The sequence below is a fragment of the Numenius arquata genome, chromosome 4 (genome assembly GCF_964106895.1).
Source record: "Numenius arquata chromosome 4, bNumArq3.hap1.1, whole genome shotgun sequence".
Classification (NCBI taxonomy): Eukaryota; Metazoa; Chordata; class Aves; order Charadriiformes; family Scolopacidae; genus Numenius; species Numenius arquata.
This window is the reverse complement of record NC_133579.1, coordinates 40,266,056-40,410,234: the sequence shown is the minus strand read 5'-3', so window position 1 is coordinate 40,410,234 and position 144,179 is coordinate 40,266,056. Positions and strand designations below refer to the sequence as shown.

The 144,179-nt window shown below is 39.3% G+C and overlaps 2 protein-coding genes across 3 annotated transcripts; one reads left to right on the top strand and one right to left on the bottom strand.

The window, feature by feature from the left end:
• Window positions 1–48,565: 48,565 nt before the first annotated feature.
• RPRD1A (regulation of nuclear pre-mRNA domain containing 1A) lies at window positions 48,566–101,707 on the top strand. Of its 2 annotated transcripts, XM_074146237.1 has the most exons (9): window positions 48,566–48,809; window positions 60,597–60,726; window positions 61,428–61,534; window positions 61,617–61,711; window positions 62,655–62,781; window positions 62,880–63,055; window positions 89,260–89,456; window positions 97,306–97,430; window positions 101,424–101,707. In XM_074146237.1, exons 1-7 carry the CDS (start codon window positions 48,659–48,661, stop codon window positions 89,407–89,409), a joined length of 936 nt encoding a protein of 311 aa, XP_074002338.1. In that variant the 5' UTR covers window positions 48,566–48,658; the 3' UTR covers window positions 89,410–89,456; window positions 97,306–97,430; window positions 101,424–101,707. The 2 variants fall into 2 exon arrangements, with proteins under 2 accessions (XP_074002338.1, XP_074002339.1); XM_074146238.1 differs by lacking the exons at window positions 89,260–89,456; window positions 97,306–97,430; window positions 101,424–101,707 and adding an exon at window positions 66,130–66,208.
• Window positions 95,532–102,445, bottom strand: RMP24 (ribonuclease MRP subunit p24). The gene is made up of 5 exons (XM_074146240.1): window positions 102,296–102,445; window positions 102,063–102,085; window positions 101,097–101,296; window positions 97,770–97,978; window positions 95,532–97,399 (listed from the first exon to the last, which is right to left on the bottom strand). Exons 1-5 carry the CDS (start codon window positions 102,373–102,375, stop codon window positions 97,246–97,248), a joined length of 666 nt encoding a protein of 221 aa, XP_074002341.1. The 5' UTR covers window positions 102,376–102,445; the 3' UTR covers window positions 95,532–97,245.
• Between the last annotated feature and the right edge of the window lie 41,734 nt (window positions 102,446–144,179).

Below are 144,179 nucleotides of genomic sequence, written 5' to 3'. Positions count from 1 at the left end.
AAAGTCTGGCATCTTGCTTGTGGTTAGAACATAAAACTTTTCCCATTACATTTTTGATAACATATCAAAAAAACACTTCTTCTTGTTACAAGGAATTCAGAGTTGTGACTTAAGCAAAATAAATGGGAATTAAATGAAACCCCCAGAAGTACAAACCTAAAAATTATAAAACCACAGAGAACAAAACAGAAATTCTGAGAAACATAAATCTCCCCTAGGGACAGACACCAAGTGGGACAGGAGGTAGTGATATACTGTGTGCATATGTATATTGAAAAATGTTTATCCCTTAACACAAGGAACCAAGTTAGATTTATATTTGTTGGGTTGGGTTTTGGTTTTTGGTGGTTTTTTTTTACTTTTAGCATTAATCTGTGTCACTCATTTTCACTACAGTAAGACTTTTGGATAAATCATCTTTATTTTGCTCTGTTGATTTCCGCATTGTTGAGCCCACCATATTTCTCCCCTCTGTGCAGAGTTCCAGGGGAAAATGTGGAACTGGAAAGCTATGGTCTTTTCTTTATTTCAAGCATGGTTTTGTCCCTCTCTGGAAGAAACTGATTCAAGTTAAAGGAGGTGCCTGCATTTATGAATTCACTGAGTAGACACATTTCTAGCAATTCTTCTCCCTATTTGAAAAAGGTGAATTGGTGGGGTAACGGTAGGTCCAGGTCCAATGTGCCATTCTGACCTGTCACCCCCCCTACAACTTCTGTCCTACATTGGCATAGGAAAGGACCCTCAGATCTTCCCCAGCGGCAAAAGGCAGGTGTAAGAGGCACAAGCTGTTGCTGCCTCTTGTTTGCACAGCCAGTAGCTGTATGGGTGAGCAGTGGGGCGAGGTAAGCAAATGTGTTTCCCTAGGTAGCGATGTGTGCTGTGGGATCTGCTTCAGAAAGGCTGCAGGTTATCTGTGTTAGCAGCCATCTAAAGATGAGCATAAGCTCTGGGTTCAGTTAAAGTTCAGTTACCTTTTGTCAGTCTGTTTCTCTGCTCTTTATTTTCCCAATGGGTGATTTATTATTTTATTTTTTTTTATATCTCACCACAATAACACAGAGAAATATCTATCATATTTTTCAACTCATGGTTAGAAAGTATGGAGTATATTGGCTCCCTGTAACACAACACGTTGGTGACAGAGCCAAGCATTGAATGCAGAAATCTGGAATCCCAGGGCAGCCTTTAACCCACAAGTTCTTTGTTGTGCTTGGAAGGAGACCACAGAGCACAAACCATCTCTGCCGCGGTATCGCTGGGAATTATAGATAGCCATAACCTTTATCATTCACTAGCATAGCTGGATGTTACTCTGAGTATATGTGAAATGTGACATAGAATAAGAAATGCTGCATGGAGAGAAGTTGTTTTTCTGCCATAATTCTGATGTATATTGCTTCATTGAAATACAAATAGCCAAAAATTCATGTTAACAATGCATTTTCATGTTTCCAATATACAAGCTTGTCATCATTGTGATGATAGGATATTCATATTTGTTACTAGAAGATATGATTTTAACAGCGGAAAGTCAAGAAATCCATGAGTTTGTCCTTTGAAATAACTTTTTTACTACAGAAACCCTATAAACTATTCAATATGACATCATGCTCATTTCATTCCTAAAGCTGAGAACAATCCTGCAATATGACTTTCTATTTTTTCCCTCCCTCTTTGTGGCATTTCAGGATGATTTGAGATATACAGATATATATATTTCCCTTCCCCTGGCATTTTATGTAGTCTTTGCAATAAAAGCCATAAGACTTTCAAAGTATTAAACCAAAAGACATTTGGAAAAAGAAGTTGACTTATGTCCTGTATTATATACTTTCACAATATTCCGCAGCAAGGAACTGATCTTTGATCATACTTCCAGATGAAATATTTTTGTTGCTGTTTTTTTTTTACCATATGAAGTATTAATTGAACAATGATGCTTTAAAAATGTGCATATGGAGACAGTTAGATCCACCCATGTTATTGTAAAGCGACTTGTTTGATGTTTCATATTGTTCAGCACAAGAACATCATTAGAATATCCTGTCTGGCAAAAGAGGCTGTCATTTTGAAAATGAACCTTTGCCTCAGATTTAAACTGGTTTTGGTTTCTTTTTTTATTTTCTCTTTTTTGGTCTAAAACTGAAACTCCCCACATATGCTACTGAACTGTGTGCGTCAGGCTGGATTCAGAGATCTCTGCAGCTCCATATGAACCAGACTGTCTGTGCCCAGAGGGCACTGCAGGCCCTACTGTCCCTGTCCCCAGGGCCCCCCACCCTGCCCATGGAACAGGACCCAATTTCAGCCTCCTGTGGTGTCAGTCTCTGTCCCAGTGATGCCACAGCAGGGCAAGTCTCCATCTCCTCACAGCCCTGCCCTGCCGTGCCCTGCCCAGGCCAACTGACAAATTGGTGATGAAGAAACACACAGCAAATGATTAGCATATTGTGAATGCCACAAAAATGGGAAATAGAGCAGGTTCTGAGCTGGTATAAACAGCAGAGCCTCGATGTGTGCTAGCTGTGGGTTTGCTTGGCACCGGCAGGTACCATTCAGACTTAGCTGAGATGTGGCAAGCCCTTACACATCCAGTAGGGAACATTTAGGCATTTCCAAAGTACTATAAGTTGTTAGTATAATGCAGCATTGGCAAATATGTCTTTCTAAGGAAGGTCGCTAAAAATCAGAAGGGAATTCTACCAATTTAATAGAGCAGGAAGCCCCTTTCTGCCACAGCTATCTGAATTGTAGCTACAAACATAGGGTGAGAAAAGTCGACATTACTCCAGACATGCTGTGGATTGGCCATGTGGCCTTGCTCTGCACCCGCCAGTCCATGATGATGGTCATGAGCTCTGGGAAAGCTCATGTTGACTCCAAAAGTGATATTGTTGTGAGCGATGCAGAGATACAGGCCTGGCTTGCCTCCATCCTTGGAGGTTTCCCACCTTATGATGGGGTAATGACTTCATTGCAATGCCTATACATCTGCTAGTCCTTCTCAAAGCAGGTCATATTATATAGACGCTTTGAATGCGTCTCAGCCAACATAAAGCTACTGCTCTGTTGATTTGCCCCACACTGACAAAAGTAATGGAATTTTATGCTGTAAAGTTTTAACTGTTGTTTTTTTTTCTGATTATTCAACATAATTTAGAATAGATGGTCTGTATTGTCAGCACTGTATGTTTATTAGCCCTTTTTATCTGCAATGAATAAGTTAGCTGGGTGAGTTAATGCCAATATTTTGGCAGAAGGTAAGTCTTATGGAAACACTAAGAAACAGCATTAATGAACATAGCACTATGCTCCATTTGCAAATCAGCTCCAGTGTTTTGGCATTAGCTGCCTGGGAGCTGCACCCTGAATGTGGGAAACACCCCATGAGTTGCTATTGAAATGTGGAATCCCCAATAGGAATTCTTTTTAAAGACAATTACTATTTTAAAGTTACATTACAATCTTTTTTACAAAGCAGGTCTCAAAAAAGAAAGGGGGAGGAATGGGAGTTTCAAGCCCACATTGGAGATTTTCAAAGGATTTTTATAGGCTTTGGTGGTTATCTATCTCGTATTATAATTAGTGCACTTGGGAAGGATATCTTGGCTATTACTTGGATAAATCCAATCTTTCACAGTTTAATAAACTGAGGGTAGTCACTGAGATGGCTCAACAACATACTCACCAATGGTGTTTGACAGACATCTTAATATTTATTCAGTTTCCTTAGTACATTGGTCTGTGCGCAGACCACATCCCAGCTGATCATGTTTTGGCTAGTTCATAATATGTCAGATGTGGACAATGCATATACTTAAATGGTTTTCTTGAGAAACAGACTACTTTTTAGAAAAAAACAAGCTTCCAGATATGCATCTTTGCCACTGGCTGGCAATGAAGCCAATACATGTGATACTAAAATTTCACCCAATGATGTCTCATATTAATGAAGTGGGCAGAGTCCAAATTGTCCCAATAAAAGCTTCTTAGCAGACATGGAAATGAAAGTCTGTGTTACCCTCCCTTGCAATCAGTGCTGACTCAAAAAAATGGGTAGGGTATACTACTGCCTAGCACAGAAGCCCATGGATCACCACAGCTTACCTATCCTTCTAGCCGTAATGTCCTGCTACTTTGTCCCCATAAAAGAAGGTGGCTCCATTTGCAGTAGCAGCAATTGCCCTTTCCTCTAACCCCACAAACAACAGAAGAATCTGCTTTATCTGGGGATTCTTGTCATTTCCTCAGGCTTTATGCTTTCCTTCACAGCTGCTGTCACAGAAAAGGAACACTGGGTACGAAGAAAGACAGGAGAGTTGCCTCTGGACGTTTATAGAGTTGTAGGTGTGGGGGCCTGAATCCTGAAAATCAGTCAGGGTCCTTTTTTACAGGGAGTAACAGAGAAGTGTTGAGCTGAGAGAAGAACAAAGCAAGCATGAGATTCCTGATTGTCCCCCCCTTGTTGTCACTGTCCTCTCCTGTCTCAGAGATATTCTCTCCGTTCGGATTTCACCACTCCTTTCCAAATACCTCACCTACTCATCCCACTGATACTACTCACCCACCTCTCTGTCTCCTGAATGAGTTCCCAGGCTTCTACCACCACAAAACTGAATTTCTCCCTTTCTGGCCTAGAAGCCCTCAGCCAGGTCCATCTTACACACTTTATCCATAAATCAATCAATGATGCATACAGGACACATATCATCTTCTGATTTTATTTTAGCTGTAAACTTGCAGTCTGCTTTATCAGGTTCTACTGATTTTGACATTGACTGATACAATCTCTGATGATGTAAGAAGTTAATTTGAACTCTTGGGAGCTTATTGCTTCTGTTTCCTATTTTCTGTACTGAATTCTTGCATTCAGCCCTTATGCTTTTTGTTTCTTTAGTACTTACTGCAATGGATTAGGAATTAAAAACTTCCTTCTCATGTCAGGCCATCCTTGTACTCAAATTTCATTTTGCCCTTGTCAGTCATCAGTAAGAACAGTATGTAAACACATCTCATCTCATAGCTATTCTGATTAGGTGCAATATATAGTGCATGTAACTCATTTTTATTTTCTCCGGTTAACTCAGTGAATCTGCGGTATCTTCTACCGGATCCGAACCAATTTTCCAGAGATGCCAGAACTGCAGGGCTCTAATTCTCAGGTAAGACTACAAACCATGTAAGGCAAAGTACCTTATTTCACTTCTCCTCCACCATAGATATGGAAATAGATAAAAGTTCACATACACTTAAATGTATTTCAAAATTTTGATCATTTTTTGATCAGACTGGAAACAAACTCCTTCATCCTCACTAAAAAAATTGTTCTCAATCTTCTTTTGGCAGAAGTAGACATTAGAAGCATCGAAATATTGTGATTTGCATGTTTAAGAACTAACTAGCCAAGATACCTTGCTAATTTTGGGGCACCTTTACTAAGAAAATCTCTGAATTTTTGAGAGAGAAGTTATTTCTGAAAACTATACAATGCACATTGCATCACCCTCCTGCATCTCCCTCCTTAGTCCTTTAAACTCTTTAAGGTCTTCTGGAACATAAACATGTACTTATTTTTTAATAATAGAATTATTTTCAATAATAGAAGGCTTGAGAGATTGCTATGATACGCCAATGTTACATACTGCACATCCCTTCTAACTAGTTGGACCATAGAGCCATAAAGCTTGAATAAAATTTTTGAGCTGTGCCCTAACTTTTTGTATATTGAGCTTTTAACAGAGATAATGTTCAGCTGCCAATTGTCCTTTAAAGCTACGTTCAAATCTGAAGAGCAACCAGTAAAATTATGTTACTCTCTCTCATAATTTATTATTTTAGGTATTCACAGAAGAATCCACATTTTTTCAAATGGTTACGTAATGGCAGATGGGACTTCATTCTTGTTAATCTGGCAAAAATAACACAGATTTGGGATTCTGAGCTAGAATAAACCCAATTTTGCCTATCAGCGGCAGAAATATTGGCAATTAATGGTTAGCTACTGGCCACAGAGTGTTTATTGTTGATGACAAATAGCAATGCTTGAATGTCACATTTATCACTGGGCTTGTGCAGCTCTGTATGTACTGTCTTACGGCGACTGTGAAGCTGCTTTAGCTCTCAGCTTGACACAAAGCTCTGTGACAAAACCAAGAGAAATGTCTGTTTATCAAGGCAAAAAGGACTCTAACTGGCACAGACCACAGAAATAGTTCTCCTATTACTGGGTTTTTGACAGACCTATTTCCTCTTTAAATGGGGGGCGTTGACCAGGAAGCTATATTTCATGGTCAATGATTAGAAGGTTGGTTAGAGCTTTGAGTAAGAAAATGGAAAATATTTCAATCAGAAGGAAATGAAGGGCAATAAAAAAGGAATCCCACCACATCTTTCACGGGTAGCTGCTCACAGTAGAACCGTAAGTGAAGGAGACTCTCTTCCAACTGAAAAATCCAGTGTATTTCTTTCATAAAAGCCCTGATCGTTAATGAGGCATTACCCTGGCCTCCTTTAGTGTAGGAACAGATATGGGGATATAAACTGAAGGTGAAGGAAACCATCTGGCAGGAAAGCAGGCATACTGACTTGAAAGGCAGCATTAGCATTGTCTTTTGAAGGCAAACAAGGCTGCCAGGTTGCCAACAAGATCATGTTCACGTTACTTAGCCAGTAGCTGTTGTCCCACGCAGCCACACATGAAAGGCTGAAAGCCTTTATGTTTTTTCTAGCCATGCCTTAGAGCCTACAAATATATTATCTTGCCCTATGAATCACCTAGATTCTTAAGTCATCGTTGTTACAATGGCACTGCTACTACAGCAAGGAATCCCATATACAGCTCCTGATGTTTTTAAATGGGAATTTGGCATCCAGCTTCTCATCCATCAGTTCAATAATTTACCTTTTTTAGTCTTAAGATGCTCAATATAATTTTAGAATTAAAGAGATAACTTTCCAATAAGTTGGTAGGTAACTGCACTACTTGACAGACTTCAGTGTTAATGTGAACTACATGGCTAACTCTTCTACCTAATGTTCTGTAGAGTTATCCCAGATCTTGGAACACTGCTGCCTAGATAATGCAATGATAGTGAATTGCTTCCTTTGTACAGAGAGATTTCCAAACAAAAGTGGTGTTTTTTTCCTCTTTTGTAGTGGTCTTTAAAAACATCCTTTGATACAAAATACAGTAGATACTACACATGATCTCAATAGATTCTTGTTTAGAGACTTCCTTGAAGAGTCTCAGTGGCCTCTTATATTAAAGTATGCCACTAGGAATATTAAATTACTGTCCCACCTATTTCCTATAGCGTGTTATGTACTCTAAAACTCTGCCAGAAACATGAACAGAGTTACTGTGTTATCAATAAAAGCCCTTGAAATTGCATTACATAGCATGCACAGGTTTTGGTTTGATATGTTTATAGATGCCTTTTTCTACTCCATTATTAGAGATTTTTTGATTTGGTAAACTATAAGGGTAGTATAGCTACATACACCTGTTTGTCACAAAGAGTGGAAATATACACAGGTAAAAGTTACGATATTTCTCTATAGCCTGTTCTTTGTTATAGGTGAATACAAAGCCTTCTCAGTATGGAAAGGCAGCTTATTATAGTCATCATAGCCAAATTGTTTTCATCAACATCATTTCAGGAGCAAATAGTTATTCTCTGGGTTAATCTTCAAGTGCTGCCAAGTATTATCTGGCTGTTTCCCAAATTGTTAAATTAGACCTCTGAACATCCATAAGTTCTAATCCACAAAGAAGTGAACTTGATAATATCTAATCATGATACCAAACAGTATTTTCAATCCAGTCTTCAGAAACTATTTTCCATTCTGCAAGGAACAGGTGTAGGACTGAGCTTTACTTTTACTGAAATAAACCTATTTTCTGGAAAACCCAAATAAATAAAGTTTATTTTTAGCTCTCAGATGCCGCTCATTTCAGTAAGCTTGCAAAGTAAGGGCTCACCTTCATCAGAGAATTTTCCCAATACAGTTTAGACAGGCCAAATTTTGCTACCTATCATATTATGCAATCTTTCAGCTGAGAACAAGTTTGCACCTTGCTAAACCTGAACAGAATCTGACTCAATACTTTATTTTCTTTGCTATTAGCAAGGAAAACAGATGTATAGAAAAAAAACAAAACAACCCACCCAAAAACCCAACAACCCACCCAATATGCTTTTGGCTATCAAAGCAAGAATGTCAAAAGGAACCAGAATAAGTACTGCCATTGCCATGGTACCACATGAATTGTAAAGAAATGGCTAGCCCTCTAAAAGCTTAAATGCATCCATATGCAACAGCTTACATGTACATATGTGATTTAAAGGATTCTTGGTCTTTCCCCTGGTAAAATTATATGTCTCCAATTGGAGGTCTTTTAGTATCTCAGTGTCTCTAATGGAAACCAAACATACTAGAAAATGGCACAAAAATTACCTTCACCGCATTGTACCACTAAGACAAGTGTAACTAGGTACTAATTTAGGTCATGTAAGGTAAAAGGGAGCCAGAAGTGACGTCTAGTTAGCTTTCCTGCAAATATTTTGCCTAGAGCAAAGAGAGCCTGGGAAAATCTGTGTGGTGAGCAAGCATGATATTTTAGCAGATAAAGCTTGCCAGGCTCAAGAGCTTAGGGAATGAACAGCATCTCCAAAGAAAGCAGGAGAGAGGGTAACACTTCATCGGAAACCAAGAAAAGGAGATAGAGCAACAAAAAACCCAACACATAACTTCTCTGACTGAATACACTGGCTGGTCCCTCCACGGGTCATCTTTTAGACAGCCCAGCAAAGGAGCTCCTGGGACCTCCCGGGACCTCCTTCAAAGGCAGAATGGCAGTGGCTTATATACAAACATGCACATTTGTTATGAAGGTATGTAATTTTTAAACAACTGGAAAAAAAGGTTACTGAGAGAATCAATATCTTTTTTTCCTGCAAAGCAAAACCAGACTGTAAAAGTCCAATTCCACAGGAAGCTCTATTCTTGGTCCAAAACGGCTATTTCCTATATTTACCCTTTTCTGGGTCAGGAGTAGATGCTCTGAACTTTTCCACAGTTAGATTTTATCTAGCTGAATATAAACGGGAGTTTATAACTTTTCAAAATGCCTGATGCTCTGTAGTTCTCATTACACAGCTCAAGTCTTTTCCACTCAATTCAGCATGGCCTGTCTGCGAGCCTGGATTTGCTTAATGGTAATTACATGAGTAGTCAGGGCTGCTCAGTTAGGACAAATAGGCAGCAGGCTCATGGTAGTCTGGAGGTGTGCGGCATATGGAAAGGCAGGTTTGGCACACAGTGCCACAGCCAGCACTCCAAGGTTATGGAGATAGATAAAAAGTGTGTAAGCACCCCTGTTTCGTGTTTCATGCCAGCCATAGGATATGATTATCTGCTATCTGCTCACATTAGGATCAGTAAACTCCATGCGGATGGGAGCATATTGATCTCCCATCCTTAACCAAACTGCTATTCTCTCCCTCGCTACATAGGTTCTGCTCAGTAAGTTGCTTCCTTCTGTCCCACTCTTTCCACATGTGCTGCTCCATCCTTCTTTCATTCTCTCCCTTTCACACCCTTTCCCCACTTCTCAGCCCTCCCCCTGTACACAGCCCCTCTGGAGGGGATGAGCCCAAAGACAGGTGAACACAACTCTGAGCCCCAAATGCTATCACTGTCCCCCAGGCCCCGTGCTTCCATGTACACTTCCCTTTCATCCAGCACTTCCTAATAGTACGGTTTTCCAAAGTTTCCCCATAGGCAAGTGTCCCTGCTGGAAACCTGTCCGTGGCATGTTTCCTTTGCTGTATTTAGCTGAGAGAGTGGGTTATGGTGGTCACAGATACTGTGATTAACGCTCCCTCCCATAAGGGTAGATTTCAAAATCTACATTTTACATAGCTATGAATTGGATGTATTGAAGTAGAAAGTAAACTTTATTGACTAGTTCTTTGTTTGCTGGAGAGTTTTGGAAGGTACACACCAAGTAACCTACAAAATATCACAAATACCGTCCAAAGAGGATTTTGGCATGGGTTGCATCCTCCTTGTACTCACCAAAGACTCCCTTGCATTTTGTGGGTTTGTTGGCATTTTTTTTCTTTTTTTTCTGCTGCGCTGTTTTGAGAATCTGCCTTTGGTTCAAGACACCATGTTCCTTCCAGACCTCACCAACCAGGCTCAGTGGAGCATAAGTTTCACCATTCTCCCTGTGTTTTTTATCTTGTAGTTTCAGGGTAGACTTTCCAGGGAAATACATATGATATCATTCATATTATATTAATTATAATTAGCTAATTCTACAGCCATTTGCCAGGCAATTGCATGGCTTGCCCTAGGAAAATAGTGCAACTCGGACTATCCTGCCCCACACAGTTTCTGGAGTCTTTCACTTGCTGGTAGCAGTAGGTTCTGATTACTTTTTTTTTTTTTTTAATTGCATGGCTTCTGGTTGTAGCTGTGTACTTGTCCTGGTCTATAAGCATCAAGCCATGCATATGTCTTGACATGTCCTGTATCAGACTGCCACTAATGCCATGGGTGAGAGCACTTCTTCACACTGGGGAGGCTGCTGATACTTTTTCTTCAGCACTCATTAACAGAATCCGAGCAATTGTAACTGTTCACCTTGGCCTTTTGCCCAGCTGTGTATGTTGATGATGTGATGTGATTGAATTCCCATTCACAAGTAAACTGTATAAATTCACTGGAATTAAATTCCTCTGGGTCCTACTTTTTGGGCAATTTTAGCAGCTGAAAAGCTTTAATATTTTCTTCAGTGGTAGCTGCAGGAGTGTCTGACAGCTTGTCCGATTCCCCAAAGCTTGAATACATGCTTTACAGTGAGAATTCCCATTATTCCTTCAAAGCTAGTTATGAACACTGTGTATGCTGGGGAGAGGGAGGATGGGTGTTCTGGTGAGTTGGTCTAGATCTTCTCTGCCTCCTGTTGGTCTGTGTTGCCCCACACACCAACACTGGTCAGCTTTGATCACATTTGGAGAGGAGGTAGTGCATCTGGCTTTTGTGAGACACTCCTTTTTCTGAGATGGCTTACAAGTATTTTTGTGATTGATTTCTCTTCCCAGTGACCTGGGGATGATTGCTGTCATGGTTTAACCCCAGCCGGAAACTAGGACCATGCAGCCACTTGCACAGCTCTCCCCCTTTTTCCCCAGAAGAGTAGGGAGAAGGAAAAGGAGGGGAAAAGAAAGGAAAAAAAGAGCCCACCTCATGGGCTGAGACAAAGACAGTTTAGTAGAAGAATAACAGAAAAAGGAAAATAACAATAATAGTGGTAAAAGAATATACAAGATGAAATAATACAACACAACTCACTCTCACCACCCTGTGAATTGGTTGCCCAGCCCGGCCTGAGCAGTGATTGTGGATTCCCACCCCCTGGCCACCCCCATTTATATACTGATCATGATGACCATGGTATGGAATATTCCATTGGCCGTTCCATTGTTCTGCCTATGCTCCCTCTCAGCTTCTATGGGAGGCTGAAAGAAAGTGCTAGAATAGTATAAAGACCACCTAGCAACAACTAAACCAATATGCATTATCACCATTCCTTTCATACCAAATCTGAAACACAGCAACAACTAGAAGGAAAATTAACTCTATACCAGATGAAACCAGGACAATTACTCAAGTGCTTGTATATATGACGCTATGTTGGACACTTTCTGTCTCTTAAGAGTCCAGTATCCTCAGGCAGTAAGTAGGGCTTCTCTCCTACTGTCTGGCTGTTCTGGCAATATAATGGACACAAGCACTTGTAAACCTACTTTTTTGTTTGCTCTAACATTCCTGCTAGCCACCCTGGAGAAAGTGGCCTATATTGATGTTTGCTATGCACATTGTATCATATGCTGATTTTATCACTTTGCAAGTCTCATTTTCCTTTCTTGTCACCATATTTTCATGCCACAAAGCTAATTAGATAACAGTTTATTTACAAACTTTGCAGCCCTTCCCTGCTCCTAAGCTATGGCATTGCCATATCAGTGGACTGTAGTGAAAGGGTTTGGGGCAATTAGCAGCAACTTCTGAACTATGCTCTCTTAACAGTTTACCATCTCTTCTTCTTAATATTGCACCTCCTGCTTGAAGGGTTCCAGCCACATTTTTCTTGTATAAACACTGTCTTGAAAAATAGTATTTTTCTAGCCTGGACATGCCTGTTACACTCTGGGAAAAATTTTATACTTTAGCACCAATTTCTCCCAGGCATAGTCTTATCATTTTTGTGTTGTCTTCTTCCTCTGCCTCTGGTCCTGGTTTGTTTTAAAAACCACTTATTTTTGCTGCTTTGCACTGCACTCCTGTCAGTTGCAAGTAAAACGCCACCTTCACCCTTCAGCATCCTGCATCTTTCTCTTTTGGTGAGCTTTGACACAGTTTCTGTTGACACAGTTACATGACCTAAAACCAAGGCGTTTATCAATATCACTCTTTCTCTAGAAAACATACATGTCTAAGTTTTCTCTCTTTTGCTCCCAATTGTTGATTTTGTTTGTGTGCTTTTTCTTGTAAATTCATGCTTTTTCAGTGCTACTTGATGAATTCCAGCTGTGTCTACTTCATTCACAATTAGCCTTTAGATGTGTTTTGTTCATTGACTTATCTCCACATTCAGGGATAGGTTTTCAATGACTGTTTCAGTTTTGGCATCTTTCGTCTTTATCTTCTTAAATAATTCCTCTTTCAGTATTTGCCAAATTCACAAGATAGACCTCACCCATTACCTTAGGGTGGCTGTTCTCTTGCTTTTCCAGATTTTTGCACTTTAGTGCCTGAAGACATTTATTCATTTCTTACACAAGATGTTTCTTAGGAACATCATATATTACCTCAAGGATTTCACATGCCTTATCTATGTCTCCTCCAACATCTCGTGTCCATTACACATAATCCTGTCACTGTTCATATTTTCATTTTGCTTCTTTTCTAAGCCTGTGCCAGAAATTCAGAATTCTTCCACCAGGATCTAAAAAATATCCAATTTACAAACCACAGTGCTTCATGAGATTTGGTTGTGGAGCTGGGTTTTAACCATGACAACCTTTTCTCTCATTTATTTCACAAACGTTCTTTTGCAACATTTGTCTATTCCTTCATTTCCTCAGCATTCCTACGTTGACTCCATCAACCTGCTCAGATCATTCACTTCCCCTGCCTTACTCATTTTTATAATATACAATGATAACAAAAGCCAAGGCAGGAGAATACTCGGGTTTTACTTCCTCCATTATGCACGGAACTACTTATTCCCAAATCCCTGTTTTAAGTAGTAATTTTAAATATTTAATTAATCTTCAGAAAAAATGCAAAGAAGTCATCCCAAGAATAAAGTCTGGAAACTAAGCTAGCTTTGGATCCCACATTGATCCCAGTGAGGTATATACCCTACCCAGCAGCCTAGAAAATCATTCCTTCTCTAAACCTTTGTCTGTGATAGTTCCATTTAAAATTATTCCATTCATGTTGTAACACCTTTAGTAAGAGAAGGAGCCATCACACTACTACATAGTCTATGACTGAACAAGTAAGTACACAGCCCTTAGTGGAGTGCCCTGAGTCCCATCAAGGATAAAAGTTAGTCCTGGGTGTTCCTGTATAAAAGGAGAGTATCAGCCCAACAGTTATTTGAAATGAAGGAATGACTCACTCCTGGTTACTGAAGGACCTAGGTGCTTGCCATCAGAAGACTATTCAATGCTGTTAATTCTGAGTTTTACAACTGTTTATCTCGCCTCTTCCAGGGCTCTAATCTTCACTTTTCTTGGATCTGACCTATCTCACTCTCTTTTCCGAGGTGGTGTGTTTCCCTGTTGTGTTGTGAAGGGACCGAGTGCCTAGGTCAAGACTGTGAATTCTCTTGTGGGAGCAGGGGGCACAAAGTTGTGGTTTCTCAACTTGTGGATTGTTTAACAGGGCTTTTGGAATTAGAAAAAGATGTATTTAGCAGTGCAGAAGCAAGCAAATACTGGTTGCAAATTTTTACACTACACGGGGAGCTGCAAATTGTCCTTAATTATTCATTGCTCAGTTTTGCCACCTGGAAGACTGTCCACACCTACAGGTAATTATCACAGCTTCTCCCCTCTCCCTACCATGCAGCAATGACACTGCTGGGAGGCACTGTACTAAAAGAGATTAGTCAAAAGGGAATAACACATGTAAATATCTGAGAAACCCAGATTAGGCATTGCAATTTGTAGTGTCGCAGTGCCTAGGATCCTCTGTAGAGAAAGGCTCATTTTCCTATTTAGTATCATAGTAAGGTGCCTCTTAATGGAAGGCTGATGGATTATAATTCTCTACATAATGCCCAATGGGGCTCTGAAGTTAGTGTTGCATGACCAAAGGCCAAGTGTCTGTTGCCTGTTGCATCCCACCCAAAACCCTCCTCTTTTCGCAGGACCACTAAGCATTGAGGCTTGCACAGTCACCACACCTGTAAAGACAAAAATCTATAATGCTTGAGCCTGCTTTATCTAGGTTGTTCTTGTGCAACTTGCCCACTTCGCATGCAGAGGGACCCAACCCAGGACACCGTTCCCAACCTTCCCCTACCAGCGCCTTCAACCTGATGCTGCAGTATCTGCCACTTGCCCAAGCAAGCACTGGTACAGCAGTCTTCCAGGTGCTTTAAAACAAATAATCTTGAAATGACAATACTTGAGGTGAGAAAAGATAGTCCAAGATGAGAACGGTTTTGCTCTCATGTAAGTTCTAACCAGGCCTGTGTGTAAGAGGAAAAGAATTTACAGTCATGAAATACCCTTGAGCTTTCATATTGGAAGCAACCGATTCAGTCCTGAGTCATCTGCACTTGTCTGATTTGATGCATTTCTTCAAGCTCCTTGGCCCCAAAAGGGAGAGAGACCATAATGGAAGACAGTATTGTAGAGGGTTGGTGCATTTTAAATAGCTGCTTTAGAGGCAAAAAAATCCTTATTCTTTGTGTGGAGCTGATGTGATTTTATTTAATATTTTCAGCATAGTTTTAAGATTTGGGGTTTCATTTTGTTATAGGGTTTTTTTTCTTTTTTTTTTTCTTTTTTTTTTTTTTTTTTTTTTGCTAATTGTACAAGTGTCTTGTGATTTTTGGCAGGTGTTCTGGGCTTGTTCTTCAGCACAAACTCTGGACAACGAGCTCGTGAGTTCAGAAGCATTCGCTTGTCTGAGTTGAGATCTCTGGCTTGCACCTCATTCCAGCACTAGTTTTGGTGCCATATAGAACTTGCTGGCTGGTTCAAAATTATGACACAGACAACACTATGTGCTTAGAGGAGAGTCTTTCCAACTGTCCAGGCAGGAAAATTAGGCTGCAAAACTGACAAAACCAGATCTAACTTGTGGCTGAATGCTTAGGGCCAGATCCTCAGATAGATTAAATCATCATTAGGTCATTCATGTTAATGGAAGGATGTGCTGATTTACCTCTGCTGAAGGTTTTAGCTGGCCTGTGTATGTGCCTGTTGAAATGAAGAGGGCTTTCCAATAAGTGATGTGATTTTGAGTCATTTGTTTAGTACGATTTTTCTTTTATTCCATTTTTACTGTCTGTCCTTTGCTTACCAGGGCACAGCCACCCCCTCTCTGGTCCACTCAAAGATTCTAACTTTCTCCTTTCCAGGTCTTGGATAATCAGACATTAACCAACTGCTCATACCAGGACACTATATAGATTATTTAGTATCAAAAAGTAACCCTTTATGGTGCAGCTCTTAGTGCTTTCCTGTAAACAATGTGAAGTCTAAGTCCCTTTGCCCCAGCCACTGTGTGGGCAATTTACACAGAGCTTAGATCTTAACCAGACAACCAGGTTTCAGTTATAGAACAGAACCGAACATATTACTGCTATTCAGGATATTTTTTTTTGGCTTCTCTTGGCAAACAAGTATGAAGATAAAAGAGCTTCAGTAGGTAATTGTTACAAACTGTTCAGAAAATAAGGAATGCTCTTTGTACATGGGATGCCTCCAGCTTTCCGCTCTGTCATCATGAGAATGTAAAGAAAGGCAAGGAATGGGAAGGCAACACATTTACCGTTAATAAAAACCCACATCTTCTTCACAATGCCTGATTAAACTGTGGAAGTCACTGTCATAAGATACTACTGAGGCTTCAAGAAATAGGATGGTTTCAGTATTGCAGCCAGGCGTGTACTAGAAGGAAAATACTTTATACTTGAGTACAATTGCCCACTGCATTTGAAATTCATTTCTCTCTGAAGTATTTGGTAGGGGCCTTCTCAAGAAATTAGTTTCACGCTATGACTCAGCCTGCCATAGAAAGTATTATATTTCTATTTTTTGATATGCTTATACAATATGCCTTTGCCAACTAAGTAGCAGAACAGTATTCACTCTTTATATAAGACTTTTTATTCATATATAAAAATACTTTCCGAATAAAATTTATGGATATAGAAACGAAGACTTAAAGAAGCAACTCAATTCTTTTGGTGTTACAGATCACAAATAAAATATAGGTTTCTTAAATTAATCTAATGACTTTTTCAATTCTTCCTGCTTGAATATTGACTTGGAAAATTCATGTGTATTCCTAATTAGCTTTGCTCTGAAAAGTCACGTTATTTTTAACAAACTCAATTTAAGATAGAATAATTTTTTCAAGAATAATTAATAATCTTACATGATGCTAATGGCAATTAATGCATTATTACATAACTGGAATGTCTTTTGGAAATGTGAATAGTTCCAACATAAAGGTCCAGTGATGTAATGATAAGAAAATTGTATGGTAGACTAATAGGCTTTTTTCTAAGAGAGGTCCTATGGATATTAGAAAGTAAAGCCAGGGGTTAGTAGACTTCTGGAATCCACAGACTATTGGTAATTACGACACAAGCTGAAACTAAGAACAATAAGCCATTATCAGTAGGATTGTATTTGCTATACAGCAAAATGCAGCTCCACTGGAAAATGAGTAAGGACCTGCAAATCAAGTAGGACTGAAGGGAAGTGCTTTAAACAGATAGCATGCTCCTGCTCCACAACAGGCACAGACCTTGATAGAGCCATGACTTGCTCTTTTGTTGGTTTTGACTTTCAAAATCCAAATCCTGGCTGCCATAGGCTGTATGAGTTCAAAAATGTAACTGAAGAAATTTATGTTAGAAGATTCATTGAAGGCTATGAAGTACAAAGAAAGAGGCAGTCAGCTGTAAATCAGCAGAAGTGGAGAAGGTGTGCTGGGGAGATGGCATCACATGGCTGTCCTGCTGTTTTCCATTCTCTAGGCATCCACTGAAGGCTGCTGCCAAGGATGGGGTACTGGAAAAGAAAGATTTCTGCCCTGATAGAGCAGTTCTTATGTCACCTGCCTTCACAGACAGGCACTGCCAGGGTAGAGTCTTCTTGCACAGGGAAGCCGTATCACCACTTACATGCTCTTCCTTCTATGTTCAGTTCTGTTTTGCTTTGTGGTTTGTTACAACATTGTGTCCTGCCCCGTTTTTTTCAAGGACTGGAGAAACAATCAACGTTGTCTGTCTGGGGTTCAGTAATAACTTTTTGATTCTGTTAATTTCAGAGTGCTAAAGGCCTGAAAAGTGGAATGGAAGCAACATTTCTGGTAAGGAGTTTTTAAATGATACTGCACGCAGTGGCCCCAAATCAGGAAATCCAGTGGCAGTCCCCTCAGAGAAATTTTCTTGACATTACAGTACATGTATGGCCTCCAAGAATAGATCTCATAGTGGTGCCAGCTAACTTTCTCATCTGAGGTAACTCCTTTTGTCACCAAAGCCATTCCTCCACATTGGGCAGTAAGTCAGAAAGTCACTGTCTCTGGACTATTTGCTGAGCTTTAGTCTAGACTTAGAATCAAAAGTCTCTAGTTTCTATGCTGCTCTCATAAAAGTAATTTCCTAGAACAATAAATAACTAGTCCAGGTTCTCAGATACTTTAAAAGCTACACTTACAGTTAACAGTTGGACAAATACCGCACATTTTTAATGTAAATAACGGTATAAAGTTTTAAATGGTGCATGGGTCAATCTCACACTCCTTTTACATTCATTTCTTTGGAAACATATAAGTGATAGAGTTTTAGCAGCACTTACGTTTGTGGGAACAAATTTTTGAGGTCATATATACTAACATATTAGCGTTCATGAAAAGTAGACTGCATATGTAACTAGTCAGATCAGAAGGGCCTTTGGTTCACATCCCTACTCCAGCTGAGTATTTGTTTGTGCACGCTAACCATACCCAGAATTGCAAAAGTTTTTTGTTACCCCAAGGTGTACATAAGCACCTAATAAGAACCTCAAAGCTTTGAGAAATTTCAAAAAATACCGCTTAGGTTAAGGTCCATAAAGGACTTAGATATGTAAAGATCGGCTTAGGCACTCAAGCTTAAAATGTAGATTCTCAAAATCCTCAGTAGGTGTTCATGTGTCCAAGTCTGTCAGCACTCAGGCTTCTGATATGAAAGCTTCACAGGTGCCCAGAAAGCCACCTGCTGAATTAATAACTGTTCTCCAAGAGGAAGCAGTAACTCTCCTCTGGTTTTCTGAAATATGGCCTTACCTTACACACCAGTCTTCAAGAGACTGCAGTTTAATGAATCCAAAGTAGAAAAGATCAGCCCATCAAAGGAAGGACTTGAGGCTTGCTGCTGCCAGAATGCCTTTTTATTAATAAGTTTCATTATTTTCTTGAACTGAATCTCCCAACTCTGTGCAATGTGTGAAGAGTCCCAGAATGTAGTTTGAGCTATGGCTTCTGCTTTAGGGTACTCTTGTATCACATGCCATAGTGCCCATGTTCTTTAATAGGCTTGAATCTCTGTGCCCACCTGCATCTTGGGGAGCTAAGAGCTTATCTGTGTCTGACAATTGTGCAATGTGTCTTTCTGAATCTTTAAGTCCTTTGTTATCTTGGAAAATATGACTAGCAACTTTGCCTCTATTTGATTCGTACAAATAGATCTAAGGGATCATCTTCCTACCTCACAGAGTTCTTTTGCTTCTTCATTATTTTTATAAAGCGCTAAACTATATTTCTGATGAGAAGAGGGGGTGAGCTGATAAATACTGAACTGAAGAGATCACTAGTATGCTGCACCAGAAAAAGATTATACTGATCAGATGCATTTGTTATAAATTATTCCCCAATGATGACTTGTTGTATAAATGCACCAGTGTGTAGTCTCTCCATAATTTCCATCTTCCTTCTTGGATGCTTTAGCACAATAACAACAAAAGCAAAAGCATCTGTAAGATTAGGTGCCAGTGGTGAAATTCCTCAAGTAAAAGCTTGCATTGACATTAATTGAACTGTTATTTTCCCTTCCAGACTTAAATCTTAACTTTTTGGGTCTTGACTTAAACACAGGATCCAAAAACTGCTGACTGAAAGGACATCAAAACTGTAAGATGTAATGGCCGATCCTCCAGTGTGCTGTCTGCAGGGTCTTGGCACAGAACACAAGGACATTTAGGAGTTTAGCACCTTGCTGGGTTAATCTGAAAAATGAAGAAGGAATATACTTCTGTTGAACACAGAGCCCAAGTTCACTTCCCTGTATGTTAGCAGGCATTTCATCAAGCAATAGTGGGGAAAAATTAAGAAGGTCTAACCTACGAAGCCATTTAAAGAGCAAAGTAAATGGGGCATACAAGTGAATAGCAATGGGAGTAAGGATCAGAGTGTAGTTTTGGGAAGGTTTTCTAAATGTGCTGCAGACATTCTTGGCTGCCTGCAATCATCAGATAAAACCCTACACAAGGATGGTGACAAGAATAATAATAGCCACATTTAAAGGATTTGCATGCCTAGATTAATAGCTCAAGGGTAGAAGAAGTTAAGTTGATCTGTAAGAGAGCAGGTGTGAGAAAGCAATTCCAATCATGTCTTGAACATAGTTCAAATCCATGAAAAGCAATCAATGACTCAGTACCATCAGCTAAGAAATGAAATGTAATGAAGCATTGAAGTTCAAAGAAATCTCCAGGCCATATTGAAGAGATCAGGCAGAACCAGAAATAGGTAATACAGCCTTGGCAGAACTCTGTTGTAAACAGTTGAGCCTCAGCTATCATCTGACATTCTGAAGACAGGACAGCAAATAACAACTGTTCTCTCCAAAGTGAAAATAAAGGTATGGTTTTTGTTCAATTTGAAGTGGCACTTTGTTCCATAATCAAACAACATGAAACTCAAAGAGATGCTAAAGGTACATACAGCTGGATTTACTACATATAACAGTTCAGAATACCTATAGAAAGATGACTGGTTACAGGAAGAAAAGTCACCACTAAAGCCAAGGAAACTATCAGATGTGAGTGGCAGTAATGGAAAGACTCTACAGTTCCTATTATTTAATAATTTAGAGATATCCACTACTTAAACTTGCAGAAGGCTTATAAAAGAAAGAAATAAGCATTTTTTCCATTCGACTGATGTATAAACTCAGGCACAGACAGGTGTCTCTAGTTTCTCTCATCAGCAATGCTGTCCCCTGAGACACATGGCTTATCACAGGCTTTGCCCAACAGTTTTTTTGTGGAAGCTCTTTAGTAAATTACTAGCAGCATAATACTGATTTGACTCTGGTTATTCAACGGTTATCATAAACCATGAAATGTTCTGGGATATGCAAGCTAATATTACCTTCTCTAATCTCATTTGGCCTCAGCATTAGACACATGAGCCAACAGCTATTCTTTTCTGTCAGGAAGAGGGTGATCGAAATGACAAATTGCAAACAAACTTTACAGATTTTTCCTTTTAAATGGGACCAAACAAAGAGCTGTGGGGAGATTTTTCCTTTGATCTATTGGAATAGTCATTGGAAAGAAAAAACAAACTACTCCAAACTGAACGTGTTGCTTCAAATCTCCATAACAATGTGAGATATCTATTGGCAGAACCTGTTTTGCCCCTGAAAAATAGCATCCAAAGAGTGAAGTCCTGACAATTCTTGTTTACATTTTTGAGTAGAAATTTGATTTGCCAAAAACTGCACTACAGAAGGAAAGGCCTCAGTAACTGAAAATTTAGACTTGTATTCTTTTAATGATTTCTCCTGTCCTCCAGATGCCATTTTAAATTACCTCCATTCCTTATATTTTTAAGTAATTTCTAAGAACATTTAAAAATCGTATTCATTTAACTGGTTAGGATGTGGAAAAACAGAAAGCCACACAGGGCAATGATACTAAGAGGCCATTAAGTTTGCTAAGTGATTTTCTTCAAATGCATCAGTTTCTGAGGTCTTTTGTCCATGCTGAAGATGGTTGACTGTCTGCAACCCTGATCGAAACCAGGCTGGAAAATCAACAGGCAAGCACTTAGGAGATGGGTATGTAAGTGATAAAAAGCACAGAGGTGGTAAGGTAGATAGTTTACATTTATACAAAGTGCAGTCTGGCTTAAAGACAGTCTTGCCTGGAAATATCCAGAGAGCATAGGAAGTGATATCTTTATACTCACACGTACATGCACCTCTACATATGCACAAAAGTAGGTTTTCATACTGCGACATGTTAGAATTCAACTCTGATAGCAACCGTGTAAAGCAAACCTCTGACTTCTCCCCACTAGGCTTGCAAATCATTTGCAGGCCCTCATTACAGAGAACTTTGTTTAGCACAGTATGCTAAGAAAGCATTGCCACTAGATGAGAGCATGCTAAAGCTACAGTGAACCATTAGAATCAGGTATCACTTTTTCCATGTGCAATGCAAGATTTTCCAAGTCAGTGTCTGGAATTCAAACCCAAATACGTCTGAATCTCAGATGAGGCTTTTATCTGGAGGAAAAATACTCCCATGAAACAAGATTTCAAAGTAAAAAGGGGGCAGGCATAAAAATCAGGAATGATTTACCTTCAGTCTCATCTCCATATTGGCTTGTTTGCCAGGACTGCAAAGCCTGCAGTCTATCAGTGCAAGCCCTCCCCAACAACAACTAAAATGCCATGAAAATACTGAATACAAAAGGGTTTTTTAGTACCTTTGCCTGTTGCTTTGCAGTTTTCTATGGTTGAATTCCATAAAAATGCAGAGTGCTGTTGGCCCTAATCATTGTAAGCCCTAAAGCCTGACAGCTGAGTGGCTTCATTGTGGTAGTGGTGCCTCTGTATCTGGAAGGCAATCAACGCAGAACACACGCTAGAGTTCAATCTGCTAAAAGGGCCTCTAAGAGTCTGAGAAAGTTTCCCGGAGAGGGACTGCAGCACAGAAAAGTCCTGCACAGTGAGTTTAGGCATTTGGTCAGGAGATATGGGTAGAAAGAGAGCGCTGTATCCCTCAGTCACTCTCTAAGTTTGCTGCAAGGCTTTTTTAAGGCTGCAAATGTTCTGCTGAGCCTTTCCCAGCATTCTTCCTTTTCCACAATAAATGGGAAAGACAAAAGATTATACAAGGGCGACTTTCCAAAACAAAGAGTGTTCTTTTCTCCCCTACAAAGTTGTCAGAAGGCCTCGTGGACACTGGAAAATTCCAAAGTCATCAGAAGCCCTTGGTAGTACAAAATGAGATTGAGCTGAAAAGCGATTCCCAAATTCCAGCTGCAATCAGAAACTATAAACAACCTCAAGCTCCTGCTTTCTTGATGTTTGAGAGTTTGTAGATAAGAACTAGTATAAGAGCTGAGTTCAGTGGGGTAAAGCTCCTTCACGTTCTCCAGTGTATGAGGGAAACAGGGAGAGGCTTCTCCTTGGAGACAGTTACTGGTTCCAGACAGAAGGGTTCATCCTCTGGCACCCGTCCAGACTGTGTCGGCCAATAAATTCAAAAAAGAGAAAAGGTAGCAGTGTCTTCCAGAGGAACAGCAGTTCTTGGAAAACCAGCAAGGAAGAGGCCACATAGTCACTACAAAAAGAACCAGGCCCCTAAATCTTCCCCAGCCTCCAGGAGGCAAATCTTTCTGTGGCGATAATCACAACTCCCTGCTTCAGGTAGTCACTTTAGGTGCCAAAATCAGTAGTCTAAGGACTTCCTAGGTGTCTACAGTCGATGAGGAGACGTTCCCAGAATGCATAAAATGAGCTCCTGAAAGGCTGTGCTCTGAAAGACTTTTCACCTTTCTCCGTTGACGACAGGAGTCATAGATGATGAGCTGATTGCCTTCTACTGATCTTAGACTAACTTCTCTTCTACTGCTGCTCTATGCGATGAAGGCTGAAAGAAATTCCAGCTGAGACAGTAAAATCAATATGCAGTTTCATAAACATTTCCACACACTTAACACCTTCCCTTCCCACCCCTCAATTTCTCAAGGATATTTTGGAAAGCTTTTTTTTTTCTTTTTTAAGGAAAACATACAAATGTTTCTCTTCCAACAGACTGTCCTGACTTAACACCTTCTTTTGCAGGCCCGGGGATGGGAAATGCAGAGATTTCTCAAAATGCCAGTTTTTTAGACTGAAGAGCTTTTGCTCACAGCTGAGAGCAGCTGTTGCCCATAGGACTCAGAACTGCTATTTGTGAGAGTCTATAAACAATTCCACATTGCAGTGAATTGTGAGTCTTATTATTTGATAAATCATTTTAAAATACATAAAGCATAGCTTTACTTCAAGGCATATATACAAGGGTTGAAATTAAAGCAGAGTTTTCAAACTTCACTCTGCATTTCCTGCCTACTTGATTTAACAGTCTTTGCTTTGCTTTAGTGTTGGTTTTCTTTAGAATAGAAAGTGCTGTATCCTGCTTTGTCAGCCCCAAATTCATAGTTCAGCCCTCTTTCTTCCCCAAATTGCTTAAAAACCCAAACAGATTGGTTTAAAATCAAAATACTTAAAAAAAAGTAACATCACATTATCATTTCATCTGCCTTTTTAATTTCCAAGCACTTAATGAGTCTTTCTCGGTTGGATAGGTGGCAGATTCCCAAATATGTTCTATGCTGGCTGTACTCCCAGGTGTCTGGGGTGTTAGGATTCACAAAAACCCAGCAAGGACAAGTTGACTGGTAGGAATATAGTGAGATTAAAAAAAAGGGTTCCCAGGATGCTGTAGACTACATGTTGACTAGAAACACATTCTACCACATTCTACAGGTTTCACATGACAAAAGTTAAGACAGAACTGGTTTTCTGGAAGTTGTTACGTTTTTAGGACAATGTCAGACCTTTTATGATCAGTATCTGGTGGTCTTGGAAAAGATGGTGCATAAAGGCAAAAACAAATTTCAAAACCACAGGGCTGCTGAGGGAATTCGATAGCAAACCTACCCGAAGTTTGATTTTTTTTTTTTCAGGTATCTCTGAACCTGCTTGAAGAGATGAATGAGGGCTGACAACAGTACAAGCTAGCTACAGTCATCTCTTTTTATGTCATTTAGGCATCTAAGAATGTTCTCTAAGACATACCAGGAAGATGTGAAGGTCCTGAAAGGTTACCAGAGAAGAATATAGATGATCGTTTGCCATCCTTACTGTGCACTGTATGTCTCATTTCAGAACATGAAACTGTTAGATGCTTCACCCAAAATCATTGTCTGATCTTCAACAATCTGGTACAAGGCGTACACAGGTGAGCCTCAGTGAAGACCCTGGAATAGAAGAACAGCTGCAAGCGGAAGTGGGCTTCATCCCTAGATCTTAGTGATTTCTATTAATCACTTAGTGTATTTGAGAACTTAGCCTCTTTGATAAGTATCAAGGCAAGTTGGTAACAGCTTGTGCACAGAGTTGAAAAGTAACCAGACACTTGGCAGTGAAATGCTCAGACACCCAGAGCGCTGGTGTAGTCTTATAAACCTTTATTGTGAGAATGCTTTATTGCATCAATACTTAAGGTAAAACTGAATGGGAAGAATACAGCACACCTTCTCCAAATTTACAACATATATCTATGTGACATTTCCAGTGTTTAGAAAGATGACCTAAAATAATCTGAAATGAAGTAAAAATGGGTTCTTCTAAGAATGTTAGCATCCCTTTTCTCATCTTTCTTTCCAAAAATTGATTTTTTCAAACTTTCAGTAGTTGTACTGTCATGTACCTGAGCATCTCTCCTCCCTCCTGGGGGTGCGGCACCCTGGGCTGAAGGCCAATTTTGATAACAGAGATGTCCAGCCTTAAACCGGTCCTGTGAGAAGCTGCAGTGAGGGCCTGCCCCTCCTTCAGGTTGTACTTGCTCAAGGACTCAGGCTCTTGCTCTCTGCTTGAGCTCTGTTGCTGGTTCACCTGTGCCCACTCTTGTACTTCCCTGATTCTGGTCCTGATCCTTAACCACTGGCCTGACTTTCTGGCTTGACCTTGAACCTGCCCCATCCCTATAGATTTGCCTGGTGATCTGGACTGTTAGCTAAAGCTGGTTGTCATTGCAGGCCGGCTCTGTGACATAAAAGAAGATAAGATGGGAGCCAAGAGTGACACCAAGGCAGGCAGAGGCAGTGACCGTACCCACAGAGGTGCAGATCCACAGCAGTCAAGTGGGAGGAGCAGAGCAGGTCCAGCGTTGGCAACATCTACTCAAAATCTTTTTTACTTCAAACATGAGCAGCATTGCCTTCTGGCTTCCTCTACGGCTACTGAAATACAACATCTAATATATGATGCTGGTCAAAAGAGAGACTTGTTTCATATGAAATCACATCTATATCAAGCACTAGTCCTTAGCTTAGGTCATTGTACAGACTTTTGACCTGGTGGACTCCTTTAACTATCATACAGGAACATGTCTTGTGGAGAAGCAAAAATAATGGTGATAATTTACAAAAGAGCCAGACATTGTGTCATTTCCTATTGTGGTCAGAACTAGCCATAATTATTCATAGTTAGTATGAAGCCACAGAAACTCAGGAAGACCTGTATGCTATATGAGATATGGCAGCCAACTTGCTAGCAGAACAGGTTGCTTGGAAAATACCGTATTACTGCTTTCTCTCATATGAAGCCCCCAGTGTAACAGACTCCCATTTCAGATGTTTGTCCTAAACACTTAAAACCTTTTTATCAGTTGAGATGTAGATGCTTCAGATATTATTGCCCTTTGTAAGACTATCACTTTCCAAGGTCATTGTGTTTCCCTGGAATTAAAAAGTCATTTGGTTTGTGACGTACACTAGAAAGTAAGTGCTGAAGCTGCTTTCTGCAGTTTATTCCCATAAAGAAGAAAAAGAGGTCATTACAATCTGGGCTATAACATCCTCACTCTTTTAATTTGATCGTCTCTCAGAAAGGACTTCACTTGGGACACTTGGGAAGTGTCCTGGAAAAGACTGGAGTGCTTTTCTTGCAGTCTCAGAGTTAGGGCTGGGCCTGACAGCAGATACTGTTCCACTGGGATGAAGCAATTCTTCCTCTTCCAACACGAGACTTTGTATTAAATGTCCAAAATGACCCTCTGTCATTAGAATAATATAACGTGACTGTTCTGCACTATCCCATAATGCTCTTTCTGGGCCTTGAAAGAATAGAAGACATACTCTGAAAAATATCTTTGAGATGAACCTTAGAAGAATTTTATAAAAACATAAATCACATGGACAGCATTTCTCTACTACATTTCTTTTTGAACTGAATGTTTACGATTCACCCATGACAAAGAATTGCATCTCCAAGTTAAACACAAACGCTTCTCTGGCACTGTCTGGCTTCCATATGCCTTTTAGTCTAGAGAGCATTTATGCCTTTTGTGGAATGAGAACAACAACCTAAAATGTCAACTTGCTAAGCAGAGTGAAAGAGACTGTTACCTGTTTGATTGGTACCATTTTGACACATCTATATCCATGCTAAAATAGCTCTGGTAGACCAAAAAATGATTTTGCTTTTGAACTGTGGTATATCAGTGTTTCCCTGTCTGCAGTGTGTGCAGGACTGAATCTTTTTCTTAAAAAACAGGAAGAGTCAAAAAAAACTGTAACAGTCTTTGCCCATCAATGTTATTTCATTATTAACTTGGCCCTGCCTGATTTTTACAGCCGTGGTGTTGAGCTTGATTCTTTTGTCATCCTTCTTTATTTACTTCTCCAATAGTAGTTAGTCATTGCCAGAAATTACATATGCTGGGCAGATGCAGAATCCAGATATTATTGTGAGTTTTATTTCTCCAGGACTGCTATCTGATTTTACCTTTTGCTCCTTTCCTTGTTTGTTTGAAAGCCCTTCTAATGCCCTTTTTGGCTGGTATGGCTTTGCAAAACAGCAATTTCACTTACAGTGCCAGCTTCTGGGGTCAGCTGAAAAGAATCTGAATGCCGTGACTCAAAGACTACCTCTGAAAAAATGTATGTATAACTGAACTCTGCTTAAACACTTCAGGAACAGCCATTTTAGGATCTGCTATTGTTCAGACTATACTTAAGAGAGATTTTAATGCTAATTTTTGGGAAGAAGGATGATCCCTGTAATAGTCTAGTTTCAAAATTTGGGGCAAGAAACTTCCGAGGAGCCTAATTATGAAGGATGGGCATAGAAGAATTTAACCAAAAATATTAGTAATTCTGTTCTTTCCTTTATGGGCTTTGAAACAGGCTAAGCAAGACACACCAACATTCTATCACATAGTATTCACGTTTGTAGCGCAAGACTATCATTAGTGTGCAACAGAAACATATTAACATCTCCCATTATATTCTGGAGGGCGTCTGAGACAATCAATCTTCTTACTTGATTTGTATGTGCTTGCAAACAGCATACTTGCTGTTTACTAAGCAATACGGCTGACTTATCATTCATTGATATACTTTATCCCAGGTAATGGGTACTGTTACAGCAGGCTTGTAATTCGATGTTATTTGTTCCATCCCTCCTCCTTTCTGAATTCAGATGACATGGTTGCAAGATGCATCCACTCTGTTCCAGAGTAAGAGCAATATCCGCAATGATCCTCAAGTCCCATTGATTTTGACAGAGCTCTTTATACTTATGCACATGCTTGAGTATCTTGCTAAATTAAGATGTTAAGCCGCTACAGTCACCCATTACTTTCTTTTATCCTTGCATAAAACCACAAAACATCTTAAATCTGATATTTAAGCATGATTTTTAAGGTGCAGACATCTGGGACACGTTCTATTATAAATTTATCATTAAGCAATTCAGTGACTGGAGTATTATGCAGTTATCCTAGGCACTTAATAGGTTTACTCAGCTGGTATGGCAACCCACACATTACTCTGTACTAACCTCGCAGCTGCTGAGTGAATGTCATAAATCATTCATCTTTACCATTGCCTAAATGATAAACGACTTATCTCCAAGATAACATTCTCAAGCAGGAGTGAGAAGCTGAACTTCCTTACTGTATTGAGGTGGATCTGGAAAAACTTACAGCAAGGTACACCTGGAAAAGGGTTAGACAGACAGGTGTGAGGAATGACTGATGTAATTATTGCATTGCCTAATCCTTCTAATGCAATCGGTAAGAATGCATAAACTATTTGAACAATAATGCTTTGGAAATTGTTATTATTAATGGCATATACTTATGTTGGCAAAATAACAAGAATGTAATTTTGAACTTTCCAGATTTTTTTTTAGCACAATAACAGGTGTAGCCACAGGTAAGTGCTATTAAGGTTGTCTTATGGTGAGTGAATCCAAGATATAGGCAGGTCAATTTGTAGCCAAAAGTGATGCTACTTTTTCTGATTCCCAGTACAACCACTAAATATCCTCTGTGCTCTCAACTCCCCGCTATGGCAATCAAAGTAGAATAACAGGTGCCTTGATGAGGCAAGTGAGGATCACCCTTCTCACCCCATCTGCCTCCCAAAGGACAAGGAATCCTGGAGAGAAGGTATAGTCAGATTCTTCTGTTTCTTAACATGGCAATCATTGGTGGATGCCTTACCTTTCAGCAGGTGCCAATTTTTGCCTTGTCCTACTAGAAAAGACTTTATCCTAAAATTAAACTATTACAATTTATTTTGGTTTATGCAAATTAGCTAAGATAGTTACCTGATGTAAAGCTTGGTCTGGGTTCTGGTAGCTCTCTCTCTTGTGAGACTGAGTCATCACCACCAGTCTCAAGAGCAAGGTATCAAACTTTTCATTAAAAAGTCTTTTTTAATGAAAAATTTGCTTCCCATTTTTTCCCATTTTTTTTTATTTTCACAGAAATAAACTTAATTTGAATGTCAGACAGATTATTTTTTTTCCCTTTCCCCCCCCTCTATTTTGCTTCCTCATATAAGCAACTGTTGCCTACCATCTTCCCTCTGTTCCTCTATTTTTATACACACCTCTTTGCTTTGCTGGGAATTTTGCAGCACTTCCATACCTTTGGAAAAATATGTGAGTGCAGATCTGATAACTGTTTCAGAATTGGAGCGAGTTTAAATAGTTGTAGAATAGCAAAGAAGAAAAGTAGTTGGAAAAAAAAAAAACAACCCAAAATAAACCTTGAACTTTGTTCATTTTTTATACTCAATGGAAAAAAAGTAGAAACAGGAAAAAATAACTATCTGAATATTCTTTTCTGAAAGGTCACAAACACGTGGGTGGAAAAACTAAAGTCTCTACTCTTAAGCCTTCAGAATCAAAGAAACTTCAGAATGGCAACAGATTTTGCAAAATTATTTTTCCGTGATTTGAACCAGGTCAGGACTAAATGTTCGATCCTGGACAAAGCTCACGTCAGCCACTGTACTAATGTTTAATGGTTAGAGAACTTGTATGAATCATACTATGATTTATACCTTATTATGTAGAAGAGAAGTTAATAGGAGAAGTTAATGGAGAAGTTAATAGGATGCTGGGGCAATTGTCAGGGAACTGGTATGGTGTCTTTTGTGTAGCTTGCCAGCAGGACGTGAGAGTTTGGTTGATGTGTTAAAGTACTCTTACTTTAAATCATAGAGATACACCAGTAATCTGAATAGTTCCTATCCAAGAAAAAAACTGTCCAAACAGATACTCATTAAAAAATAGTATCGTGTACATTCGGTCCCAAAATGTCCTTTTTTAATGAGTACAGATTCATGCAAGATGGGCAATTGTCAAACCTGGGATTTAGATTTCCTCAAATTTTGCAACGTTTGAAATCCAGAACCAGATATGAATTATACAGTTCGAGCCTAATAAAATAAACACAGGTGAAGACCATGAACGTTACAGAAATCAGTGGAAGTTTTATTATGTGCTCCACTGGAGAAAGAATTTCACTCCAAGATGCGCTTGGAATCAGGGAGCCTCATTGTATTAAATTACGCAAAAGTATAACTGTGCATGACTGTGAATTGGTCCGCAATCAGATAAATGGATGAAGAATGAAAGGTCCTATTAACTTTGTCATTAAAGTCCAAAGAAAATGTGTGTGGACTACATCTGTTACACCAAGGTTTTTCTAGATGAATGAACACCAGGATTAAATCAAGCTAAATTTCAGAAAGCTACAAGTATATGTGATGGCAGGAATGCCTCTAATCATGCATTTTCATTGCCAAGAGGATTTTGGAGTTCTGCCATTTCAGAAGGGTCATCAGGCAGTAGTGTCCCATGAGGAAAAACTGAAAACTTATATAACTGAATTATAATAATGTTAGCAGTTATTTATCACCATTCCTGTTAGGAATTCACAACAAAACAATTTTGATTACCATGTGTAACATAAAAAATCCATGGAAAAATGTGAAAAGAACAATCTAGAAATCAAACCAAACTGAGACTGGCTTTTGGTGCAAATAACTTTGTCTGTAACCTTCTTTCTGTCTTGTAAATAATAAATGGATTTCTAACACTTGTAGGATTTGGATTCCTGTTGATAGAGAGCTCTAATAGCAAGCCATGTGTGACTCCAATAAGACATGATAATATTCTGTCAGCTCATCAGTTGGACCTTTATACTGGAAATACCTGGCTCAGTCACTATGTGAGAAATCATGCCAAGGCATGAAAATAATGTGATACTCTAAAGAGAAAAGTTGTTTAAAATGTCTTATCCTGGTTTAGGGGCCAAATTCCCGCACTAAACCATCCAAGAAGGATGCCATTGGAAGGCAGATAAGCTGAAAGCACGCTTATTTTTAAATGGTATACTATATAAAAAGCATTACACCTCAGTAATTTTTACACATTCCTGTTTATTTTGAGTAATGCCTTCAGCAAATTACTTTGTAAATGCTAATCGATGTGATGTTTTGAAATCAGAGCTAGTAAACCTGACAGACAGCTTCAAGCTGTCTGAGTGTCTATTTAACAACATTGTGTGACAAAGCATTTTGAGCCAGAGCATTTTTCAGGAACAACGGTGATTCATCCTATTTACCTAGCTCAATGTAAGAGCTAACAACCAGTATTAACACCATGCAGAACCAGCAGCACATGACAGGACCCCGACTCAGCCAGAGGGTTAGTGTGGAGCTGTGACACTGTCTGATCACTATCCAAAAGCACTATTCAGATAAAAGGAGGCCTGGAGAGTATCTGCCCAGCTCTAACCGATTAGAAAATTCTGGTTTGCACTCGAAAAACAATTGACGCGCGGAAACAAACCTTATCACAAGGAATCACAAGGAAGCATAGATAGCTACCACACGGGGTGTCCTACCTGAAGGCATTGCTAAATGAGACCTGACCTATATCTGTCCTCTCCAATGGCTTAGGTATGCACTGGGAGAACCAGGTAGTGTGATATGTGGAATGAAAAGGACAACTTCCTCTTTTTCCTCATCCTCTTCTTCTTCTTCTTCTTCTTCTTCGCCTCCTTCAAAGGTCAAAGAAGCACTGGCTGCAAAATATAGGTAAAAAGCATCTGCTCTTTCACACTCATGGAAATTCTTTTTTGGTTGTGTTTTCTTACATTGCAATAAAACTAGTGGAGAGTGGAGAAATATGTTTTTCTTTGTGTATTAAAAATACAGTGGACTAAATCCATCTTTCCTTGTACAGCTAGGCACAAAATCAATAGTACAGTTCACATAAGCAACCTCAGCAGCATCTGGCACTCAATCTTCTATACAGGTAAAATCAAATTCATATGTGAGTAGTGTGGTTCAGCAGAATACATTCTGCAACAACCCTGTGCATACACCTGCCTTTGACAAAGATGGGATGCGCTCACTCGAAGTAGAGCACATAATAGAAAATTTCCTCCATAAAGGGTAGTTCTTTTTCACTTCCATGTAATTTCACTGAAATTAAGGGAAATTGCACATAAGCAAATGATATTTTGACTACAGTATCACAGGGAGGAATGTCTTGTGAATGAGAGAGAAAGAGGATTAACTCTTCCAGTCAAAACACAGTATTTAATTTAAAGCAGTCACAATTTTTAAAGTATGTTAAAATTTGAGGTTTTTTCCCTTGTTCATTTAAGACTGTGACATTTTCCTTATCAGTTTTCTAGAGAAAAATCCAGATAAGGATATTTACAAGAATGATGACTTAACACATTGTTACCAAAATGGTGATCTATAAAAATGTATGATACAAAAATATTTTCAGCTGAGTGATAAAGCAGAATTTGTTTACCAAGAAGAAAATAGTTTCCCCAGCAATGGTAATCCTGCAAAAGCTCTGCGTGTAACACTTTTATCCACTCAGGTATGTAAAGTCTTAGGATCGAGGACAGGATATATCTCCCAAATTGACTGGTCTGGAATAACAGTAGTGTACACTCAATGCCTTCAGGTTCCCAGCTGACAGATATATCTTGTAGTGTACATCACACCAGCCTTGACTACTAGCAGCAGCAACACAGGAGCAAGTGTGAATGTCTAAAATGATGTTATTGTTCGGGAATGAACAACAGGCTACGGATAATGTTGGCATTAGCAATTTTTTAAACAGAAGAGGTCATATTCTGAGGCGTTAAATAACTGCAGTTGTTAAAAGGAGTGACTTACTTAAAATAACTTAGTGTCTCAAGTGTAAATGAGTTGAATTAGTCCTCCATTAGTTGAATAAGTGAATTAGTCCTCCAGGTGCTGTGTGTAATGTGAGTTATTTAGGTTACAAAGGTTTAGTATCATTTTAGTTTTTATGACAAAAACTGCTGTACCAGATGCATATAGGACAGGATTTGCCAGCCTGGAAATGTGATGACAGAGTGGTGATAACAGAAGTCTGTGAGCAGCAATGGAAAGAGAGAAAATGGGTAGGAAGTTATTACTTATGGTTCCTTGAAATACAAAAAATTGGGCGAATTAACTGAAGTTATCAGCAACTTAAAAACTCACAAAAGGAAGTAAGTTTTAACTCAGAGTTAAATCAGAGTTAAATTAAACTCTGGAATCCATTGTTATAGGATAATTGTGGACATCAAAGTAAAACTGGGTTTAGAAAGGAATTAGAAAAATTCAAGGAAGAAAATCCATCAAACACAAGGATGTAACTTCAGACAGGAAATATTTTCTTGCTGAAATGGCATTTGCACACACTATTCTAATAAAGAAAATATATTTTCTATTTGTTACTAGATATAGCTGTTCCTAAAATTGCTTCACAGTATATATATATGTATATTGGTATCATACATTTTTATAGATTATTATTTTAATATCCAATAGAAGATATCTCTTAAAATTGTCTTTTAGGGACAGTTGTGGGTTTTTTTCTTTCTCCTTTTTTTTTCCATTTTGCTACTGAATGTAAATAGGAGAATATTTCTTATTCTTTCTTCCCCTTGATTTTTACCACTTTATTCCTTGTTTTCTTAGTTTTGGTTTGGTTTGGGTTTTGGAGTGGTTTTTTGGCAACTTGATTTTTCTTTCCAAAAATTTATAACTAGGTAAAAGCTACCACAAGGCAAGAAAACAGGGGTGGGTTTTTTTCTAGAAAACTGAAGAAAATCACAGTGGAAAAGAAATATAATGGTACTGATGTGAGGGGAAAGTCCTAGTGGACCATTCCTAGTAGCAGCAATGTAGTTGGAAGAGAGATGCCTAAATCATAACTCAATCAGTTGTTGACAGAGAAGGAGAGGAAAGACAGACACAGTCAAAAAAGAATCCCTAGAGAAGATAATAAAAGTCTGTGACCTGACGGGGTCCTGATCTCAGCCTCTCGGCCTTTAAACCTCTCGCACTGTAGCTAGTCATTAGTAAACAAATTGCTCAGAAGAGGCAGAGGAGGAACACGGCAAGAACAGGGCTGAAGGAGCCAGAAACACCATGATTAATGATGTTCTGCAGACATGCAAAAGCAAATGCACTCCATGTTCACAGCACCAAACTCAGCTGTAGTCTAACAATGATTCCTTAATTGTTCTCTTGGCACATGGTTCTTGACTAAAAATCATTTTATATTAAAATTCCTGGTAAATCTTTTATCTAGACCAGAGTGAACTAAGCAGTGAAGTTTGTCCTGGGGAAAGAAAGAAATAACTTTGAGCGAAAGGTCTGGAGAAGTGGTAGAGGAGAAGAATCTGTCTGGAACAAAGACTAAGTACCTACCATGCTGTAAGCAACTGCACCACTTGAATCACTTGAGGAGTAGAGAAGTGAAAGAACAGTGAACTTCCCACATGCTCTGTCTAAGGAGGCCATCTTCCTGCCAGAAAAAATTTGCCTCTGGCAAGAGCAAAGTTTTCTCCTGAAGTGAGTGTGAAGGGTAAGGCTAGAAGTGGCAGGGCAGAACTTGGGCTGCTCTCCTGATCCCCAGCCAGTAGACCTACTCCTCTGATACCAAGCCACAACAACCCTGCTGCACTGCTAGGTAGAGGAAAGGTCTGGTTTGCTGCCCCAGGGGTTGGGAGAAAGAATAAAAAGGCTTAGGTTTACATTTACATCCACCCATCACCAAAAAAAGAAACATCAAAAAATCTTGCATTTTTGCTGTAGCGTGCTGTCACATGCCACCCAGTCTGTTGACAGTTGGTGTTCATGGCAGAAAATGAACTTTGTTGTTTTTCTGTCATGATTTTTGCCAGTATGGCTATCTCACAGTAATTTTAAAGTATCTGGGTAGTTTCTTTTGGAAGAATAAATTGATAGTCCTATCACACAGCCCTCAAATTCGTAGCCATTTTTACCTTTCACTAGCCTAGCCCTTGGAGCTCCCACCACCACAATTCCAGTGAAGACATTTAACACAGAAAGCTCTAAAATATTCTGAAAACAATATAGATGCAGAATAGTTAGTCAGTAACTTAAGCTTTCAACTGAATCGTTATTCACTACATATCTTCAGCTATTACAGCCCTGGTTAAAGAATAAAGAAAAAACCTGCTTTTCAATCTGCTGTCTTCAGAAGAGGTCTTCTTAGAAGCTCTTGGTTTTGTGCTGGGATATTTTGTCTAAATATTGCTTTTAGGGTCTATATTGTATTGCTTCACCATGAAGGCTTTTCCCTTTCTTCAAGCATCATTTTGCATTGGTTTGCCCAAGACACAAAGGTTAAAAGAGTCTCTGAGGTGTGATCACAGAAGTGAGACCCAGTCATTCACCCCAGTTGGGGAATGGGGTTGAGGAAACAAAGTACAGCTCTACCAGAAGATGTGATCAAATGCTCATCTCAGAGGATGTTATTAATGGGAAGGGTGTAACCCTAGTGAAGCTGTAACCACAGGTAGCTGCAGGCAGCAGAGGTGGTCTTTCTTACTACAGATAGATGGGATTGCTTCTCTGTTTCTTTGAGGTGGATGCTTTGTTTTGGGACATGCTTTCCTCTTGGACTGAGCAGGCATTCAGGATTGACTTTCCAGGCACACTGCAAGATCTGCCCAAGCTTTGGGAAGGCGATAGGGTCTGGAAATTACTGGTGAAGGTAAGTACAGTTTGGGATTGATTTAATCTCAGGCTTGTTGGTTTATTATACTCACTTATGAGAGAATAAAGCAGGTGGCTTTTTCTTCTATACTGTTTAGCAGTACAGAAAAGCCCTTACAACCCAGAAAACATCCGTTTTCTTATTAATGGAAAAAAGGTAAATAATTAATTAAAAGACAAAATTTACAATCTATAAACCAGTATTTGCTGAACAAAGTGAAATACCAACCAGTCTTGCTATAGACATCAACTTTCCATCCAGCATGCCTTAATGAAAATCCAGTGGCCACATCTAACTTATCACATGATAACTCGGAGCTGCAATCAGAGGTTCTACCTGGGCAGCACCTGGTGGCACACAAAGCGTTTATCTGAGATGTATCATCAGAATCGCTCATTTACCACACAGACACACAGAGTAAAAAGCATTCATTAAACAAATAAGAGTAGAAATGGGAAGATTTATTCTGGAGACTGTTGAAAGCTTAACAGGAAAGCAGATTTTATTCTTATCAGCTGGGAAAACAATTGCAAAACATAATCTTGTTTTGTCTGGCTTGCATTTTGCTCTCTTTCTTTTCATTTTTAAGATGATACAAGCTCTGACTTCTGTGCAACTTTTTCATTTGTTTCACAGTCCATTTTTTTCAGAAATTCTTTCACTGGCAGCTACCTTTATGTTACCTTTAATTTCAAAGTTGATGCTTAAAATCTATTCTGTGGCACCAACGCAATTAGTGGCATGTTGACTGCTATTCCTCCTGGTTTTAGTACTCTATCAGATAAATTTTACAGTTCAAACAGAGAGTATGGAGCTAAGTGCATCTTTTTAAAGACTGGAAGAAATATATCACTAGCAATGCTTCTGTGACAATATATATGCTGTAATATTAAGGCTGTATTTAAAACTGAAAGCAGTTTGTCATCAAGACCAAAGGTAAATGTAAAAGAATAGTGAATGTTAGTTGTATGTAATTTGAACGTCTGGAAAGCATTACTGAGATTATGTACAATGAAACTGCAAAATAGAAAAGACAATCATTCAGATCAATAAGGGCTCATTTGAAAAGCTTGCTCCTACTCCCTTAGCAAGTACTGCCATCAGCAAAAGCAGGACCCGGTGTGCCGTTCATTGCACTGCAGTGTTCACAGCACCGTGTGCCTATCCGTGTCCAGATCAGAATAATAATCTCGAGTGTAGGGAAAGCTCCAGCAACATTGGTTGCGTTCCATTTTGTCTTAAATCTGATGGGCAAGGATATGCATTTAAGATGTGTACTTGCCAGTGACTGACTGCACACTGATATCAGCGAGAGAGGCATGGGCTGCACAAACTGGAGGTGAGCTCCAAACACTGCTGTAGGACTGCTATACACTGGTGGAGTTCTGCTGAGGTCACTGATGGTATATACCCTCATTGGTATCAGCATGAGAAGATGGGAATCACCTTCGCTACAAACATGAAACTCAGATCATGAGTTTACGAATTAAAACGAGGAGGAAAAAGGACTGGAGGCCTGTCTGGCCTACCCATGCTGCAAATGGATTAAAATCTCACTTGCAATGGAGACCTTCCCCGTTCTCTCACAAGCCTGATGGCCTCTTGATGCCAAAAGCTGCTTTCAGTGGTTTACCAACCCTCAAAGCATACTAAGACCGAAAGGATTTGGCTATGCATCTGAACATCACAGGGATCTATAAAATTTTCGGCCTTTTTTGACTGTTAATCTATTTTCTATGTGTTAGGGTGAAAACAGACCTACAAGTCATGTTTCAGTGCCTGAGTGATTCCCGCTCCAAGCGCCAAATTGGTCTTAGACTGGTAAACTTTCCTCTTCAAAAGGTCAAAGTTTGGGGGTAGAGAGGGCAGCATCGGCTTTCTGGTATTTTTCACACTGAATGGGAAATGACCCTTAGGAATTTTTAGCAGGCCCTTTCAAGTCTTGAAGCTATGCCAGTGTACAGCTGACAGGTGGAGAATCGTAAGGAGTAAATGCCATGATGGCAGATACAAAGGCAGACACAACAGAACTAGGACATTTGGCAACGATGCATTGAATCCTGAGAGGTATTATGCAGTAAAATGAGGTGCTTACCATATGGGTACCGTAGATGTCAACTCAGGACAAGTGTCTATGGTGTGTGGTTACCCTCAATGCACATAGCAAGCTTCAGATTTCAAAAAAGTAGGCTTGCAGTCATTGGCAGGGGTGGGATTTCAGGTCATTTTTCAGTACAAATCATACACTAAATGGAAGCAAGCATTGATTGCTTGGGGTGAGCCAAATTTCTTGATAATATCATACGAAGTCTGTTGGCTAAGTCCTGCTACCTTATGAGACCAATGGAACTGATGCAGCTCAAGGCTGCTGGAGCTCCTTCCTTATAAAAGAAGCAATACAGGCAGTTCTGGCAATCAGTACCTCCCTGTCCTGCCAAGTTCTTCTGACGCCACTTCATATTCACAATGCCCAGATGACTTTTTTCAGCTTTTTGGAATACCCAGGGTGGGAAGCGATGCTGAAAAGACAGTCTGTTGAGTACAAGCAAACAGAGATATGTCTTGACACGGATAAATTACTTGCTTTATGTTATCAATTTTTGGGTTTTGAAAACAATATGACTCTAAAGTTTTGTTTCATCTATTAGAATATGTGTTTATCTGCAGAAAATCTTATCTACCTGTGCCATGAGGACTGCGTTCAAACACACAGCTGATCATCCTTCTTTCTTAAAACGTTTTGAGTGATTCCTAGATCAGACAGCTGGATTATTCCACTCATTTATTCATAAAACCAGAACTTCTTTGATCACAGCTAAGTAAGTCTGATTCAAAATACCAAGCAGTAACCAAGAACTACGCAATGAGGAATCCCTTCTACATTATTTAAATATGCTTTAAAATGTTTTTATTCTTTTTTATCTCAGCCCTGAACAGAGACAGGAGGACTATCCAGAAATTAGTTCTGAATTGTTGATGATCAGTACTATCACTCTGTGCAAGCCGAAAATGAGAGGAACTGCTTAAAATTACATCACTGATATAAGGTTCCCCTAGGGGAACATTCTTTCTGCCATTTTCTGCCTGGACCTCAGTGAGAGCAGTATTACTACAGCAAGATGAGAGCAGAAGTTGTTGTGAGGTACAGATGTTTACTTCAGGCACTTCATAGCAGTGGAATTCCTTTCTGCAAAGGAAAAACAGATTATTATCTATCTTAACAGTGTGAATCATTAGCGTGAATGCATTGCTTGATCATACAGAAGAATACGGCAGTCCATAGCACTGTTATGTACACTTTATTGAATCTGTACATTTTCTTTGAGAAGCGTTACAAAAAACAGATTTCTACCTACACTATAAAACTTAGTGAAGGAATTCTAGTACATAATGATTACACAACAGGTTCCTTACTTAAAAGGACTATCCAGGTCTTGGATTTCTTCCACATTCTGACTTTCAGGGTGATCTTTGATAACCTGCCTTTAAAATAAGAATATATTATATAACAATTTTTATTTTCAGCACTGTATAGTACTGTTATTGTTGGGTATTGACTGAAAGGGCAACACAGCAGGATGTAAGAATCCAGGAAATTTCTGGAATTTAGATACAATTCTTTAATACAGATGCTGGATGGGTCAAGCTCTGGAGGTGCCTCTGCTGAATTCCTTACTCGTGGATAAGGACATACTGGTTCAAGTTGTGATACTCAATCACAACCTTGGCTGTGATTACGAGGAGAGGGTAGAGCTTAAGATCCCTTTAAGATGGGCAAGAATGAGGAAACCCGGGGGCTACCTGCCTAGCCTCAGTCTCCAGGAATTTTATCGAGCAAATCCTCCTGGAAACCACACCGAGTCACATGAAGGCCTACCACAAAGTATCCCACAGAATCTTTCTAGGAACTCAGTGAGACATAGACTAGAGAAGCAGACTTCTAGGTAGTTAACAATGGCTACTAATGAAGTAGGTAAGGAGACAGCATATACCCTTAGCAAGTTTGCAGCTGACAGCACATTTGTGGGCAGATGAGGAGGTGGGGGAAGGCAGTCAATGCACTGGAGGGCAGGGGAGCAACCTGGATGGGCCTCAACAGGCTGCTAGCAATGTCATGAAGCTCTGGAGAGAAAAGTGCAGAGCCCTGGGACTCTGCAATGCAGGTGCTGTAGAGTCCTGGGACTGAGGCTAGGCTGGCTGAGGAGAAGCTCTGCAGGAAAGGTCCTGGTGTCAGAAAATGCAACAGGCATAAATAGTGACCCCGTGTGATGATGCAGGATCATCCCATCCCATACTGGGCAGTGTTATCACATCACGGTCAGGTGAAGGGAAGGGATTCTTGCCCTCCGCTTTGCACTTGTGAGACCATGCCTGGACAACTGTCTCTGGCTTTGGGTTCCTCAGTACAGAGAGAAAAGCAAAAAAGTGGGAAAGTCTCACAACGGGACACCAGGATGGCTAAGGTGACGTACAAACAGAGACAAGGGATCCGTGTTTATTTGGCTTGATGAAAAGAAGGCTACAGAAGGATCTAATTTCAGTCTTCAGTTACAGAGAAGGCAGCTCCACACTCTTTTGGAGGTGCACAGGGAGAGGCTATAAATGAGCTGCAGGAAAAAGGAGATATAGGAATAAAACGTATCTGCTATTTCTAAACCACTAGTGACACCTAGTTTCCAAGAAAAATACCAATAGCTATATTAGCACTGCAAGTCAGAAAAATGCATCAGATTGCATTTCTGATGCTACAGGTTCAGTAATTTGAAGGTTCTGGATAGCATAATCCCAAACTAATAGACCTTGATAATAAAAATACGTGCATTAAATCTCTGCTCCAATAAGGGACACAAAGCTTGCAGGTGTGGCCTCTCAGTAGAAGGCACTGACACTGTAATGTATCAAAGACATTTCCTTGTCAATGTCTGTTCTGCCAGGCTAAATCATTCATTCCTCATTAAGGACTGACTCCCTGATTGTCCACACACTGTACATATTGATGTGCATGGAGACAACCTTTGGGGTGCCACCATCTGGCTCCTCAGGTGGGGAATCTTGGACTTGAAGTGGAAAAAGGTTACTCATGTGCAACTCCTACTCTCACAGGCAAGAGAGATGCAATAGAGCCAAGTCTGGCTTGAGCTGCTCTGCTTACAGTACTCCAAAGACACTAGAGTACTGCAAAGGCTGTGAGCCTCCTTTCCCTCATGCTAGCCCCAGTTCAAATTAAAACAAAAACAAAGCAATGGTCACTCTGAGCCCCAGCGGACTGTCCAGGAACAGTAGGGTTCTCCTTTTTGGGACAAGAACAAACCTCTGGCAAGCATGTTGTTTCAGAAATTCTGATTGTTGGGAACAGAAAGTCACAAGTATGTGACACAGCATACAGATTCTGACAGCTAGAAGAGGGAAAATGTCAGACAACAATGCCTTTGGGCAGCCACAGTCTCCCAGAATCAGTAGAGCACTCTCAGCTACAGCAGCCTTACCTTGCTTCCAAACTTTCCTGCCTCCTGCTCCCCATCGCCCAAGAGAAACAAGAATCCCACTTCCATAGAAATGAAGGGCATTTACCCTAACTGGGCAGCAGCTGTGGTCAGATGTGACAGGAGAGGAAAGTCACCTAGCGACAAAGCATATGGCGGCCTGGACCACTACCAGACAATGACAGCATGTCTGGTCACAACTTTATAATCAGCAGAAGTCTGAAGAAACACGGACTTTCCATTGCATTCACAGCTGACTCCCGCACACAACTGCTTATCCATCACCAACTCTGACTACATTTTGAGTCAGCTATGACAAAACGATGCCACAGAAAACAAGTACAGCAGAGGACGACAATGTCATTAACAGCAATTGGCAAAATTACTGTGCTTGAGTAATGTTCCTGAAGACGTTGCAAGAGCAAACTGAAGACGTCTACTGCCTGCACAATCTTCCTTTCTACACACTGTCTCCTCATTTATTGTTCTTTCCTCAAAAAGCTCAAAAATACAGTTTTGAGGTGAACAAATAAACATCCCTGGGGAACAGCCACCTAGCACTCTGTCAGTTCTCAGGTGTGTTTTCAGTGTAAGTAAGAGAGAAGAGCTAGTATGCATCAAAAAATACATGGATTTTATTTATGGACCTCTCATACGTTGTATGTGGCTGTGGCTACTGAAGTAATTGATGTTTTTGACAACATAACTGACAGCTAGCATGTAGAAGATATGGCTGATGGCTGTGTAGTAACAATTCTAATAGTAGACTTTTCCATCCCACTCTGCCTACTCATTGATCAGTAGGAGTGTGGGGGAAAGGGCACTCTACTGAATGACCACACTGACACACAAGATAACCTGAGGTGCTCTACATGATAGGAGAGTAATGCTGTGTAGCTGGACAACCTGTTATGCTAGGCAGATCCAACTGATACAAGCCAAGCAAGCTAAGCCCTACGCTGTGGGTTTGTACTTGAACTTGTACAAGTACAAACCAAGTTGTGAAAGTACATTGCTCAGCAAATGTGAATAGTATAGTATATAGACATAGTCTAGAGCACTACTCCACCATCCTCTTGCTCAAAGCGGGATCACATATGAGGTCAGACCAGGGAGGTCAGGGCTTTATCCAGCTAAGTCTTGAAAAACTCCAAGAATGGAGACTGCACAACCTTTCTGGGCAACTTGTTCCATTGTCTGACTGTCCTTCTGGTGAAAAAACTTTCTATCTAGTTGTAACCTTCCATGTCAATTTATGACCCTTGCTTGTCAGCCTCTCCATCATGCACATCCACAAGTGGTTCTGTTTTCTCAGTAACCTTCCTATAGTTATTGCAATGCTGCCATTAGGTTGCCCCAAAGCCCTCACTTTTCTAGGTTAAACAAGCCCAGTTTCCTCTGTCTCTCCTTTTGGTTTCTGTGCTCCAACCATCTGATCATCTTTCTGATCCAGCTTTCTGCTGGACTTGCTCAAGCTTATAAATATTTTTCCTATACTAGGGGAGACCAAAACTGAATGCATTATTCCAGATGTGGTTTAATGAGCGCCGAGTAAAGGTGACTAAGCGCTTCTCTCAACCCTCTGGCTTGTGGTAGAACAGCTCAGTATGCTGGCAGCCACCATCTCCAAAACCATGAGCTGAGTACACAGTAACAAAAACACAGCATCTGCCTCCTACAGATGAATGGTTTCTGGGACATCATGTCCTCTACTGGATCACAAAGATGAACCAGCCCATTTTCTTTGTTTTACAGGCAAATCTAAATTAGCATTTTCAGAAATTTCAAGAAGGTTCTTCACACAGTATATCAATACATTGCAGAGTTTTCCTCTTCCTTGCAAAGATAACATTATTTATTGTTAGGAATGTGCCTTACTACTTTTATGCTGTGACTAAGAGCTATATGCACTCTAGGGCACATATTAATGATCCATTAATATATTGCTCAGATGTTTAAAATTACTCAGCCTAATGCTCCATGCCTTTCTGCACACCTGAGTTAATACATACCCTGGAGTGCTTTCTTGCATAGTTAGAGCACTCTCTCTACTAAGGAAAACTGGAACTTGATTGCATCCATATATTAATCACAGTGTATGTTTACATAGTACATTACTTCACTTAATAGCATAATGATGAAGAAGCCGGATGTACATAGCTGTCTGGCTGAATGCCTGACTTAGGAAAAAGGCAAGGTTCTCTACAAACATCTTTACATCTCCACAGAGGGCCAAAGAAATCACAGAAATGCTAAGGAGATTTTTTTTTTTTTAGATTGTACAATCTATCTTTCCACATAAAATATGGGAATGTCTTGATGGATCATATATACATATCTCAGTAAGTGGTTTTTGTTAATCTCCTAAGCAGCAAATAATTTCTGCCTTTAATGAGTTACATTAAAAGGTGAAGTGCTTAGTGGCAGGAACTCATGAAAACGAACCATTATTCACCCCGAAGTTTTTGGCTCCAGTAGGTAGCTCCTGTAAGTGATTTCAATGGGCTTCTTCCTTCCATTTAAGCTTTCTTTTGTTCTCTGCCTGCAGGACTTCACACCAATTCAACTATTATTTTTTTTTAATTTATTTATTTATAATTTCTGCCAGGGAAATGCCCTCTTGTTACACAGGTAACAAATGCAGTTTAATGTTCCTGAAGAAATGATCCAGATGAATTACCATCTTTCAGTCAGGAATCATTTTACAGCTATACTTCAGTGTCTTCTTTTTGCATTTCTCCATTTTTCATGCCCTTATTGGGATATGGAAGTAGGATCATTTACACAGAATTGGGTTGTGAAATGCACAAGCATATTATGAGAGATGGAAAAACATTTTTAAGTATGAAACATTAGAAACTGTTATACTGGATGGACTGGACTCTTGGAACAATAAAAAAGAACTGATATGCCAGTGTTGTACTTTTGAGATCCAGGTAGCAATTCATATGCTGACTAACACAAATTCTCAGACAGGAAACAAGACTAGAGAAACCTCATTTCTCCTTTAATACTATTGCATCTCCTGGGTGGGACTATTTGAGAAAGAGCTACAAAACAAAGATAAAAATGCCAAAAGGCCAGCCTCATACAAAGAAAGGCCTGGTCTGTTCTGATGCAAGAGCTGGTTTCAGCTCAAATCCCACGTGCTTGATGAGCACTATGTAGTAAACAAGTATATACACGGATTGTTTTACTGCTCTATGTAGTGGTGTAAAATAAGGTTACCTAAATAATTCCAGTAAAGCGCAGAATATTACTAAGGATAAATAAATCATCCAGTTACATCTCTAGGCTACAGGAGAAAATGACTTCTAAAGGTGACAGCTGTTTGGGGGGAGTACCAGGCTGGAGTGCCCTGGAGGAAACAATTAAAAATAAAATTGACTCTTGAACTAAGACATGTTCATATCAACAAACAATGAGATATGTAGGCTTGGCGAACAGCAAAGTTGTCAGGTAGCGTATATTTTTAACATAGTCTATACCTCATGGATCTGGCAGGTAGAGTGCTGTTCCGTAGAGCAATAGCAGCCAATTCACACTGAGCTACAAGGTCGCTGGAGTACGGACAACATCGAGCTTCACTGGGGCTTTGCCATTTTGCCTCTCTGGGCAGCCTGTTCACCAACACAAACTGCTGCCTTTGCCCTTCCTCTGGTCCTGTCTGAAACATGAGAGACAGAGATCTGCCTTATCTATCTTAATGTAGATTTCATTTTAAACTCTGCATTCTCTTGCCAGCTCCAGAGAAAATACCTAAACCTATATTATCTTTTGTCATTCTACCTTTAAAATGCTTAGTGCTAAAAAATCCTGCTCCTGTCTTGTGGCAGTTTCATTTTGATCACTCCTCCCAGAGTACCAGGAGCTCAGCCCAGACAGATTTTTGAAGGGCCTTCCAAGAAACAGGGTTTGATCAGCTCTGGCGACCAGCTGGAGTGGTTCAGGCAGAGAAAGAGCACACATATAGGTTTGTAGCTTGAAGCAGGTGCTTTTGAGAGGGCTGGATTAGTAGACTCAAGATGCTGTGTGCCCCAGCACCTCACTAGAACTAAGCCTTCTCTTTGAATTGAGACTGGATAGCAGAAATGTTCAAGTATTTGGGGAAAAGAAAGGAGAAAAGAAAAGAAGAAGAAAAGAAAAGAAAAGAAAAGAAAAAAAGAAAAGAAAAGAAAAGAAAAGAAAAGAAAAGAAAAGAAAAGAAAAGAAAAGAAAAGAAAAGAAAAGAAAAGAAAAAAGAAAAGAAAAGAAGAAAAGAAAAGAAAAGAAAAGAAAAGAAAAGAAAAGAAAAGAAAAGAAAAGAAAAGAAAAGAAAAGAAAAGAAAAGAAAAGAAAAGAAAAGAAAAGAAAAGAAAAGAAAAGAAAAGAGCAAAGATGTGGATTCTGGTGGGGTTTTTTTACCTTTCCCACAATGCACCATAAGCATTGCTATTTTAGACATAGATCGGCTGTTCTAGTGCTTAAACACTTCCTAGGATTCCCTCGAGGTAACAGAACTTAAAACTACCCATTGTTACTAGGGTTAAATGCCCCTCTTACAAAAGGTTTTATGTGGATGTCCCTGGGTGAGGGGAAAAGAGAAGGAAAAAATCTGTGACCAGCACATGCAGTGTACAGATGCTGTAGAGCCTCATGGTGACTGCCGTCATGGAATGGAATTACATCTTTGAATTACTGAGAGCTTCCCAGTCCCATGTTCTATATCAACCGAGTAATTTATTCATAGTCATCGTCTTTCGCTTGCAGGGGGCTCCTTTCTCCAGGAGCGAGAACACAGCCGACTACCAGTAACCCACTGTGGGCAGAGAGAAGGGAAGCAGTGCAGAATTTTGTTCTTAGGAAATCAGAGGAAAGGTGTTATTACGCTGTGAACACAGGAGTGGGTAGAAGAAAACTTGCCATCTTTTGGCAGCTCCGCCCCTGCGGACGGGGGTGGATTTTTTTAAAAGCAGGTGAATAATGGTATGAATTGTTTCTGAATGAAAGCTGAGGTTTGCAAAGAAAGAACTGCAGCAAATGAACCCTCCATTGTGAATACTTCCTGTCTGAGAGTCACTTCGCTTTGAGTAAGTCTCGTGGTAAATTTCCATTCACTGACTGGATAAGCATAGCTTTTAAAATTAGATTACTGATGTAAACATTTATGATTACAAATTTAAAATGTGCTATAAAGATTTATGGGGAAAGTAAAATCTCAATTTTGCAGTATACTATATTATGCACTATATTATACACAGACGATAAACCACTTGGTATTTAAATATATTTACAGAACAAATACCTATCTCAGAGGATTTATTCTTGTTTGTAAAATGTTCTGATAATCTGGGATAAAAGATGCAGAGGAAGAAGTAATAAACATTTCTACAATCACTACTAAAATTCTCTACCAATTTCCTGCTCATTTTCCCTATCTTTTTTTTTTGCTTTAACAGCTAAATTTCACTATTTGGTGCTAGACAGTTTTTAATCTAGTCTTGTATGTGAGACAAATATTTCTTTCTCCATAGTGGACCACAAATTTCTCCTGCTAATGTCAGAATATATGTCTCCAGAAAATGGTATTTGAGTGTTAGTTACTAGATTACCATTCATATTTCATTTTTCTAATACTTGCATCCATGTTAGCACTGTCTTAATTTTACTTCACTGGCCAGTTCTACTTAATGCCAGAGTGTCCTCTGCTGTACATAGCAAAAATAGCAATATATTACAGGTTCCTTCATTCATGATGATAAAAAAGCAGTGAATTGATGGAAAGAGTCTCTGTAGATATCTGTGCAGATTCTCACTTAAATTTCTCTGTCAAAGCATTTTTTGCAAAATCCTTTCTTGTTCCGCAAAAATCATTCATGCTACGGATGATTTTGTAAATAGAATTCACATTTAAACCTCCTAACACTCCCACCTCGCCCTCACCAATGTTTTATGTTTAAAGGGAAGACTTCACTAAGAACCAGTATTAGGAAAATTGCCTGAAAGCCTGGGACATCTCCTCTGAACGTCAGACATGAAATAGAGAGAAAACTTTGTAAAGTTTTAAAAATATTCTATGGGTTTTTTTGTGGAACTAGCTTTCTGCTGTTTGGTGAGGACAAACTGGATGCGTAAAAAGCTTCTAGGAATACTCCTTTTCAAGGGTGGATACTTAACCATTGCCAGGATGTCCCCAGAGTAAGGTATATGCATATTTTTCTAATGCACACATAATTTTATAGCAATATTAAAAATACTATATAAAAACACATTAAATGCAGTCATAATTATTAGCTACAGAAACAGGATTCAGGACAGACCTGTAGGAGTTAAGGTGGATAGTTCTTTGAAAATGTCAGTCATGTCAGGTGTTTTTCAAAAGAGCAGGAGGAAGGCCAGGAGCGCTCACATTAAGACTGGAAACGCTACTCATGTTCAGCAGCATAGAGCACCTTCCACGCAAGGAGAACCGACTCGGATCCTTCAGCTTGAAAAACCACTGAAGGTGATACAGTACAAAATCTATGGAAGAATGCAAAGGAGGTGAGCAGACCACCATTTTTGTACACTGTTTCCACAATAGTAGAAGGAGCAAGCATCCAGTAGAGCTTTAAGGGAACAGGTTTGAAACAATGAAGAGGCAACACTTTGGACATAATCTGTCATTGAACACTATAACTCTGCCATATGACACTATCAATGCCAGAAATTTAAAAAAAAAAAAAAAGCATTGAAAAATGAGGCCAGACACATTTGTGGAGTATGTGTCCACCTGCAAATATGAAAATACCATGCACCCTGCGTCACACCAAGTTCCTCAACCTGATAGGTGAAAGAATCTGGTAGGCCTGGGCTGCCTTGGGGCCTTATTTGTGTCTGTTTTTTTATGTAATTTCCCAGGGCAAAACACTGATGTATCTGTAGTAACAGCCCCTAGCTCTGTTTCTGCTTACTACATCCTACAGCCTCCCAGAGCTAATCAGGAAAACCTCCCCAAAGTCACTTAGTACGGTACGGTCGGCGCGCAGACTTCCGGGAGTGCGGCCACCTGCAGCGAGCTCGGGCTGGGGAAGCCATCACCGAGCGCGCTCACCCCCCGCCCGCTGACGAGGACTAGTATCCCTCGGTCGCCGTAACGGCCCCGCCGCGGGGCCTCCGCGAAGGCTGCTGGGAGCGGCGGGGGGGGCGGTGCGCGCTCGAGGGGTACGAACAGCTCCAAGTACCCGCCCCCTCCGCTCCGCCTCGTTCTGGGCTCCTGCCGGAAGTGAGGGAAGGAGGAGAAGGGGGGCGGGGCTGGGCGCCGCTCCGGCAGGGTCGGCGGCCGCCATTTTGTTAGCGGCGGGCTGCCGGGGCGCGCGGAAGTGGCGGCAGGCGAGGCGGGAAGGGACGGGGCTCGCCCGGCTCCTCCCCCGCTGGGGCGGAGAGGCGGGGACTGAGCGCGACCGAGCCGAGCCGAGCCAGGCCGGGCTGGTGGGGGCGGCGGCGGTGGGGCCGAGGTGAGCGCGGCCCAGCTATGTCGGCTTTCTCGGAGGCGGCGCTGGAGCGGAAGCTGTCGGAGCTGAGCAACTCGCAGCAGAGCGTGCAGACCCTGAGCCTGTGGCTAATCCACCACCGCAAGCACTCGGCGCTCATTGTTAGTGTGTGGGAACGGGAGCTGCGAAAAGGTGAGGCTGGCACGGCCGCCGCCGCCGCTAGGCCTTTTCCCGCCTGTGGGTGCCGGGCGGGGCCTTCCTCGGGGCGAGGGGAGGTGGTGGCCGGCGCGGCCGCGATAGGAGGAGGCCGCCGTCGGGTATGCGGCTACTGAGGGGAGTGATGGCAGGGTTCCTCGGCCTGTCGGCCGGGCGAAGGAGGGAGGGAGGGAGAGAAGTAGGGTGGGTGGGCGGGCGGGCCGGCCCCGGCGCCTGCGAAGAACGGAGCTACTGTGGCAAGCGTTAAACCCCAGGTCTCGATCTCCTGATGACTGTGAACTGGGAGGCGCTTCTTTTCCCTCTTTTTTTCTTCCATTCCCCTGGCTCCTCTCTTCTCCCTGCCCCATTCTCCCTTCCTCCGTTAGTGAGATGCCTCTGAGGAGGCTACTTACCATGTTTTCCTCCCCTTCTTGGTAGAAGGAGAGAGGAAAGTGGGAAAACAGAAGGAAAGCGGCAAGTATGGGGTTTAGGGCTAAAAAGCCCTATTAATAAATAATTAAAATAATAATAATAAATAAAATTTTTAATACTGGTAGTTACGTCTCATCCAAGATTACCCTTTTTAGGCACTGTCTTTCATCATCTATAATGGTGGTTGGCTGTAATACTATTGGAGTTTCCTGACAGGATGGCATTGTTCACTTATGCCAGCAACTGTTCGTGTAGGGCAACTGAGTATGGGAATACTCTGGGGGAAGAGCAATTTAATGTGTCCAAAGTGTTTTTTAATTCCTTTTTGCCATATGTCTAATACCGGTGTTAGCATAATAAAGATATGTGTTTCTTTAGCTGTGCTGAGTATTTGATGTTGAGTGTCAGACTTAGATTTTTACATGTCTTTCGTTTTAACAGTAAAGAACTTGCAGCTATAGGCAGTGGTCATGAAGTGAAAGGCAGAAATGGCATGTAAGGTTTATTTGACCTAATTGAAAAATAACTTGATCTTAAGTTGACTCATTTAAGAAAAAGAAAAATCATGTGCTGGAACTCTACCTTGCTTTAGGAAATGTTATTGTCTTCCAATAGTTTCCTTTGGAGCCCCATTAATATGTGGATGTTTTATGGCGAAAGTGGAAGGCTAGGTTTTTAAGTGGAGAGGAAAAGTAGCACTAAGCCATTAGAGCGCCTATGAAAGAGAAACCACTCCCTTAGTTTCGCACAATGAAGAGGAATAGTTGACTTGCAGAAATTATGTGTAACAGGATACAAAGAGAGTGTGTCTGGTTCACAACTACCTCACGGTTAGGGGGCATAACTTCATAGCAAATGGACCAAACCACCCTTAAAATAAAAATCTCGAGTATGAAGTAATACTAAGAGTTACAGTATAGCGCGGAAGTGTGTTCCTGTAAGCTGTAGGTTTTCACATGGCTACTGTATATTTGTGTAAAATATGCTTTTTGTGTGAAATGCTATTTTTTGAACTTCCAAGCATGAGTTAAATTCTTTTTTTCTGCTGCCTGAAGAAAGACCTATTTGGTAGCATGTTTCATCTTCTGAAATAAACATATTTTTACTATATGTTTGTTACAAGCTTGCTTTCTTGTTCTGAGAACAAATGAATGGATCTCCCATCTGCATCTGAAACATTTCGTGTTTCTGGGCCTTCTAAACAAACAACTTGAATATTTGGTGTTCTGAATGATATCAAAAAGTGTCTTAAACTAATTGGCATGCAGCCAGAGGTTTGGTTGTTTGTCTTAATTAATATCCACAATACCAGTTCATAATAATATATAATATTAATGGTCAGTTCTTAACTTTAGTATTAGCATAATTTTCCTGTTTTGCCGTTTGACTAATTGGAGAATTGAAATGTTTGAAACATGGGCTATGTGTTTGAAGGTGGCATTGAGAGGCAAGGATAATGATCATCTCAAGATCTCATGCTTTGCTTTTTCTCAGCTTTCAGTGTCTGGCTTCCACTTTTAAGCCTGTTTTGAGGATGTAGCTCGGGAGCTTCAGATGATATCTGGTTTTATCTTCATTTTGTTGAAGTTGTCATCCTGCTTTTCCTGTTTCAGAGTTAGATTTTTCTGGTGACCTCTTTTTGGAAGCCAACCTTCAAGGGTCTATGGAAAGCATATGATAGCCTACCTCCAGTAGGAGTAAGTTAGTTGCTTTCAAGATCCTGCACCTTTTCTTCTGGGTTTTTAGGCCTTATGTGAAGTATTTCCTCTTTCGTATGTTCCTCATAGTTAAGATACGCATGATGTATTTTAATTTTCTATCTCTGAAAGTAGTACCTCAGCTTCATAAATGCTAGCTTACATTGACCTGGCAGTAACTTTTTGCTAATTGCAGCACATAATTGTAGGACAGTCCCTAATCCCCAAAGGGTGGATTTAGTGGTCTAAGCAGACCACTAAAGACCACTGGGAGAAGGAAAACCAGTATGCTGTGGTGAAGTGACTTGCATAAAACAACACAAAGCAGAACACTGGCAATTAGGCCGGGAGTAAGTTTAAGACTCGTGACTTGCCTACCATCCAAGCCATAGAAACATGATTTTTTCTCTTACCTGAGGGGAAATTGATCTCTGTTGGTGAACATGGACACAAAAATTGCTGGCATTGTCTGCTGCTATTGCTAGCCACTAGTGTCCTGGAACTGAAAATTGAACCTTGCCTTTCTAATTTTTTTTTTTCCTTTCATTGTATCCATTTTTTATTGTCACTCCTGTCTGCAGACCTTCCTTTCAGGCTCGTGGAACATTGTATAACCGAGTTGAACACAACACAGCATGATACTACATTTTGTTCTGGATGCTTTTGGTTTTGGGTAAGATCCCTTGCATCAGATCAGCTTGTATGAGCCTTTCTGAAGATGTCTTTAGTTATTCATGAAAACAAGTGGTAGGATCTCAGCTCTTCTGTTCCTAAATGTTTGGTTCTGATTCCTTTATTTTAAAAATAGTCTTTTCTTTATATCATGTTGGAGTAGAGGTGAAGAGGCAGCTTTTCAAATAAATTACATGCTTACCCGTATAACTAGGCAACATAAAATCTTAGTCCCTTTCTGTTTACTTGGATTCATTGGTAGGTCCCATGTTAGGACATCTCTACAGATCATCAGTTCCGTACACCCTCATCTACAGGTTTTCTACAATTGAACTTTCATTGATTCTATTGGTGGACTCTTGTACTTAGATGTAAACTTGCAGAATGGTCAAAACTTGCAGGTCTTTGTCATAACTTGGAGCAGTTGCGGAACATTGTATTCATCTTGCAGAACGCCAGTGTTGCTCAAGTTGTATCAAGACAGTTGGTGTAACTCTGATTACTGAAGGAATATGCATATATGCTTTTTCCCTAATACTACCGTAACTTTTATATGTAGTTCTTAAAATACTGGCATGTAGAATTCATAGGGTCATTCTTAGAAGTAAGCAAAAATTGGAGAAAAGGTAGTATAATGTATTCTAAAATAAACTGTATTTTGAAAGTGCTTATAACTCTGAATTGTCCAGATGCTCCTAGTAACTGTCACAGATATTTAAGGGAAGGATATCGTCTTATACAACCAGTATTTTGATGAAATTATGGTAAGAAGTTGCGTGTTTTATGCTTCGAGAGACTGAGTGTAGAGACATGCTGTTTAATTACTGACCTCAAATATGTGCTAGTGGAAAATGTATGGATGAACTGTGCCTCTGGGTGGGTCTGTGGCAGAGCTGGTGCTCTGCCTGGGCTATTAAGAATTCTTGATTCCGCATCTGTGTAAAAACACTCGGGTGTCACTCCAGATACTCCACATCTTACTTGTGGAGTATGTAGTGGGTTTTTTTCACTATCTGTTACTATGATTAGTGGAGAATAGATTCTATAGTTCATTGATCTTTTGTTCCTTGATGAGTAAAAATAATGCGAAAAAATTATTAGAAGGCCTTTAAATGACAACTGTCATGAAATAACAAAGATTTCTCCTGTTTTGACAGATAAGCAGAGGTTTACAGTGACAGCAGAACAGCTCCTTTTCCACTCTGCTGTTGGTTAAATGCCTTTAAATATTTCTGATACTGTTTTGCTGACAGTATCTTGTGCTGTGCTGCTGATGAAAATCCCGTAAAATGAATAATTACTTTGGAAATAGAGGAATTCCCTGATGGAATGCTGGTACATGCACAAAGCAGACTGCGAGGATAGTACCACCCCTTTAGGCCGCAGCCTGTGTTAGCACTGGCTTATGCTGATCATGAGTCTGCATTCTTTCGGATTTTGTAGTTGATTTATAGAATAAATAATTTGTTGGGGCTACTTTTTCACTACTTCCTTTGTGGTAAATGTTTTACTAATATGAGAATCTTAGGCAGTTTGGATTTTTATTCTAGAAAGGTGTGGCTTTTTTCTTGGTACTTGTGATACGGCAGGTTCGTGATTGCTTCAGATTAACTTGTGTGGATTACCTTGTGATAATGTTGCCATAAAATCTAATTATTTTCCAGAGATTTATTGAGTGGGTGTTAGAGAGAGTTTTGTAAAGGCTTGCAAAGTGTCCTTAGGGAAATGATCCTACTTCAGATGTATGAAATGTAACACTCAAAGTTAAATAGTTAATTACTTAGTAGTCATAAGCTTACTCAGTATTTGAGTAGTACTGATTAATTAACTGTAATATGAATACAACAGTCATTCCCAAAAAGCAACTGATGGGCCTGTTAAAACTCTTTAATTTTGTGTATCCATAAAGGCGTTGACTTAAGGTGTTTTTTTAAACTAAGGAGTGGCATTGCACATAAAACTGTTGTGTGAGCCTGTAGCTGCTGAGAAAACCCGTAGGAACCTCCTTGAAAAGGCTCTTCTGAGATGGAGGATCTCTGTTGAGACTTATTTTTTGTTATTTACGAATCAGCTATGTTCCCTTGGCTCTCTCTTGCTCTCTGTTTTCAGGGTTCTCTGCAACTGTAGGAGTTTGCTGTTTGTGTGTTATGTTTTGAAATGAAAAATTTCAATTCTGTAATTCAAAGTATCAGCCTTCAAGGGGGAATAGTAAGCACTTGTTCAGTAGGCTCCATGTGATATTTGCTATACAGGCTTAAAACTTGTCCAGTTTAAAAGGGAAAAAATAAAATAGCTAAATGTTTGAGTTTGGTAATATGGGACTTTTTATTTTGAACTCCAGTTAGTTGTCTGTATTATCTTCTCTTTCTGTCAACTCATTTTCTGTTAGCTTTTTCCAGGTCCAGCTCTGTCAGTTGTTAGGTATTTACATCCTAGTGATATTTTAATAGTTGTCATGTTGTATCTTTAAACCTAATTTCAGATTCAGGTATCTGTTTTCTCAGAGCCTGACATGGCATCTCATAGATTAGTCAGTCTCAGAAACTAATGCTGAACACCACGCCTTTCCTCCTTCCCTTAATCACTTTTTGGCTGTCATCTGTCACCCCACCGGTGTCACGCTGATCGTTGTCTTTGCTACAAAGCTTATCCAGGTTAGCAGAGCCATTGTGTATCATCTTTAAGACAGCTACAATTGTATAAGTACACCTGGGCTGCTAGAGAGACATATTTTTAGCACTTGACTTGGCCAGTTTACCTGGTGTGCCAATTTATTATGCTTGAACTTTTTTTTGTTTGTTTTGGGGTGTTGAAGTCATTCAGTGATATAAGTAGCAACTAATTTTGCTTATTTATGGCTGTTTGTTAACAACTTCTGCTGTTGGGACATCTGCTAGTGTTTGGGTCCTCGCTCATTATAGCTGCTGGCATTAATGCAATGCATTTTTCTGAAGCTAGTGGCTGTTGTAGCAGTCACTCAGTGCTGCTGAAAATTGGAAGACAGAGGATTTTAGTAAGGCAAATTGAGAAGGCCTAGCAACATTGAATCCAGATTTGAAAGCTGCACTACATCTGAATTACTCTGATATTCGGTCAACTGCTTTGGAGCAGAACCGCGGCCAAAAGTGGTGGAAATATATTGCCTTGCAGGTGTGAAGTGGATTTCAGGAAACAAGTTCCTGATTTAAAGCAAGTATTTCCTGTACTATTTAGTCTAGTTTTTCTGCCAAGAGAAAGAATCTTTCGCTACTAGTAGTTGTAAGATTATTTTACTTAATGTTGGTATAGTGTCATTGGCCAATGTGGTACACTTGAGAGAATAAATAGATTTTGTTTTATTTAAGAGAAATAAAACAGCAGCTTACTGATTTCACTGGTTAGTAGGTGTTCTTGAGGAGGCCAGTATGATACTTAAGATGGAGGTGTTTGTGGGTATCTTCCTGCTTATCCATGTGAATCTTCTCATCTGTGCAAAGAGGTTTGAATATCAACAGCAGACAAAACTTCATAGAATCGTAGAATGGTTCAGGTTGGAAGGGACCTTAAAGATCATAGAGTTCCAACCCCCCTGCCATGGGCAGGGACACCTCCCACTAGACCAGGTTGCTCAAAGCCCCATCCAGCCTGGTCTTGAACACTTCCAGGGATGGGGCATCCACAGCTTCCCTGGGCAACCTGTTCCAGTGCCTCACCACCCTCACAGTAAAGAATTTCTTCCTAATATCTAATCTAAATCTCCCCTCTTCCAATTTAAAACCATTACCTCTCATCCTATCGCTACACTCCCTGATAAAAGAGTCTCTCCCCATCTCTCCTGTAGCCCCCCTTTAGGTATTGGAAGGTTGCTATAAGGTTTCCCCGGAGCCTTCTCTTCTCCAGGCTGAACAACCCCAGCTCTCTCAACCTGTCTTGATAGGAGAGGTGCTCCATCCCTCTGATCATCTTCGTGGCCCTCCGCTGGACTTGTTTCACCATGTTCAGGTGAACATGAGTTGTTGAATCAATTTAGAGAAACATATTTGCTGCATAAGTGATCTACAAAATGACCTATGGTCAGGAGCAACAGATTAGCAATGCAAGAATCTTTCACTTAAAACAGTCACATTTGGATTGTGTAATCCAGCTTGACTAGTTGACTCTCTAATAATAGTCTTGAGAGAATGTAGTGTGTACAAATCTATATTCATTTGTTGCTGTACTACTCATGTCCTAGAATCTAACCTGTACCTGCCTGTCTTTCACCATTCTGGTTTTAAATACTTAAGTTCATTGTCTTTTTCCTATCCTAAAAATATTGTTGTTGATTCATATCCATCTTAGCATTGTACCGACCAGGCAATGAAAGGAATTAGTTTGTTTCATGTGTTCAGGTGATGTGCTGTAAGTTCATGATACACTAAGTGCAGTGGGAAGCTTCTGCAAAGTAATTATGTTGAAATGGTTTCCTTGGTTTGTGGCCAACTTTCTCGGATCCCTGTGGTAATTTGATGCTGATGGCCTCTTTCCCAGCAGTGGCTTTATGCTCTGTTCCCTTTTTCTACTAGCCTCCAAACTCAAAGTCAGGATACTTGGACCCTCAAACCTTGAACACACATTTTGTGGGAAATCTCATTCCCCTCTAAAAAGGAAACACAGCAGTTCTCAAACCTTGGTAAAATTTACCTGGAGAATCAGGTGACCGTGCAATGTTGAACACGTAGTTTAACTCTCTTATAACAGAAGGTTAATGAATTTTAAGATTAAGTGCTCATTGTACAACATGCCTTCTGTGGATTATATCATGTTTGAATTGTCCTTTCTGGTGGTAGCCTCTTAAGTGACTTTTTACAGATACGCTTTCAGTCGTGTTACCAAAGATGCTGCCCTTCATCAGATTGCATAAAAACTCTGGTTAGATTTCAGTGTGAAGGTTCAGTGATCTTGCAGGCAAGTTTTAGTGCTGCTTGACTGAAAAAAAGATGAGTTGGATCTTGCAATAAAAAGCTTGGAGGCTTGTCAGATGTTTACAAAGATGTCATGTAACTTCTCATGCAAAGGTGTGAAGCATGCTATGACATAGGAAGTGTCCCAGGGATTTGGGGAGAAGTGCTGACGCTCATATACTCTACTGCACGTATGTAGACTAATGTAGTTCAAAAGCAATTGAGCCAAATCTTTATTTAAATCCATATTGGAGGACTTCAGTAAAAAAGCAGCCATTGGGTGCTGATAATGTTTGAGAGATTTTTAATCTACCGATGTTCAAAATTTATTGTTAAATGATATTTTCATTCAAGGATAGTTGGCATAACAGAGCTGGCCTGTAGAAGGTTAAAGCCTGATTTAACACTTTCAGGTGGGTCAATAGTCTATACGCTGGTATTGGGATGTAAGTGAAATCCCTTATGCCTGTTTCTCTGTAGTTTCTTCCTGTATGTCTAAGACAGCAAGTATCTTTCAGCTCTAGGTAAGAGGTGTAGAACAGCACGAAACTAACAGGCATGTTTCTAGCATTCCTCATGGCATTTCCAATGCCGGGAGGTAAATCTGCAGAATACAAATATGGGTGATTATGCTGGCTTTGATTGCCAGAGTTAACCTCAGTGAAAATAGCATACTGCCTTCTGAGGTACAATACTAGAGTTTCTTGCACAAAAGTGGTGGCTCTTCAGTGTTACAGTTCTCTAAGTATTATGGACTCAAGCACTCAATATTAGGGCTTCTATGTTGGACTGGTAGAGAACCAGGAATACCCAGACCAGGCTAACAAGTATGTGTTCCTAAGAAGTATAGATTGTAGAAAACTAAGACTTCATAATGAGGATGCTAAGTCTCTCCACCTTGGATGCCTGATTACGCTCATTGCAGGTGAAATACCATGAATACCTGCAGAGTATAATTTGGTATTTAAATATGTCAGATTTTTGGGAAGAATTAGTTTCAATTGCAAGGTGCCTATCCCAGTTAGTCTCATCGTGGATGCTTTAAGAGTAATCTGCTTAATATGGCCCTTATACCAGCCAACACCACAGCCAAGTGTTTCAGAATCCAGCACTTCAGGGAGATGCTTTGGTGGGTAAATAGTAAGTGTAACTGAAACAAGCAGAAGAGTTATGTGAACACTGCACAAAGCTTCTGAAAAGATGACTCAGTCCAACATGGATGCTTTCTTAGCAGTTTTGTGTTTGCAGACTGCACTGTTAGTGTACCAGAGATACTGTGGGCTAGCTGCTTCTAACACTGTACACTCTGGTAGCATGTACTTTTCAGATCCTTCCTTAGCCTAAGATCATAACCTTTTTTCTTTAATTTTCCTCTGACAGGGAGAGTGCTTTTTACTAGTAGTCTTGCCAAGCATCGTGGACACTTTTTTGTTTAAATAGTCTAATTATTCTTTGATCCATTTTGGTGTTCTGAGGTATATCAAAGCCCAGAGCTGAAGAATTAGGGTCACTGCTACTGAAGAGAGATGCTTTAAACAGATAACTTTTTTTTCAGAACGGATCTATCTAGTCTGGAATTTAATTTTGTATTTCGGACTTCAATAGTCAATTTATATTCAGAGGAGCTTGGAGTTGAGAACCTCAGTTGTTAAAGGTTACATTGCACTTTAGTCTCATGTGTAAGAGAGGTAGAGAGGTAGTAGGCCAGTATGTAACTCCCAAAGATTTGTGAAGTGAAATGGAATGCTTCTTGAGAGTAGGCATAATTTTTAGCTTTGGAATTTTATGCAGAGCATTCTTAGAGCAAGAAGAATTAAATTTTACTTCACAATATTCTTTGTGAACATAAGGGTGGAATATTAGTTGAATTTCTAACTAAAGTCACAGATAGCTTAGTAATGTTTTTAAGACTTTTTGTTCATTAAATGCAGCTTTGTGTCTGCTGAAAGGATAATACTAGAGGAAATAAGCTTGAATGTGACTTTCTGGGGTTTTGCATGCCTTTTCCAAATACAGCATATTGATCTGTTTACTGTAGCGAACAGATGAAGTCTAGACTTTGTGAGAATCAACATCGCTTGACTTCATGGCCCTCAGTTACTTTGGTTTGGTTACTTGTTGGAAACAAGGAAGTTGAAGTCTGAAAAAAATCAGTTACATCTCTGAGGATTAAAATGTGACTTTGTTTTTTCCGGTGAAATGGATAGACAAGAACCTATCCTGCGTGCAGTTCAGAGGATATAGTATGGGTAACAGTCTGCTTCGTTACGTTTTGAGTTTTAATTCTGGGCTCATCTGAGAAATGGGGAGGGCAGGGTCATCTTTGATAAGTGCTAATTAATTTTGGTGCATCCATGAGACAAGACGTGTTTTCGAAGGGTATCTCTTTGAATAAGTCAAAGCTTTCTATGTGTCAGAACTATGATTTACCTGAAACATAGGTAGGAGATGTATTGCTATATTGTCAGTCAGTTTTTAATACAGAAATTAAGTAGCATAAATCTATAAAGTCTACGTTTTAGTTTAGTCAGATGTTGAAATAGATTCATTTCCTGGATGTTTGCATTTAGTGACTTCAGTGATTGGAGCAGATTTCTAATAGATCCAACTTGTGTCCAGCACTTCCAAACTAATTCTTTTTTGCCACTTTTTATTTTGTCTTGCTTCTAAGAGATAGGTGCATTTTTACTTTCAATGCAGGTTTTTTGTTGTCCCTCCTCCCCCCCCGCCGCCCCCTTAATCCAGAACTCTCTTAACTTGTTGGATATGTCTGTCCAAGAGGATGGGAAAAATTCAGTACTGCAAGGAAAAATCCTTCAGAGGAGTCTTTCTACAGTGCAAAACTTACTCTCAAAAACATTTCCTTAGAATAGAAGCATATTGACATTGAATTTTCTGTTTGTATGGGACAGTGGTGGCTCTGCATGTTTGAGAGGTTGGGATTGAAATTAACGAAATCAAATCATATTGGGAACTAAGCATGAGTTTTAAGAAATCCTAGATTGGCTTTAACAAAGTGTTGCTTTTCTCGAGAAGGCAGAAAAAACTTAAGTCATGTCTTTCAAGAGAAACCTCTTTTTAAACGCGGAGCATGCATACTGAATCTGTGTGGTCGTAATGGGTATTGAAAGTTTTTCTGGTGTTAAGACAAGGTTGGAAGTGTTACAAGAAGAGTTGCAGCTCTGTGAAACCTGTAGACCAATGAAGATTAGATGAAGTGTGATGGTAAATGAAAATACCCAAGTAGGAACACTTAGAAAACACAGAATGCATTTGCAAAAGCAATTTATAAATTGGAAGCTTGTAATCTATTCCACATTAATGGGAATGGGCTAAAATGCTTATGGTGCTTGGAGACGAGATGCACCACAGCAATCTGAAAGGGATTTTTGAAAATGTTCTCTTGGTATTACAGCTGCAGGCACATGAGTGTTTTAATGATTAGGAGATGAGGGAGGGAAGTATCACAGTGATGTGGAGAGGTTGACTAGGGATTGACTGTTCAGTTAGGTCGAATACAGGAATGAGGGGTAGTTATATAACGCTGAAATTCAGACTGAAAGGAGGAGGTTCTTCACACGAATGATTGTGGATCTCTGAAGCTCCTCATCAGAGGACTTCACGGGTGTAAGAAAATTATGCAGGCTCAAAGGGAAGTTGAAGTATGTGGAAGAAATCCATGAAGGCTGCCAAACAGACAAATCGCATCAGGCTCAGGAAAACACCTGAAAATAGTTGGGGCCTGAACAACATTTTTGGAATATTATGGTACTTTTCTGTTTATTTTTGGAGATGGGGCCAGAGGGATCTTGTGTTATTATGAAGGAAGAAGAATCTGAGGAAAGTGTTACAACAGAAGAGAGAAAAAAGCCGATGGGTGACCAAGGCCTTTTCACGTTTTTAAATAAAAAATTGGAGCGAAATGTTGTAAGCAGTAATGAGACTAGGAAAAACACATGACTTGCTTTTTCTGTGTTTAGTATAAAAGTGGATAAATAGGTATTAGTTGGAGAAACTAAAATTTCTAATTATTCTTGTTTATTCTAATTATTCTTCATTAGCAAAACCAAATAGGAAGCTGACATTCCTGTACTTGGCCAATGATGTCATACAGAACAGCAAAAGGAAAGGACCAGAATTTACGAAAGACTTTGCTCCAGTAATAGTGGAGGCTTTTAAGCATGTTTCAAGGTACAGTAAATTTCCACGCAGTGTCCTTCATCATACTGTATTTGAGGGGGCTTCAGAGAAGTCCTCAGTTCATCTCTTCTGACACAGCTAGTCCTTGTGTGCTATTTCTGTACTTGAAGTCTTGTTAATTTATTCAATGTTCTTTTGATCTTGGATAGTCTTAATGCTGTTGAATGAAGTTGCGTAGTAAATTCGTGTGCATTGAGTCCCTTAAAAAGCTGTTAGCTATGCTTAATTTAAGACTTGCTTCCAGTCTGCGTTTATATGCTACAGCAGTTTGATGTGTTTCATTAGTAGTATTGCATGATCTGTTTTTTCTCAGCAGCCATTCATTTCGTTGCATGAGGGTGCAAGAGTCTTGATACAGAATTGCTTTCACGTGGTACGCAGCTATTGAAGCAACACAAACCTATTTGCAGTGTTTGTGTAATAGGGTTAGAGACCTACAGATCTATGAGTTGAGCAACAAACAGAAAGAGGGAATTGGGTGTTGGCTTTTTTTTATGTACTTACTAAGACATCTTTAACTGTTCTTTGCTTTCTTTTCTTTAAAATGTGATTTTGTTATTTTCTGAGATTATTGGACTTCCGATACTGTGATACTGATAAAGTATGCAAAGGTCCTTCTGTGAAAGGTAATCATACGGCAGTGCTGTACTTTTACCTTGTGCTGATTTTTGCTTTTTTTTTTCTTGTAACAGTGAGACGGATGAGAGTTGTAAGAAACACCTTGGCCGAGTGCTCTCTATCTGGGAAGAAAGGTCTGTTTATGAAAATGATGTATTAGAACAACTTAGGCAAGCTTTGTGTAAGTATTTTGTATGTGTATGAATATCCAGTCTCTTGTTTGAAATATTATTTCTCTGACTCCTCTATTTGTTTTCATTTAGATGGAGACAGAAAGGTGAGGAAGCGCACATATGAACAGATAAAAGTCGACGAAAACAACTGCTCACCTCGAAGTTCTCCCACTGACCCTCCACAGGTAAAAGCATGTTTATAAAATTCTGTATTTGCATATGGTTTCATATAGAGTTTTTCAGTTACTCCTGTTTTTGAATGGTCTCTGTCTTTTTTAATGAGGTACTGTTTCTGAGCAAGGCTGACTACACCTGAAACTTGGACCTAAGAAGTTGACCGTGCTGTAGCATTAGTCAGTTTGACACTAAACCAGTGTGTGTGAACTATATATCCAGCTTTGTCCACATCAGGATTTCAGCATTAAGTTTCTACAATGTTTTAGGTTTTCATTTAGTTTCCAGGGTGGTAACCAGTAACACATGTATTAGATTGTTATCGCTTTATCAGTAAAATATATTTCAATGTTGCAGTCATGATGGTTGGGGAAGGTTTTTATCTATCTTGCATTGTTATGGCTTTTATAGTTCTTGTGGGTTTTTTGTTATGGTACTGCCCCATCTCAAAAGGTTTTTTGTTATGGGAAGGAATGACTATTCTCAAATAATAACAATTTAGTATGTTTCTCTGTAACAGACATCTGGGCTTCTATGAACATCAGCCGTACTTCCAAAAGAAGTGCACTGATCTAGTCTGATGCAGTAGTGAAGCAAAGCTACAAGAAAGATAATTTCAAAAAAGTATAGTAAAATGAAAGGTACTGTAAAATAATCACTACTGTCAAAATTAAAAGATTTACAAGTAGTCCTATACCAAAAATTTAAATGAAAAATCTGTTTTAGGAAGGTGACCTTTAAAACTAGGAACACTGCAATGTTGTTCTGAGAATTAATGGCTTAGTTTTGTTTAATTTTCAGTCTGAGAGGGGATAGAATGTTGCCATAATGCTGATATCATAAATGCTTTTAAAATTACCATCAAATTGATTCCATAAGCTTATTGTGAAATACTGTTTTGTACCAGGATCTGTGTATTTAAACTAGTTCTTAATCTTGCATGCTTTTTTTCAGACTACAGATCTCATTAGAGCATTACAAGAACTAGAAAACGCTGCCTCTGGGGATGCAGCAGTTCATCAGAGAATAGCTTCTCTGCCTATAGAGGTCCAAGATGTGTCCCTGTTAGACAGAATAACAGGTGAGGGTTGGGGATCCAGTAACTGAAACACTGTTCTGAGAATTTCACCATATATAATGAAATCATGCTTTACTTGTTTTTCTCTGCTTGCTTTTTAGATAAGGAATCTGGAGAGCAACTTTCCAAAATGGTAGATGATGCATGTATGTTGCTGGCGGATTACAATGGCAGGTTGGCAGCTGAAATAGATGATAGAAAACAGCTAACTCGAATGTTGTCGGACTTTCTCCGATGTCAAAAAGAATTCCTTGCAGAGAAAGAGCATAAGCTGGAAGTGCGTAATGTTTTGTTTTAGTCCATTCTTCCCTAAAGCTTGTTCTTGCAAATGTTTTTAGTTTGCCTAAACAATTTTTCTCTCCAAGGGTAAATATTTAATTGCCTCTGTTAGGTCTTTGCTTCCAGCACATTTTTAGTGAGATTTTTTTTTTTGTTCTAGCATTCTAAATCTGTTAAACCAGCTCATTACATTAGGTAATGTTACAACTGTAATCACTTCAGTGTGTTTTTCTTTCTCTTTTTTAGCCTATTCAGTCTTCATTATAGTCGTGTACAGACTTAGTTTTAGTAGCGCAAATAGAAATTCTTACCCTGAATGATACAAACTTAATTCTTCAGAGAGTAATTTTTTCTAGTTCTTTTTCATTCATTGTTGTAAGTCTTACTTACGTATTACATTGTAATACCCTTTTTGTGAATAGAATGATCTTTCTGGTCGTTGTAGGTTTGTGAAGCCACTTAACGGATAAGAGTTTAATGACTGGTTTCAGCACAACTTTTTTAAAGCTGACTGAAGCATCCATTAAACCCAATAAAATGTAGTGTTAGGTTCTACAGCCTCTCACACAGCTGATTAACAGTATTTGTAGCACTAGCACCATAAGACAAGACAAATTAATAAAAGAAGGATGCAGAGTGAATAGCTCACTCTGAGCAAATGATCCCCTAAGTTATTCCATTCTTCACTATTCACAGTCATCTGTTTTCCTTTCCTACCACGGAACACTTGTCACATCTCCTGTTGAACATCCTGTGTATCCTAAATAGGTCCATAATTTTGCATCCATTGCTTCCCAGATCCCTTGTCTCAGCTTTAGTATTACAGTAATAGAACAGAAGCTGCATCCTTTTGCAAGGGGAGATAATAGAAGAGTTGCAGTGCCCCGTAACTGCAGCGTATGCATGTAGTCCTTACATGGTGCACAGATTAATTGCTCTTCAGATTTCATATCATACAGACCTGTCAAGAACATTTTCTTCACTCTGGTTTCTTTACCTTTTTATAACTTCATAACTTGAGTTCAGATTTTGTGGTGTCTTTGTTCAGGAAAATGTTTTTCACAAGGTATCTGAAGTGATCATTAAGATCAGGAAATAAGAGTAGCCTAGGAATGATACAACTGACTTCCTTCCTTTGGTCTGTGCCTCACAGAAAAGCACTTGATGAAGGTTCTTCCTATCAACTTCTGTGTGTTTATCCTGTGGATATAATATCAGCCAACTTCACGTAAGGTAGATGGTGTGGACAGTAGTGTTGATTGCAGTAGCAACTGATCCAGCTGCCCAATGGAATCTGGAAGATTAAAGAACAGGAAGCCTTAAGCTTTTAATCACCTGCCCTGCCTTTCCTTTCTGTGTGTAATATGTTTGAAGGACAAGTTCCCACAGTACCAGTGTGGGACTGATTGTCTTGAGACACTCACTTCTTTTTATAGATCATTACTAGCAATTAGACCCTGTTTAGGTATAGCAGACCACTGGATAGCGAGTTGCTCAAAAGGCGGTGACTTCGTCCTTCAGATTTATACTTCTGTAAAAATGAAACAGCTCAATCAGAAATTACCAATGGAGTGTGGCTGTGAACAGATTCTACTCTTGCTGGTTGTTTTCAACAAATACAAAACAGTTTCATCTAATAATATTGGAAAATTAAAGAGATCATAGCTGTAAGAGAAAGCAAGTGTTTATTCCCAGGCTGTCATGGTTCTTAAAACTGGCTTGCTTGGCTGAATTATTTAAACTGTTAAAGTATCTCATTCTAATACAGCACACTTCCAGTTTCAGACTGGTTTCAGGGGCCTGTCTTCAGAAAGCAGGAGCCAGTCTTCAGTATCTGTAGCAGTCTTGCTAAACAGATAAAGTCCTAGGATGTTGAGGTATATGGTTTTTAGGCTGATCAGTGTGGAATAAATACGGGTTACTAATAAAGAACTGTGAGCCAAGATGGTGTCAACCCAAGGTACTAATAAAGAGCTATGAGCCAAGAAATTGTAAAGAACAAGAACCTTAAAGTCAAACTTCTGAACTTGTCTTAAGATGAGTGAAGTGACTTTATGCTCACTACCTGTAGTGCCTTTTGGCTTGGGAAGTGCAGGCTTATAAACATTCTGAAGTTTTGAAATGTAAGATCAGGATGTCTTCATAACACTTGCTGTAGGACCAAGTGACAGTTTCTCTGTTTTGGTTTTTTTTTTTAAATTTTTTATTTTTAAGAAATGGCTATCTTCTGATGTAAACACATCCTGTAGCCTGTAGCCAGATGTATTTGTTTTCTGAAGTAAGGACTCTGTTTTTACAGTTTTGGGAAATACCATACCTCATTTGAAATAGGACTGGGAACAGGCTGTCACCTAATTCTTTCAGAGTGTATTTCCTGAACTGTCTGTCCCTGGGTTTTGCTGCTCAAGTCAAATTTCTGGTGAAATTAATTTTATCTAGGCAAGCTCATTTCCTTTGTTAGACTTCTGGCTATTGACTTTTTTTTTTTAGTATAACATGGTCTCTGGGTTGTAACGTAACAAGTTTTCATTTCTTTCTGAATTAGTATCACCTGTCTGCGAGTATATTGCTGAGATCCTACCTTATTTGTGAAACACCCAGGTATGATAAGAAACAAGTGTTTTGTATTCTTAGTGGAATCTAGAAACGTTACCTACTGTTGACCTGGTTTAGCAGTATTAGAATTTGAATTCCCAGTGAATTCTTGCTAACTTTAAACTTTAAATGGGAGTTTTAGACCTAAATTTGCAGATCTTTTATCTTCTGAAGAAAATTTACAGGTAAGTAACTTTGAAAGCCCAATCTTTCCATGAGTACTTTTTTAAGAGTAAGAGTTTCTCTAATAGGTATTTCTAAACAGTAATGCATGATTCCCAGAAAAATCAAGGTAATGTATGCATTAAATCTTGACAGGAAATTTTGGCAACAGATAAATAATATGAGCTATCATGTCTGCATTAAAAGCTTACTCTACTGCTTAGTAGGTGACTTTCATAAGTCTGCTCTGGGTAAGTAGTGTCATCTTTAACTCTTAAATTGTTTTCTTTAACATCTGTCTAGCTTCTGTTGCAGGTGGTGGACATGGACCTATCTTCTAATGATGTCACCATCCATTAGTACACACATCCTGCTAAAAATAAATTTAAGAATCAAAATCTTGTATTGTCTGTTGTTTTTGAAAACTGAAGAGGAGAAATTCTGTAACTACTCATACCAAACCTCTGCTATTTTCATCTATATTCTCACAAATGTTACTGAGTTTATACTTGAGATGGATAAGTTTTTATCCAGTGTCATTCCTTTTTCTTGAAGAGCAAAACTTTCACATGGTTATTCCGTAACTCACAAGTCTTTTCTGTTAAATCATTCGAAATTCCAAATGCAGAAGTTTGGGTGTCACTTGCGTTGAAGCTGCCATTACCAAAAGGAGAGAGCCGTAAAAACAAGACTTTTTCAGACTTCCGCTTTTTAAGTTACACTCTAGTTCTTGGGTTTACGTGTACATCAGAAATGAGAAGTGATGGATGTAGAACTTGTCCTTCACAAGCACAATAAAGAACTTTCACTTTATTAATGTACATCTATTTTACATTTTATGTAGGTGACATATTTTTATAATTGCTCTTATGCCCCTTTAGAGCCCCCCTCAAATTTAGCATTGTCCTAAAGAGCATTTTCCCCTTCACTTTTATAAGTTTTAAAGTAGCATAAATATTTAAGGTTCAGTGTACTGTAGCTGTACCTGGAAACTTGTAAAGGCTTTATAGGTAGATATGATTCTGTCTGCTAGAGAAAATTGAACTTTTTTCAGAGGGGTTTTCATAGGAACCCTTTTTTTCCCCCCCCCCCCCCTCCCCCCCCCCCCCCCAGAACTTTGAGGACTAATATAATTTCCTGCTTTCTACCACTTTGGCTGACTCTGCCCCCTTTGCTTCCCTGTTGTGTCCCACTCCTACCTGTCCCATAGTTTTTTGAGTGGAAATGTTGGTTAATCTCACTGAAAGCTGATAGAGTTTTTTATGTTATGCAAGAACAGAAACTTAGGTATACATAAATTAGTATCCAGGTGCACTCATCTCCTTGTGATAAAGACTGTGTGATAGACACTCTAGAATTAGCGTAGTCTTAAAAATACAGGGATGACATGAACAAGGGAAGTACTTGATTTACTCTGTGTGTGTTTTTTTTCATATTGCTTTGCTTTGCCTTGCCTTTTCCACAATCTCATTGACTACAGAGTAAATAGACTCTTACTAAATTTCAAATAAAGACTTTGATATCTTTATAATAATCTTACATGACTTATTAATGTGTGGGCAGGGGATCATATGACCTTTTTCTAGAAAATCAAGATAATCTCCTCACCTTCATTTTGATGTTACAGGAAAACATGGCATTGCTACACTTAGTGTATACTGGATGACCCAGTTTCTTACATTTCAATTTCTATCAATTTACCACTTTAAATTGGGGGAACATTCTTGTCACTAAATCCAAATTTTTATGAAGGAAATGCTGCTTTGGGAGGCCTGCTGTGTTTTAGCAGCTTGCATTTAATTAGACACTTTTATTGATGTTTTTGCTGCCTTGCATTCCTTATTTTCTACAGCTGTATAAACAATATTCATATCCTTACACTCACACATCTGGCTATAATTTTTTGTGGTTCCTAAGCATGTTGAGAAAATACTATACGTGCAGTGCACTTTTATTTCATGACTGAGTTTTATAGCTCATTACAACTTCATTTGTCTTCCTATAGGATTTAATTTTGTTGTGGGATTTAACGGGTACCAGCAAGTAGTTAGTCATCCTAGTCTGTAACTCTGGAATCAAAGGCTTTTTTTTTGTTTTGTTTTTGTGTTCAGTTCCAGCTTAATGGTTTCAAATGTAGACAAAAGTGGTAGGCAAAGAATTTAGTGGTCGCAGTGGTAAAACAGGCCTCTTGTATTTTAGGTGTTGTTTCTCAGTGCAGGACTAGATTGATACTATTGTCTGCTGTTTCCCTCCGCCATGGCCTTTGTGTTACCACAGGGTGTAGTGCTTTCCTTGCTGTTTGTTTGGGTTTTTTTTGTTGGTTTTTTTTTTTTTTTTTCTTTAGACCCCTTACCTAGTACCTTTGTGTGCCGGCTTCTTTTGAGTGCCAGGTGAACTAAAGGTAATAGATTTGGTCATGCTTCATACTTTTCAAGCCCTGTTAAAATAACTGGATTAATTTCTTCATGCTTTAGCTGCAAGGTTATTTTGCTGAGCTTTGGTTGAAGTCAAGGAAGATTTATCTGTAGCGTGACTCCTACACTGCAAACTCCACCCTGTAACAAAATACAGCATTCTAGGGGATCCACAAATCCGTAAATGTAGCAGCGCCACAGAAATTCAAGTTAATCCTGAATTAGAGCTGCATTGTGCTGTACCTGTTGCTAACAGTGCGTGATTACAGAACTGGTAGCTGGGAAATAATCAGGAAGAGGGCAAGAAGGGTTCATCCATAGTCGTCAGGAGGTTTGAGTATTTAAGAGCTTCTGATACAGGGCTAGGCAGCAGAAGATTCCTCGTAAGTGTGGATTGGTTCAAAACCCTTGCTCATAGATTGGATTTGGATGACCATTTGAGATGCTTTGTGTAGTGTGGATGCTCTGTCGATCTTAACATCGAGTTACACAGTGCAAGTCCTTTAGTGAATATATTCATGGTTTTTTTTTCTGTTTCTTTAATTTTTTTAAAAACCAAAAAAAACCTCAACAAAAAACCAAAAAACAACTTACCCTCAGTTCCCCCAAAAAACCACAAAACAAACAAAAAACCCCAAACAAACAAAAACTAGAAACATACAAAGCCAAACCTCAGTAAGCTCATTAGTTTGGATTACCTACTTGAAGATGACTGTGGAGAATTAAGCAATCACTGCAATACTCATCTCTCCTTAAGGTTTATTAGATTAGAAATTAAAGAATGTGAGGGGATGTTTAAAATGAGACACTGGTTGCACCTCTTACCTGCAATAGCAGTAGACTTGCTCATCATGCTTACAGATTGCTAACCTGTCTTAAATGTAGTTCTTTTGTTTCCATGAGCATTTTTTCAGTATGAAAAAGTGGCAGGAGATGCAATTCTATGGGTTAAGTTACATAGAAATAATTTGCTGGATTAGAGCAGCGTTTATGTCAAACAGCAAAGTCAAGTGGTCAGTGCATTTTGTTCCTCTGTGCTGTACCCATTTTACAGGAATAATTCTTATGTGCCCCATTTCTTAGAAGAAGCTTATAACCTCTCTCTGTACTTGTCCAATAAATATACCTTTTTTTATATTGTGACTTAACATCTGCAGCCTCAGATACCATGGTACATAGCTTCTCAATCTGTGCCTGAAAGAGTATTTGGATTCAGAGCTCTATGTTGTCATTCAGAGGAACAGAAACACTTGAAGGCTCCCACTTTCTAAATTTAATTACTAGATATTTGAGTATAAATCCTGGCTTTTCTAATAGATCAGGCAGGCTGCAGGTTGTACTTTGCTCATCCTTGTAAAGTAAGGATAACTTTTTGAGACAGTGTAATAAAAATATTCCAACTTTCCTATTTATAGAACTTTTTACCAATTTCATCATTATTTGTGAAGAGTGGATTTTTTTTAACCTTCACCCTGCAGCTTACCTGTTCCTTTTTATTTGAAAGGGAAAGAAAAAAAAAAGGGAAAGGAAGTATAAGATAGGGGGTACTGTAATACCCTTGAGGTACCTTTTGAATTCCTTGTTTTAAAAATACCGAGAGAAGATACTGGTCATACCTAGGTAGGGCTTACTGTTTGTGAGTTTTAGACAGAATGTTCCTGGCTGTTGCAAGCCAAAAACTTGATACTGTTAACCAAAATGAATGGATCTATTTGTGTCATCCTCAGAAGAACAAGTTTTGCAGGTATGTAATGGATTTGGGTTTTGTGCAAACAAACATCTGAGAGATGGGAAATTGAAAACAGAATAACCAGTTCTTTATCTAGAACTTCTCTTTAAGTTTTGGAAGAACAACTGGAGATTGGCAAGTGGCTGGTGCTTTCTGCAGCAGACCTTCCCATTGCTTTGATGGGATGTTTGCTGGAAATAAAAAAAGCACAACTAGATGTAAGAAATATTGAAACTGTGTCACCTGTTTATGTCAGTAGTAGCAATGTAGTTTTTCAAGTTAGGACTATACCTTTGCTACAAGCCTTAATTTCCCACTAATATTGTTGTTTCCACTTTGTAAAATTCTGATGTTTGTGTCACTAGACCTATTAAATTTTAAGAACACATTTGTTTAATCTTTATTGTCAATACAAAGTCAATAGAACCTTGCTTGTATCCCTCCCGCAACTAGAAACTTGCCTTTGGAATTGTTTGGGAACATAAGACTACAATGGAATGACAGGTGGTTGTGTTGGGGAAACCTCAGTTCTAAAATGAAACTACACAGACTAGTCATTGGGCATTCCTACTTAGTTAGACTTAAAAAGGAAAGGTTTGTAATCTAGTTTGGAAAAGAAACAATGTTGTGGCTGGAAGGGAAGCTATCCCCAAGCTGCCTCACAATTTGAGATGACTTGTATAAACCAGTAGAATAGAAATCAATTGCTTTAACTAATGTCTTCTGGTACTTTCGTTTACCAGGAAATAATCCCATGTGTATTTGAAGATAATAGTGTTGGACTCAGATGCTGTGCTCCTTAGTGTTCTCTTTGTGTCCTAATTAAAGCCTGTGTCATTAGGCTGTTACTCAAAAGGTGCACTTGGAAAATTTTTCTGCCATCATTAAGATCTAGAAACTTTATAACAATTTTTTTTCTTTTTTTTTTTGTCTGACAAACTTCTCTATGAAGTTAAAAGTAAGCACCAGACTCAAGTTACTCTTTACTATGACCTATACCTGTAGTTAAGATTTTTTGCTGCATTTCTGGTAATGATTTGGCTTGTTGGTTGGAAGGGCTGATTGATGAGAAGCACTTCTAGGAATCTTGACAGAAGAAAGAAGAGAAATGGCTATAACATCAGCTTGCTTTTTCTCTCGGCCTTGCTGAAACATCACAAAGCAGATTTCATTCTCTCTCAGTTACAAACTTGATGTTTCCACTTAAAAACCAGCATAGTGTTAGAAACAGTGATATGTGTAAAATCTGATGCAGAATGTGGGAGCACTCGTGCCTTTGTGGACAAGGCTTTGAAGAATTTGAATGTAGACAGCAAGGAAACGTTCTACAAGTGGACAACAACTACCTGCTTATGAGACAGCATTTAAAGAAAATACCCATCGAGTGTATTTACTGTAGGTCTTGGTCAAAGTTTTCATATTTACCAGTGTCCTCACATATACATAAGAAAGTAATTCATCTGCTTCTCCAGTGATCTGGGGCAGCAAATATTTTCAGAGCCTGCTAATGAAATAATAAATTACCTTTTGTTAGTAGTCGTATTTTAATGTCAGCATAGGGGAAAGTAAAGTTCTTACTGGAAAATGTTAACTAGCACAAACTCTTAGTAAGGGTAGGTGATGTCTATGACAAAGAACTTTGCATTTAAAAAAAAAAGGTATATTAAGAATGAAATATTCTTGTTTCAGAATACTTCAACATTTTGTGATGTGTAAGGACAGCTCACTTTCCGTGGTTTGTTTGGTTTTTTGGTTTGTGCTTTTTTTTTTTTTTTTTTTTTTTTTTTAAAACCCAGAACTTGAAGAGAAATTAATCTATTACCAAGTCCATCAGTTACGGGGTAAACATCCCTGAAAATAAAAAGAACATTGCAGATTTCATATAAAACTTGCATGACCAAGATAAGCATCATTTTTAGTTTAGTAATTCTGTGTTCAAAATTGAGTTCATATGAATCAAAATGAATGAGTTCATAGTTGAACTGCATTAATCAGGCACCAAAACTATTTTGTTTCCCTAGTTTAAAATCATGATCATCTTATGTAGTAGTACTACTAAACTAGTTACAAGGTTTATTGTGACAATTCCAGATATCTTTTGTGGTCTGTCTGTTCTTTTCAAATAGCTACTGATGATCTGAAGGACACCTGCAACTTTTTTGTTGTGTTTTTTTTAAAGTAACCTCTGCTTAAATAGCAGATAATGGAAGTTAGTAACTTCTATGTCTTTTTTCAGCTAAGGCTAAATTTAGAGGGCAGGAATACTGTTCAGTAGGACTCAAAGTGAATCTAAATTTTGTAGATCAAAAACATCACACCCCAATGTCTAAGTCAGGATAGTAAACCTGGGGAATTTTAGTTCAAAAAATCCAGACATTTTATAAAATCGGCTAGTCCTGGTTGTTAAAGAGCTCTAAGAATAGTGGGCTACTTCACGGAGCAGCTGAGAAAAGATGAAAACTCTTAGGGGAAATAATGCTTCTCCTAGCTGGGCTGTTGCTGAAAAATCCAGTTCTTAAAAATTATCTTACCTTTCTGTTAAAGCTCGCAGGTGAAATGCAGAGTTTTGAAGAATGTTTCTTTTCAGCTAGTAGTAACTGATCATTACTGGCCTGAGCCTGAAGATGAATCCCCAAGAATAACGATAGCCTTTTTAATTGGAGAAACCAATCTGGAAGGTTTACCTCCTTATCAAAACACACACAATGTGCGTACTGTAGGGCTTTTATGTGATGCTACAGCTACCTGGTAGAAGTATTCATTCTTGTTTTGACTGGACTTGGAAGCTGAGATTTACAATCATATATATGTTTACACACAGAAGCTCTTTTTTTTTTTTTTTTTTTTTTTTTTTTTTTTTTTTCCCCTAGCACCTTATTTTAAAATGTGTTGGTTTAGAAGCTGGATTATTTTCTTCATACCTAGATTTCCCTGACTGAGAGGGGTATGGTACAGATGTCTGCAGGGGGGAAGGACTTGGAAGCTATGAATTAAAACATGGTTGAGGACAATGTGAAAACACCAGCGCTCATTACTGACTGTCTCTTGAAGCTGTATGCATGAGTTATTCTGGGGGGTGTGATGGAAAGGTAAGAGAGCAATTGGGAGAGTTATTTCAGCAGCAGTGAGGAAACGATGTACTCCACATCTGTGGTGAGAATTAGTTTCTGTGGAAAGAGAGAAATGAAAGAAGTTATTTGTCACAGCAGTTTTCATCATCACCCGATAGGGGTGTAAAGTGCTCCTTACACTTGCCTTAAAATTTAATTCTAGATGAAAGGAATGGCCAGAGTACTTTGATTTCTGCATTCAGGCTGAAACAGTTGTGATGTTTTCCAGTACTGCCAAAAGTAAGAGAATACTGAATTAGTCTGCTTTAGGGTTCTTGATAAAGTTTTTTCAACTGCCAGAATCTGGACTGCTGTGGACTAAAAATGATGGAAATAAAGAGAAACAAAATGTAGGGAAACAACTGTATAAATCCTGTAAATGAACTCTATGTTGTCTTAGAATTTCTTTCTACTAATAAAGTATGAGAATGTATTGCTGAGATTAAAAGTGCATTAAGTTGACTTGATTAGAGAGGGCAAAACATATTTCTAGCACTTCTCAGCTACTGCTGGCAGTGACTGGCGGAAGAGGGAAAGCAAATTGCTGTTATAGACGGCTTAGAAGTATTGTGCTAGTCTGACTTATCAGGAGACTTGATGCTGCAGTCATGCTGCCAGTCGGTCCTCCTTTTACTTGACAGGGAAACAATCTTAGAAATTCAATTCCTTAAAAGTTTGATAAAATTAGTTTTGTGAATAAATGGGTAGAAGAGAGGCCTAAAGGAAAGCTTCAGTAGCTCTTCTCTCTTCATTCTGCTGTCTGGTCAGCCTGTGTAGCATGGAATCAGCCACAACCTCTGCTGCTCTTTGCGAAAACGCTAGTTGGGCAACGTAGAAGATGTCAAGGGATGTTGGGGTGGGGAGGGGAGAGTTGGAGGGGGCACACTGGGTGGGAGTTACTGTTGGATAGAAGAATTGGGCTAATTGTCGGATGGAGTTAGGACGTTTAGCTGTTTCTTTACAAGAATCAAATAGCATCACCATTCACCGAACATCCTTTTACCACTGCATTGCCTCACTTCGAATAAATCATACTATTGAGGGTGTAAAATACTTGTGTGTGATAGCAGGACTGAAAAATTATTTCTCTGAAAGTAGTAGGCTGAAGAGCCAGTGTTTTGAGCTGCTCTCTCCCACATCACTAGCTGCTTTATTTTCTTGCCTGTTACACTATTAGATTAAATTCTTGTTTGTTTTTCACAAAAACACCTTTCTGTTTAATTTTCTTCATCTGCGAAATCAACCTCCCAGCGGGTCTAAATTCTCAGTGGTTTGGTAATTTAGAAATATATTATGAATTCAAACTTTTGCACAGTTATCAAAAAAAGTACATTGTCAAGAAAATGAGGAAAAATCTGCAGTCATAACTTTTCCAAGTTGAAGAAGAGCTTCAGTATTTGAAATAGGGTGGTACATATTTAAACGGGGATATTTGGAACAATTTGTTAAGTGTCAAAAAGGAGCTTTAGTTACTTGTTTCTCCACACTTCTATGCTACCAAATTAAAACTACTCACTTCTTTCTAAGCCAGTGAGCAGTATTTTTGAGGGGCACAGGCAGGAGAGGAATATACTGTGGCTTTTTAGGCAGAAAATTTAATGAATGCAGGAGACAAATAGGTTTTTACATTTTTATTAGTGGACAAAATAAGGACCCCGAGGAGATAAATTACTGTTAACAGCATTATCTGGCCCCAGCCTTACCTCCCTGACTCAAACTGGTTTCTCAGTGCGAAAGTGATCAGTTCTCTTTCCACAGCTGGTTTGTTTGCCATAGCGTGCATGTCATTTGTAAGTGGGGGTGAGGAAGGAAGCTGAGAAATAGGAAAAATGCTACATGTGTTTTAAAACAATTACAGGAGGGAGTTACAGTAGATGTGTGCCAGAGGGCTGGAATATTAATCAGTATTTTGTGATTTAGCACAAGTCCCAAAGTCTTTATTCTGTGAGTGTTTGATTTAGGTGTAGGCCAGTGTTAACTAACAGAAATCACTGTAAAATTAAGCCTTTGATCTGCCTGCAAGTTAAATGTTTCCCTCTGTGTTTTGGGTGGTGTTTTTCCTCCCCGCCATGCATCCAAACCAGACTTTTGTATGCTACTCCATCTTTGAGGTCCTGTAAACCAGCTGCGGAGATCCAGTTTTGCAATCAGCACGTGCAGTGGTTTTTGAGATATGCTGCATGCAGAGTTTGGGGGTAGTGGCTGCTTTGTTATTATATTGCAAGAGGGAGAGAGTCAAGTTTCAAAAGGCACAGAATAGTAAGTTGGAAATGAGCATTTGAGCTTTGAGTTCCACTGTCTGAAAGATTTTCATTTTGAAGCCACTTCTGAAAATAGCACATATTCAAAAATAGCAGTAAAATAATGTGAAGAAAGCTGGAGAAAGAAGATTTACATCTAACTGTAGTAGAGGTCAAGTAGCTGCTTACTTTGCTCTAGTTCCTCAAATGTTAGGTTCTCATTAGGGTCTTTCCGTTCCTAATTATGTATTTATTTTCATCCTTTGTTTTTTTTTTTTAAGTCAGTAGCATTCAGATGAGATTTGTTTTGCTCTGGCCCAAATACTTAATTCATCAGGCAGCAAAGGAGATAGAGGGACAACGTCATTTGTTTGTTCCCGAGTTTTGCCTGTAAACAAGTTCTTGGATTTTATGTGGAGCGCTGAGCTCCTTATAACTTCTTTAAAAACAAGCCTCAGAGCTGTCCTGATCTCAGTAGATGTGAGCCCCTTACCGTCTTCACGATCAGAAGGCAGAAGACTGAGCAGATGGTATAACTCCCCCAAATGTTACACTTGGCAGTGTTTCAAACACAGAGTTTAATGTAATTTATTTCTAGGTTGCTAGTAACTACCAGAGTAGGAGGAATGATTCTGCAAGGGCAGGATATAGGAAATCAGTTGTTTCCTGCGTCACATCCTAATTCACTGTTTGTAATCTGCCCCATCACTTTATTTCGTCTTTTCTGTGCTGTCACTTACTCTGCTTTCTCCTCAAACCACGGCCACTAAGAAAACATTCATACAGAATTCCCTCTTCTGTCCCTTCCCGCCACTTCGTCTTTGCTATCCTACACATCAAGACTCAACAGTAAAGCTGAATCTGGTGCTATTCACTGCCTAAGAGTTCAGAGTATCAAAGTGAAACCTGGTAAATTCTAGACGTATTCTAGAAACATCATAAAATCTCCTGTTTTAAGTTACCTGTTTTCTGATGGAGATAATTGACATCTGTCAGCCACGGTGAACTGTAGTCAAAAGGTGGTGGCTCATTTATAAGGTCACTATATTTGATGGATGAATTAAGTGAGCTGTGCCATCGTCGTACCAACTTTATTCTGGAGATTTGGCCTCCCAGATACTGATAATCATTTGGCATCCAGAAAAAAATCAGGGGTTTAGTTAAGCTGATATTTAATGGGTATCTTTCAGCCATATCTTTTCAGTCTTTTGTCTATGATTTCATAATAACCAGTGTGAGAGACAGATGCTACATGGGTGCCAGTAAATCATGTTTTTCTCTTTTCCCCATTTTCTGCCTTCTGCCCTAGGAAAACTTTTTTTTTGTTCTTGGTGGTGATTTTTGTTGCTGCTGTTATTTTTTTTAACCAGTGGTACGTTAACCTTTAGTTTTAAACGATTTATATCTAGAATCTGTACCACTGTCGTTAGCATTGCATACACTGAGTATTAAGCAAAACAATTTAGCATGCCATCTTGAAAGCCAGACATTTCTTGTGCTTGCTGTCACACATGATATAGTGAATTGAGTGCCATTTCCAATGGAGAAACCCATCATTTGGCATAGGATGATATTACCTCCGTAGAAAGAATTAAATTGTCTATGTGTATACCTATTAATTTGCTCTCTTGACCAAAACACAATTACTGTGCTTAGCTATGACATTATCTGAACATGTAGGAGTGGAAAATCCCTATTTATAATATTTTTATCTCTGGAAGAAATCAGGTGTTCTTGCTCAGCAATGTTATCTCAAAGCCTTTTTGTCCTAAGGCTGAAGGATTGTGGAATAAAGCAGAAACAGTGGCAGGTAACAAACCCAAAGCATGAAGTAGTCACTACACACTGGTTTGGTTCTGGGGGACCTGTATGAACTTTTTCAGACAAGTTCCTCTCAAGGACTGATTTACTGGATTTCTTCTTGTTCCATAGTGCTGTCTTCGAATGCAGACAGCAGTAAGAAATTTAACCTAACAAGGCTGTCCGCCAGAAAGTAATCTTTACACCACTACTCCTTTTGTTTCCTGGGTAGCTCCTCACCTGTAATTTATATGGATTGTCAATGCCTTCTCTTGCTGCAATGCCTGTAAGAGAAAGTCATCCCAATGCCACTGAAAATTTAATGGGTTGTTTCTTCTGCAGCCCTTTTGTACCCATGTCTCAGCATTTCTAGAAAGAAGCACCTTGAAACTTCTTTTTTTGTTGTTGCCTCCTGGCTGATTCGTGTCTTCTGCCTTATGCAGAGAGAAGAATCCAGGCCAGTCTTGTGGAACACCGAGATCTTCCTTTATTCCCAACCCACACTGTAGTAGAACTGTTATAATTAGTGCTAATCCTTGAGTCCTAGAGGGGTGCTGCTTTTATTATCAGGCTAATTAGTATTACTAAGATTGGACTCCAAAGGATCATGCGACTGCTTTCAAGCCAGGTAGTTGAAAATTTTTGTTTTGATTTATATGCAAAACATTAAATGATTATTAGCATTTTTTTCCCCCCAATGTTACGGTTCAAGAGGGAAGCTTCCTGTCACTGTCCTGGCTTGGAGCATCTCATTTATTCTATTCCTGTCCTTTGCGCTCTATGTATGCATGTACAACTTGGCAAATATCCTAGCCCCAAATCCTTGAAGCCTTGCTGGATAGCAGCCGCTGTAGTCACTGGAAAATTAATGTTCTTTTCATGCAACATGATCAGAAAAATTGTACACAGTGAATAGCAGCTGTAGGTTTTAACTTTAAGCTTCTGTTAAGTGGCAAGCAATAATTCTTAGGCTTGTGAGGGTAATTCCGTATGTGGGGTGTAGTAGAATTATCCTGAGCACTTGAACTTCAATTTTGGTGTTACCTGTAAGTATTTGTTGTTTTCTGGTGTCTGAATAGCTAACATCCAGTTAAATAATAACTAAAAGAACAGGAGAGTTTACAGAAGCTACTCTTAAAAATACCAAAAGTAATAAAGACTGAGATGTATAATCTAGGTTTTAGCTATAATCAGTTATAAAGTGCTGAGTGCAAACTCCAGATTTGCATTTTTCAATGTAATCGATAAAGACTAAGCATTTAAATATGTAATTGTTAATTTAAGAAATCATAATCATATTTTGTGATTTAAGATTTAGAGCAAATTTATTTTCTGTGTGTGAGCCATTGCCGAAGTTTCAGTAGGAGAATTTTGCTGGAAAATACTGAATTTCATTACAGCTCCAATAAAAACAAAGCTATCAGTGAAAAATCTAGGTGAACTGTTGAGGGGCAGCAGGCAGGCCCTCTGTTCTGCAGTGGGAGGGAGGGATACTGTACAATTCCAACAACTGCGAAGTCCAAACTTGCATTAAAACAATTTCTGCAGGAGATGTGTTCTGCACAGCTCACGAAATGTTTAGTGGCAGAAAAGCTTTCTGTTACGCTGCTGTTATACAGACTTATTTGTTAAAGCAAGTTGCCCACTTTTTCACAGTACGTGTGTGTTTAACAATAGTTTTTCTTCCAATATTTGAGTACCTGGCAAGCTTTTATGCTGCGTCACACAGCTTTTGCCATGATGCACAATGAACTTTCAATTTGGACATCAAATCAGATAAAACCCATGTACTTTCCTCCTTTCCTGAGGTATTGCAAGGAAAAGCAACATGTTAAAAGGTTTTAGGTTCTTATTTTAACCTGTACAAATGGAAATGGAGTTTTTCCTGAGTTTTTCTCTGGAACCTTTGATACAAATTTAAAACAGTATCAAGTTTTGAGAGTGGATTTTGTATGAGTAAGAGAGAAATTGGAAGTGTCTGTTATAGAAAAAAAACCCAGGGTAATGTACCTGATGAAAATGTACCTAAGTGACTTGCATACTGACGTGCAAGAAGCATGTGACAAAACAGGGAATTGATTTGCTACTTTGTATAATTCCATTTTTTTTTCAACACTGTGGAAATCCGAATAACTAGTTTAGGACGTACAGTAAAGGAACTGATGAAGAAGAGTAACTGTCTTTAGGTATTTTATTAGTGCCTACTGATTAGTCAGAAATCTCAGCCATTAGAATCTTTATCAGGAATATCTGAAATGCTGTACTTTGCCAACAGTGATTCTTCACTGTGTTCCCCTCCATTCCAAAATTACACATGTAATAAATATTGGATGAAAAATTGAAAGAACAAAATAATTTTTTACATTATTTGCATTTTTCTTCTGTAACTTGTCTACTGAATTATTCATGGTTTCATTTGTAAATATCTTAGTAATAAATTACTTAAACAACATTTAACTTACTATGTTCTCCCGATGACCTGATCTTCCAAGGTAACTTCATCCGCAACTGAATAGAAATACGGACATGCAAACCAGAAAACCCCACAGGTACTCTTGGAGCTTCTATATAAGCCAGGATAATAATTTTAAAGACCTTTTTAACAAAATACAGGTGGCTTGAATGGATGAAAGATGCTTTAAAAAGCTAAGACATTTTAGATAGAAATGATTGCTAACCTCTGATACATGTTTTCTTTTATCAGTAGTTCACAGAAGAATGTGCATTAGTGGGGTTATTGCAAGCTCTAGGCTTTTGGGAGGAAAATAGTTCATAATGGGAAAGAGAACTTCGGGAAAAACACTGTAAATGTTTTTCCTTGTTCTTTTTAATGTTGTTTACTTGTTCTGTGTTCTGCTTTCTCTCTAGAATTTTCTTCTCTGGTTGCTCATAATTTCTGCCCTGAACCTCTTCTTACACCCTTTTTATTATAAAATTACCTATTTGAGCCATTCAGATTTGGGTAAATAATACCAAAAATGGGTGGGTGTGCCAAATTTGCTGCCTGAAATTGGTTGTTTGATAAGAGACATGTACATTGTGATTTTTTTTTTTTCTTGTAATTGCTCTGTACTGGTATTGCTTACCTTGTGCAAAATTTTCTCATCATAATATTTTAACACTAGGGCTAGAGGGCACTTTTAAAATGATAGAACGTGTATTTATGTGCATTGTTAGGAAATTAAGATTCTGCTCCTTTCTTGTTGGCTGTAGCAGGGGTGTGGTTGTTTGCTTCATGCATGGTAGAGTTTTCATTGGAGGTATTCCCACAATGTTCCAAATTCCCAAGTGTCCCAAGAGGGGCAGTTTCAAGAAGTAAGTCAGAATATCTACTGCTGCTGTGTAGCTCCAACGTTACCTTTCTTACGCTCCCATCCCCATCGCTGAACACTGCATTTGAAGTATATATTTCACACTCAAGAAAGGAGAGAAAAACAAAATTACTGTGCGACCTATCAACAGTTTGTCTTACGCAGATAATTATTTCTCATTAGTCACGTAAACTATAGTTTCAGTTCTCAAGTGACGCTAAGCACTTTCAACTACCATTAAAGCAAATCAGGCTTGTGATTGCTTGTCTTTGAGCTGTAACTAAATCCTCTTCTTTAGAATCCATCTCTAAAAAGGATGTTTCAACCTACTTAATGAAATTGTGAGAATGAGTTGACAAGTGTAATACAAAACTGTCTAGCTGATAAAATTTATTAGAGTGTACTCACATTGGGTGACCCCCTCACATTTCTTGGCTTATTTTGAGAACCATTCTTTAAAAATCTCTTTAAGAAATAGCCGCATACTCTTCAGGTAAGACTGTTCTGGAATTGTAAGGGGGTTGTCCTTCACAGCTGTTTCTTCAGATTGGATAGGAGTCATTTACGAACTGGGAAAATAAAAGACAGAAATTAAAAAGAATAATAATAATAAAATTAGTTTGAAGAGCTTGTTCAAAATGTCCAAGACCAGTTTTGCACAAATCGACCTGCACTTACTAGTCATTTGAGATTGCTTAAATGATCAAGGTCAAGAGCCTGGGCTTACCTGTAGCAGAAAGTTGGGGTCCTCTGTCTGTATCACTTTTATTTATTTCACTTTAAAAATAGCTAATACCCAATCTCAGGTCAATAAAACACTTCTGATTCGAACACTTCTCATTCATTTTCTTTCTTGGTCACAGGTTGACAGTGGTTCTGCACTGCAGTTGCAAAAGCTATATATGTTAGCCTGCTTTAAGCTCTCTGCTGCTTGGATTAGACAGCTACTAGTACTTAGCTTTGCTACAGAAAAACTGAGTCTCATGCTTCTATTTTATGTAGATGTCTTTGACTGAAGAAAAGGATCTGAGACAGTTGTCTCTTGGCTAGCTATAGATAAATCCCCTACCTAGGAACCTGCAGTGTTAACTTTCATTCTCAGATTCACTTTTCATCTTCAAAATAGTTACGTGTAGTCTTGGTTTTACAGAATTTTCATACTTTTGGATGTCCATTTGTCTCTTAAATGATGGATGTCAAAGTTCATGTTCTTGTGGTTCGGCATGCACAGCATTAGCTTTAGAAAGATGAGTTGCACGTGTGGAATCTGAAGTTGGAACTGAGGCTGTTGTAGTGACCTGCAGGCAAGGGTTGTGTGAAATGAGGAGTGTGTGTCTGACATACACAATTTTTACAGTTCAGCTGTTAGGTACAGTAAATATTTGGGCCTGAAGGCGTTACACAACTGTTCTTAAATGCATTGCTAAAGGCGTGCTTTTTCTAAAAGACCGTTAAATTTTTTCATTCATAGGTTGCTTTAAAATTGAATCCTGATATCCTTTAATGTGTATTTCCTTTGGATCATTTGGGAATAGGCGGAACTCCAAGAAACTATCTCTAAGCCTGCAGCCATTTAATTTTTTTATTCTTGTTTTCAAAACTGTTCTGCTTTATCCCTTGTGTGTCTGTATAGAGTATGAACTTGAATATTTGAGCACAATTGCTCAGAATTGTTCTGAAGTGCCTAATTGCTTGTCATCAGAAGTTCTCCAAAACTTCCTTCTGTCAGCCAAGATTTGAAACCTAAGAGTTCACTGTAATTTAAGCATCTCTTGGAAGCGTGTAGCTTTGAGATTATTATAATGGCTAAATTTTCAACCAGATAAAAATGCTGTATCAGGTAATAAAACACAAGGAGACCAAATTTAACCTCAAGCAGGCATCTTCCCTTTGAGCTGCTGCTCATATTTGCCATCCTGAAATGCTTTAAATTATGCATTGTCCCATAGAGATTCTCTAATTAATTCAGTCTTTAAATAGTAATTTATTTTATAAATTAATATTCATCACTGTGGACCTTTTTATGATAGAATGGAAGTAAATATAAACTAAGAAAGCCTAGTAGTACTCCTGGTAATTAAACTTACAAGTTTATTAACCTGTTTTCTTTAACTTTCCCAAACATTAACCAACTTTTTGCCAACACAATCTTCAAGAATAAAACTCAGGACCAGTGTAATAAGAAAATCTTAAAAAATGACCATTTCTTTGAGATGGTGTAATTCATGTTCTTTCTCAAAGTATTATGGAATGGGGAAATCCTTCTTTCTGTCAGGGGCATGTGCATTTCAATATACTAATGAAAACCAACCAGAATTTAATGCAATTAGAAGCCTTTGGAAAAATGTTACTTTTAATATACTTTTAATACCTGTTAGGGCGGATCCAGGGGAGGGCCGTGAAAATGATCAGAGGGCTGGAGCTCCTCTCCTATGAGGACAGGCTGAGAGGGTTGGGGTTGTTCAGCCTGGAGAAGAGAAGGCTCTGGAGAGACCTTATAGCAGCCTTCCAGTACCTGAAAGGAGCTTACAGGAGAGATGGGGACAAACATTTTAGCAGGGCCTGTTGTGATAGGACAAGGGGTAATAGTTTTAAACTAAAAGAGGGCAGATTTAGACTAGGTATAAGGAAGAAATTTTTTATGATGAGTGTGGTGAAACACTGGAACAGGTTGCTTAGAGAGGTGGTAGGTGCCCCGTCCCTGGAAACATTGAAGTTCAGGTTGGACGGGGCTCCAAGCAACCTGATCTAGTTGAAGATGTCCCAGCCCATTGCAGGGGGGTTGGACTAGATGACCTTTAGAGGTCCCTTCCAACCCAAACTATTTTATCATAATATGCTCATCAGAGATTTCTTAAAACATTACTAACTTCCATGAAGAGCTTCTCTGCCAGATAGTTTTCCAGCTGGAGCTAAAGAAGACTTCTCCTGCAGTTGCAACTGTATGCAGTTGTTCTCTGGGCTGACCACGGGCCAAGCATATGACATGAGAGCAGAGAACTTCTTCCATGGGTGGGTTGTTCATGGCTCCCATGAGTCTAAGTAATGGGGAGGTGGAAGCTGATGGGTTTGAATTCAGAACTTGGACAAATGCCCATGGAACTTGGCACCAGAGGCTGCAGAGACTAAAAAGGGATCCAGGACTAGACATTACAGTAAAGAACAGAATAGGAGATCAGCTGGCCGAGGAGAAAGGGAGTGACTGGCCAGGAAAGCATAACATCATGTAGGACTGAAATGGGAGGAACTGAAATTCCTTTGGATTAAAAGGATGGAAGCAAAAACTGCTGTGAGGTGATAGAGACATCTGGACAGTATAGTACTAGGGAGAAATAAGTGGAACTGGAACCAGACGCAGCCAAAACTATAGACAAAAGTGATAAGTGCAGACCAGGGTTAGAGAGGGAGGAATTCAGATACAGAGTCAGAAAGGAAGGAAATGGGAACAGTTAAGCAAAAACCAGTTTTGAGTGTTTGTGTTGGATATGGATACGGCATAACCAGAGTCTGAGAGGCATTGAACAGCCTTGCTGGACACAGAGATTGGTTCTAGGAAGAGCGTTTAAGGAATGGAGATGGAGACCAGGAGTCAAGACTGGGGTGAATGAGATTTGAGACCCAGATTTAGACTGGAAGGAGCGAGACAAAGAAATTGCATTTTCAAGGACCGGGAAGAATAGTTTGTGACCATTGTGAAGGAGTTCACATTTCAGATAATCACCCTTCAGATGGGAAATGTTCCGGTAAAATGCCTTGTTCCTATTTACTGCTGCTGCACCCAGGAATTTATGCTTTGAAGATCTGCAGTATATTCCTGTCTGTACCACAGCATAACAGCTGATTCAGGTAGACAAAGTCACTTAATCAAGCTGTCCCCAGATGGTCACTAATTTAATTTGTGGGTTTCGGACTTCTGAGTTCATTGCTTCCTGTCGCTTCATGTGCAGACAAGTTGAGGAGTCTCTAATATTTTAAAGCCAAATTTTTAAAGGCAGCACAAAATTTAACTGTGCTCATCTGTTTTCCAGAGTGATAGTGAGGGTTATCTGACTCCTCCAAGCCTAGTTGTCAGTCTTTCTTGCAGAAAAATACCCAGACTGGGTAAGGCATGAGATTCTAACAAGGTGGACTCTATAAACAAATGCTGTGTTTCTGAACTTTAAAATCTAGGTATCAGGGTATCACATGTTATTTGCCTTCATCTGAGCCTTTGAAGATTTCCAGTGGTTTCTGTGCTGTTGGACACAGCATGTGAGAAGCCTTTGCTCTGTGACTCAGCTCTATTGTCTGCACCTGAAATGGGAAGGCTGGAACAGACCTAAAAAGTCAGATATCTCAGTTTTAAATATGATGTATGTATACAGGCCATGCATGCTGATGTACATACATGCTCTCAACACCTTAAAAGCCTTTTCAACCTTTTGGGTTTTATTTTTCTTTATTGAGAGTATTGGTTTCTACCTTACCTTTCTCTCTGTAACTAACAAGGGTGCAGATTAAATGTTTGTGTTTTCTGCAAACCTTTTATTCTTGCTTTGGAATCAGACTTTGTTTCTTTCGCTTTGCTATACCTATTCTGCCATGCACTATTTTGATGCATGCTGTAGCCATAGTCACCAGATAAGGGTTCAAAATCATATTGATGTTGTAAAGGGAAAGCATACCCATGAAATTTCAAGTTGTTTTAGCTGTTGCATATGTCTACGGTAATTGTAGAAACTCTATGTTAAGATCTATTTCGGTTGAAAGGGAAAATGTCCTATGCAGTGCACAGCCAGTTTGGCCTGCCCACATTTTTGTTATTCATGATGGTTATAGTGTCTAATCAAAAATTATTTGGCTTTTTTGTCTGCTGCTTCTTTGATAAAGAATTAAAATTAATCTAGGTGCAGAATCCATGTGTTGTTAGCATGGCTTTAGCAAATTAGCCATATTCTACACTGTCAAGTAATGGAAATCTTAGTAATCAGTGGGATTCTAATGAGCAAAATAAGTTCTTCTAATTAGCTCATAAACCTACTTTTATGACTGGAAGTACAAAAAATTGTTACTTGAAAGTACTGTTATCTTAGACTGCTGAAAAAATTGAAGATACTTTAATTCCATACATCAGGTTGCATATATATCCCAAGAGTAAGGTTCTCCATAGGTAGCAAGCAATGCAAATTATGCTCAGTGTAGGAAAAGAAAACATCATACTTCTGCCTGTCCTTGACTGTTTGAAGTAAATAGCTTGAATCCTGCCTCGTTTACCCAGGGGTAATTTGAAGTATATCTTAAATCAACATAATGAAAATGAAATAGAAATTCTCCATGAGGATTTCTGCAGTTAGAAGTGTCAACAAATGGGTAAATTCTTACTTGGTTCAATAGTATACAGCAACAGTATCAGAAATGACACCTAGATATCCCCATTCCCACTCCTCTGCTTTAAGTCAGTCACACTCTCAACATACACAGTGAGGAAAAATGTTGTAGGTACATGTGCATGTATTATGATAAAATAATAAAGGCTCTACATGTAACGAGTGTCGTTCATGATGAGTACTTGATACTTGTATTCCAGCAGTTCAGGACTACTTAGGTAATGCCAGGACTATATTAGCGGCCTTAAAAATATATAAGCAAACCCTTTCAGAAGTGACTAGTGATTTTAAATAGAATCAAACTGTGAAAAGCAGCCCTTTGGAAAGTACCTCAAAACTGCTAAGTCACTGACTTGAAAATCAGCCCTCTGTTGAACTTGCATATCAGTCATGAAAACTAGACATTTCTAGTGATTTCTAGAATGGTTTTGAGAGTGTCATGGAAAATGAGGTGCTCTGGATCAGGCGAATAATATTTCTCCTTGCGGGGGAGGATAATCATGGACATCTAATCTGTAGTTGCAGATCTCACAGGCTTTGTATTACCAAAATTGCATTAAAATTGCATGTTGTAGCTTATACTGCATCAATAATATAATGAACTATAAAACTTTATGTAATTTTTTATCTACTCTATAGTAAAAACCTTGAGCAAACCTTCTCAGAGGTCTCTATTTCTAAGAAGGTACAAGGAACGAATTTTCACTCCCTGAGAGTGTGCATTGTGCTAAAGGTGTTGGCGAGAGGAAGAAGACTGTGTTATATGGGAGACCAAATTTGTGAGAACGTTTTCCTTAGTGAGGAAAAGGAACCTACTGTCAGTAATATTGATCAAGCTGGTATTCACTAGTCAGCAAGTCCCAGGCAAAATTTATATGGAAAATGCTGGATGTCAGAAATGTGATGTTACAATGGAAATGATTTATTATCAGCTGAAGGGAATTTTAATGGAGTCAAGCAACTGGCAATCTAATTTAAAGCACATATCAGGTTTTGGAGTGAAGTCATGAGAGAATATAGCTGCTAAGTGGGATCTGTGCGTATTTGCCTTGCATCACGCTTTGAAAGGATGCTGATTTGCTGCTTCACATTCTTCATTGACAGAGCATGAGCTTGGTCAGGATTCAGCTGATACAAACACCATTTACAAGAACTGCTGGAATGATTTTAGAGTTAATCTTTTTTAACAGTTTTGGGGTTTTTTACTGTTTTGGTTCTGCTTACAGTTCTGCTCATCCTGCTCTGTTCAGCAGTACGTCTTTCACAATGGAGGCCAGGTCTCCTAGCTTCAAGCTTGCTCAAAGCCCTCATTGCCCAATGCTCAATCCCCAGCCATCCTGCTTCTGCAAATAGCGATTCTGGTTATCAAGTGTTCTGTACATTGCCAAATTGTTTTACTAAACAATGAAACCCATCTTTTCCTCTGACATGAAAATCTGTTCCCTAAAATAATAGTTGGGAGTGTATCTCTGCAATCTGGGCTAAAATAAATAGTGAAAAGGGCAAGAAGTATTCTGTTACTGTCTTTTTACATGCTGGCAAAGGGCTATAACTCTTGCACAGAATCAGCTCACTGAGGCCTCTGGATACTGCTGTAATATTAGGTATGAAACACTAAAGTATTTATGGCCTTTGGGCATTACTGTAGGGATACAGTATCAGGATACAGCCCTTCATTTCCACAGCCACGTCTTGAAATCACTTGCACCAGAGAGAATGTTTTGGGCAAGTGTGAGCAAGTGATGGTTTTCCTAGGACCAAAGGACTTGTAGTTGTAAGGTTTTTGGGTCATCTGTATCATACAAGGAATGGTACTTTGCCCGGAATGGTACTTTGCCCTGTGTACCGTCACCAAGTGTTTACAGCTCTTCTGACTAGACATCTGTAATGTCACTGTGTTTAGTATCTCGTAAGACTCTGAACTGTATGTAATATTTAATTTTTAAATATAAATGATACCAAGGTATCGATGATCCTAATTCAGGGATGCTTTTCTCTCTCTTTCTATGTAAAGATTTAGTTATTACTATTTTTAGTTATGCATTACCTTCTCATGAAGAATTTAAGATTTCTTGTGGTTCTCTCACTGCCCTTGGTAAAAGGCCACACTGCCGCTAATAGTCACAAACTTTGTTTTTATGTGTGTTAGACCTTATCCAATAATCTTGATCATGCCCCAGGTATTTAACATTTGTACTACTGTATTGGGTCCTACTACCAAAAGGTAGCATTGGCCTTCACTTTTACTCTATGCTATTAACAATATAGAAAAAGTTTAAAATTATGTTTAGCCCTTATAAATAGTATGATTGTTATGTTTTATGGATGTTTGCACAGTGGTTTTATACTTGCTGGAACTTTCAAGTGTTTATATTTGGCACTTTCACAGGATGATGTAGATTTTTTTTTCCCCACTATTATTTAGAAGTGGTTATAATCATGAGACCTTGGTTGTCCATGTTGTAGGTTAACTATTTCTTGTTATTTCCCGCCATTCCAGGGCTGCAGCAAAACCTGCAGCTGCAGTAGAAAGCATCTGCCTTTGATGTATTGTGAATTACATATATTTTTATGAAGTGAACCTTTGCCTGCTAATGCGTATTCTCTTCTGCTCTCCAAAGAAATGTGTTTCCAAGTTTTTGAAATGTAAATATTCTTGTAAATTGTGCCCTAATCTTCGTACATTTTGGAATAACTGTTTTAATTTTATACAAGCTGGCATTCTTCTCCATTATGTCTCGTGTTCTCTAATAGGGGAGCACGAACAATATTCTAGCGGACTGGTTTACAATGTTAAATACTTTTTTTTGTATAATGTTTTTTCATGTGAAAAGTGCCTCATAATCATTAAATATATGAATTATGAGTGGCTTGGCTGTATTCCAATGCAATGGGAAATCCTTAGTCCCCAATTCAAAAAGTTTCTGAAAACTCAGGGTTAGATCCATAAATGTACTGATACAATATGTTTTTTATTATAAAAATTAATACAAAATACTTATGATTGATCAGCTTGGTGGGGCTGATCAACATGCCTGGTTAGGTGGTATTTGATTGTTTTTTATTCTTACTTCAGTATGAGCTGAAAGGAACTTCTTTGGCATCAGTAGTTTTATCCTCCTGTACTCAGTGAGTGATAGTAGAGTTTGTGTATCCATTAGGCTTAATACAGTTTCTAAGAATAATCCCATTCTACTAGTCACATAGAGAGAAGCATGTAGTTGTGTTAACTGGGATTGTCTTCCTTGTTTAGTGTTTATGTACTTACCATTCAAAGCAAAAAAAATCCCATGGCTATGCTTCTGAAGTCAGATGCTGAGAAAATGCTACAGCTGATGCCTCTGCCACCAGAATATTCAGTTCTCTGGGTTCTCACCTATTAAAGGATGTTTACTCATCTAACTTCCTTTAGAAAATGTCAAGTGGTAGGGATGGTATTAGCAAGAGTCTCATGCTGAATTCTTCTGTGTTACAGGAGTACAAACGCAAGCTAGCCAGAGTGTCCCAAGTACGGAAAGAACTCAGGTCACGCATCCAGAACCTGCCTGATCTCTCTCGACTTCCCAACGTCACAGGCAGCCACGTACACCTACCGTTTGCAGGAGACATCTACAGTGATGATTGATTGCAAGAACATCCTTCCATAACCTCTACTTTTCTGTGAAATGAGGGGTAGGTCAGACTGATTGGTACTCTTGTAGTATTATTTTTGTATATTGTTGGAGAGTGTCAGTAAAAATACTCTAATAATTTATAAAAAATGGTTTAAAAAGTTGATTTGTTTACTATTTTATTGGCGAGTGAACATAAGGGTACATTTATAAAAGGCATCTGTGTCTATTACATTGAAGAATGGATAATTATCTTATCTTTTGTAAAGATTTTAGTTGGGTGCCCTATAAAAAAAAATGCTAAGATTTTTCTTGTGTACCCTATATTTAAGTCAACATGTAATCAGCGCATACTTCTAACTCAAGATATTTCAGTTGCTAGTGAGGGAGTGAAATGTGGAAATCTCAAGCTTATGTTTGTAAGAAGGTTGATGCAATTTAATGCAAAGTTAAAAGTGATCTTACTGTCCATTATATTTAAATTACCCCCTCCCAAAACAAGTCAGGTGGGTTTTTTTGAAGTAAATGTTAGCAACCAGTTTTGTATTGGAAAACATAAATCATGTTACACTGAGCAGACACCTAAATGACTCAAAATATTGCAATATTTTAGTATAATTTAAAATTCAGCATAAGAAACTATACAATCGACCAGTTTAATTATGTTTCAAAATTGTAACTTACTTTTTACAGCTGCTTAGTTTCTAAATTGAGAGACCATTCATATGTACTCTAATCCCTTTCTGGAACATGTGTCTCCATCTAAAAAGGTTAATCCCAGAAATGTGAAGCCATTTCACAGCTTTAATTAAATTCAAAGGTCATTCTCTAAACTGTCCCAGTTGTTAAATGTCCATTATTAGAATTTGACAATGCTATGTACCATCCATCCAAGCAGCAACACGGTGATACAGCCGTGCTGTACATCTTCCACTGAGAAACCCCGGAGGCCAGTGGGGGCTTCTAGCCCCCACCTCCACCCGTTCCAGCAAACATTTCTAGATCGTGATTGTCTTTACTCACAGAACAGGAGGAGACAGGTCAGGCCTGTGTATAAGTGAAACTGTGGAAAATGATTGCCAGGTGTCTGGTTTTTTTTAAAAAAAAGGTCCTTTGCATGGCACAAGTGTGGTATTTGTCTCCAGGTAGCTGAATTTGTGAAAATTCTTTGTTACCATACTGTACAACAGCTTTTAAGTTCACTTAAAGATACAGACAGGCATCTAGCAGATTGCCAGAAAGCTTAGGCTTTTCAGTCAATAGGAATTAGGCAAGTAAGTCAAGCAGCGATTTTAAAAATGCCTGTCTGTACCTTTGGCATTTAGATGACCTTAACAACCTGGGCTGCAAGTGTTTTGAGTTGGATATATCATCAGAGTATTTAGTGATAGCATTTTGTTCATGGGTTTGCACTTTTCAGGCATTGCTTTGCATCAGTTAAGTTCACAGTTTACAAGTTTAACACTCCTTCTCACATAGAAGCAAATTTTTTTAAAAAAATCTATTCTTCCTTTTCAAAAACCACAACAATTCAAAATAGTCCTGGAGTGAAATTGTTGAAGATAGCGATCTGTCACTTGTTATTGACTTCTACAAGGCTAATCACTGGAATAGTTGTTAGATGTGAATGGAGAATAATGTTTCTCTTTAAAGTAGATACACTTGGACATAAGCACCTCAGTCCAATTATCTTTTCTCATGGAAGTTGCCATGAATTAGACCTCAGTTAAAACTGAGAAAAAACTCAAAAGATAAAAATACAGCTGTTGACATAGCACTCCATAGCATGCAATGTGGAATTCTAATTTTATCAAAAATTCTGACAGATAGAAATGCTGAAAATAGTTCAGCAGAGCTCACTAATTGTCCAAAGATCGTAGGTTTTAAGTGGCAATTTTCCACTCCATAGGAATAAAGAGCTAACTGTAATGAATCCAGAGGAGTGTTTCTTTAGTTTTAAGTCTAATATGCAAAATTAAATAGCAGTCATTGGCATCTTTTTAGCATAGATTCTTAATAAGAAAATGAGTGTTCAGATAAAATTTTTAGTGGTTTAAATATTTCTGTTCTAGTATGTTAAATTCGGCTCATAAATTCATATATACTTTTATGTGCATTACAGTTGCAGTTAAAGCTCAGTCTTGCTAAAGGATAGCACCAAATTTGTGATAAATATTAAAACAGTTTAATCTATTAAGAATTATAAAATGAATCAAAGAACAAGAAGGATAAATAGTGAGTTCATAGTTGAATCTCATCCATGGGAAACTTAATTTGTAGCCAGAGGCGATTGTAAGTGCAGCAGCATGGCTTGTTTAGAGTGCATTGAAGGATCTAAGTCTTGGATACTCAAAGCCATAGGGAATGAAGCTTAAACTGTCTTTTGCTACCTTAACTAAAAATAATTATAATAATACAGTCGAATGCTGAATTTTCTTGATCTTTCAAGGGTATTGAAAAAGACAGGACACTTGCTTCACTAGACTTCTTTTTCCTATACATAACTCTTAGTGATAATGTTGCTTATCTACAGATAATGTAGAACTGATAAAAGAATGAGGAAAAAATCTCAACTTCTTGATGTATATAAGTTTTAATTTTGAGAGATTTTTCTGGATATATTTTTCTTTATTTTACTGTGAAATTGTTTACTTCGAGGAATATTTCATAGCTGGGATTTTGGAAATGATCCCTCAACATTTGTTTGGAAAAGAGGACTTGCAGAAGGTAAACATCACTCTTCTTGCAATTGTGGCTGAATTTTAGTGGCTGAATGGTATGTGGTTTTTTATTTATATGGGAAAGGCATCAGGTATCAACTAGTTAGAAGATTTATATTGTAACTGTAATAGTATAGCAGGAAATAACATGGTACAATACAAATGCAGCCCTGTAGTATCAAAAAAATACCTCCAAATTCTCAGGTTCCAAAGCTTAATGTACGTACTTCTGACATCTCAGGAAGAAAAGAGGCTGGGTGGAGAAGGGAAGGGTGCCCAGGAGCTGAAAGGGAGAACATGCCTGGGGGGAAATGAAAAGCAAAACAAATGCCAACTTCTGTCAAAACAGAAATAACAGCTTGAAACTGGGCAGCACAACGTTTCAGCTGTAGATGGGATTATACAGTAGAACTCCTTTGGGGCGTTACCACTCTGGGAAAGAAAACGCGTGGGTGTACCCTGCCCGTCTCTTCTAACATGGTCTGACTCCCCTCAAACCAGAATGCCCACCCTACAAAAGGCACAATTATAAAATATCTGAACATCTTTCATTAAATAATAAAAGCATAATAGATTATTTGCTTCACTATATTGCACTTTCATTGAGCATTCTCTGAAGAAAGCAAAGACAATCCTGCAGCTCTTTGCCACACGAGAATGCTTACCTTGGAGGTCACTGGGACTGCTTGTATATTCTAGTGTTTGCAGGCTCAAGCTGTGTTTTTGCCGAATGTTTTGAAAGATATCAGGAATATTACCCCACTTCTGTGGTTTTAAAACTAAATGTGTAGTCCTTAGTTACAAAAATTACCATTCTTAGAAATTGTGTTTCATTACTCCTTTTGAAAATTAAACTACAGCCTGCATTAATATTAGCCTGTTCCACTCCGTTAATGTTTGTATTAATATATTAAAACACCTCAGTTAATCCCTAGCAACACAACCCAAACTACATGCTTATTACGTATTTTATCTGAGTAGTCTTCTGAATGTCAACCTGAGAGCATTCATTATGATAAAATTACATTCCTGTTTACCTGAAGTTCAGGAAGACAATGTGTTAGGACTCGCACAGACTAATACTGCTCCCACAAGTCAGTGCTAACTCCGTCTGGTACTTCAGTGATAACCCAAAATACATACATAGGATGCAGGAGCCCTGCAGGTGCAGGGATGCAGATCCATAGATGACCATGGAAGACATGAAAATCATACATAGGTCCTCTACAGAAGAGCTGGGGTTTGGGCTTTTGAAACATAAGAAAATAGATTCATGGGTGTGGGTGTTTTTTCAGTGGAAAAATTAGTGAACTAGAAAACCAGCACGTCTAAAATTTGATGGTTACACTTATAAATATTTAGGGCCAGTTCTGCTCATTACTCGTGCATATAATCACAGTGACTATTCCTGCAAGTAAAGAAAGCAGATTCAAATGTAGTGTCTGAAGTGGATTTTTTTTTTTTAATGAATGACCAATATTGTCTCAGCTCCTATTTCAGTGTGTCATTTATCTTGATTAAGTAGTAAATCTCTTCCATCTTGTTATTTAGAAATCTATTTCTGATTTCATCTTTACAATATTTAAAGTATCCTACTAAGCATGATGTTTTTGTGGGAATTTGCAAAAGTTCAATAGCACTCGTTACTTGTTTGCAACAGAAATAGACTCATTTGTTAAAAGCTAACAAGAAAAGTTTGAAATGTAAAGATGTTTCATTATTGTGCTTTTCTGACAGAATGTGTAATCCTTGTGTAATTTATGTCCTCAGAATAACACCTGTTATGTATGCTCTTTCATATTTAATAGAATAAAACATTGTTGTAAAAACATCTTTGAAATCATTGTTTATTGCTTGCCTACTCAACCTCTATACTTAGCAGTCAACCAAAATCTCATAGTGATGCTGAGGAAATGATCGTTACTAATTTTGAAGTTGACTACTCTGTATTTGTATTTTGTATGATAAAGTGACAGTTTTCAGTGAGGAAGCAGTGCATCAAAAAGTCTGAGGTCGTATCTCTACAACTGTAAATTTCTTAAAAAGAAATACTGCTCATATACCATCTAGTCTGGCTGAAGTTTGTTTTGTTCGGGGGGGGGGCTGGGTGTGAGGGAACCAGTTGTAATATGCCAGCTTGAAGTCCCCAGTACTAAAAAATAGGAAAATGGCTCAAACCAATGTTTCAAAATAAAATACGCTTTAGTTGCACTGGTTGTATTAAGCCACATTTTGTGACATTTTCAATATATGGTATGATGCTGATATACATACCATAGGATTTGTATGAGCTGGGAAATAACTCTCAGTCTGTTATTAAATACCTGTAGGCAGTGGTGGGTGCTTCACAGAGAATCTTCTTGGTCTTGCTTCACAGCTGTGGGTGAAATTCTGGCCTCGCTTCACAAGTCTGGGTGAAATTCTGGCCTCACTGAAAGCAGTGAAGCTGTTTCCTCTCTCCAGAGTTGTTTTTCCAGCTCTTCAAACACAAGCCAGGCGCGCTGCAGGGCAGAGGTTTGGCGGGGAGGCAGCCAACGATTAAACCTCAGTGTTTCATTGAGTACAGGAAAGTAATATATTCTGAAGGGAAGAGTGCACCTGATGTGTATATGTATGTGTGTATATATATATGATGTGTGTCTATGTATGTACCTATACATCATATATAGAGAGATGTATATACAGAGATATGTGCGTGTCTCTCTCTATGTATGTTTTTCAATACACTGATTCTGTGACAGTCCAGTAACAGAAAAAGACTATTAGAGGTTTAGGAATAACATAAAAGCACTTCAGATAAAATGTACCAACACTATTTCTGCCCAGCATTTTGAAGCACACCTGTAAAACAAGGAATGGCACATACTGAATGGGTTTCTTTTCCTTTTTTTCCACAGTAAAGTCTGACAGCTTGCAATAGTGATCCCTTATAACAACACACCTGGACAAGTCTGACAACTCCAGTAATTACAAGGAAAAACATGTTTTTTGGAGCATGACAAGACTGTCTAGGCTACCAAATAGCACACTGCACTAGCAATACAGCTGGAGTGCAGAATACCTGAAAGCTCAGTGCCTGCCATCCACAATACACTTCTTGGAGTTGTGTACTTCAGAGCAGCTCTCCTGTGATCCTGGGGATAGATTGCCCATTAGCCTTCCCATCACACTGGCTGTGCCCCAGATCACGTCTTTCATCCATTAGCTGTAGTTTTATCCAAAAGGAACATGACTCGTACCCTGAGACCACTCGGTATTGCGTAAAAAGCACAGTAAATAGGGACAATTGGAAGATCTGCTGCAAAAGCATACTCCTGATCTAACGTATTAATATTGGTGCACCTTAAAACATAGCAGATGCCCACACTGGTTTCACGTAAGCCTCACAGGAAGTACAGCAGTAGAGTACCTAGTGTGTGTACTGTCAATGTAAAAATTTATTGCAAAACTTGTTTTTCAAATACTTTTGTATAAGGCACATTTTCCATCAACAAGATTGAAGTATTTTTCCAGAGGACTGGACCATAAATACAGCAACAACAGGTGAATTAACACCCAGTTCTACAGTGGAAAAGACGTAACTCCCAAGTTCCATATTTTGATCGAAGAATGACAGTTAATTTGATCCTCCATGTACATAAGAAACAAACAGTAGCAAACCTTTCAAAGTTATTGTACAAGTGTACAGAAGACATAAAAAGGGTGCATGCTGATCTTTGAGACTGTAAGTAGAATTTGCAACAAACTATTCTCCCGGCCCTGAACTGCTTTCAAGTCTGCCAGCTTATTCACTGGTCCTATTTCTTAAGCAATGTTCATTCAGTCTGAATACACTTAAAGGAAGTCATTCATTAGAACACAAAAAAAAGGAAAATACAGACCTTTAAACCCAAGAATTTAAATGTTTCTAACTGACTGATTCTCTTTTCAGATGGAAAATCTGAAGCACGATTTGCAGACTGTACACAGGGCTGGCTATAAACTCAGCTCTTAAGGGTGACTTTCTACTGTCCTTTCTCACCTCTGTGCCGAACTCAAAATGTAAAATCTGACCATGGAGACCACTTTAACCTTGGCAATCATCTATTCACATCAAAACACTTTGGCGCAACAAATTCACTACTGTCCAGGGCAAACCTAGTTTTCCAGATTGAAGTCCAGGAAGGAAGCAACTCTGAGGCCTGATAAAACAGAAAGACATTTAAGAAAGAGGTTCTCTCTTTAGTCATTTCTAAATGAGACAAAAGTCACCCATTTTGGTAGCACCAGAGCAACTGGAGAGGAAGCATCCAGTATTCTTTACGGCTGTGCTACTCTCTCTCACAGCAGTAAGAAATCAGGGTGCTGACAGCAGTCTAGCGTGGAGGTGTCTGTCAGCACTGAGAGCATCCCGCATCAGCATGCGGTTTTACAAAGTTTGGCGTTATCCTGGCACCAGTATCGTCTGCAGTCCAAATCACAGACAACATTCTTAAAAGGAAGAAACTTAATCTGGTGATACACAGCTTTATCTCTCTCTGTATATACAGAGTGCTATCTTAAAGAGCAAATTATTCTGGAACCTTTGTATAGCCATGTTAAAAGCTGTGCTTAAATTACCACAGGTATCAAACGACAGCGACATTACAGGACACTACTTAAATCCTTGAAAAAGACATGCCTGGAGAAAGTGCCAGTGAAAGTGTCTGTTTTACTCAAACATGCAAAGCAGGGATGAGATCTTTCAATTCGATTGTGATGCATTATCTTAAAAATAGTGGTAGAGTGAGGTGGAGGAAAGCCAAATTGCTTTCAGGTCTGCCAACCGACCTGTTGGTCCTGCTGGACCCACTGATGGATCCAGTATTGTCAGCTTCCTCAAATGACAGATTCTGGCCTTTAATTCTTGGGCCATTAGAGACTGCAAAACGTGTTCAAGATTCCCAAGCGTATCAGACTGGCTATTTTATCATCTGCCTCTTGCGGGCAATCAGTCCCCTTAGAAACAGAGCTCGCTTCTAAAAAATACGGTCTACGCTTACACAGGGTACGTGCTGTTAGCTTAAGTTTTAAAGAAATTACTTTGTTGATTTACTAAAACTGGAACAATACTTATTGCTGTAATCTTTATTACTTTGAAACAATGAATAACTAAAGCAAAGTCAAGAAGGTTTTCAAATCTGCCTTCTGGCTTTTCTCTTTTTCTTCTAGGTTAAGCATCTGTTTTAGCTTACAGAAGTGAAATTTGGAGTTTCTGGGAGTCTTGGAAGCAGAGCTGGTTGTCGCCTGTCCAGATGCACGTGTTCTGAAAAACAAAAGACTCAAATGTGATAAAGGTGAGGAATCAGAATTAATATGAAGTAACTATGGAAGTGCATATATATAATTTAAGTGAAAAATTTTGAATGTAAATAATGTAATTTCATGTGAGAGTGGTCAGAAGTATAACTTTGTTATGCAAATTTCAAGCTAGACATTTCACATTAATGACAAAACCACAACTGGGCATTTTTTGTACATAGTCAATTTTCATCAGAATCTTTGATCACGAAGACACTAAGAAAAATACTTAGTTATCAATTTGAAGTTTTTTAAGTGACTGAAGTCAGTACATGACACTCTTTCCTAACAGGACGTAATATACTCTATTCTTTAATCAGGAGGGAAACAGATACCTGAGAAATGATGAGGGAGTGTTCCCTTTGGATCCCAAACTACTGCAGCTCACAGGTGTCACTTTGTTTGCAGACTGAATTTTTACATCTGGTGTTGTCAGGCTGGATTTAATGCTCGGGGTGCCAGAACTGTGTGACTTGGTAGTTAGAAAATCCCTGCTTTTACCATAATGTCTTGTTGTTTTGTTGCATGAGTTGCAAGTAACCAGCTGTGGAGAGAAGAAAGGAAGTATCAACCATTCTTTCAGTCTTTTTACCTCTATAAAGCCATTGTAAGAATTATCCAAACTATTCTCCAAATATCATGACACAAATTAAATATTTGCTTAAGTGAAACATTTGATATTAAAAAGCGACATATACTTTGAACCTAATATTTTCATTCAGGCTTCTTAAGCCAAACACATCCTGTGGGTTTATCTAGAAATTACTCCAATTCCCTAGCAACTGTTTTCAGGAGATCCGTAACTCTGAATGTAACGTTGTACAGTGAGATACGGAAAACAACCCTGCCAAAACGGAAAGATGAAACAGCATCTGAACTGGACATATATGGTATCTTAAGTATATACTAGGGGTACTCATATTTTGCTAAAATACATGAAAATAACTGTGATCTAAATTCATCAACATATTCTATCCCCAATGAAGTTATACACTTTCCAGGGAGTCTTGAGATAATATACTTGTATTATCAAACTCTCAAAAATAGCCATCCATAACTAATAACAGTGAGTCTTAGTGAACAAAGAAGAGACTTTCCATTAGCGCAGAAACACCTAGTACAATACACAGGATGTTCTAAAGAAAGGGCACTTTCTCTTCTATCTGTATTTCTAGGCTACAGGGAACTTCCAGCAGCAGAGGATGTTGCAGAGGTGCATCAGAACAGATAATGTCAGACAGTCATACAGACTGTCAGATATTCCTAATATCCCTGACTGCCATAGCAACCGCTCTTATTAAGATACGTGACAGTAATGCAGCCAGACAACTTTTTGAGGCACACAGTTAAACTGACTGAAAAAACACAGTTACATGATGTTTCTGGTTGAAAAAAACATACTCAAAAGAATGTCACAAAAATGTCTAAGTAGTTTGGAAAGCATCTATACCAGATCACTCTTCATTTCAAACTGTGTAAATTTACCTAAATTCAGATTGCTTAGAAAGAATTACATTTAGGAATGCCGAAATGAAACATTTTCAGTTAAGTGTTTTGACTGTCTCTAGACGTTATTTTGTCAGCCTAACAAACTGAAAGAGAGAAAGATCATTAATTTATACAGCTGAGGTATTGATGTATTTTTAGTTCTTATAAATGAAATTCAGATGGGGAAAAAAACCCACAACCAGCATCACATAACAAATTAGCACTCCATGGAATATAAATGGAGGTGGAACATGTTATAATGTAGGAATTAATGGATTAATCATAGCACTGCACAGCTACTTTCCATTCCCTGAATTGCATATGCAGTTAACTCCAAAAATTTTAAAAGCCCTGAAATAGTTCCTATGCTATATGCCTTTTCATGGCAGAAGCCTTCTCAAATCAAGTTCTACTTGCTAAGAAAGGTATCAAAGGCACAACCTGTCACATTGTTGCTTGGTTTAATTTTCAACCACACTCAAATTTTCATTTTTGCAAGTCTCAGGTATTAGATTACAGGGATCTACATTGCTAATTTTGAAAGCTGTCAGTTGCTGACAGTATTTTAAATACTTAAAACCAGAAATACTTAAATCATAATCCACAACACAAATGCAAACAGAATTGAGCAGAACACAGGTGCAGCAAACTGTAATTACTCCCTAAGATTAGAATATTACCCAGAGTTTAAACTGGACCTATTTAAAACTGAATTTTAAACTACTCATATGAATGCACAGTATGTCCTACAAACTTCTACAGTTACAGAATTACTCTAAGAACCCATCACAATTCCGTAGGACACTGTTCGTCAGTTGTTTAGAGACAGTTCTTATTGTACACTAAACGTTTGTGATCCCAGAAAAATAGAGCAGAGATTCCAGCTTTTCAGATGCCCTTTCTGGGGCCCAACTATGATCTACAATTTGGAGAGAGTAAAAGGAAAGGTGCCTTTCTGGAGTGCCTTATTTTGTTTCAAAAATTTTACTCCCCAAACCAGCAGACTCTCATCTGAGAAAGTGCCAAGTGTGCCAGCAACAGCTGGGCACAATAGGGTGCCGTCTCATGTATTAAAACATCCATTCACTTAACCTGTTTTAATAGTAGTGCACGCCTTGGCAACACTAGGTTAAATGTATACTATTATTCTTCAAATAATAGTAAGTAGTATAAAAAATAGTAATTAAATCTCACATACCTGAGTAATTTTAGGAAAAAGAACTGAAGCCTCAAGAGCAACATTAACTTGTTTAAATTACCTATGTGGTTTAGTTTTGAAAGACTTCCTATAAACAGTAATATTCAGACAAACGTAAAAAATTTGTACAGAAGGTAACAATAATCTGGTGCAGCCATAACAGTCTACTGAAATAAATGAAGTAAAGCTTGTTAAACTGAGCAAATATATTTTTACACAACTGATAAAACTGAAAAATCTGGCAATCTGTCAATCACTCAAGTTCTTATTCAGAGCTGAAACACAAGCAGTACATGTCAAGCTACACATACTGGCAAAACCAGCCCAACTTCAGCCAATGGCATGTTTTTCTTCTTAGGTATGTTTTGGGGTATTCTTAGCAAAGGATTTCTATGGATTCTAATGGATTTTAGGATCTACACAGCTGTATTAAGGCTCTGCATCTAGTAGAGTTGCCAGGTCCTACTTCTGCCACATTCATAGGAAAAAAGGAACAGGCAAAAATCTGCTACTCCCGCCATTTTTTGCAAAGCCACACAAATGATACAGTAGCTGACAGTGGAAATGCCAGAACTTCCTGGCAGGAAGAAATTAGTTAATTTTCAGCAAGATCTCAGACATCTGCAGAGTCTACCCAGACTGATGCTAAAGAGATCACAGGGAGGGCAGAACTGTCTGTGTAGCTTCTCTGACATGTGGGGTTGGGTGGGTTTTTTTAGGGGGGAGGGGTGAGCAACTTACTTGTTCTTGTCATCGTGTTCATGATCTCTCTATTGTGGATGGTAGATTTTAAAAATTTTGACTGTGAATAGAAATTATCCCGAAAGAAAGGATGAGTTATACACTCATGAAAAAAGAAATGTGTAGGTGTGAGCTCTTCTTCTAAGAGAAAGATTTCCATACCTTCTTTTTTTCTGCCACTGAAAGGTTTCAAGGAAATATCAGGTATTTGGGAGTTCCAAGTAACTATCCTTACCAGAACACTTCTTGATTCCCTGTACTTTTTCAAAAGCTTTGTCTGTTTCATATTAAGTTTACGGTTCTTCGCCTCTCGTTTAACAACTTTCTCTATCTGTGGAGTCATTTTCATCTTTGGTTTGAGACGCACTCGGTAGCTATCAGGAACCAGGAACTGGAAGCAGTAAGGACATGTCCTTTCTAATCCACATCCCTTATCTACAGATTAACAAAGGTAAAAGAACAAAACTTAAATGAAATAATTATGTTTTATAGGCATACATCAAAATGGCATGTTTCTATTTTAACATTATCTAGGTACATATGTTTTTATTTTATCTTTCAGATACTACTAGAACATGAGAGGAAGCTGAGCACCAGTATGTGCTCAGCTGAGCACAATTCACGCAAAGTTTATGGACAGCCTAAGTTTACAGAATACATAAGTGTACATTTTCCTGAAAAAATGTAATTCCATACTAAAAATCTTTAACGACGGAGGCTCACTATTCTGCAAGGAGCTCCATGCAGGCACACTCTTTTGCTAGATGAGTGACACCAAAGCTCTTTATCCATTTTAAGTGCAAGAAGATGACAGCATCTCAGCCTGGGATGAAGAAATGCTTTGAGGTAAATTTCACATCTAATAACATGAGGCGCGCTCCCGCACCTGCCTTATTACTGCCTGCTGCCAGAGCTGGACTCCAGCATCTCTAAACCCCTGCAGAAACACCTGGGCCCTGCTGCCAAGCAAGTACGCCATTGCTGCCATCAGCCCCCAAGCCCACCCTGGCACTGGGGGAAATGGGAGAAAAGGGGAACGCCTGTGTTCTAGGGCCCCTGATTCTGCCCTTCCGCCGCCCAGGCGGTCCCCACGCGCTGCTCTCCCACCGTAGGGGCCCGGCAGGAGCCCCTCTCCTCCTCCTCCTCCGCCTCCCGCGGCGGCCCCGGCACCACCGTCCGCCCCCGGCTCCCCCTCACTCGCCTCGGGAGTTGCGGAGCGTCCACCTGCGCGGGAGAAAGGTACAGCGTCATGTCACGTCACGTCACCCCCGGCCACGCCGCGCCACCGCAGGCGCGAGGACAGGGGGCGGGGCCACTCACGTGCGTCACTAACTCTCCCTCTCCACCGCCCCTCGCTGCTTCGCTTCCCGCCCCCGGCTTCTCCCCCGCACCCCCTTCCCCGAGGGCCGCCGCGTCCCGCCGCCGGTCGCTTACAGCAGGAACCGGGCCTGGCCTGGGCAGGCACCCGCCAGCTCCTCCGCCGCTACCCCCAGGAACCGCCGCTGCCGCCCCATGGCGCTGAACGCCCTCCCCGCCGGAAGCCGCCGCCAGCCCAGGTCCGGCGGCCGGGGGCGGGGAGGGGAAGGGGGTGTGTGTGTCTGTGGGTGTGTGTGTCTGTGCAGCGTTTCGCCGAGGCTCGGCGGGTACCCGCCGCCGCGGCACCACGGTTCCGGGCTCGGGCGGGCCGCGGCCGGCGGGGCGGGCCGCCTTGGCGAAGGCTTCGTGCCCGGCCAAAGGTTTCGTGCAGCGGCCGCCTTCCCCAGGAGGCCGCGGGCCGGGGATCCGCTAGGGCTCGCGCCGCCGGCGGCCGTTGGGGCGGCAGCAAGGGCTGCGCGCGGCCGGTGGCGGGGCCGCTGTGAGGGAGGGGGCGCGGGCGAGGTGGGCTGAGGGGACGGGCGGCCGCCCCCCAGCTCTGCCGTCCGGAACCGCTTGAGCCTTCCGCGGTGTGAAAAGTGTTTGGTTGTGGGGTTTGGTTTGTTTTTTTTCCGCTTTTCCTGTAGGAAAGAAAACTTTTACCTTAGGGAAAAAAAAAAAAAAAAGAATAAAGAATACAATATTTCTGTGTCAAGAGTTGTCACGTGAAAAATTTCAAACAGCAGCTCCAGAAAGCCGCTTGATGTTCAGAAGTGCCAAACATCAGCCATCTCCCGCTCTATTTAGATGCCTTTTCTTTTCTTTTTTTTTTTTTTTTTGCATGAATTTTGGCAACTACATACTTGGCTTTATCACTCTGCAAATGTGCTCCCATTAAAAAGAAAAAAAAAAAAAAACCAACCCTCAAGCTTTTCAACGTTTGATGTGTGTTTTATTAATTCCCTTGGCCCCATTCATTTGCTAGACATTCTTCTTCTTTGATCTATTGGTAATGGTGTTCATTTAGGAGAGGTATTCATCTGAGCAGGCTTCAATATTCTATCAAGGAATTTGAATAAATATAATTATTTCTTATTTTCTAACATGAAGTAGCCGAGGGCTTTAGAAGTAGAAAAGCATGGGAAGAATTGAATTTCTGGGCTTCCCTTTAATAGGAAACAGCTTTACAGTGCAGTCAATAAATCTGGGCTTGTTAATGAAATGTTCATAATAGCTACAATTAGGGCCTCTGCTGACTTTATTTTTGAATTAAAACCACATTTTTCAATGGACCTTTCAATATTACATTTTTTGTTGCCAAGTTGCTGGCTTTGTTGATGACGGTTTTTGTGTGAACTCTGCCTTTCCTGAGAGGAAGAGCAGGGTTGTCACATAACATTTATTTAAAACACAACCAGTGTTCATCAGTCAACAGATTTTTGGCAAATGATGTATTTCCATTTATTAATAGCAGTGGGGGAAAAAAAGGAAAGTATTTTTTACAAACAAGTAAGCAAAAATAATTTCAACACTTTTTTGGGGAGGTGGGTCTGTTTTTATGATTTTAACCACGCCAGTCTGTTTGCCCCGCAGGGGACTCGTTGCAGAGGAGGAACGTCCAGGCGAGACGGCGCTGTGTTCTCTCCCAGCCTCTTCCCAGCAAAGGGGAAGCGTGCTGGGGAGCTGGCTGTTGTCGGGAGCTGGGACCAGTCTCCTCCCTGCCCCTGGGGTGGTGCAGGTGGGGCCAGAGCACTCCCACCAGCGCCTCGGGGTAACTTGTTCTTTGGCGAGCACAAGTGCCTGAGTGACTTGGTTAACAAGCACTGTACTGTACTAATGAAGCAATGACTAATACAATACAAAGGATTCATTTTTATTTCTTTCACTTCCCCACCCGCTCTTAGACTCCTCTTATTCCTGCTCCCCCCCCAATCTCTTCCAGTCTGTCTGAAATGCTTATAATTTTTTTTCTTCTGCTCCTGGAACAAGGCTGGGCCATTCCCTTTTTTATGTTAGTTTGCTGGTTTCTCTTTGAGTTATAGATCATCACTGTCTGAAAAGCAGTGCAAACAGCACCTGCCAGTGCCATTCATATACAGTATAACACGTGTCCTGTCCCAGTACCTGCCTCATGAGGCAGAAACCATGTTTCTCATGTTAGATGTGGTGCTGAATGTGCTAAACAAATAAAACTCTAGAGACAATGGGAAAATGACCAAGAAACTGTGGCCTCCAGTTCATGGGTCTCTACGAGCCCCTCTCTGCAGAACTTCCATCAAAAGTCCGTATTTCTGCGCATCCAGTGCTGGCAGGACCAGACCCTTAAATCCAGATAGCCCTCAGCTCCCTGGTATAGTATTTATGGCACCAGTGGGGTGAATTCACTGGCATTTCAAGGCAGAATGCATTCGTCTCTACTTTTTCCTGGCTTTTATTTACCAAAAAAACCACATTAGCAGACCCATGTTACTAACTGCTTCCTGCTTCTGTTGTTTAGTGTTTTGTAGCTACCACGGCTGGTCAACAAGCTGTAAATCCTGCCTAGTGTTTTGTAACAAAGGAAAAAAATAGAATGATTTGTGTTGACTTTTGGTCATCGTGTATCATTATTGATTTGAGGGGAGGGTGGTGGAGGAAAGCGTACTGTATCTGTTGCTTGCCGGTTGTCCAGGAAGGCGATGTTAGGTAGCAGTCAGTAGAGGGCAATAGAGAAATAGAGTTTGTGATACCTAGAGGATTTGAAGCACTGATTATGTGTTTACAGGAAAGAAAAAGAAGAAAAGAAGAGCCAGGAGGATAGGTTGTTCAGTTTACTACTGGAGACCTGACTGTGACAGACCACCAAGAAAACAAAATTTTTTAAGAGAGCAAAGAAGATCTTCTGCAGCGTCTGCGAGTCTCCTTTTTTCTTCAGAGTTACGTAGGATAACTTAGCCAGAACTTATTGATGACTGCATGTTCAGTGGACTCGGGGATGGACTGGGAGATGCGGGAAGGCACTATTTCGAAGGAACAGAAGAGGAGGCATTTCAAAGATCCTGCAGGTGACTAAGGTGAGCAAACTCAGCTTCTCTTTCAGGTGAGATAATAGGTGTTCAGTCAGCTGTATAAAAGTCATGAGCAAACTGAGTGAGTGAGTGAAATTATATGAGAATTTTGCTTTTTCAGGCATGCTGGTGCAAGACTGATTTTATTGGGGAAAAAAAAAGGATAGTGATGCTACAAGGATAAGTGTTTCTAAGCATGTGTTATTTTGGAGACATGCTAAAACTGGTCACTTGTTTTACGTGTAATATTTGATGAAATAATGAAACATGCTTATCATTTTATAACGTTTATGTGCTATAGTTCCTAGACTCTACTTTACAGAGAAATATATAAAGAATATGTGACAATTGTTGTTCCTTTTAGGGGGGATTTTTGCTAAGCTTTTGGACAAATGTGACTTGGAGGTTTGGAGAAATTTATTAAGGGATTTTGGATGCATGGTGGGAATGCCCTCAGATTCTTTAAAGGCTTTATTATTAGAAAGATACTGAAAAGTGATAACAAAGAATATAACAATAACAAAAGGAGTTAAGCCACGGAAATCAGAGGGCTGACAGAGGGTTGGGAAAGCAGGACAAACCAAGAGACTAAGTTAGGAAATAAGCATATGAAACACTTTTCTATTGCCAAGATCTCAGCTGGTGTCACCATAACACTTGGAAAATATCCTCAGGATGCTGGGAACCATTAAAGCAGTACAGATTATCAGAGGATAACTTCCAGTTCAGCTGCAACTGGTACCAGAAGTGACCGATAAGAAATGTTTGGGAAATGAAAGATGAAGAATTGAAGCATTGACATTCTGGGGATATCACAGAGCAAGTGCAAGGGTATCTAGAGGTCAGTCAGAGTCAGACAGTACCCATCTGAAACAAGGCAAGCTGATAAATAAAAGGAATAAAGCATATTCTAAAAAATACCATCAGCTTTGAAAAGCTAATTAAAGGAAAGGTTATCTAGTATTCCTCCCAAATCTGGATTTATTTTGTCAGTGGTATGGTAGGTAAGGCTACAGCACAGTGACTTATTTGTGCTTTGAGTGCCAAAATATGTAAAAGATTAATATGATGATTGTTTAGAACACAGATTGTTAGAACACAGATTCCTTGGAGTATGTACCTGAGGGAAATGAAAGATGACATATATAAAGCATGTCACTATTTTCCATGGGTTGGCAACATCCATCTGACAGGGAAGGGACTCAGTGAATATCAGAATCCCCCTGATCTTAACAGCTACAAGTTCTAGTCTCCAATTTTTTTCTTCATTTCACTCCATTTCCAGTGCTCTAGATCTTCTTGTATACCCACAAATCCATTCTCTCAAAAGATAAGAGAAATTAAAGATGGTATTGAATGAAAACCTCAGAGAGAAACATACCTGCTGTTTAAGAAAATCCGTAGTTGTGTACCAACTCTTCTTTAAAGTGGTCTCTGGTAGAAATTATTAGTTCTTTTTCTAAAATGTGAAGCTCTAGGGCAATAAACATTCTCTTACAGCTGATACCTATTTTCATAAAATTAGCATGATTGCTTGTTAGTGTTTACTGAAGAGTTTTCTCACGGGTCATATCTCTATAGATAGAACCAAAGGGATTTTTGTAAGGGGGGCCACATAGGTCAGCAGCTGGAGCTGAGAAATGAGAGCTACTGGCTGTTCAGGTCCAAGCTTTGCTTTGCCTCTGTGTGACTTAGTGGTAGGTTAGGCCTTTTTATGGTCAGTTTATGAAGTCGCCAGCCTGGCATCTTGCCCACGCTAAGGGCTGGGCTTTGAATGGCAGACTGCAGATGTACAAGGAGGCCCTCCTTGCATAGAAGTTATGGGAAAGGCCATCATCTGGTTGCAGTGTCCTTCAGTACGTAGACAAATACACTCCTATGCCAGTTCTGGATACGAGTCCTTGTCACCTTGAGTCATAAGAAACTATTCCTTCGTTTTCACTCACAAAACACTTGTCTAAAAATGTTGAAAGCTCAAGCTGAATTTCTACCTGTGAAAAAGACGCTGCTAATTAATGTGTTAATTGTCATGTAAACCTTTCTGCTTAATGAGATGTGAAATAGCCCCTGCTTTTAGGAATATCAAGGTGTACAGGAGTTTGTCCCAAGTGCTCAGGGTCATTTATTGCTGTGCTGCAGCACAACCCAGGGCTGCTATTTCAGCCTCTTGCCAAAATAGGAACATTTTACTTTCTGATGAGTCATCTGGGTTTCAGTCAGATCTCCCACCCTGGTTCCCCCACCCTGTTATTTGCTGTACAGTCCAGCCCCTACCCTAGAGGCTTTGTTTTCCCAGCTGAAAGATGGGGTGGAACCCTTGTCAGCAGCTGTCAGTTCTATTCCTTAATTAACGTAGAGGGGACTGCTAACGAATGATACAGAGTATTTTCTCTGTCAGTGGAGCTGAACCCGTGGCATTCCCAGCCTTTTCTGGCCTGGAGTGTGGCAGAGCAGTGCTGGCAAGTGAGCTGGAGTTTGCCACATGCTGTGCTAAACGTTAACTGTATCACGACAAAAAAGGAACTAGGTCAATCAAAGGGAGCAGTTGTAGATATTTTCCATACTGGTAATACTTACTTCTGAACAACACGGAAGAGCTATATGTTTCAGGAAAACATGTCTTCCTTTTTTTTTTTTTTCCTTCTGGTGCAAAAAGGTGATATGGGAAGTCTTCATTTTTTGTTTCTTTTTGCTTTAAATTATTTTCTTTTCCTTTTAATTCTGAATGACCTGTTCTAAGGTGGCACTGCTTTGAGCTTGAGGTCACTACATGACCTCTAGAGGTTTCCAATCTTACCCTGTAATTTTCAACACTCATGCTGTTATTTTGGATTCGTCCTGACTCCAAATTACCTGGGAGAGGACAAAAAGCATGACTATTTTAAGATAATTTTCTTTCTCCCTAAGTTATTATTTTAATTAATTTGAAAATGGACAGAAGAGAGTAAAAACCAAGTACTTCCAAAAAATAACCATGTCATGAAATAGTTCTTTGCAGTTGTTGGTTTCTGGGTTTTGTCTTAAATGCTTTGGCTGTCATGTTTAGGCTGCTTAGCAGAATTACTGTTACGAAGAAATTTAGTCAGCTGAGGGCTAAACCATTTGAGGGCTGTACTCCCTGCTGCAATTGAAAAGTGGCTTCTCACACTTGTTTATAGTATCCAAAGTTGGTCTTATGTCTGAGAAGCTGGCATCATTGCTGACTCTTTGAGTTTTATGCTTGGCGAATCAGATGGCAAGAAGGGGTGGAATATTTACTGCTAAAGTATGTGAAATAATGTGAACTTGAAAGATTCATATCAATTTTTCAGTAATCAATTTTGACTAAATTCATTCAAAATTAAACTGTTTGCCTAGCTGACATCCTTAATTCATCACCCTTGCTGAGACTAAGATCTTCAAAGCCATTTACAACAGCTAAACAAACATGTCTTCCATTAGCTTTGCTTATGAAGCCTGATAAAGTGTGTAGAAGATCTGAATCTTTAGAGATGACAGGGGTGGATATAATTTAGACACAAGAGAGGTAGCAGAATCAGACTGATGCTTAGAGTGAACTTCAATTCAGAGTTTCACAATTAAACATAGGTGGGTGTTACAGTGCTCCGTAGCTGCTTCAAAATTGCTGCTGAGGCACAGCGGTAGCACAACGTATTTTATCTACATTAGGAAAAGAGGACTTGAGTCTTCATTGCTGGTACTGTGGCATTGCCCCCAAAACTTACTCCTCTTCTAAAGGATAAACTGAAATGGAAAGGATATAACTAGAGAGGAAAAACTCTGCATGATAGTAATTTAATTAGACTGCAGTATTATTGTCCTGGCTAGTGATGGAAAACAGGAAACTTCTTCAGTGAGGTTTGTATTATAGCTGCATAATTCGCCAATACTGAAAGGAGCTGGCCTTCCTAAAGTTGGCCTGCATGCAAGGCCCTCTGCTTTCCTGTGCTCCTCAGACATTTTGTACAGAAAACAAAACAGCAAAGGGTAGATGTTCAATAGCATATTTTTTTCTAAAACCCCAGAGGTCTTTGCTTAAGCATCCCAAGTCAGAAAAAGCTTGAAGTAGTTTAGTTATATGCACATATGTTAAAAAACCATGAACATCAGAGTTGTTGTTAACTTGCTACTTATTTGACGTGTATATTCTTTTCATTATTATTAGATAATGCTAACAGTAGTGTTCATGTATGGTCTGCATCAGTCTCCTGAAAGGTCAGTTTGGCCCTAAGTGAGGAAAAGGCTTGTTTTCCCTCTTTAGAAAAGTGATTTTAAAGTGGCCAGGCTGATGTCATGGCAGGCATAGCAAATTTTGTCAATTCATAATTGGGTTTAGTTTGTGCAAATGAAAATTATTTTTTTACTTACTGTGTCCTTAGGCAAAGTTTTCCTGATGAAAATATGTGTGTTTTGGGCTTTTTTATTAATCTTACCCTTCCTTCTAAGCAGTCTGAAATCTCTGCATCCCTTAGCACTGTTTGGAAAAAAAGATCTGGTTATCTGGTTATCCTAAAGATAGGACAGTGGGAAGCCTGAAGGGGTAAAGGTCCAGATAGAGATGTACTGGCAGGTTTATGAAGAGCTTGTCACAGTGCCTGTTGGCTCTCCGCTTCTGTTTTGTTTGCTCTGCTGGTTAATCATTTGCTTGAGTGCTCAGGTACCATGGTGATGGACACACTACCAGTGCCACAGACCCATGCTGCATATTCATTAAAACATTATTTTTGAAAGGAAACCCAAAATAAATACAACTTTTGAAAATCATCAGCATAGCTAACATTGCTATTTACTTTCCTCTCTAACAATACAAATTAGCATGGTAGGATACAGGCTTCTTCTTCCCATGTTAGGATTTTCATCTGCTGTTGATATCTCCAGCTTTGTCATGAAAACATAAGTGGTTTGAAAGGCTTCAAACTTCTTTCATATGTCGAGTATAGCACATTTGTGCATTGGCCTTTCTGTGCAGCTATTGAGATGTTTGTTCTGTTGTCATCAATATTAAAATCAGGGAAAGGGCCTTGGAATAAGAGCCAAATGCATCTTTGGTCTATTAAGCCCCACCAGTTTGCTAGTGTGACCTTTGTGAAAGTAGGGTTATAAAGTGCAACTTTGAAAACCCTGGCCAGCAGCTGACTGCTGGAATGAAAATTGGCAAGCTGGTCTTCCTTCTCCAAATACGAAGCCTTCTGCCTGAATAGCTCCTATGCAGCATCTCTTCTGCAGTGTCACGTTTTGAGGTCTGATCCTTACACAGACCTCTGTTGCTGTTGCTACTTTTTATAGTGCTGTGCTATTTATATTTCTGTTTGAATATTTATGGTGGCCGCCACTGGAAAGTTAGCGCCGAGCAATAGTTTCCCACAGAGGGCATTACGGTGCTAGCATCCCTCCAAGATAACTGCACAAAATACAGAAACAAATGTTACCTCGTTATCATGGGTACCTTATGAGTTTGCTCCTGGTTTTGGTTATCTTGAATTGCTTCACAACACTGCCCTCTGAACACTGGTTCCTGGAGCAGCTTGAACTGGCATAGTGGCAGTCTATGAACCCCCAGCACATGACATGCCCAGGAGGCAAACTAACCTACAGAGGAGGGAGTCAGATAGAGCTAGTCGTAAGGTATGCATCCACTGGATAATTGTTCCTTAAACTCCACTGATAATAAAAGCTTGCTTTAACTTCTATTGCAGCCCTCAGGAAATGGAAAATACATCCTTTCCCTCTTGCATTTCCCTCACATGATGAAAAAGTACTAAATATTTTTTTCAGACCTATCTTCCCATCTGCTCTGGCAGCAATTAGTTCACCAATTGGTGTGTGCTGAGTTTTATTAATATATGGTAAAAATATGCAGAAAAGCTCAAAATTAAGACACCAATGCAGAGATGCTGTTTATGTCTCCCTGGCATGAAGTAGGAAGGGCCTGTGATGCACTGCTTGACAGAAGTTGGAGACACTTACAAGCGTTGTGAAGACAAAGCAACACCATTTGAATCTCCCATATTACTGATACCAAAAATAAAATAAAATACTAAAGACACTAAATATGGCAATCCTGTTAACATTTCTGAGCAAAGAGTGAGTGTGATTTGTGGGACTTGTGGGTCAGGACAGCGGTCTCCTCCTGAGCTGACATTGTCGGTGGTGGAAGAGAAGCCAAGACTTACCCTTTAAGGATTTAATTTGGAAGGCATTGGAAGTGGAATCTCCTCCTCTCTATCCTTCTGCAGTATAGGACTTTGACCTTGGCACCATCCAGTCCATGAACTCTCCGAGATTCAGAGATCCTTGTAAAACATACAGGTACAGCAACGCTGCTCTGCTCTGGTATTTTACTGGGGAGAAAGAATAGCCCTTGAGGAAAGTGGAAAATGAGTGCTGCTTGCTTCCTCCAAGGAGCCAGTGCAGGTAGTCACACCCTTCTCCCAGGTAGAGGTCAGGCCAGACTGCACAGGAAGGCACCAAACAGCATGCAGGCTGGTATTGTGGGTTATCAAAGTAATACCTTAACAATCCTGGTGCCTGTAGTACGATTCCAAAACTGGGCTGTGTCATCAGAATATATACTACTACTATTGAGATGACAAACACTGTACTACAGTGCAGAACTGATGAATTTTCCTGTAAAATGCTTTTGTTGCTGTGATATTGCCAGTCATGCAGGCAACCCTTCCTGCCAACCATTTCCTCTTTTTCGTTAATCTGCAGTAATTTCTTTGGTGTTCCTTTGCGTTAATTCTGAGGGGTATTCATGGCATTCACAGATGTGGTTCAATTAACCCTCATGCTTCCCTTCCCAAGGGTGTTCCATTTTTGAGAACCACCCTAGGAACATATGTAAGTTGAGCGTGAATAGAGGCATCTCCTGCCAGCAGATCTGTGCACTTCTTTTTTTTCCATGAACTATTGTCTGGAATTTGGCAGGCCTTTGTGGAATTTTTCCTGGATGAGCAGTTCTGGATTATTCACCAATTTTTTGTGAGCTGAAGTGAAAATAAACATGAGCTTAGGACTCTGAGCTCAAACTTAAACCCAGGCTTTCCCAATGTGAGCCCAGAACCAAGAGTTTTAATTTGGCCTTTTATGGATTTTGATCCAGTGACAGAATTAGGTTTTGAATCTGAACGACATCCAGGTTCAGCGATACTCATATAAATTTACTAGTTTAGGGCTTGCAGTATGTTTACAGCCTGCTATTCATTTCTAACTAGTGGCATTTTCCTTTCTGGCTACAGGATTTTACCATTGGTGTTGGGTTTGTTACCTTATGGTGGTAACAAAATCTGCAGATGTAGAAGTATGATAAACGCTCAGATATGAAGGTCGGAAATAAGTCCATTTCTAAACAATCTTAACATCTGTTGGAACGGGCAAAGAAAGAGTTTATGTAGGTTGCACAACTGCAACCATTGACTTCACTTTCAGAAAAGCAGATCTGTGATTTTTCTGTCCTCAAATACTTAGTAATTTTGGTTTAAAACAGTAGCCCAAATCCAAACTGAGTTCAAGTTTTCCAAGAGTCTAATTAACAACAGGTATTGGTACACCTGGAATTAAAAGTATGTAATTAAAAGAAAGCAATCACCTGGTCTAGTGCTGAAAGGGTTAATGAGGAACTAAGGAGAAAATACAACAGGCTGCTAGAGTTGCGTTTAATTTTTCAGTTTCTTTGCTGTCTACCGGTCCTTTACATGAGTGCTAAAGATCTCATTAAAAAAAATTAAAAATATGTTTTAAAGACCAATTTAAGAAACAGAATGTGTAATACTAACTGTGGAAAATTGCAGCTCTATTTTCTGACACAATCTTACATTTGTGACTAAGGGAAAACTCAATTATTTGAATGGATTGCTGGAGAAGTAGATGTGAATCTCACCTTATCCATTCTCATCTTAAGAGAGTGACTTGGAAGCCTTCAGTTTCAAAGAAGGTAAAGGTGTCAGGGTGAGTTCATATGGAACAGATGGGTTTTCTGGAAGAAGCCTCCAATTTGATAAACTTCCAGAAAAAAATCACATGACTGGCAGAAGACAAAATACCTTTGTTTTGAATGTTTGCTGGTTCCACTGAAGTTGATGCTGCTTAGCAAATTGACTTCAGCTGAGATTAGGACTTTGGTTATAGACTGGTGTGAGTGTTGAAGATGAAGATGCTGATCATTAAAGCTGTGTCAGCTTCTCAGCAATGAACTGATATTCTTTTTGGCTTAAGTTCAGTGCTCTTCGAATGAGAACCCTTGATTTACATTAAGCGTTTCTCAACTATTCTGGCAGGGGCATTAAGCTGATGTCATGCTACTGTTTGTGGAGGCATCAAAGAAACAAGCAAAAAGAAGAAAAACCCCAATAAACAAACAACTTCCCCCCAAAATATTGATTTCAGTTTGGTGGCTGCTGTTGAATGTACTTGTCCTTCCCTCTTGCAGCTGCAGAACGTACTGGCATTGCAGGTGGGTCGTCCAACAGCTCTCTTTTGGACCGTTGCCAATCCCGCTTCATGGATCAGCCAACAACTGCTTCCTGAATTGTGTTTGCACCTGTTTCCTCTTCTTGTGGAATAAACAGTTTTGTCTGAAAAGAGCATTGACAAAGGCCAAAGTTGCACACCCAGCCTGGCCCACTGATATAAAGGAAATCACATTTTCTTGGTGCTCATAGAATGAAAGTGGCAGCTGTTGCCATGGAAATAGTCAATTTATGAAAGAAGTTTTGAGGAGGCTGAACATCACCACTAATCTAAGAGATTGCAGTCAAGACAAAAGGTTAAAGTTGGAGATGTGCTAATTAGGAGATAGCTGTATTTCTGATAATGAGAGGATAGATACAAAGGAATTCTATTTGATAAAAATTCTGTTGTCCTGGCTAATCCCTTGAACCTATTGTTTTGAATACACAACATGGATTAGATTCATCCCTAGTATAAATCCACTGATTTGTGTTCAAATAGGTGTAAACTTAACAGGTATAAATAGGCACTATGCCCTGGACAGGTTCTTTCAAATGCTTCCTTAAAATGTATTTTAGGAGTTATTTTTTTACATTCCCTTTTTGGAGACATTTTCCTGGTTTTTGTTTTGTATTTTACAAGTACTGACGTCCTCTCTGTCCTTTTCTCTATGCTCAACACATTTTCTGAGGTGCAGAAATTACTGTGGTTTTTCAGATTTCTCCTTAAATGTGCTAAAAATGTTTTCAGCAAGTAGAGAAAAGGCTTTGTTATTTCCACTGCACTTCCTCTTCTGATTGACTGTGCCAAGACACAGTGAATAATACAGTAAAGTCATCATCTGCAAACAGGAATGTTTGGGCCGCGTCCTCTCTGCTCATACAAAGTGCCAAACCTTCACTCTCTTTAGGAGAGATGCATCTCTCCACAAATTCTGAAAATACAGCAACATGCTATTTCTGTTAAATTTCTCAGCTCTAGAGTACTGAAAACCCATCTGACAAACTCTATCTGAGCACCTAATAACAATTTTAAAACAATTCCACAGTTTGCCCTGGATTATTTCACAAAAGACTTAATTATTCCTAATTAAAGCTCCTGTTGATTATATTTGTATGAGCCCTAGCTATTCAAATAATCTTGGGCCCTACATTCTTCTATTTATTTATTTTCATTTACAAGTAGCCTGCATTATTGCAAAAGCCTTTATCTGTGTAATTAGTTTTACATGGATTTTTGTAATGAAGACTGTATGTGAAAAATGAAATGGTAAATGTTGTTGGATATGTCCCCCACAATGACACCAGTAACATCAAAGAAGTAAAAATATCACCACCACTCTATTCATGAAAGAGCTAAAGGACATTCTGTCGCCAGTGGACGCAAGCAATGGCTCCAGGCAATAGTAAAGGGTGTTACAGCGTGTGATACTTCCAACTGTATCTTAAGTTCCAACTTGAAGGTTGTAATTTTGCTCCAACTCTTCTATCTGGGAGACTGTTTGAAAAACTCATAGACTTATTGCTAGGTCCCTTCTTTACAGCCTAAATGAATATGTGGCATGAATACTGTCTTTTTTTTGTTGTTTCTTTACCCCTCATGCTATTGTTGCTCTTTAACTTAAATAACACTTCTCCCACCTGGAGGTGTCTTCCTCAAGGCATTTCTAGCCAGCAGTTATATCCTTACTTAGCTCTTTTATTGCTAGGCTAAACAACTTAGCTCTGTTAGTATCTTTGGATGGAGGATCTATTTATGGCTGCACTCAAAGGATTGCAGTCAACGGCTTGATGTCCAAGTGGAAACCAGTGATGAGTGGCATTCCTCAGGGGTCAGTACTGGGACCAGTGCTGTTTAACATCTTTGTTGGCAACATGGACAGTGGGATTGAGTGCACCCTCAGCAAGTTTGCCGACAACACCAAGCTCGATGGCGCGGTCAACACACTGGAGGGAAGGGATGCCATCCAGAGGGACCTAGACAGGCTTGAGAGGTGCATCTGTGCAAACCTCATGAAGTTCAACCAGGCCATGTGCAAGGTCCTGCACCTGGGTCACGGCAATCCCAAGCACAAATACAGATTGGGCAGAGAATGGATTGAGAGCGGTCCTGAGGAGAAGGACTTGGGGGTGTTGTTGGACGAAAAGCTCAACATGAGCCAGCAATGTGTGCAGGCAGCCCAGAAAGCCAACCACACCCTGGGCCCATCCCTGGAAGTGTTCAAGGCCAGGTTGGATGGGGCTTTGAGCAACCTGGTCTAGTGGAAAGTGTCCTTGCCCATGGCAGGGGAGTCGGAACTACATGATCTTTAAGGTCCCTTCCAACCCAAACCATTCTATGGTTTGATGATCTCCATTCCTTCACTCATTTTAGAAGCTATTGTCTGCACTTTTCCCCATTTGCATTCATCTTTCTTGAATGTGTATAGGATTTCAGGTGAGGTAAAACCCACACTGTGCTCGTAATCACAGATGTCTCCCAGGATCTGCTGAAAATCTCTATCCGCTGGTTTCACTTGCCTTTTTCATCATGTGACCCATTTAGTCATCCTCTCATTGGCAACTACAGCCCTCATTTGTTTCTACCTGGTCATCTTCAAGACTTCAAGCTTGATGCATTTAACTTTTTGAGTTGAGCTTTTGTGTTAGCTGTGGTAGTTTCTATTTGCATACTGACATTCTTATTACATGCCCTATCTTTCTCTCTAAATTCAACTTAAAACTTTTTATTGAAAACTGTGGCAAAATACATATTCAGAACCTTTCCTTGTGTTGTCTTTAATCTCTACTCCCTCCTTACTCCACAGTCTCACAACGTTTCTCCTTGTCTTTTTTCATTTATACTACCAAAGGTTCTTTTACTATTTGTTTTCATATTCTTTGCAAGATATAACTCAGTTGGGTTCTTGGCAGTTCAAACTTTATCTTTGTACTTCTTGACCTCTCGGATGTTTTTAGTTTGTGGGCAGCATCTTTGGAAATCTGTGTGGACTCCGCTTATTTCCAGTGCCGCCTTTTTGACATGTTTGTCATTCAGGTTAGACCTGGGATCTCTTCTTACAAGATTCCGCTAGTTACTGGCTGCTGCTTTGTACAAGCTACTTGTTCAATTTACTGTCTCTTTTCTGTACTACAGAAGAGACATAACTTAGAGAGCTTAAATGCCATTTTTATTGTTGTTTTACAATGCTTTACTATGCTATGCAATTCTTAAGTTCCTATGCCTACCTTGCTTCTCTCTTACATAAATAATCTTACTCATGTCATAATCAAAGCTATGAAGATTATTTGTGTGAGAAACTAGGATTGCAGATCAGGGTCTACATTCCTTAAAGTACTTTCACCAGGTGTAGCATTTTCTCACAGTATTGGCTTTTTTAGCTGAACTCTAAAAGCTGTTCAAGAGATACATGTGCAGTATCAAAAGAAGTGCAGAATAATTTGGAAGATGAGACTGCTTGGAAACTGAAGGATGCAGGGATTTATCCAAGTGCCTAGTATTTCTCTAATAGGCTTTTTGCCACTTGACTCAGGTTTTATTTCGGTGTTTTTAAGTATTATTATATTTTCTTTTGGCACCCTGGTGATTTGCAAATGTACAAGTACTGTACTGAGAGCTCAGGAAAATGGTCTTTCACAGAACTAAATTGTTGTGTGGAGAAAGTTCCTTGGTATCTACTTAGTACTTGGATTTTTGTCAGATCTCAAGATATATCATGGCTGTGTTGCATTAACATTGGAAAAGCATATTCAGCAGCAGACTCTGCCCCAAAGAGCTTGCAACTGAAATACGTAAAATACATTCAGGGCCAAAGGAAGCAAATATGTCTTTACGGTCAGTGTGAAATGTGGGAAATAAGCCAGAGTCACTCACCTAGGGCATGACCAGTAGCTGAACCCAATCTCCTTGACTTCTCAGTCTCTTTCTCAGTTGCAGGAAGATTTTTCCTGCTTTCATCCGCTACAGTCATTAATAGAAGTAGGAAATTTCAGTAGGATACTGGGAATGAGAAGAGATAAAATATCATTTATTTCCCTGCTTTCACTTACTTTAATAATCTGTCACTAGATTACAAAGTAGTTGGTAGAAGGAGAAAGCATGGTGTGTGCCATTGCATTTTTTAGCCAATCCAGTAGGGGAGTATATACTAGCTATTAATCTGTTATAGGGAGAAGACAGCGGATGGGTCAAAACCTGATTTGGCTGTTAATTTACAAATTTTGAGCAATAGGCATGAAATGACTGAATGAAGAACTAGATTACAACGCAGAAAATATTTTTTGGTATGTAAAGAGCTTCCCTTTAGATTGAGCCTCTTCATAAGTAATATTACACAAAATTCTGAGAAGATACTGGGAAGTCTCAGTGCATTTAGATTTTCAGATTAGCTGGTGAGCTGCACAAATGTGACCTGAATTATGACTCTCCTGTGGTTTCTACTTATAAATCCTTTTTCCACTACAAATAAATTATGAAATACATTTAAAATCATGAGTTAGTGAAAAAACAGTATTTTTTTTTCAATCTAATGGACAAAGCTACTTTGAATAGTGTGATTTTTGCTGTGGGAATGAAAAAAAAAAAACCCTCCAAATCTCTTCTGTATATAAATACAACCATTTATTTCAGCAGCATCTCAGTGAATCTAAGTTTGACCGATAAAACTTGGCTGAAATGTCACTCCTGTGTGTGTCAGAAAGATTCAGGAGAGATTAGTGAAGAATCTGTGTGCGATTCAGTACTTACCACTGTGTTAACTTCACAGCAAAGCAGGATCCTGAGTCATAGGAAAGAAAAGGAAACAGAATTTTTTTTGGAAGAGTGTCATCTCATGTGCGTACCAAGCTGTTGCTTCCCTCTCTGGCAGCAAAACTCCATATTGTATTTACCAAAAGAACAGCAACAAATCTCATAGAATTGCTTACATAATGTTATATTAAGGAATTTCAAAGAAATTCTGATCAAGTTGGTACTCAGGCTATGAATACCTACAGAATTGTCAGGTACCAGCACAGTGTTGTAAAGAGTACTACAAGGAGTACAGGAAGGTTTCCCCTGGCACCGGTGTTGAAGTTTTACTCATCCAATAAATCTTGTGATCATTAATTCATCTCAAAAAAAAAAAAAAACCCATCCAAATAATTTTACCACTGGAAATGTTTTTTCCCCAGTCTCTGTTCTAAAATAGCCGACACAAATCTTTGTTTTGTTCTCTTGTTCTGATTGTTTTTTTTCAGGGAAGAAGGAGGTATTCAAACAATTAGAAACTTTTCCATCAAGAATGTGGAGAGAATAGGTTAAACGGGGATGATAAATCATGGTAATGGAAAGCTGCCCCTTCCAGTATATGTACTGGCTTTCTGAGCAAGATTTTCAGAAAACAGGACCTTAGCCTTAGGATTTGTACTCCTGCATGAACTTTTCAGGAAAACAGTTCTGCTGTATCAAGGACACTCCCTCTGTTAACAGCCTGTTAGAGTGATGGGAGTTGATTTAAAATCCAGAGAGACAAAATAACTGGTTTAATTTTCAGGCATGTAAAATGTACAGATCACTAGTTGAAAAAACATATAATTTCTTTTAATACTTATTTGTTAAAAATAATGCATATTTTTGACTTGGCTTGTATGTCTATGTTGATTTTTCTTAGCTGTGGAGAAAGAGCTACAATACAAATAATGTGGCATAGGTATTTACTCAGCAGTCTGTCCAAACAAACTGACCTGATTAAGGTGAAAATTTTTCATGCAGCAGTTTTCTGTTGGTGCATTAGGAGGTTTTTAGTGAAAACCATGTTATTTTTGCAGGCTTATTTTAATAAAAACAAACCCACCCCAAACTCCAAATATTCAACCACAAAGTCATACTCATTTTAATTCCAAAAAGGCTCCCTAATACCTTCTGATTCTTATAATTCAGATGCTTCTTGCTTCTGTTCTACTTAGGGGCCTTTTTTCCTCTCTGGACCTAATCTTCCATGACATGCCACTGTCTCTGCTTTATGGCTATGGACATAGCCTATTCTCTGATGAATTGAGGGAAATACAGTCTAATAATGTAGCTACACAAGGGAATGAGAATATGAGTCACTCAAACTTCAATATCTGTGCAGGCCAAAAGCTTGTATTTAAAGCTCCTCTGGAAAACTGAATTCTCTGCAAAGGAAAAAAACACAAATATTTGTAATTACCTCTAGACACCTAGTTCTCATTTACAGTTGAATACGTATGGTCACTTCAGTAAAATTAGTTCACAGGAAATGAGCTTAGAATCTGAGCTGTGCAGAAAGCTAGTGTTGCATGTGAAAGGCTCAGTCTGAATTTATATACAAATGACTTCATCTGATAGGAAGAAGAGAGGGGTGATGGTGAGTTAAGAGTATGCTGGGCTATTGTTATTCTTCAGCCATACTCTTTTTGTGCGGAGAACTTTTTTGTGGATGGCTCTATTCATCCTTTCTCTCCATTTGTAGCATTTGAGACAAAAAGCATTTTTTACTCGTGTTGTGCATGTGGCATGGCCCACACAACTGAAATCCATCTGTGAACTACAGTGTCAACTTGACATCAGTTACTGTCTGTGGCTCTAGGATAGGTATCTTTAAGCATCGAACAACAAGCAGAAGTTGTATTTCAAAGCCTTCAAACCAGCTGCCTGTCTGAAAGCTCTCCAATTTGGACAGAATATTCTCAGCTTGGATTGCTTAATCAATGCTCTGTTTTCACTTCATCGGCAAAAACTAATATAAAAATAAAGCTTCTCTATTAACAAATTGTTTGTCATTTCCAAGCTGGCTGCAGAGGTCTGTGCAGTCATGTCTACTGAGTTGCTAAATCTTTATGCCTCCTCTTCTTTGGAGAGTCATTAAGCTTAGAAACATTAGCCTCTACAGGGCTGATCAGGATGGCTTGTTTTAAAACATGTCAAAACTGTTGGATAGCAGCTTGTTAAAAACTTCCACATTATGGATCATTCTGATTGACTGGGCATAAATTTGTGCCAGTTCTGTTGTTATTATTTTAATACAAGTTGCAAAGATACTTACACATCATAATCGCGATTAGACTGGCATCAGCACAGGTATTTAGTGCATCTGAGCTCTTCCAATTTTTCTTTTTATTAATCCAAAATCTTTTATATGGTCTGTTAATTAGAAATCTGAGTAACTGTTACTCAGCGCAACTACAAGACTGTTGAGAAACTGATTTTCAGAAAGGCTGTTTGGCCACACCTTCACTGGCTTTTGCTCAAGTTGACAGTGTCACTGCTTCTAAAGCTTGGATTTGTACAGGGTACACCACAGCTCTGCAAGAGACTCTTAACTACAAGTCTGTAGACCAACACTTCAGACCAAATGGGTTTGCCAGTAGTTCATGTCCACACACAGAGCAAATGATGAGTGTGTATATACCTGTGCCCACCATGAATTTCATCAGGTGACCTTCAGTGCATCCCATTTGTACCCTGGTGTTTCATCTGCTTTAAGATAGTGAGTGACCTGTGACTGGGAGAGGGTAAGGAGCAAATGCATGTTTCAGCTGAGATGGCCTCTGGCAAAGGGGCAGGTGGGGGCAACCTGTTGAAAACCTCTGTGCCAGAAATCAGCTGAGCTTGTCCCTTTGGTGAGTACAAGGGGGCGGGAGATGGAGGAGAGGGGAGCAGCCATCCTCCTTTCCCTCCTTGTATTTCAGGGGGATTAGTCTCTATCAGGGAGAAAGGAGGGAACAGTCCCTGCCTACAGGAAGAGCTTTTTGCTCTCTGCCTTTGTATGCACCATGTGAGTGTGTCAGCTATGTCTTTCCTGTCATCCCCTCCGTTATACCACAAAGAAAGACTCTCCTCTTCTCCTATAACTAGGTTTTCAGAGCTCAGCAGCAAAAGTGCAGCCAGAATGTGACTTGACATTTTGTTAGCACCAAAGAGAATTGGACTCTAGTATGCAAAGGCAGATTTTAGGGTTTTTTTTAAGACTATCCTTTAAGTTAAATCATTTTGTTGTCTGACCAATTCATAGGGAAGAATTGCATCTCTGTTTCCTGTCTTGTATGCTATAAACACAATTTGATCATATTATATTTATTATGCTTTGAAATTTAAGTACTTTCTGCAATTTCCTGGAAAACTTCCTATAAAAAAGCAATAAGCTACTGACCAATATGTAGAAATGATTTAGCAATTTATTTGTAGTAATGGAGAAAGTCCAAAGAAAAAATTCATGGCCTACTGGGACAATTTATAAGGAAAAAAAATAGGAGGAAAATCATCAAATAAATGACATCATATAATTCATCCTGGTTGAATTTGTGACTTTTAGATTTTGAGCATTTCTTAATTTGATTTGCAGGTGGTGATCTGCTGCCAGAATAAATAAATCTTACAAAGTGCTGAGACTGCTCAGCCATTTCCTGTGGTATCACTCCCCCATGAGGAACTTGTATCATCATCTTTCTTCAAGTGTATTCCCTCCTGTGGTAAGTTTTTCAGGCATGCAATCTTATTCTGTCTCAGGATTTTCAAGAAGAGGGAGTGAGGTGCCTCATAAAAAGTCCAGCTCTGGTCCTAGATTTTGTTGGCAGAACTGGAAGCGATAGTCAGTAAACCTAGCTGTATTCATGTTGAACGCGTGTAAGGTTTGGTAAGGCTGTAGAGTATAGTAAATACCACAGAACTAAATTACAGGTGTCACTACCTCTAATGTGTATTTCCTTCTTCCCCCTGAAGTGGACCACATTTGCACAGGACATAAAATTTCTCTACTTGTCTTATTATCTGAAATTAATTTTTTTAATACTGGCATCTGTATTTGCAACTTATGACTTTCAAAGTGATGTCAGTCCCTCTAAATAATGAAAAAAAGAGCTTCTCATCCAATATTAAAAACAAACAAACAAAATCCATGAATAATTCTGACAACTAACCTTTGGAATCAAGGCCTAATTAGTTCTTATTGAGCTTGGTCCAAAGATCATTGAAGTAATTTGGAGTCTTTCCATTAAACTTAATTGACTTTAGAGCAAAGTGCTTTCTCAGATATGCTGGTTTAGCAACATAGGATAGCAAACAGTCACCCTGTCACTCATGAGCAACATCACCCACAGACAGAGTGCGTTAGGTGTTCTATTTAACATTGTTTCTGGTAAAGATGTCACCTGAGTTGATGATGCCCCTGTGGGCGTATAGAGGACGTGGAAAAAACTTTGTGCCCTGAGTACCCATTTATTTGGCAGTCACCAAAGCCTTCAGGTTTCACTCATTCCAGCTTCACTGCAGAGCTTTCATCAGAAGTGTCAACATTAACAAGATTTTAAACTGTAGGCGAATATAGAACATCATTTGATCCTGGCAAAGAACTGTTTGCCTCAGCACTTGTGGGATAATGTAGAGTAAGCAGCAAATCATTGATGAATCTGTAATGCAATACCAGTCCCAGGAGCGCTCACGCAAAATTGCTGCAAAGAAGAAGGAAAGACACCTAAAGTGACTAAATAATGCGGCGATAGATTCAGACCTGGGGAGACCTCTAGGGAGACTCTTTTTGGGAAAAAAAAAAAGAAGAAAGAAAGAAAAAGGGATAGATAATTATGTGCTTAACCCTTTCATTCTGGCTTAAGAAAAATCGTAAGGTACCCGCAGATGCTGAATGTTTACTGAACCATGATTTGCCTGCAATCATCATAGAATCATAGAATTGTCTAGGTTGGAAGGGATTTTCCCTGCAGTTACTCTAGTTTTGTGCTCGTGGTAATGTTGACTTCTGGCCATTATCCATGAGTTTCCAGTGAAACTTTTGCACATTCTATCAGGCCAATAATTCTTATTAGTGTTAAATACCTTATTTGCTTTTGCTGTCTATAGAGATAATTAATAAACATAGGATATAATTTGTACTTTTAAAAATGTGGCAAATGCAATAGCAATATCCAGCAATACTTAGAAGGTGATTAGAGAACTCGAGTGGAATTGCACTGACAAAATGGAAAAACGCATCAGTCAATACAGACAGCTGGTTCTTAGACTAGCATTTCAGTGGATGCTTACTTGCTGCCCATCTCTGTTTTGTCTTGTATCTGGCTGTCATAGTTCAAATATAGATCCAGTGCGGTCAGTGCAGGTTCTTCCATAGTGATGGCTGGGACTTAATTAAGACTTTAGCACTTGGGAGATCCCTGCTCAGTTTCCATCTCTGTTATGTATTAACTCTGGGAACATAGGTGAGTTCCTCTTGGGCCAGTCATAACAGGGCTTCTTCTTATGAATAATATAATGAATATATATTGACTATTATTGAATATATATAAATATATACTATAATAATATTATGAATAATAGAGCTTCTTTCTTATGCCGTGGCTGCTTTGGATAGTCTGCTTTGTGACAGGGCTTTGTTTCCTAGTATATTTCTGTACGTAGGAAGTAGGGTTCCAATTCCATTTGGTGCCCCAGATTACTTAACATAACAAATTTAATTTAGTCAGTTTCAAATAATGACATCAAGATAAAAAAATCTCACTATCACATTAGTTATCCTCAGAGTATTCCACTCCCTTTGCAAATTTATTTTGGAGATAAGCAAGGTTATACTGCAGTATTAAATACAGTAATCTGTTTGGATTAAAGTAGTTGCAAAGCTCTGGCTAATACTCATATGAAGTTGAGCTTAGAGAGTACATTCCGCCTACTGATACCAAAAATATCGAGTTACTGTACCAAAAATAAACATTCATTTAAAGAAAAGAAAGAAGCTTTTAAGTGATCATTCTGAAAATTTCAATGGCATTTTGCAGTCGTTCGCATTGCATGATTTGTGCTTGAAATATTGTTTCCTACTTTTTCTTAATTTTAAACAATAGAGAAGTATATTTAAGTTGCCTTTTACTTTGCACTGGCAAAGGAAAGTTTTGGAGGTAGATGAGAATGGTTGTTAGTCTTTTATCATTTCCAGCAGTGGGATTGTCACTTCGGACTATATCAGCCTGAGATGATGTAAGGATCTTTAGCTTCATGTTTATATCTAGGCCAGTGGACATCCAAAAGAATTTTAGTCTCTGAGGTACCATCAGAAAAGTGGCAAGCAGTGTAGATGGGCAAAGAAGTCCATATGTGGGCAACGAAGCCCTGCCTGTTCCATGACAAAAGGGCCCCATAAGCCTTTTCAGGTCTGTAATAAAGCACTTGCTTAAGGGATTATGCAGGAGGGCAGAAGAGAAACTACTCTTTTTTTTTCTTCTTTTGTTTTCTTTTTTTTTTAACTCACAAAAAAAAGAAACATTCTCTCCCAGGCATAACCAAGATGGAAGGCAATGTCTTATTGACAGAGCAACATATATTTAGCACCGTGATTTGTTGGGAATGTTTGTACTTGTTTCCTGAGAAATACATGGAGCCTCTTGATAATGCTAGATGGTAGCAATCTGCCCTGGAGGCAGATGTGCACATAATAGATGGTGCCTGAGGCATATTTGCCCGCATTTGGTGAATTCTCCTTTTGTTTATGTTACCATATGGTTTAGTTTTATTCTATTAACTGTTGAGAACAGTATCTCCTGAATGTCAGAAATCAATACCTTATTTATAAGAATGCAGATTTTAATAATGCAATAACGGTAATGATTTTTTCTAAGTGTATGGTAAAAATAGCATGTCACTATTTTCCTGTGGTTGAAGGTACTTTAACATTGGTGGACTGGTCATACTGATTTTGAAATAATCTCTTTTTTACTGTTATTCCAGATGATGTAAATTCATGGAAAATGGTCTTAGAGTCTGGCTGGACAATGCTTTTGCTTTTTGAGCCTATGCAGTATGTTTAAGAGTCTTGCTTTATGCTCTCAGCTGAGACTGAGATGAGGTCATTCTCCTTGAAGTTTTATTGTTAAGGTTCCAGATCAATACAGCACTTATGTTTTCATGTATTCAAGTACACAAGTAGTCCTTCTGAAATCAGTGAATAAAGTTCTGACTTCACTGATGTCAATGTCAAAATTCCCACTCACTTCAGTGAGGCCAGAACTAATCACGTTTTTCAATGGAATAGTTTTGGGGCAGGGGAAGGGAGGTTTGTTTTGTATTTTATCAATGAATGAAGGGTAGTCAATATTTTCAGGCTTTATAACAGATACGGTGAAGATATCCATGGAGAACTGTCAGAAATAATTATTTCAGTTTTGTAAAAATCTTCTGGTTTAGTAATACTGGTTCTTTATTTTGTTCTGACTTTTACATTATATATGAATGTTAACTGTATTACTATGATGACATGAAATACAGCTGTCGTGGTTTAACCATAGCTGGCAACTAGGACCATGCAGCCTCTCTCAGTTTCCCTCCCCACCCCTTCCTGCCAGTGGGATGGGGAAAAGAATGGGGAAAAACAAGGAAAACTCATGGGTTGAGATAAAGACAGTAAAGCAAAAGCCGCACATGCCAGCAAAGCAAACCAAGGAATTAATTTACTACTTCCGATCAGCAGGCAGGCATTTAGCCATCTCTGGGAAAGCAGGGCTCCATGAGACATGGTGGTTACTTGGGAAGACAAACACCGTAACTCCAAATGTCGTCTTCTTCTTCCCCCAGCTTTATATACTGGGCATGACATTATATGGTATGGAATAACCCTTTGGTCAGTTGGGGTCAGCTGTCCCAGCTGTGTCTCCTCTCAACTTTTTGTGCCCTCCTGTCCTACTTGCTGGCAGGATGGTGTGAGAAGAGGCTTTGACTGCTTAGCAGCAACTGAAAACATCTGTGTGCCATCAACACCACTCCCATCTCAAATCCAAGACATGGCACCACACCGGCTGCCAGCAAGAAAGTCAACTCAATCCCAGCCGAAACCATGACAGTAATCTGAAGTGGTTTAGAAAGCATTTAGATACAATTGATCTAAAGCTTCTTACTAAAGCATCAAACTAAACCCGTTCAATCATATAAAAATAAATTGTTTTGTCATTACCAAAATGCTTTTGGTTTAGATTCCTGTATCCGAAATCTGTCTTGAATATCTTCAAGATATTTGTTTAATGGGAAATTCTGAAGTAGTGGCATTCTTTCTATTTAGAGCATAATCAAATTCTGAAGGGTCAGGATTTCCAGCAGAACAGAAATTTCAATTTTGACCATCTGTCAATGCAACACGTACTTAATTCACTGTGGCTGTTTACCAGCTCAATGAAAAGCTGGGTACTAAAGTGCTGTGCAAATTTGGAACTTAGCAGTGTAATGTTATTCCTGATCAAAATGACACGAACATATGATCGTACTGCTGGTCAAATACATTGTCTGTGGTAAGTTGGTATTTCAGAAGATAATGACTATTCTTATGGTTGCTCTTACTCAGACACTCCTCATTTCTGGTTGACAAGATTTTTTAAATAGAACCCAAACATTTTTAGAAAATAGCATGTTTCTTTTACCTTCGTTCTGCACTTGGAAAACAACTTCATGACCTACAGTCAGAAATGTCATAGTCACAAATAAGTAGTTTTACTATCAAAACCTTTTGCAATAGATTGATGTGCAATATAGCCTCTTTTATTGACCCTTTTATTCACTTCTACTTATTTCTTAGTTTCTTGGTAGTCTTAATTTCTCTTAGAAGAGTACAATATACCACCACCAACTCTTTATCCACTTACCAGGTAACTTTGTCTACAGAACTACAGTATTCGTTTTTATTTTACTGTAATGGTGATTGGCTTGGATTCACTCTGTCTTTACACTATTTTATACAAATATACTACGCTCAGTTTAAGTGGGATGCATCCCAGTTTATTCATGTGGCTTCAAAAAAAAGGACTTTTGGACATTTCATCACATATTGAAAGTGCTGAACTTGGATAATACAAATGCTTCACTGGTGGTAATATCCTCGAAAGGTTTCTGCTTGTTTCCTAAATTGTCTGCATTATCAGAAGTTTTGTTCACACAAAGTCATGAGAGTCCTTTGTTCAAACAGGGCTGACTATGTTGTAATAACTATCCCAGCTGTTTGATGGGAAACTTTTGCATCCACGCTGAGTGACAAGTAGCAACATAAACGTTCCTCCGCTGTTGCAACAGACCTTGAAAATCTGCGAAGCCCAGGAGGATGAGGGAGGTCAAGGAGAGCCAGGATGTAAAAAATAATATTAATACATCATAAGTGGAAGGAAACGTAGTGAGAATTTTGCATTTAAATGAAATTTTATATACTCATAGGAAGCATCATCTAGTGGTTAAAGTATAGAATTGGGAGCTGAGTGATGCCGCTTCTATTCTTGGCCATGCTGCTGCAGGTTTTGTTCCAAATAGAGAAGAGCAGAGGTCAAAAATATACCTGTATAAAAGAGCTTTCAGTTTTTAATAATAGCATGAGATAAGGCCATATCCCAGAGCATTAAAGAGAATCAGAACTTTGATTGTAGATAAGATTTTTATGAAAACCAGCTCAGAATTTCAAAAAAGGGACAGATCAGAGTGAAATGAAAATGGATATGAGAGGAAAGTCATATTCAGTCTGAAAGCATGTGAAGAGAGGTATGTAAGTATAATCTGGGGTCAGCAAATGTAGAAAGCACCAAGGGTAGTAATGGCACAATAATTAGTTAAGGGGTCATAAAATGTGTCCATCTCATACACCCATGAAATTTCAGTAGCTGTCTGGCACAGGATATCAAACCCCTCCTTTTGTATGAATGTATAATGACTTATATAGAGAGATTTGTGCAAAATTCATGGTAGGATTCATGGTCTCCACAGGGTTTGTGCCTGAAGTTGAATGGGAATGGATTCAGACAAGTTCATGCCCAACTGTGCTCAGTTGCACAGGTAACGTACACTGCCATATGAAAAAAATAGAACTTCAAGTGAGACAGCTTGGAAAGTTTGACCCTAGGTATGCAGACCTTTTTGCTCATTTTCTATCTCCTAGCACAGCTTCATGTCATCACCAGGTTCTCCATAGATCTGTAGTATCCAGGATCTTATTGAGCAGTTTAGCTTTTCATTTACAAAGCCCAAATCAATGTACCCTAGATTTCTCTTCTGTTTACAGCCTGCTGCTCTGTGTTCTAGATTTGGAAACTGGTGGTGATTGGACGTGCTGAAAGTGTGAAGGTATATATTTCCACGATAAGAAAATACATAGACCTTTGCAATCACATGTATATAGAAGGTGTAGTGTAAGTGTCTAATTTAAGATGTTTCTGGTGTGCCTTAAGGCCTGCTCCTCTGCATGCCCAGAATGTCTCCAGCCGTGACATTGCTGAGCAGTTCGGCATCTGACTTGCACCTCAGACCTCTCATCAAGATTTCAAACTTAGAAATGGGTTGCTTACCTGCCAGATTCAATGTTATAGATATTCTTTGAGCATGGCGTTGACACCCTCAGTCTGGTCTAGTGGCATTCATTCAGTAGTTGAGAGATCCCACTTCAAATCCCACCTCTGCCTGACTAGATATGAATTTGCATTTTCTGCCTCACAGGGGAGCAGCTTACACACCAGGCTATAGAGTAAGCTTTGAGAAGGGTGATAGGATGTGGAGCCAAGGTTGTCCTTCACTCAGTTAAGTTCTTCCAATTTCCAGGAATTGATTAAATTGGATTGGGGAGGGGTTGGGCAGTGGGAGAAGAAATGAACTGTACCAAGGAATAGAGGAGAAGAGGTCAAACACTTTCAGATATTTGAAGGATTTGAAGCTGGGATTTGAGCTCCCAAGTGAGAGCTCCAAGGAGGCTGGAGAGGGTCTTATCTGTATCTTGTTAGAAAGGAATGGCTTAAATGTCCATCTTCAGGAGAGTGTTTATAACTATGGATTGCAGGAGAAGAGAAGCACCAGCTGCAGCTCAGGATAGCAGCTATGTTGGGGAAGAGGGGGAGAAGAAGGGCACTTCCATCTCCAGCAGTGCCACTTGGCCGGCCTCAGCAGGTTGGCCTTCCATATGTCCCATGCTGAGGCACCTAACTGTCTCCATGCTCTGTCTAATAGCACATCAGAATCTAAGTCAGAATATGGATTGTGTCAAAGCATCAAGGAATATTTGTCTTTCTGAGGATATAGTCCATCATGCTTTATACTTCAAGAATCCCAGTGATATCTGTAAACCTCTTCTTAAAGCTCTTTAAAATCTCAAAATGAAAAATGAAATGGCAGTAGTTTTTCTATTCAGAGTGGATTAAAAATCCAAGAGAGGCAAGGTTTTAGGGGAGAGATTATCTTTTATTAGATCATCTGCTATACTTGGAACAAGCAGGCCAGCTTTCAGGCATGAGTCTCTTCATTCTAATCTTGATCACTGCTCATTACCACAAGGTGTTGCAAAGTCAGCCTCCTAGTTTGTCTCTATCTTTGTATCTTTTTCTCATTTTAATGCAGGAAGTTATTTTTTCCTTTCTGTTGCTGATTTTGTGATTATTCTAGTTAGTCATCTTTTCTGAAGTGTAATTTTCAGAAGCTGGACTGCACTACCTTTTACAGCTCCAGGGACGTTTTTGCAACAGCAGAATACCCATCTGCCGTGTTCCATCTGGTTTCCACTTCTGCCTCTGCTACCTGAATGCAGAGAGCCAGAGAAGTGGGCCCAGCATTTTGCATTTTAACATGCTTACATGCAGGGATTACATTTAATGATTTAATATATAATAGATAATTAATAAATTTTTAAAAATGGAGCTCTAAATAGAACAGCTGTTGCTTAATTTATTGAAATTAAGTTAACCCAATGCACTGGGGTTCATGTTTAAAAAAAGTCCGTTCCTTGAGGGTTAAAAAGAAGAGAGAAGCTGACAACAGAAGGGAAAAATAATGACATTATTTTTTCCTGTATTTCCAAAATGACTATCAGCTCGCTAAAGAAAGTCAGTCTGCAGCGTCAGTCTTTGTGTCCATTTACCTGCGCTTCTTTGACTTCAAAGATTCTAGTCTGGCATCTACTTGTTCCTACCAATGGTCTCCAGAGGTGACTGAACCTGTTTGTTTTCTGTTTTCTCTTTAAAATCTTTGTTAAGCTTTCAGAGTTTATACATGGATATGCATTCATGAGAAAGCAGAAGCTGGGTGACAAAATGAAGTAGGTTTTCAGTGCAGTTTGGCTGTAGCATTTGCCCCCAGTAAACTGACCACTGTTGTACTCTAAAGATGTCCCCAGGACCAAATTCAGTTTTGCATGTGTCCAAATTCAGGGGGTTTTCAGACAAGCTTTTGCCTCAAGCTGAGTCCTCAGGCTGGTGTTCAGCCAGTGAAGCACTAATGTACCTGTGTATTTTTTCCTTGTAAACAGTTCTCCTAAAATTTGGGGGGTTTTTATTTTTATTTTTATTTTATTTTCAGCTTCAAAAGACAAGCAAGTCTTCTCCTAATTCCCAAGGGTTCATTAATATATTGGTTATATCCACAAGAGGCTAAACTGTGACAAGCTAGCACCTGTACCTTATACTATGAGTCCAGTGAATTATTTATGAAGCAAAGCATTATTCGTAGATATGAATAAGGGGAATGACACCCTGGCCTTTTGATTACCCCTTTTCTTCCTAGTCCTTCTAATAAACACAAAAAACATAAGGAGGATTTCAGGAAACTTCACTTTTGGGAGGAGTCAAAATTAAGAATTGTGATGGTACAACCTGAAAATTGCCAATGAGAATAACAGGGCATAAAAAGTCAATTACTTGCAAGACGTTGGGAGCTTGGGAAGAAAGTATCATAACAATATCACATAATAGCTCCATTATAAGACTATAGATGCTTTGCAGAGCAACATTAATGAGCTCTTCTAAAACTTTGGAGAAGGTTAAACCAGTCTGAACTCACTTGCTGCCTTGGTCTAATTTTGGCATACATTAATGTCTCTACAGTCACATGATGCTGAGTAGTGGAAGGAAACCTGCTATAATCTACTAAATGTGCTGTTGTGTTTTGTTAACAAAACTAATAAAACTCTTTAAATGTATCACAAAATGAGTTTAAATTGCAAAATAAATTATAATACAGTAAAGCAAAATAATAGCAAATGCAAATAAGTAAATAATAAAGTGAAATATTACATTTAAGAGTAAAAGATACTGAAACTAACAGTTTACATTGGTTTGCTTTTCAGAATTTACTAAAATGATGATTTAGGTTTTGATGCAAAATTTATTGGCCAAGAATTGTTTCTGGAGCAAGGCACCACTGTTCTAACATCAGTAAATTCATTACAAAGAAGCATGAGTGTACAAAGTTTCTTGGTATTACTGAGTGCTCAGATAGTGCTTTAAATGAAGCCCTCTCCACCCATTCTTCCACCTCCACTCCTTTCAGCATTGTAGATACACTTCTGCATGTCACCAGGACATATTAAAATGTAGCACGTCTTAAAAGCTATTCAGTTCCTTCTGCTTTATGCAGGTGCATGAAAAATGCTTTTGTTGGCTTAAGCATTGATAAAGTAATAACAGTTTCTGAAAGCTTAACTATTCAATTTCATTATGTATTTGGACAAATTTTATGGAATGGGGCAGGGGAAGTGAAACTGAGGGAAGGGAAATCTATTGCAATTTAGAGTTGAAAGAATTTGGTAATTAGCATGAAATGAGAAAGAGAAAACAGAATTTTCCTGTATTTAGTTACTGGTAAGGTTTGGGGTTTTTTTATATGAATGTCCTTTCCTTCCCCCAGCAGATGTTTTCAGTGTATGATCCATACCTATCTGAGAGTGTGAGCACTACTCCTGAGGCATATGCAGAACTTTGCTAAGTACCTCAAGTCTATTGTGTAAATTTTAAGGAGCTGCAAGCAAAAAAGGTTGAAAACTAACACTATAAGATAGTACCAGTACAGAGTTAGTTAATTTTTCCTAATGTCATTATTAAGCTCTTAAGGTCTTACCCTAAAAACCTTGAAGTCCACAGGAAAACTGTTACAGACTTCAGGGGCTTAGGATCAGCATCTCAGTTTATTGGAGTTTTGTTTGTCTTTAATGTCTAAAATATATGTAAGAAGATGCTTGAATGGCAAGGATTGGAATTTCCTAACTTGATCATTCAGCAAACAAGGGTAGGATGCTAGAGATTGGTGTTTCTGAGTGTTGTATTGATGCTTTTCCATTGACTGTCTGTATGACCTTTGCACACTGACTTGCCTCTGCAGCACTCAGTTAATTTATTGTAAAGAGTCAGAAAATATGAAGAATCCATTTTTTTCCTTTCAGAATCCAGCAGCTGTGCAATTTAAAATAAAGTATCTTCAGGGATTTTTGGACAGGGAAGGAAACAGAATGCAAAAGAAGCAAAGCAGAGGTTTCCATGCCTGCAGACAGGTCCACAATGGCTGGTAGCCAAAAAGAGGAAAAAAAAAAAACCTGCATGTGAAGATAACTGCCCAAAAAGATCTTTCCTCATAATAATAATATATTCTTCTAGCTACAATGGAGTATAGAATAACTCCACTGAAGATGATGCAGTTACTGCAAGAATAGAACTGAGTTTGGCCCATGAGGAGCAGAGATCTTTCCCCTTTTCCCTTGTGGAAACTGCCATTCACGGGAAGACGTAGGGAGGAAAAAAGAATGATGTTAAGGAAAAAGGAAGTTACAGGAGTGGGAGGCTGCCATGGTGATGACCAACCTTCTACTGCTTTAAGTCCTGATGTGTATTGCGTTGTGTGTTCTGGGTTTAATTATGGTGCTGGAGTGTAGTGCTAATAAGGCTGCACAGTTTTGTCTTCTCCCTCTCTGAGGCAGAGCTAATTAAAATAGGCATTAATTAATATGTGCTTTGAGGTCCCTGAACTTTAGGTGATTAAAATATCATAAATAATATATTATAACTTATAGCACTATGAAAGAGTTTAGTGTCACTGACTGAAATGTGCCTAATCTTGAGTGCCCTGCATGGTAAAGAACAGAGCAGTTTGAAGTGACCACCTACATCTCCATGTCCCTGGAAGAGGTCAGTTTAGCTGTCAGGCCCTGGGCTCCCTTCTCAAGCCAGCCATAGGGGGCATTAGTGGCAGAAACTTTCCATCTTTGATCTCACTAACTTTTCCTGATGCAAAGACTTTACCTTTTCGTCAGGTAGTTAACAGGCTATTGCTGGTTTTATATCTGCTCTAGATAAGTTGCAGGTTTTGAGCAAGGCATTTTTTTATGGCTTTGTGCTTTTAGTTCTCTAATTATCCCACCTCTTTGTCCTCTTTTTGTTGGTGATACATAGAGGATAATTAATTAAATATTGAAAACATTTTTACTAGCTTCACAATGGCTCTTGTTAGTTTTGTCTTTGCATCCATTGCTGTCTTTTTATGATGGTTATGATCAAGCATGTGCACTGTCAGCAAACTAGACCTCTTGCTCTAGAATACTTATGTAGAATATAAATTCAGTAAATGTGGCAGTGAATGTTAATAAACTCTGTTAGCACTTGGTTTATGCCAGAGTCAAGACTACCTTAGTGCTACATAAGGAAGGTCCTGGTCAAATGGGACAGCTTTAAAATGATCAGCAGAGTGGTGCCGCGAAGACGATGCCACCTTCTTCATGCCCCTGCTGAGAGGAGGGGGTTCACCTCCCTGATATGAGTGATCTCATTCAGATCTCCTTCAGACAAATTAGAAAGTCAGACAGTCCTCTTGCTTTCAGGAAAAGGATTAAAGATATGCTTTTCAAAATGACCTCTCTGCTCTAGCCTCCCACCCTCACCACCTCCATACACACTGTAAAAGCTTCCTGTTAGAAAAGATTCAAATCAAATGCCCTGGCTAGTGAGAATTTTGAATCTGTATCCAGATTTCTAGGCTGCTGTTTGGTGCTGATTTCTTCTTATAATCACCAGGGCAGCAATACTTAACTCATTCTGTTAAAAAAAGAAGCTTTTTAGACACTTTGTCTATGAAGCACCATGCCAAAAAAAAAAAAAAAAAGATAATTCTTGTAATTTATTACATGACAACACAAAATTGGAAGCCTGCAATCAGTGGGAAGTAAAAGCTTTCAAAAATAAAGCTCCAAGGTGATAAGTTAAAATTGCTGGTTGTCACATCTATCCTACTGCTTTTATCCATAACTGCTTTGTGCCTTGTATAAAAGCCTGGCTTTATTAACATCCACTGAAAACCTTCAGACACCATGCGACCTTGTGACTCCCAGGTTCATGACTAGTATTAATTACTACCAATGTACAAATTTCTAAGGCCGCATACCAGTTACTATGTTTTATCTCAGGTGCATGTAAAAGCCAGTCTCTAACTTCATTTAATGTCACTGGCTTCAGCAGTGAGCATTACTCTAAGACAGGAACATTTGCAGGTGTCAAGAATAGCTGCATTTGTATTTGACTGTAAAAAGATTCAGAGTTTCTTGCAGCAAAATTGGCCTTCACAGAGGTTTCAAGGAAAAAAAAGAGGTGCTGCTTTGGTTTACCCTACTCTTTGAATGCACATCATCCCAGATCTTGCAGAAATGAAGGAAAGGATGGTTGATCACTTATATAAAGCATAAGGAACAAAGATGCAACTTTCCAGACTTCATCCTGGCCTAGTGGTATCTGTCTTGTCTTGTATTTGAAATACAGCCTGACTCTATATTGCTCTTCCTGAGCCTGTCTTCAGTGCTATATTCACAGAACCACCCAGTCCTGGGAAGGTCTGAGACAGCTGGGGGTACCGTCTCCCTGTTGGTAACCCAATAGGTTGGTCCAGCCTGTAGGCCATCTTCCACAATCTCTGAGGTTTGCAAACAAACATTTCCATGCTTTCTCCTCTGATGTCCCTCATGCTGGGGAACTGTGCTGTGTGAATGTCCATCAACATCTACTTCACCATCACACTTCAAAACTATTTTCCTCTGTAGTTCCATTTATGAGTTACCAACAGAGTACATGACAACATTGACAGCCAGTGAGCTGACACCGTAACTTCCCACTAGCTTGGGCTGTCTCATTCTGTTCTTCCCACAACAGATAGATGACTTGTGAAACTCCTTGCCAAAGGATATGGTAGATAGTAAAAATTTACAAGGGCTGACTGAACCTCATTAAAATAAGTCCACTGAGCATTGCAAAATACATAAAGCCCAAATTCAGAGAAGTAAGGTCCTGAGTTAAAATCATTAAAGGCAGAGAGAGAATTAGCGAGAAGCTTCATCTATGGTTGTCTTATTCTTGTCTTCTTTCATAACCATCCACTTATGGCAATACTTTGGGATTTCTTTTATCAAGACACCAGAACAAGAGATTGTCAACATTCCCAGGAGCAAAAACTGTTCAGAGATCTCTTAATGACAATTCTATAAAAACAGGGTGATCTCCTGGAATGGACAGACCTTTGCTCTAACCCACTGTGGCCATTCTTAGGTTTTGCTTTTATGTATCTAAAATGGGAATCAAAATCAGAGTATTTAACTCTCTATTACCCTTTTCATTTTTTTTCCTGTAGCACAACTAAATTTGTTACATGCACACCATTAAAACTGGCACCCAGGGCAAAAAAACCCAAACCTTAAGCTTTACCCCACATCCTAGTGACAGCAGAGATGCTCTGATAAGATGTGAGCTGGAGAAGGTCAGTGGCATCTTGAGCCATAATCTTTTCCTGGAGAGCTGTCATTTCAATCAAAAGAGGGTGAAACAGGCCCTAGTGCATCTTTTACAAAGAATTTTGTGATAGTTTCCCTGTGATTTATTCAGTGGCACAGTATGAGAGGCTAAAACCCACTACGGGTTTTGGGTATTTTGTCCAGTGCATTTTCTACAAGTAGAAATTTAATAGAATCATTTTCTGCTCTTGAAATACCAGATGCCATATTGATCTTTCTCTTATAAATGCTGTTATTATGGATTTTGATGCCTCCCTGCTTACAACAAGACACAGAGATTTGTTGTAGAGCATGTTTCTGTATACGTTTTGTAAATGAGCATAATTTCGAGTGATGAAGATTGCTTTTCTTTTTTACTTAGGTTTGAGCTAGAAAAACAGTGTTTACAGGAGGAAGAATTTTTGAACATTTGAACCCCAGAGAAGGTTTTTATTCAATAGTTAATTTTTCCTTTACCTGCATTCTTTTACGTGGGACTGCAAAGGTAATCTGTCTGTCTGAATACTAGAACAGCTACAGGGGCTAATTTTACCTGTCTATGGCCTCTTAAGGAGAAATGCAAGTCCTCATTTACTGAATACCAGTATTCCCTTTATTGTAATTTTTTTTGTTGCTTATACAAATACATTATTTTACAAATTTCCCAGACTTCCACCTTCTCCCACCTCTGTAAGCAGTATTTCCCAAGCTGGAGATGAAGACTTCCCTAGGTGGATTGACAAATGACTGCAGCAATACCATTTTGTACACAAATCCTCAAAGATTATTTAAGCACATATTCTTCTGTTAAAGCTGACAGGAGGTTGGTGCCTGGTGGATTTTATCCCTGCTGCACTGGAGTGCTAGCAAAAACTGAAGGAGTCTAGCTCACCACCAGCTCCATCACAAGGGTCATCTCTCAGCATGACATTCCCCTGCTGTATCATACACACCCACAATCTGGTCGCCTCCTGCTACTTCTCACACACAGAGAGTCCACACTACTGTGAACATCCCACTGAAAACTACCATTTACTCTTGTTGTCTCATACGTGCATAGCTGTAAACCTTCTCCAGCTCTGTCCTCTCATCTGACTGACGGTAGCAAATATACAGAGCTCTAAGTTCATGTTGCATCCCACCAAAAACTTTTCTGCTGTCCCTTGGCATCCGACTCCACTGTATTTGCTGTCACTGGACAGCCTCTGCACTGGATCTTAGCCCACACTGATCCAAGCATTCTTAGCATGCTCTGCTCACCACTTACTGTCTTTAAATAATTTACAGCCAATTCACTTGGATTAAAATCGGACCACAAGCTCTAATCTAGATTTATTCAGAGACACTTCACACAGATGGCACATGCACTTTTTGTAAATGCATGGTGCTGATTAATCTAAGCCATTTTAATTAACTTAAATACAAAGTCCAACCAGAGTATTTTTTGTTGCTGCTGTTTTTTAATAACAACATTGCAGAAGAGTTAGTGACACCTGTAGCAACCAAAGACTATACTGCTGAATGGTTCTCATAAGGAATGTATAGAGACTTGATTCCTTTGTTTTCTGTTTCCCTTTTCCCATTTTCACTTCCACAGCTATCTTTGGGAACCTTCTGTTCTGTTATCTGTTCATTTCATTCCCAGTATTGAATATGATGCCCCTTAAGTTACCGAAAATTTGAAGTTTTCCACCTAAAGCACCTTTGAACCTGGGAAATGGAGAAAGCATGAAATGATATTCAAGAGAACAAGTTGAGTGTCTTTGATCTATGTACAGCACTTTGAAAGGGTTGTATCCAGAGTAGGTGCAAGGGTGATGTCCTTTGCTTCCACCTCACCTCCTTCCATATGGCTGCCTTGGAGGCAGGCAGTGGATGATGTGCGTGAGCAGGCTGTGGAAGCTGTGCACTAATATGCTGATCTTGCTAGGGCATATGCCCTGGAGGGCATTTCCCAGCTTTACCAGCAAATGTGCTTTCAGGCTCACCCCTGTACAGTGGACATGTTTAGTTTTGAGAATATTTAAGCTTTGATGCTGCCCTTGCTAGACACTGTAGCCATGGTCTATGTGACCTCAGACTAGCTACTTACTATTTTTGCATGTCTGTTCTTCTTCTTTTGCAGTTAGCTGCAAGAACAGTCATTGAAGTATATGAAATGCTCAAATACTGTACTTCAATAGTCTAAACTTCAAAAAATGCTTTGTGTGTTACTCCTTCCTTCAGTGAATGCTTTTGTTCTCCAAGAGGGCTGGGTAACGGAAGGGCATCTATGGACAGGATAGTAACATAGTCTTTTATGTTCTTAAGAACTGGAATGGACATACTTGTGCTTGTTCTGAGTCTGAAGGACTTTGCACGAAAATTTCACTGAATTGAAGAATAATCAAAGACATAAAGAGTACAGCAGGATGATTGTCTGGTAGGCAGGTTCATCAGGCTTTGTCTGCCTAGATCCTTCAAAGCAAATGCAACAGGAGATCTGTGCTGAGCAAGCAGGTACCAGACATCTCCAATGCAAACAGTTTCTTACTGACTTTGCCCCTTTGCCAGCGTGACACAGTTGGACCTGTTCAAAAGCAAATACTGTAGTCAACTGTAGCACAGACACTTTAGTAAATGGCTATGCCTGAGTGCATGACTTATTACAGTCACAGTTACAGCCTAACATTCCTAAGCAGCAACTAAGCTACAGCTAACGTGCCCTCTGAGTAGGATTCTAGGTGCAATACTTGTATGGTGTAATAATTTAGTATCATTTTATATGTTCCATAATTTGGTATGTTCCCACACATTTCAGCATAGCTGGCACTAATGGAAAACAGAGGGATGTGAGCTAATGGTGTTAGAAGCTGTTGCACTGAATTTGATAGCAGGTAAACACATGAGTTTCCCATAGCGTTGCTGGCAAGCCATTGTGTAAGGAAAAATTACCAGCAGGATTGTTGTTCTTAAATGTATCTATTGGTACATGGGTAAACACACAGCCACAGTTTGAGATGTAGCTGCACTACTGCTGTGGAAGAAGAGACTGGGAACACGTTCACAGCAGAACCCCGCCTTGTCAGGACATTTCCAGCTGATACGCATTTCACAGTCCTAATCACACTTTCCAGACTAGTGAACAAAGCAGAGCTTAGAGAATGGAATAAGCTGCTTTCTTTTCTTTTTCTTTCTTTCTTTCTTTCTTTTTCTTTCTTTCTTTCTTTCTTTCTTTCTTTCTTTCTTTTTTTCTTTCTTTCTTTCTTTCTACTTGTCTTTTTCCCTTATTTGTGAATTACTGCAAGAAAAGTGACTGCAGTCCCAAGTTTTGGAATGGATCCAGCTATCAAAGTTCAATGGTGTAGTGGCAACTAACTACTTTAATTCAGTTTGAAGTTAGAGTAATTTAGCAAGAAGGGAATGTATCTCAAAGAGCTATTCAATCCCACACATACATTAGACAGCAAATGGACTGTACATTATTATTATATCATTTCAAATTTCTGTCAGTTGTACTGTGGGAACAATTTTTTCATATAGAGTATTTAATTCTGGAAGCAATAGTCAGTACTGGAAGGTAGCAGTGGACAAAACCACCTACAGACCACCAAATATAGGACATCTCTAAATCCATCATCGGCTCCATTACTCACCATGTTTCAGTTACATACCACAAACAACACCAACAGGAGCTTAACAGTGAATATGGAAATCAGTTTCTGGGGAGGTGAAGTTTACAGGCTTTATTTGCAGTTTGGATCCAGAGGCTGGCTGGGAGGAGCTACGTGGCAAGTGCTGCGCATGGCTGATGGCACCTTGGAGGCTTGTTTGTGTATGTTGGTGTGGCACACCAGGCACGCAGTGTCCAACCCTATTTTCTGATGCCCTCTGGACACCAGCTCAAAACCTGCAGAGGATTTTTACATAGCATCTGTAGATGCCTACTAATTCCCAGCTTTATAATCTTATTTTCATTGCTGATTCTGCCCCACACTTGCCATATAACTGTAGATAAGCCAGTAAGCTGCAGCAGTCCCAGACATAAAATGTCTGTAATAGCTGCTCGGTTCTCAAGGAAGCAATATTCAACAGCATGTCTCCAGCTCTTGGAGACGTTTGTCTGAGAGTCACGGTATCAGTGAAGGGTATCATTAGATGAGACTTTTGTATCAGTCCACAGGTATAGCCGTATGCCTTCCCTTAGTGCTATTTTGTTTAATTAATTAGATCAGTTTTAATAACTGACTGCCTAACTCTGCTTTGTAAATTAGTACCCACAAAGTGGTGGAAAGACGGTGCTAAGCGTGCAGAAGCAGGACGCGGGTGTTGTTACACAAGTGCATTTCTGTGGGAGAAGGACAGCTCGAGTCACGGCTGAATAAGAAGTGGGGAAAGAAAATTATGGCCTGTCATAATCACAATGACAGTCTCCTTCATCCTCACCCTGCAGGAACAGGAAGGCAAAGGAGGCTGAACCATGCAAGCCACAGCATCCCCATCGGAGGGTGCACGCACGTGGCAAGAGGCACGTGCTGGTGGCTTCCCAGGAAGGAAAGCACGGCTGCACAGAGCAAGCCCATGGGAGGACAGCACTGCCTGATGAGACAGAGCTCACATCGACAGCCTTTCTCCCATACTGATACTGATCCTGGGGTGAAAGTGGCAGTTTTGTGGGATTTTTTCTGCAGTAAGCCTCTGTGCTACCCAAGCTGCTGAATAGTGAACTGCAGCCCCCTCACAGCATAAACCAGCTCTGCCTAAGGAGGGAATGCTTGCATAGGGACAGGTTTGCTAAATACTGATGCTGGAGAATCACTAGCGCAAACATTTTCACCTTGACCCAACGCTCTACCCTTCAGGGCTCCTGAAATAGCTGTGATCTTGATTGATTCATGCATTTTATACATTTGCTGTACAGCTGCAAAGCAAGCAGCAGATCTTTTGACTTTCAGACTTTCTTTGGAGGTTGATGCAGAATTTGGACAGATTCTCCAGAAACACAGTGGCCAGGGTGATTGAAACCATCAAACGTAACAACATGAAGAGATATCATGGGGATATGATGCAAACTTTCTCAGTTTAGTGATGAGGGCTGTCAGCAGAAGTCTCAAAATAAATGCTCAATTTGTTGAGACTGTGGGCTTTTTTTGGGCCTCTTTCCGGAACTGAACATATACAATGGAAATAGTCAACCAACCTCCAAAACTTTGCAAAGTCATGATGTATGAACTGGTGGTAAAAAATGCGATGGCTGACTTAATAGAAGACAATTAAAATGTTTGGAAAAATCATATTGGATACAGGAAAGAAAAAATCTTTCTCCAAAGAGAATACATCTAAATCAACATAAAACTACCAATAGCCTTTAGTATTTTGTCTGGTGGTGCAACACCAGCTCAACGGAGTGTGAAGTATGGCAACCCATCCGTGGCAACTGCAGGCCATCTCTGTACCATGGTTTGTATGCTCCAGTAGGAACAAGACTCGGCATCTCCCAAGTTACCGTTGTGCTGCAACTCTAGAGTAACCTCAGTGTTCAACAAGAGATATCGAGTATGAAGCATGAAGGGAAGCTCCTTATAGTAAAGGCCAGATGAGACACTTACCCTAAAGCTGCAAGAGCCATTGAAATAATTGCTAGCTCCTTAACCTTTCAAGAAAAAATTAGCTGAACTGTAAAAAATGAAGGATTAAAAAAGTGAGGTGGCAGGGAGAGAGAAAAAACTGGGAAGAGAAAGATGCTTTTAATTTGCAACCTGCTCTCTTCATCAGAATTACTTTAGGATAATCAGGCAGATGCGGATGTTTCCTGGAAGGTAATGCTTGAGTGGTGAAGGTAGAATGCGATGGTTGGATAAAACACGCTTGCAAATTTGACAGGTTACATTATCTTTTATTGACATCCGAACAGAATTGCCAGACTCTGGAGGCTTTATTTTTGCATCAGCCTCTTTTTTTTTTTTATGACATCTGCCATCTTTAGAAATTAAACAAACTTTTTATTGCTGAGTTTTAGCAGATTATCTCAAGCAGTCTTGACTGCTTCTTGGTAAATTGTGTGATATGTGATGTGCTTCTGACTTTCACCTGCATTTTTTTCTCCTTTTTTTTTTTCTGTAAAATCATTCAAAATAATTTATGAAATTCACTCTGTGTTATAATCTAACTTTGATCTGGGAAGACAATACCAAGGCGAAATAGAAAAAGATGGATTATAGTTCCTACATTAATAGACTTGCACCAAAAAAACCCTTACACTTTATGAAATGAGAAAGATAAGAGCATGAATTAATAATGCTTTAACAGCGGTGGCACAAAATCCTTGAACGGTAATGCTCCAAAACTACTCATATTGATTTAAAATCTATATTTAAGACAGTTAGGTCTAGTTGTCCCCCTTCAGCCACATCAGATATAGATTTTCAATTTACAGGATTATTTCAAATCGCAGTCTTTAATTCAGAAAATATCGTATAAAGCTTTCCATGTTTAAAAGTAAATTCCTTGCCTCTCACTCTTTCAAATTATGCTAGTTAAACAGTCGCTATTGATAAATGCCTGTGCATGACCATGTCAAAGCAGAACTGTCACATGTCCCGCAGAGGCCTTGTCCCGAGTTGCATGGTTATAAGGCTTTGGAGTCCGAAATGAGGGAAATCCCACAGTGAATACAGATTAGAAGAAGATTGGGCTCGTGGAAAGCTTAAGGTCACCAAGGGTCAAATTCTGCCTGCGGTGATGTGCACCTATTGAGTACAACAATGGTTTGTGTTCATGCAAGGGCAGAGTTTGTCAAAAATGTTTTGCTAATAATAAACAGAGATTGATGTTCTTAAAAATAAAGTTAGACAATTCTTTGCTTTATACTGAAGTAGGAGCAACAAGAGAATTGATTATTGCTTTCTTGCATTCCAAAACAGTTCTTGAGGACTTTGCTGGAAGTGTGCACTGTTCATGCAAAGGGAAATGATTACAGCCTGCAGCTACATTAATGTGCTAGTATGTAATTAGTACAGTGTCACCTTAAACACCAAATTAATTCACAGTGGTTAGGTAAATCATAACACATACTCACATTTATTTTCTATAAAATGACCGAAATTTTTAGTGTGCCCCAGCAAGACTGTCCTCTCCAAAGAATAAGGTGAACTGGTGTGGAACAGATGTGAAATTTAATTAGGATAACAAAAGGGTATTTGTCACAAACTCAAAAATTGCAAGAAGGAATGGGGGCTGGGAAAGCAAATTGATTCCAACAGTGGCAAGAAATGTCTCCCTTAACTAATAATAGTAATGGGCAGAGAAGGCAGTATCCAGATCCAAAGGAAAGTGCTAGTTTACATTTAATGGCTTGAAGATGAGGATAAATCACCCTGGCTCGAGTTCAAATTCACATTCTGTGGCTTCAGTATTCCTGTGATGTGTTTCTGGAACTGAAAATAGCATTTTGGATCCAGCCACACCACCAAATTTTAAGGGTGGGTTTGATGGTGGAAGAGAGAATTCCTCTCAGACCTCCAGTTTAGAGATTTGATTTGATGGCAGGGTCTGGAATGGCAGCTTCTCAGCCCAGGGAAGAACCCTTGGGTACCTCTATAGTCATATGAGCACATTATATCCATTCTTGCTCCTTATGCAAACCATAGAAGTAATGACTGTCTGGCTAATGATATTGCCACTGATTGTTCTCCAATGTGAAGATTATGCTGACCAGCTCATCTGAGAGGCCAAATTTCAATGATCATTCACTGCAGTTTGCCGTACCAGCTTCCCACTCGTGTCAGGGGAGAAGGGAGTGAAACACCACACAAGAGGTGATTTGCAAATCTCTAGCTCGCCCTCTATCCCATCAGTATTCATCATGACTCAAAGTTTATAGCTATGGAGTGGAAGATGATGGTTCTGTCAGACTAGGGAAATGAATCCTGAGGAATGAGCAGGTTTCCCATTTATCCATAAATTG

Excerpts from the sequence above, each read along its gene's own strand:
- RPRD1A (XM_074146237.1), top strand. The coding sequence starts at position 48,659 with ATGTCGGCTTTCTCGGAGGCGGCGCTGGAGCGGAAGCTGTCGGAGCTG. Across the intron at positions 60,727-61,427 it reads GCTTTTAAGCATGTTTCAAG|TGAGACGGATGAGAGTTGTA; the intron begins GTACAGTAAATT and ends TTCTTGTAACAG. Across the intron at positions 62,782-62,879 it reads CCTGTTAGACAGAATAACAG|ATAAGGAATCTGGAGAGCAA; the intron begins GTGAGGGTTGGG and ends CTTGCTTTTTAG.
- RMP24 (XM_074146240.1), bottom strand. The coding sequence starts at position 102,375 with ATGGGGCGGCAGCGGCGGTTCCTGGGGGTAGCGGCGGAGGAGCTGGCG. Across the intron at positions 101,297-102,062 it reads GACGCTCCGCAACTCCCGAG|ATAAGGGATGTGGATTAGAA; the intron begins GCGAGTGAGGGG and ends GTTAATCTGTAG. Across the intron at positions 97,400-97,769 it reads ACTCCCTCATCATTTCTCAG|AACACGTGCATCTGGACAGG; the intron begins GTATCTGTTTCC and ends TTTGTTTTTCAG.